Source organism: Lepidothrix coronata, unplaced genomic scaffold (assembly GCF_001604755.1).
Source record: "Lepidothrix coronata isolate B3197 unplaced genomic scaffold, Lepidothrix_coronata-1.0 Scaffold141, whole genome shotgun sequence".
Taxonomy (NCBI): domain Eukaryota; kingdom Metazoa; phylum Chordata; class Aves; order Passeriformes; family Pipridae; genus Lepidothrix; species Lepidothrix coronata.
This window is the reverse complement of record NW_016690321.1, coordinates 104,471-237,899: the sequence shown is the minus strand read 5'-3', so window position 1 is coordinate 237,899 and position 133,429 is coordinate 104,471. Positions and strand designations below refer to the sequence as shown.

General features: G+C 44.5%; 4 protein-coding genes across 5 annotated transcripts; 2 read left to right on the top strand and 2 right to left on the bottom strand.

The window, feature by feature from the left end:
• Positions 1–22,585: 22,585 nt before the first annotated feature.
• Positions 22,586–50,690, bottom strand: EMP1 (epithelial membrane protein 1). 2 transcript variants are annotated; one of them, XM_017827571.1, is made up of 6 exons: positions 50,654–50,690; positions 37,233–37,415; positions 26,058–26,175; positions 25,152–25,254; positions 24,904–25,044; positions 22,586–24,261 (listed from the first exon to the last, which is right to left on the bottom strand). In XM_017827571.1, the coding sequence occupies exons 3-6, from the start codon at positions 26,133–26,135 to the stop codon at positions 24,098–24,100; spliced, it is 486 nt and encodes a 161-aa protein (XP_017683060.1). In that variant the 5' UTR covers positions 26,136–26,175; positions 37,233–37,415; positions 50,654–50,690; the 3' UTR covers positions 22,586–24,097. The 2 variants fall into 2 exon arrangements, with proteins under 2 accessions (XP_017683060.1, XP_017683059.1); XM_017827570.1 differs by lacking the exon at positions 50,654–50,690 and adding an exon at positions 50,227–50,285.
• Positions 50,691–62,175: 11,485 nt separating this feature from the next.
• On the top strand, positions 62,176–76,299 carry GSG1 (germ cell associated 1). The gene is made up of 6 exons (XM_017827704.1): positions 62,176–62,190; positions 68,722–69,040; positions 71,599–71,646; positions 73,680–73,832; positions 73,953–74,064; positions 75,284–76,299. Exons 1-6 carry the CDS (start codon positions 62,176–62,178, stop codon positions 75,594–75,596), a joined length of 960 nt encoding a protein of 319 aa, XP_017683193.1. The 3' UTR covers positions 75,597–76,299.
• Positions 76,300–76,412: 113 nt separating this feature from the next.
• Positions 76,413–98,547, bottom strand: FAM234B (family with sequence similarity 234 member B). The gene is made up of 13 exons (XM_017827703.1): positions 98,471–98,547; positions 92,153–92,545; positions 91,206–91,304; positions 88,431–88,619; positions 86,811–86,941; positions 85,992–86,139; positions 85,507–85,648; positions 84,735–84,878; positions 81,373–81,454; positions 80,986–81,141; positions 80,351–80,468; positions 78,644–78,870; positions 76,413–78,469 (listed from the first exon to the last, which is right to left on the bottom strand). The coding sequence occupies exons 1-13, from the start codon at positions 98,505–98,507 to the stop codon at positions 78,464–78,466; spliced, it is 1,872 nt and encodes a 623-aa protein (XP_017683192.1). The 5' UTR covers positions 98,508–98,547; the 3' UTR covers positions 76,413–78,463.
• Positions 98,548–116,160: 17,613 nt separating this feature from the next.
• On the top strand, positions 116,161–121,873 carry HEBP1 (heme binding protein 1). The gene is made up of 4 exons (XM_017827717.1): positions 116,161–116,305; positions 116,454–116,592; positions 118,029–118,209; positions 119,476–121,873. The coding sequence occupies exons 1-4, from the start codon at positions 116,228–116,230 to the stop codon at positions 119,645–119,647; spliced, it is 570 nt and encodes a 189-aa protein (XP_017683206.1). The 5' UTR covers positions 116,161–116,227; the 3' UTR covers positions 119,648–121,873.
• The last annotated feature ends 11,556 nt before the right edge of the window (positions 121,874–133,429 follow it).

Genomic DNA, 133,429 nt, shown 5'->3' with positions numbered 1-133,429 from the left:
TGCACGGCTCACCGGGGGCGGCGGGCGCCACCTGCCGGGCGGCGCTGGGCCGGGCCCGGGCCGCTGCCACCCGCCGCTCCCTCACAGGCCGTGCCCCCGGCCGCCCTCCCTCCCTTGCCCGGCCGCACAGCTCCTGTCCCTTTATTAATTTTTGCTTCACACTTTCCCTGGCCGTGCGTCGCCACTGCGACCGTCCAAGATGCTCAGTCTCACTAGGGCATCCTTCCCAATCTGGTACCTATCAAGCTAAATGAGGCATAATTAGGAATAATTATGACATGACATAGTCTGGAATGAGAAGCAGATGGGGTTCCCCCAGGATGCAGCAGGTTGGATTTCAGGGAGGAGGGGACAGGCACAGAGCAGGGACACAGTTGTCCGTCACAATTTCCTACCTGTTGTCACCTCCGCTGGCAGGGGCTGGAGACACTGTCCTGGCCAGCAGTGTGCTGCAGCAAGACCTGTGATATGGGTCTGTGCTCTGAGACACCCGTCTTGGCCACTGTGGCTCCTCTGTAGTGGTTTTACTCACTCTCTGCTAGAAAAGTGAAGCAGCACCATGTGTGCTGTGCCTCTGACTCCTCCTTCTATGCAACATCAGTCCTAATTTTGCAGTAATATATGGAGTTTTTCTCTAGGAAGTAGGTGGAAGAGAGAGAATTCAGGAGTATTGGCTCTTTGGTACCAGCAGAAGACTCTGGTGCTGAACTGCAAAAGCCAGAAACGTGTTCTCACACATCCTTTGTGTCCCCTGTGAAGGACACTCAGCTGCTCTGTGTTGTAGAGTGGGTGGTGAATAGGCAATGATACTAGAAAGGTGCTGGGCACTGCTAGGAAAAGGGACATTTAAGGGAAACCTCACCCTTTGGCTCTTAAGAGAAGATGCTCCTTTGAAAGGAAGTAAAGGAGGGCCCCCATATTTCTGGCACATTTATTTGCCTTGGTGCCTGTACAGGGACAGGAGAGAATGTGGGTTTTGATTGGAGATGTGGATCCACCTGGATGTGTTGTGGAAGGGTAAGACTGTGAATTGGCTTGTAAGCACCCATTTCTCATTAAAAACTGATGTCAACCACAAGAAAACCCAGGACTAAGGGAAGCTATAACCACTCTCTTTTCCCATTACAATAACATGAGATGTTGGGAGGCCTCATTGCTGGCATTTTGTTACACTTGCATATCTGGGTACATCCCTCTTGGGAGAGAGCCAGACGTTACCACACAGAAGGTGGTGATATCATGAGGTGGACTTAAACGCCAGCTGAAGCACTGCCTTTAGGTGCCTTTTTGGCTACCTTGCTGTCAGGAGGCACAGACAGGAGGCAAGAAGCCAGACTAGCCCCGATTTTAGATCAGGTTGCTGGGAGTTAGGACACGTAGCAATAGAGGAGCAATGTGCTGCTCTCCCCTTCACCTGCCCTTTGCCCTCTGACTCCCAGCCATGCCCTCAGGGCAATACATGACATGCAGAACAACAGGTTTTCTTTCACCCCCTTGCTATACAGCCTTGGCTGCATGGGGGGCACCCAGAGGGAGAAGATGATTCTCTTTCTTTCAGGATAAATCTTGCTTGTTGCTGAGAGGCATTTTTCACTTAGTCTTCCCAGCAGCCATTCTTTAAGTTGCCCCTACTTCTAGTTACCATAATTACAGATTTGCTGTTCCCAGCAAAAAGCTTTTTTTCTAAAAAATAAAGGCAAAGCAAGATATTCTTAAGAATGTTATGGGAGATGGATAGCTGCACTCAGGAGTACTCAGGAGCTGCAGACTAGTTCTGCTTGGACATACATTCATCTCATGTCTGCTTCTGTTCAGCTAGTGTTGCTTGTGGTATCTCCAGCACCTAATATGGTTGAATTCAGCCTGATGACCACTACTCTTGCCTCCTTGGTGTAGATTAGCTAACAGTGGGTCTTCTTGCTTGTTGCAAGGTTTTTGCCATGTCTCATATGTTAGTGAATAGCCCAGTTCAACAGGGGATTTTCAGAATAATTCCCCCTAAGGAGCTGTCTTCATGCTGTGATAGCGCTGGCTGTAGGTTTTTAGTTTGCTAGGGCTTGGAAGCTCTGGCTCTACCAAAGTTGCTAGAGTTCTTGATACTTTTCCTGGTGAGTGGGAATGAAAAGCAGTATTTCTGATTTTTCCTCTGCAGGAAATTTTCAAAATGAAACCAAAGAATCGCTTCTGGAAAATCAATCTTGTCATCTCAGAGTTCTTTAAAAGTGCCGTGCTGTTAACACCTTTTCATGCTAGAACAGTCTATTATTCTGATTTCATTTTCAAAACCACTAAAGGGAGGATTTTTCTTAGTATATCTTGAAACCCCTTTTCTAGCATAGCTGCTTCTCTTTCTTGATAGCAAAATATTTTAACATATGGATAGAAAGGGAAGGTGGGTTCATCTCGTTTCACGTTACTCACAGAAAAGTCAAGCATTTAAGCACAGCTTGTTTTTTGGGGTCCTTACACAGTCAGGGAGAGAAACATAAATCAACAGCATGCTCCAGCGAGGTCATGCTGTAACTTGAGCTAGAAGAGATATACCTCCATCTCGCAGAGCACTGAGCAAGTAATACTGCCCACATCTTGTTTGTTTTGTGATCAGACTCATTGAATTGCCCTCTGGATGTTTCTGTTTCTCCCCTTTTGCTATAGAGGGAACCCAAATGAGTAGTTTTGCCCAAATGCCTAATTGTTAGAAAGCTAAAATTAATATGATGAATGTTACTTCACAGGTCTCGTTCACATTCGAAAAAGGGATGAGATATTTATGCCATTTGCACATTTTCGAGAATGTCCTCATTGGCAACTGCAGTCATCAGTATGCTCCATACTCCTTGAATATGCATAATTGAAGCTTGGCTACTTCAGGAGATATTGCTTGGCTTCTTGGAGAGATACTACTCATGAGCATAATGCTGTTGTTTGCTTATACACTATGACACAGACTGTGTTCACACACACTGATTGTGCTCCCCCTGGGCATCCTAGATAGCACTTTTTCTGTGATGGCATCTTTCATCATGTCCAGTTTTAAGAACTATCTTCATCAGCAAGACAAACTGGGGAACATTTTATGCTAGAATCATTCTAAGAATAGAAATCTGCTGGATATCTGTTCAAGATGCCTCCTGGATTTATTGCCTTGTGGGCTCTTGGATCCTTTCTTGGAAGTATAGGTAGACACTCTCTTTGAAGCAGATCAAACTGGAAGACTCCTCTGTGCTGGCTGATTCATGCAGCCCCACAGGTTGTAGACTCGTAGCAGTGTATGTACCTTGAACTTGCCCAGTGCTATGTTCTGGAAAGCTTTCTGGATGACTGTACTACAGTTTGTAGTAACTGAGACAGAGTGGGGTCAAGTCACATGAGTGGTGGTTATGGATTGGCAATAATCTCACCTTCCCTGGACTGCTGGACATCTAAGGGTCAGCATCTGTAATTTGGATACAAATCAGAGCCAGAAAAGATATGTGTGCCCAAGTTTAGATTCTCATGTGATCTGCCAGGTAAGTTAGTTAAAGAAGGCTGATGAGGTGTCTACCTCTTTTAGAAACATTTTTTTCTCCTATTCTTAATAAATGCCTTTATCTGCATTTTTCGTTTTCTGGATATTTTCATAGATATGATCTCTCAACATTATCATTCCAGCTCCAGCTTGAAAAACTGAACTTGGCATAAGCAAGCATCTAGTGTAGTTCCTCTTGATTCTGTCTGGGAGTTGCTTCTAACATAGAGAGGTGATAGGACAGCTAAGTCCAGATGATAGGAATTATTGTCTTTGCTGTTGTCTCAGTTTATGTGCCACAGGCTGACCCTGGGGAACAACAGATAATGCAAATTAACTCCCCTTTCTCTGTGTCTTTTACACATTTTGGCACCTACAAGCTGATACAGGGACATGGTTCTGCTTGGAAAACCTGAGAGAAACCACAGCATTAACCATTCACTAATCAGATAATATAGAGACTCACTCCTGGTTACTGACCATTCCCACACTGGTTTTGTTCTCTCTTCATCATCCTCAGTCATAGCAGCTGGTAGGATGTGCACCAGTAAGGATATTTGCTGTTCAGCATATGTCTGAATTTCCCCTTGAGACCTCAGTTCTGTCAGCCATTTAAAGATTAAATGCCACTTCTCTAAGTGAGTGGCAGAATCACCACAAAAATCACTGGCAGGTAAGAGACACAACCCCTTAGGAGCATCTCATTGATCCTCTCATGGTTCCCAAGCAGCATGTAGTATTGAATGCATGACTGTCTGTTTCTCCAGATTAGTTGATTTAGTTACACATCCCTTGGACTTTTCAGGGGGGAAATTTGTATCCTTGGAAGACACAAAAGTCAAATAAAAGCTGGTCCAAACCATACCAAACAGCATTACTTGCTTCAGCAAAATGCAGGTATCCCCTGGGTCTAGAAAAGAGCTATTTCTGTTGGTCCTGCTGAAACCAGCCCAATTCCACTGTCTCCGGTGGAACTGCGTGCTATGCATCTTGATTATTGCTGCTGGCATCCAGTATGGGGTCTAAAAGCTGTTGTGCTGGAGAAAGACCTTGAGGCTTTTTCAAAGCTAAATGATTCCATAATTCTATGATCTGTCTTCACCCTGATTCAGAGGGTCTATGATCACAGTCTTCCCCCAGCCAGTTAGTGAATGGGTGTGTCTACATGCAATGCCCCTGAGAACTGTTGACAAATGCTGTGGATATTGCATGACTGATGCTTTCCCAAGGAAACATTCTCTTTTCCCCTTACTTGCTTTATTTCTCCCACCTCCCATCCCTTCATGTTTTCCAAAGTGTCTCTTGTTTTCTGATATTCAGCTGCGAAGATGAAAGGTGGCTTTTCCTGACTGTGGAGGCATGGAGACAGCAGTCATACTACTAGGGCAGTGTTCATGGTCATTTTCTCCAAGGAAAAATGTAGGGAATATTTTTTCAATTTTTTTTTTTAATTACATGGGGGGAAATGCAATAAGAGGGGAAACTTGCCTTGTATTCAGCATAGATAGTAGTTTTGATAGGAATTAAGGAGTCAACTTCAGCTGATCATTTCTCACACATATGCAAAGCCCTCTGGTGGTCACTGAACATTTTGTTTTCATTTTTTGAGTTTTATCCAAACATATACAGCCATTTGTAAGATTTATTTTTTGTGTGTTTTTAAGGGGGAATTTTGCAAACATTAGTGTAATATTTTAAAAATAGTTTTCCTACACATTTACATCACTTCTTTCTATTAAAAATGGTATTGTTCAGTTGCCTAGTAATGTTTACTTGGAAAATTGGCTTGGCCTGAGAAGTGCCATATTTACTCTGCAGGCAATGGAAACTGATGTAAACTGTTGCTGTACAGTTAAAGAAAATTCAGGAGTATTTTTTTGAGTTAGAATTAATTTCAAATTACCAAGTACTGAAACTTTGACTTCACCATAACACTTCCTTTTAAACCTCCATCTCAGAAGCAGATTTTTAGCAGTTTTCTAAGGGTGGCTGATCCTCTGGACTAGAACAGGGAAAATGGTGAAAGGAGAGAGGAAGGGTAGATGAAAAACCATGTAATGCTGCTGCATTTTCAAGATGTCAGCTTTCCTTCAGCCTTCTCTTCTTCAGCACTTTACCTGTAGCAGCACCACTGGCTGGTTACCCTGGAATCTTAAAAACATAACATTGTCTGTGCTTGGTTAAACTAGAGGGACATCTCTTCTAGTGGTGTGCCTCCAAAAGATGTCATGATCAGAAGATGGTTCCCCTGGGTTAGACTCACATCTTGCACTCCTGGTATGCTGATCCCTGCAATATCGAGCTATGGAGCTGCTCTCTGTTTGGAACTGAAAGCCAAACCTCCTTCTTCATGCTTTTGTCAGACTTTGAACCTCCCACAGTCTAAAAGAGACAATGGATAGCATCTCTGCAGATCTCGCTAGAGAACAGGAGCTGCTCTCCTTTAAGAAATCATAGGATGCAGACAATTATAATGTAAATAATTCCCTCAAGATTTCTGTCATGCAGGGTCTCTCATCTGTGTATTCCTGGCACATCCCAGAAACCTCTGGAAGAAACTGTCTTCTTCTGAATGAGTGGTGCTCTGCAAGTGTTGGACTGGTCAGTGAAAGGTAGCAAATAGTGTAAATCCAGAAGGGAAAAATGAGTTCCTTTTTTGCCAGCTGATGGCGGAGACAGCTATCCCTTGGGAGGAAGAGGCAAGAGTCACCTTGGAAAGGAAGAAGGAGTCTGACATAGAACAGAAGAAGAGTAAATACTGCTTGAGAGGGCACATGTGATCTTTTTGGTATTCAACATGCAGTAAGCTTTAGTTATGTATGTGTTCATGTGCATGCACACCCAGGGGATTCTTAAAAACCTATTCCCAGGAGGCTCAGATAAACCTCTGCCTTCTAATCTCTGGGGGGCAAGGAGGCCATGTAGACCCTGTGAGGTGCTGGCAGTGAGCTCTTTGCTGGGTGGTTGCAGGACAGACTTATGAATGATGTGATGTGCATAAGGCCAGCAAAGGAGCAGCAAGAGAAGAGAACTTGCTGCAGACTTGGGGTCAACCTAATGCTCCTGCCATCATGTTGAGAACTGTAGCAGATTTGGATTGCTTGTTTTCTGGACAGGCACCACCCTAATCTTATTACTGAAATGCTGTCAATTTACACATAAGTGGGTAAAAGAATACTTATGGTCACTTATGAAATTTCACTTTGGCAGATAGTTTGTATAAATTTTCTTATGACATGGGTTGAGTCTTCATCTTGTTGCTGAACTGGGTGGAAACTGTAGGGGTCAGGAGGAGACCTGGGGGAGCCAGGCTGTTCTCAGATCACTATCCTGATTGTGATCTAAGTAATTCTCAGCCACAATTCTCTCCTGTATTGAATAGCAATAATAGCCATTACCTGCTCTGCCAGGCTGCTGAGAAAATTGAATAGTTAATCAATTTGATAATGGTATGATATTGCAAGGCAAGCAGATCTGGGCCTGATCTAGCTTTGGCAGAGAGGTATGGGTGATACAGTAGATGACATTAGAATCCTATCTGTGACATAGTGCAGAGGTGATGGACTTGATGGCCCTTCTGTGATCCAATAATTTGTATCAAGCAAGAGAGTTAGTTCCCTTCTTACCATAGGCTCGTTAGCATTTTCACAATGATACGGCTTGGTTTGAACCACTGACCTTGAATTTCTTTAGTCTCCTAAACCAGCCCCTGCTATATGCTAAAAAAAGATTCTTTCTCTTCCGATCTCAGAGAGAATAAAAATCAAATCCTTACAGAACAAAGAACTTTGAAGTGCTACAGAGCAGTAGGAAGCCAAGTTAAGCCATTGGACAGCATGAGAACTTTGAAAGCCTGGATTAAAGTGCTGACTTGCTGAACAACCCTCCTGAAGAGATGTCACCTTTCACTCAGAGGTGGAAACTTGTTCTCCTCTCTGTGTGCATGCACGTCTGAGGGAGGCAGGCAAGGAGAAGGAGGAACAAAGCTGGTGTAGCACCACAGACTCCTATCAGGAGCTGAGTGCACTGGGCTAAGAAATTTTCAACAACTGAGATGATCTGTGTTGACTTATGAGATGCAGAAGAGGGCTGTCCAAGTCATTTAGCAGATAACTAGCTTAACTGACTGTCTATTCTCTCAGACAGCAGCTCACTGTTCTTCCTCATCCCGGTCATCTTTTAGATTTCTGGGATGGTAAGAGTCATAGGAGGAAAGAGAGGTTATTTTTCTGCAGTGAAATAATAAGATTGTATTTTTGCTTTCTAACACTGTAAAAAGAAGAAAATAAATTCTTCATATTTTTCTCTAAAATAGGAAAAATCTTGGATTCCTCTGTTCTCTGAAATTAGGGGCTAGTTTTTCATTGGAATCTGCAGAAGTACTGTGATTAGCAGCCTACAGGCAAATTGCCTTACATTTGCAGATAGTAGCCTCATCCCTAGAATGTATCTTCCTTTCCCATGAACCAAAACTTCAGGATCCAACTCAAGAAAAAAGCTCCACTCCCTTCCTCTTTTCCCCCATAGCCAAGTGTGTTCTCATTTTCTCACACCGATGAGAAAAGCTGGGTACCTGCCTTCAAAGTGGTCTCTGTCCCCCTTAGGTCTGCTCTCTTTTTCCAGCTGCTGTGGGGCCAAGGGCTGCCGGAACAACTATAGTGCTGCCAGCCTGGCTCCCACCAGGCAGGCAGAGCCTCTCTGTGTTCGATAAACTATGCAATAGCCTTAAGCCATTACACTGTGACTGCCACTCTTATTGTGTGACATTGAGGTCAACACTTAACTCTATTCACATATGTGTCTCTAGGTCAATGTAAACCCGTCCAGGAGGAACTTTTCCACTAACATATTTGGAACTGCAGGGAAGTGCTACTTTTACCTGAGGGACTGTGAGGAATTGTTCTTTGTAATCTGCTTCCCTCCTTCTGCAGATTTGGGGCAGGGATGGGAGGGAAGGCCCTCTTCCATCTCAGCAACAACAGCTTTTGTATGTTTTAAGGCAATCACTTTTCTGATGGTTTTCTGACAAAGCTTTTAATTCCTTTTATTGATGTAATAATTGATCTCCTAAGAGTGCAGCCTGAGATGCTGCCAAGCATTTTCAATGGGCTCAGATTGAATACCATGCAATTTCTCCATTCAGCTGTGATAACACCTCTCTGGAATTATCCTGTAGATGAGATGAGGGTGAGATAGGCTACCTCTGGCTTATATGTAGCAATTCAGGGTAAATGGGAGCAGCCCACAATACATTGTTCAGGGATAACCTTCCTGAAGGGATATTTTTGCTTAATCCCTGCCACTTAGAATCTGGGTTTTGTACCCTGCAATACACACAAAGCTCCTAAAAATTCGCCTCCATTACAAGATGCATGAATCCTGCTCTACATTTTTCTAAATTTTTAACCTGAATGACATCCAGCAGTAAGTTCCACAAGTCATTTAGATGCCACGTGGAAAATGTTCCACTGTACCTGCCTTTGTCTTAATTGAATTTCCTTCCATTTCCTGTACATAGCAATAATTTTGCCTTTGCCTCTCTTTGATATTTTTATCTATTGCAGCCCACACTTATTTATTGTCTCTTGAAACCAAGATAATCATTCTTATTTCTCTTTATGCCATAGTCTCTTTATTCCTCTAGGTTTTTGCCCCTCTGTTTCTGGTTCAATTTCTGTGATGTCTTTCTTGATATCTTGGTCCCACTGTAGTTGGAGGCAAAATGAGTGGATGGCTTTATTAGTGTCTGGGTTTCACTTTAAGAGCTTGAAAGAAGAGTGATGTTTCAAGTGAAAGTGCATCACAGTTTTGTCTTCTGAGGGTACAGCCCCCTATGTTACTGATGCTACTAGGTATTCAAGTTATTTCATACTCTTAGAGGAAGAAATGCATAAGAGCTCTGATAACTTTAATTTCTTGTCAAGACGCTTGAAAAAATTTAATAGTAGCTGCTGTTTGGCATCCAGAAATGCACTCAGGTTCTCTAGGATGAATTATACTGGAAGAAGTGAATTTGTTATCCTTATCAAAATTATCAGCTTGCATTACTTTTCATAAAGATAATAATTTCAACTCAGTTAAGTGATTTCTATTTTTTAGACCTAAAGTCCTTCATGCTGTCCAGTTAAATCCATCCTATGCTTGGCATTGGCCTCAGAGTTTTTGCAAGGATGAAAAGCTTGCTTTTACTGTTGTTAGCTCTTTTGTAAAGGTTAGCAGACATTGTGTGGGTGCCTAGGTCTGTATTTAATTGAAGGAAACAATGCTTGAAATGGTACAGTTGGCTTCATCTCTGTGATGTCTGAGACACAGAAGAATGAATCACCAGTGTGGAAGAATTGCTTGCTGTTTTTCCCACTGATAAGCCCCAGCATGGTGTCATGCTGGAACCTGAAAATTTTTAGCTTCAAACCAGCTGTGGATATGTTGGATGCCATGTGGATTCCCCATTCTCTTGCAGGTCAGACTGCAGGCCTGGCATGCCATGTCTGGGCTGCTGTAGATACAGGAGCACAGCCATTCATGAATTCTGAGCTGCTTTTCTGACCTCTCCCTTGGTTCATCTACAACTTCCTTCCTCTTTCCTGGAAGGGAATTCCATCATAATGAGACCTCAGACAACTGGTCCTTAACAGACTTGGAGTAAATAAATAGTAAAAATGCTGATGAGGATAAAGCCAGCAATAAAATTTTCCTGGGAATAGTGAAAACAAAACCTGAAGGACAGCATTTGATGTGCCTATGAATGGATATGTGTGGGTAGGAGGCTGCTGAGCTCACGATCTGTCAGACTGACCAGAATTACTTCATTGTCTCTTCTTATTCCCCTCCTGGTTGGTATGCATCTGTTGTCTCTTGTCTTAGCATATTAATTTTGACTTGTAATTGCATCCCATCATCAAAGGGAAATAAAAAGGCTTTTAAAATAAATGAGTGTTGGAATTTAACCCCCTCCATAAAACACTCCAGGCCTCTTACCATTCCTCAGCTCTTGTCTCCAGTCCCACTCCTGGCTTTGCTGCTCTGACAGACAGATACATCTCTCTGCATTTCTCACTTCACTTTTCTATGATCCTAACACCCTGCTCCTGTCCTCTCAGCCTACATATCTCATGTCACTGGCTGTGCACCACCTTGAGGACTCCTGAGCAGAACTGGGACCTCAGGGGCCTGCGATGTGATTTTTTGCTCATGGAGGTCTCCTCGAGCTGTTGGTGTGCCTCTGCTGAAAGAAGTTGGCAGACAAGAGTTTTCTTTTGAAGAGTCAATGGCTGGATGTCTACTGCTTTCCTGCCCTTTTCTCACTTGGTAGGCTTCTTTCCATTCAGCCTCATGACCTTCTACAACCTCTGAAATAGTCTCCCAACTGGGAGCCTCCCAAGTCCCTTGCCTCTGAGAGTGCTCCTCTTGAAGACATTTTGCTTGATGACTGGTGGGTTCCCTGAGGAAGATGGGAATTGGTCATCTTTATCCATATAGGCTTGGTGAAGTTAACCCATCCTGTCAGTGACTTCCTCATCACTGTGACTCTCCAGGATGGCTTTCATAGTGTGGAGGAAGAGGAATGCACGGAGACGAGTGGGCAGTACCTTGATGCTTGAGCCATTTGGACTACATATGCCCTGTGGGTCCCAGAAGGCTCTGAGACCCTTGAGAACCTTTACTTCTCACTATTTCCAGTTGGGAGTCCTCAGAGTGTGCTTTTCAGTCCAATTAAGGTTTGTGGTGTTGAGGTTTGGCCTCAAAAATGCTGCTGGGGGTTTTGTTGTGGCAGGGTAGACCCATCTTCAAACACCTGTTCCCTGAAAAGCTTATGTTCATACTTAGCACTGCCATTTCACTGCAGGATATTCTAGACTGTGATTTATGAAAACCCTTAAAGCTGTGTTTGAGCACTATGAATTATACAATTAGAATTATTGTGAGGGGAAAATAATAATACGAGGTATATTTGATCCTGTGGGGAAATGAAATGGGCATGGAGTTGGGCAGGAAAATTAACACAAAGTGCAGAGAGTATTTCTGAGGTGCTTGGACACTTGCAAGCACTTGTGTGAAAAAAATCTCGAGTAAGGGTTTAGTTGTGTACTCCTTTGTGGCTTTCACTGCTGATTTTCACAGAGGATTATCTCTGCATTGGAAGAAGGCACCAAAATGATTGTACAGTATAGAAGATGGAGAATGTCTCCACTTGGAAAAGGAACAAAAAGGTTCACTGTGTAGGATTAAAAGTGGGCTAGTCAATGGCTGCACTGCTACCAAGGGTTTGTTAGGGCAAGGATGAGTGTCTTACACATAATCCCAGAGCTATGTAGCATCTCTAGGCCCAGACTTGTTTCCAAGCAGTTGAGCTATTCTTGAACTCAGCTGTATCTATCTTGTCCTAACACCCTCCTTCCAAAATACCTGGTGATGTCAGGCCAAGGTCTTGTTCTTTAGAATCCTCGGGTAAGCCAGGACTGTCAGGTCCCGAGCCCTGTGCATGTGGCTGTTGGGAATAAAATGAGGTAAGGTCTTGAAGAAGTGCTTAAAGCAAAAATTTAGGCACTGATATCAACAGATATAAAAGTGCACCAGCCTAAAGTAAGTATTATTTAGAACAATGCAAAATTAGTGCAGCTTGGGGGTAAGAAGTGTTGAGCTGAAAAGTCAAGATATCCCTAAAATAACAGGTAAATACCTTATCAAAGTCTGTGGTCCTGTATGGTCATCATTAACCTCATTAGTACATCTTAATTTTCAATTAGCCTATCATTTGCAGAACCAATTCTAACTAAAGACACTGAGGTGGGAAGGGGAGAGGTAAAGACTTAAATAAAGCTTAAGGATGCACAAATTTTTTAAAATTGCAGGATCTGAATTTCCTATCAAGTACAAAATATTTTATCTCATTTGCCTCTTCCTCTGTCTGACAACTACTGAGCTGAGAAATACATTGTTTTTTTTACAAAAAGATAAAGGAGAAGCAAGTGCTGTCGTCAAGACACAGCCATGTGGTTTGCTGACATATCTTAAGCATGCGTGTGGTCTGATACAAATGCAGCGGGCCAGCTGCAAGCACAGGCAGAGCGGGACATTTCCTTGGGAGTCAGGCTGCCCAGAGTAACGGAAGAGTAGGACCTGCCACTGCAGGATCTGCCACTGCAAGAAGACAGTGGTACTATCCACTTGAGCAGTAGGCACTATGAGTCTCTGCCTCCTTGCACAGCAGACAGAGGGGGTCAGCCTGGCTAGTGTGTCTGTCAGGAGCAGGTTCGATTCTATTTGGTCCCTCTGTGTCCATGGGTGAGGTTTGTCCCAGTAGCAACTCTGGCCACTCTGCCCCAACAGTGTGGCAGATCCCACATGATCAGCACACCTTATCTGGTGCTTTCACTGCTGCCATGTGGGTCTGATTTTCTGCCAGGGAAGAAAACTTTTGTTCTGGTTGTCAACAGTAAACTTTGCCTGTGCTGCTAGGCATTTTTGAACTAGCTCTGGATCTGTCTTCACAGGCACACACATGCATGCTTGTACTTATGCAACACCCATTAACAGGAAAGAACACTCAGTATAAACACATACACACAGAGAGCCATATGGACACATGCTCATTAATTGAAACCAGGCCCATGTACTGAATCTCTTTGTTAGCATCCAAATCCCAGCCAATCTGCCAGTACTTAGGAGACGGAAAACTGGATCACTTCCATTGTCTGTCACTTAAAAGCTGAAAATTATTTCACTGGCCCCTGGTCCTTGCTGCCATATTCTTTGAGAAATAGCATTAACATTTTGTTTGAATGCACATGCGGATAAATTTATATTTTGTGCAATATATTACATGTAAGCTATAGCTGATGATTACTCCCATGAAGATGGTTAGCTCAAGGCATACAGATAATCTAAGTTGTCAGATCCAGTTTAAATGGCCAGAAACACAGAACTCTACGGCAGGGAATTTCTTCTTAAAAGTCTACTTCACACACTGGAAAACAGTCTCTTGATAATAAAAAGACTTAATTGAGTACCCAGGAAGTGTCACAATTAAGCTCGTTGTTATTACTGAATTAATTGCTTTGGCTTTCCAAACAATTCACTAACCTTTAAATACAACCGCACATGATGCTTCAACACAGAACCATACCTCACTGAGCCTTCAGAGTGGGAGCAGCTTTTGGGGGAGGTCAGAGCTCAGTAGCACTAAGTACTGCAAAGCGCAAAGCCTTGCCTTAATTGCTACAATTATTGGAAAGTTTGAAGAGAATGAAGTGGAGGTCCCCAGCCTGGACACAGCGGTACCTTCACGTTAAGGCTGGTTAATGCTGTCAGGACAATTCAGAGGAATGCCTGTCTCTGCCACAGCTTTTCGTGTGATGCTGTGGGGGCCAGTCAGATCACTGTGGCCATTTGCTGAGACTAAGTTTGTGTGTGCCACTTTACTCCTCCATCAAATAAGAAAAGCTTCTTAGGCAGCCACATATAATGATATCTTAAGATCTTTTTCCAGTGTTTAAGGTCTGGACCTGTGAGCAGATCCCTGTGCCCTGCACAGTGCTCTATGGGCAGAAGATGCATCCAGTCTCATATCATGAACATATACATCTCCTGGTCATGACTTGGGTGTGTAAAATTCTGCTCTGAAAGCCAGGTCTCCAGCAGCCTCTGTAGTGAGCAGTGCCCAGCCTTCCAACAGACTCTAGCTTCTCGAGTTTGTTCCAAAAATTTTGGTCTGATTGTCACTGCTAAAAGATTGCTTCTTTGAAGGGGGAAGAGAACTGCAGTGACCAAGAGAGGAGCAAGCAAGCTAAGTATGGCAAAATCTTTGCCTGGTGAAGGAGAAAGTGCAAGGCATGGTGGCTTGGGAACTGGACCGTCAGGGGAAAGCTTACTTGCAGGCATTTGAAGTCATCCAACTGAATCCATGCTCTGCAGCAATGTTGCAGACCACAATTTTCCTCAGGACTTGGTATTTTGAAACTCACTATACGTGTTTGATCTGTCTTCCCTCTAAAAGACCATCGAGAAGACTTGCCAGTGATTTATTTTGCCCTTACTGGGAGGAGGGAAAGCAGATCTTTAAGCCTCGAATACAGCCTGCCATCTGGATGGGCTCAATGTGCAAGAAGGCATAAAGTTGGGATGCAAATATGCAGCGTTTGGTTCTCAGCCAAGACAGAGCTTGTGCTCAATTGTTTAAAAGCAGATCTATGCAGACATGACATTGCAGGGGAGGAAAGGGGCTGATGGGAGCCCTTGGGGTCTGCTTTGCAGAAATCTCTGCTACAGCTGAAACCCATAGGAACTGTGCTTTGAGTGCATAGAGATTTCTATACATGGGCTCTTGGTGTCTTGACAGATGTACCTAAGATTAATTGATCCTTTTGACATTTATCTTTGTGTTTCAGTGCTACCCCTGCAGAGGATTTACGTTGGTGGGAAGTTGCCTCATGTTCCTCAGCTTGGGAATCCTGACCTGAGGTGACTAGTGGCTTAAGGAGAGGCATGCAATCTTCTTTTGACCTCAGTGTGCAGACAAGGAAATGAATACAGCTATCTGTATTGAGAACATTACAGTGGGTTGTAGAAATATGCTCTTCCCTCTCAGCTTTTACCATTGGACTCTGAATGCGATGCTGAGCAAATCACATACACTCAACTTTTCAGCAGTGGCCATGAGTTGTTTTCTTTTTTATGTAGAGGCAGCCAGCCACTGTGGTGGCCAAAATTAATGGTCAGCATTGCAGATTTTTAGCTGTGATCTGCCTATGAATCAATTCCCCTATCTCTAAAATATCTGTGATAATTGGTTTTGTAGGGGTGACTGGAAAACAAAAGTCCTTTTGAGTTTGGGAACTGCTCAATGGCAATAATAACGAGGCAAATTGAAAAGCCCAGGAGGGAAGCAGAGTTCTGTATGCTTTGCAGTGCACTGCTGGTGTGCAGATAAATAAGGCCACAAGAGTGAACAACGAAGATAGCCTCATCCATAGAGCACTCCTGTGTGCTGAATGAGGCAGGGGGTCCAGTACAAAGGAAAAGAATATAGGATCAGTTAATTAAAACTGTACCTCTTATTATTTCTGTTTCTAGATTTTAGTCCTTCTCCACAATCCATTTGGTATTAAATCAAGGGTGGGTAGGAACAAAATGTTTATTTTTAGCGACTCTTGTGCGGTTGAAACTTACATTTGATATCAAAAGCCATTTCCTGTCCATATTTGAAGTTGATATCATGTTATTCTGCAGCAGTTGCTAGTGGAAACTGTTGATGTGTTGGTACACTTCCATTATCCATCGCTCTGCTCTGCAGTTTGGGAACTGGAAGGCATGCAGGTGGCTTCATTTTAATATCTATTTAAAGTGTAAATGGCTGTCTGCAGTGCTCTTTGAAAAGGCAAGGGCTGTTGGAAGCTTTCAACACTGGTGGGAACTAAGAGCACATGTGTGATCAAGAAGAGCGGCAAGTGTGATGAAAGATAATTGCTGATGGCTTTGAGGATTAAAGCGAGACTTTTGCCTTTTGACTACCAATGGGAGCTCTGGAAGCTGGCAGCACTGGGAAGCAAGAGGAAGGCAGTCCCCAAGGAAGCAGCATGGTGGGGATGTGACATGGCATGCAGCAGCCAGCCCACCCCTGGAAGGGCTGGGGAGCAGACTGGGAGATGGGTGGTTTTGGTTAAATAATGACAAGTGGTGCCTATACTATCCCTGTTAATCTGGCTGTCTTGAAAGTAGGAATCCACACTGTAATCTTATTTTGCTTGTTGGAAACCATCAGGTTTAAGGCATAAGGTTTTCATAGACCCAGAAAGCAGAAGTAGTATAATTTCTCTCTCTCATATTGGAAATCTGTCTTCCCAGACCTGCTGGAGGTGACCTTGCAGCCATCATCTCAACCTGTGGAACTTTGAAAGTTGAGGTCAATCCATGCATATGAAGGATGCTGTTATAAAAAGAAATTCCAGATAGTGAAAGAGATGAAAAGCAAGTGCTCAGGGTTTGTGGCTTCCCATCCATTGCATCTTCTCAGAGAGAGAATACTCTGACGAAAGAAGAGCTCTGTGTTGCTTGGATCCCACTCAAATCAGTGATTCTGGGGAAAAGAGTAAGTTTACAACATAGGGACATGGATTTCTTCTCTTAGCTCCATCTGGCATGACACAGGTGTGGCTGTGTAGTGTTTTCCACCTGAATTCCATCTAGATCTGACTAAAGCTTTACTGATATTTGGATATATGTGCAACATAGCTAGAATCGGCAAAAAGTTAGGCATGGGCTAACTTTCCTGATTGTGGATTGTCTGAGCAAGTAGCATATGTGTTGGCCTAAGTGGCACTGTGATATAGCTGTGCCTCTCTACGGGCAAGCAATTATACAGCAGGGACTACTAGATTTACTGCACTGCAAATATTTTGCCTTTATTGCAGTAAGGTCATTGCAAATCTTCTGGAAGGCACATGGCAAAAAAAAGCAATGACTTCTCTTTATCTCTCTTCTGTGAGGTTTCAAGGTCTGTCCTGGGTGCCTGTGTCCAGTTTTTCTGGCTTGTTTGTTTGAAGTCAGATACTTAAACTGATGGATCCTGCTGATCCTCTGCAGCTTCCACAGATTTCACTGGCAACTCATCAGGATTAAAACCTTTGGGCCGGTTAACTTAATAGCTACTAACCTGCTGCAATCAGTCTTTAGGAACCTAAGGCTTGCTCTTTGCAAAACTGAGAACAATCATATTTTCTTATGGTCCACTGGAATTGAAGGAGATTTAGCTAGAATGGGTGCCTCCCTGAAACAGGAACTATGGAGGTCCTAAAGCTCTGTAGTCTTTTCATCTTCAGGCCATCACAGCACCTCCTCCATTTTCTGCCTCCAGTCTGCTTCCCCCAGCTTGATGCAATTTCTCTGCCTCAGTTTCTCTACCAGTACACAACAGAGGGGTTAGCATTAACTGTAGAAGAAAGGGGCAAACTCATTTACCTCCCTGAGATCAAAAAAGCTCTCAGTGGCCAAAGGGAATTGGGCCATAATCATCTGTTCTGGCCAGATGATTACAAAGTCTTTGCTCATTCCCCCGTAGAGTTTCTTCTTCCATTTCCATTTGCCCTGTAGGTTTCTCACAGGCGGTAAACACTCCTATGATGTCACCTCCTATGTGGGTCAAGATGCCCCATTTTTCTTTTACATGACATGTCACAGGCCAGTAGGGAGCCCATACGAGGGCTTCCAAGGGGGGCTGGGGCACGTACTCATTTCTGAATTATCCTGTGTTAAAGTGACACTGTCCCTGGATGAGAATGCCCGTGCCACATAGAAACATAAATTTAGCAGAGGCATTTGCTGGGCTTGCACTGACCTCTAGTGACAACGCAGGGGACCAGGGCCTTCAGCCATCAATGGGCTAAGACGGCACGCGTGGGTCCATCCATCTGTGCCTGAAGGTTTACAATGGTTTGCAACAGTTTTTGGCAGAACTGTGCATGTAAGCCTCTGCTACTGCCTTGGATAAGCAAGCCAAGCCTACTGACTGATGAGGATCTGTCTGCTTGGTAGGTGACTGCAGTGCGTCTCAGGTGTCCCAAACTCCATGCACCTCCTCACTAAACTGCTTGTCCTCCCCAACCCACCAGTGCTGCGGCGCTGTTCAGGTCTTCTGCAGTCTTTGTTCTTTCTGTTTATCTCATTCTCCTTCTTGTCCCTAAATCTGATCCCCCATTTCTTTCTACTGCCCCATTCCTTCATGGCATCTGATCGCTGCCAGTCTACCCTCCTGGCTAGGTAGCAACCATGCTCCTGGCTTCTGGGATGATCCTGAATACTTCATCTCTGCCTTTGACCTCTGCGTCCCTCTCTCCACCCTGGCTCTCTTGCAGAGCCTGAAAGTCCTTTCCACTTCTGGGATGCAAAGGGCAGGGGTTCTGGTTTCTTTGCCACAAAGCTGCTTGCTGTACCACATAGAAGATGCTTGCTGTACCACATAGTTGATCATCCTCTATGTGATGTACATGAAGCATCTCCTGCTTCTAATGCCACTTAAAACCAGAACCCCCTAAAAAAATACATACAAGCTGTGCTGACGCTGTCTTGTACTTCTCAAAGTCTGTAAATGAAAATGGTGAGAGCTTTGGACCCAGTCCTGGAAGCTGCCAAATGTGCCTCCAAAATGCTGAGCAGTCTCAGCTTTTAGGGACATCTCTAGGACTCATGGGATGTCGGTAGTTCCCAGGGAGCCCTGCATTACCCAGGACCATGGGGGAAACCTACTAGAGCTGAAGTGTGAGAAGTACACCGAAGCCTCTTTCACAGCCCCACTGCTGCATGCTGATGCCACCCCTCACAGGCCATGCCTACAGCACCACCTTTTCCTTTCTTGGCTAAGCAGCCCCAGTGTGTGGATGTATGGTTTCTAGGCTCTGATAACAAGATAGTGCCTCATTCACTTGATATTCCTGTCTCTCAGAACCATAGATTCACCCACCCTCCCAAAGCCCTAGGAAGTGCTTTTACTCACTGAATTACAGCTCAGCTCCTCCAGCTCTGTATTATCATCAGAGCAAGGCCCAAAAAGCTCTGCAGTGAGCACATGAATGAAATGACTTTTTATTCTGGGAGTTACTTCCAGAGAAAGAAATAATCCATGATGCCCCACAAAACTCAGGATAAAAAGTCCCATCCATTTGTGAACTCCAAAAGCCAGGCTTCTGTCCACCTACAGATTTAGCTGGAAGGTTGAGAGAGGCAGGAGCATGCACAACACCCCCATCTTTAATACCTCTGACTGCGTTATGTTCTCCAGTTCATCTGTATGAGAGTTATCATACTTACAGGGCAGAGCTCCACAGCACTGCCTCTTCCCCTAGACCTCACTGCAGATAGATCCAGTTCTGTTGTCCAAATCCCGATACTGGAATTAGCCTAGAGATCAGTTGAAGCCATCTTGGCTTCTCATAAATCTCTGTTGAGGAGCATGCCTCCTGTACTTGCCTTGAGGCATCTGCTATGGATTGACTCCTCTGGTCTCTGGCTAACCTAGTCCACATGAGAAGCCTCAGAGAGGGTGGAATGTAGGAACGCTGCCAGCTACAGCCTTCCATGCTAGGCTGAGCAGAAAGGCAATCAGGTTTCCTAAGCACTGTAACAGATGACAAGGTGTATATTTATACCAGATACCCACATACTTTGAGTGAATTGTGCAACATGAGATTTGTCATCATGCATCAGATCACTGTGTATCTAATCCAATACTACGGCTCTGACAATGTCGGAAGAGCTGAGCCGCCTGCAATGATGCACCTCACCAACTGTGCAATGCGGGAACAGAGGGTCTGCGATTAATATTCCTCCCCAGTTCCTCCAACAATCAACTGGTACCCTGACTGCTCTTGTTATCTAAGCAGGCAGAGCTGCAAATGTAAGTAATCACAAGTTTAGGCAGCCTTCTAAATACAACTCATAAAACCACAACATACATTTCTATATTTTGAGTGGGATAATGTTATGCTGATTTCACCTTACTTTCCTCTGTTAAATGATTCTGAGGCTAATTGCTCCCTGGATGCCAGCAGTGAAGAGCTATCGTAGTGCTGGAAGTGACCTGTAATCTTTTACACCACTCCTAGCATCATCTTTTATACCTCCCATGAGCTCCCCATTTTAGCTTTGTTTGGTTATGTTTTTTGTATTTTGTTATTGGTGGTGGTGGTTTGAATTTTCTCTCTTGTCTTTGCTGCAAGGAAATCAAGCCATTCTTCTCCTCTGGGTGTGCTGGCAGTCAGCCACATTCCGTAAATGCAGCAGGTGCTGCTGCCTTTGTGTTCACAGTGCTGTCATCACCCTTTGATCAGGCCAGGAGTCAGTTACTTTGCTTGGCTGGTTTGGGCTTCTGCCATTCACAGAGCAGAGCTCTCCTCTAAGCTGTCTGCAGCAGCTTTTGCAGCACTCCCATGAGCATGTACAGATAATTTCAAACCCCTTAATATGAGCAGCTTCTTAGACCACTTAGACTGCTTCTTCCCAGCCTACATAGTGTGACTTTCTGGTCAGAGCAAAAGGGTCTCTTGTCCAAGGGGCTCTTGCATCCTTGGCTGTCTCTCATGTTTAGTGCTTTCTGCAGCTGATTTACGTAGTAAAAGTGCCCTGAATTAGCTGTTTGTCTATGGAAAACTCCTTCCTCCTTGTAGTGACCTGCAGAAAAGGACCAGGGAGGGGGAATCCTTCTTTTGCTCTGCAGTTGAATCTGAGGCATGGGAATTTTGTTCTTCTGTTTCTCCTCTCTCAAAGGCTTCTTTTCCTAGTCCAAGGACTCTGCTGTGAAGTACTGGAATCAGTTGTGGTCCTGGGCCTTGTGAGGTTTGGTCCCTGAAATCCACGTAATGGCTCTTGCAGGAGTGCCATGATTTTGTGTCTCACAGTCCATGTGGCACTGGGTCAATGCCATTTCAGGCTGTGTTGAAGATGATTTTTGAGCAAACAACTGTCTTATGACACAACCAATAGTGCTATTTGCTCCTATCCTTTTCTGCCTCCTTATGTTTTGTAATTGATCCGTATTTGTTGGCATCTGCTTTTCTGTTTGATGTGTTCTGTCCTGATGGTGCCAAATGTAAATTCCTGCCTGCCAGCCACTAATGTAATGGGATTCAGAAGATGGTGGTGGGAGTTACCAGGTGTGGAGCAAAGACTGTCTCATTTGGAATGAATTATACTTCAGGGACTTAGATCAACTAGGTTTGTCAGATACCAGGGGATTCAGTGACTTTTTCCACTTGTAGATTAAGGTACTGATCCTTTAATAGCTCAAGTGATTTTTTTCAGGCAAAACAAGCTACCCAGAGTGTCCAGTAACCTTTTTATCCTTTCTAAGCTGCCAGTGACAACAATTTGTGGTGAGGCAAATGTCATTGAAGACCATCATTCAAAAAGTGAGACCATTGCCTGTGACCTGTCCTGGTCATCTCAACAAAGTTTTCCTTGTCCTCCTGCGAGGTATCATATTGTCACATGTGATCTGTACCATGCTAGAAACAGGGTATGGATATCAGCCTAGCAGTGGGTGTGCTCCTGCAAAGCTCACTGGCTAGCATCCCTGGGTATTCCCACTTCAGTACCTGGCTCATGTCTCACCTGCCAGTGTTAGCCTTCTCCTCGGTGGCTGAATGGTCTTTGGTTACCCTACACTTACAGGAGTGTCAGGAGGAACAGCAGGACTCAGTGGTCACAGCACCAAGCAGTGCTCCCAGCACCAAATCTGTCTGAGTTCAAGAAACATTTTGACATCACTCTCAGGCCCATGGTGTGATTCTTGGGGTGTCCTGTGAAGGGCCAGGAGTTGGGACTTGATGATCCTGATGGCTTCCTTCAAAATCAGCATATTCTATGATTTTATGACTCCTGGGATCTCCTGAGACCAAGACAAGTGTCCACCCATGACACTCCATGAGCCTTTCCACACCCTGCAGTGTAAGAGGTCCCTCTCTGGTAAAACTTCAGCTCCTAAGGATTCATGTCACTGTTCTGCCTTCAATTAGCATGTCTTAGCTCTCCCTGAGGTGCATTAATTGAAAAAGAAAAATTGCCTACATAGCTCATTCCTGCTAGGTCTTACCTCACCTCACAGCTCACAAGACTGTGCCCCAAGTTTCCTGAGATCTGCCGGTATCTTGGGCTTTGGACTCTTTGCTCAAGCTCTAAAACTGCAGAGGTGTTTGGCCAGACAATGCCAAGAGGCAACAGCTACACTAACTCATGAGACCCAGGCAAACACTTTGGTGATTTTACTTTGGGACAGATGAGATTCTGCCAGAGTGAGAAAGTACATTTCTAGCTCTCCTGGGTGTGGAGCAAAGCCTGGCGCTGAGACCGAGTGATACCATTGCTCACACTGTCTGTTTGAAAAAGGCAGCCTGAAAAAGGAGCTCTGAGAGTTGTTCTGCTTCCTCCTTCCCTCCAGAACAGGAAATCTCATATACTGACATGCAAGAGAACTTGGTAGTTCTGCATCATCTTAAAGGGGCGGGCTTTGATTCAGTGAAAACAGCAAATGCTTCCGTTAACAAATATCTGAAACACTAATGAAAAAAAACCACAGCAAAACTCTTTTTTATAAAGGGAATCAGATTTTATTTTTATACCCACAAAGTTAAAAATATGCATTTCAAAATATTTACAATGACTATATATGAAATAACCTTTGTTAATGAAACAGCAACATACAGTACTAGAATATATCCACCAAATTGATAAAGTCTACGTAAGAAGAAAATGTAACAGAAAGAGAGAGAGAGGTAAATAGCATCCATGCACAATCTGCACTGACATGGTTTTTTATACTCTCTACCTTTTAGCTGTGAATGGAGTCACAGGGAATTTTGACCTCATTCCTTGCAAATGCCTCTTGTGACTGAGATTCTTCAAACTATCAGAAAATTGTGGGTTGCGGCAGTACCAATGCCTTACCTTCCTATGCCAGCCTTTCATATGGGAACCTTGTATTACATTGTGGACTCAAAAACTCTCAGCAACCCTGGGAGGTAGCTCTAGTTCTATGGAAGAATTTGGCAGATGGAAAAGCACCAGATTAAGTGGCTGGCCTAAGGTTGTACAGCAAGGAGCAAAACTCACAAGCCCTGCTTCATCTCTTCTAATCTCTCATTAGGGAATACATTTCCTCTGCTAACCATTATCTGCTTTTGAGATGAGCTTTGTCACAAGGTGGGCTTCTCAATTAATACCATGTACCAGGTGATGATGTGGGAAAAAAACCCTGTCTATAGATGAGAACTTGTCTCAGTAAAGATCTGTGATATTGCAGTCTGTTACCATGTTCTGGAGTTGAACAGAAGATTATTGTCGTGTAGACACACACCCAGACGATTCCCTCCCTGCATGTGCACCACTGATCAACTGCATCCTCTGTAGTTAGAAACCCGTATCTTCACCCACACACTTTCTGTCTCTCTCTCTCTCTCCATCATCAATGCCTGTATATTTGCCATTCCTGGGAATCATGGGAATGTCAAATAGAAAACAGAACAGCAAAAAAGCCTGCTGCCTTATTTTTGTAGATATTTTAATACAAAATTTATCTGATTTCTTCTGGTTGCTTCTAATTTAATGTCTTTAGCATTCACCTATGCGCACATATATATATATATATATATAAATGTAACAAAAAGCCCATTCCATTTGTTTCAATGGACAAATAAAGGGATCATAATCCTCACTGCCCAACCCACAAGGCAAACTCAAAGGTAAGTGAGAAGGGCTCTAAGAAGAGAAAAAGATGTAGCCTTTGTTTTTGTGGTGCCCTTCAATCATCACTGCTGAGCTTGAAGCTTTGTGAAGGTATGACATGACTTAGCAGAAAAGCAGAAGAGCTGTCTGGGTCACTTGCAGATTTCTAGCCCCAGAAGTGCGAGATCAGTAGGAGCTGGTTTTCTCCCTCTCTTTGGTGAAGGAGTTTCTCAGGATTCTAGCTTTGTTAGTGATTTTTCTGTGGTGGTGGCAGTGGTGATGATGGTGGCTGTTTCTGTCTATTGGCCCAACAGTTCTCTCAGCAGAGTAATTCTTCCCAATTCCCAGTAGCAAGCCCTCTCCCCTAGACCCCCATCAGCCTTATTTTTTCCTAAGAACAAGGTAGAGGATGCCGATGATGAAACTGAAGCAAAAGCAGATCCAGGCCAATATGAAGCAGTAGCCATGGTGAGGATTTGTGACGTACTGCGTCTTGCCTGTGAACCGAGCTGTGTAAATGGAGACTGCAATCAGAATGCACATCCCTGTGGGAAGGAAGAAGGAAAGAAGAGTTGGAAAACGCACTGAAACCAGCATTGCTGCAAGACTTCTGAAGTACTGTTGTCCCCTGAGATTGTAATGCATGTCTTGTGCCGTATGAGAGAGGAGCTGCTGCCCATTAGGCTTATTTTTGGAGGATTTCTTTTGCAGATGTGATGACATAAGACACTTGGGGCTTGTTTAGTGGGTGCCATGAGGAATAAACCTTTGTTAGGAGGAAATCAGTAATAAGATCTGACGACAGTTTGGTGGTAGTGTTGAATCCCATGAGCAGTAGCTGTCTAACTGTTTATTCCCCTGCCCCCTCAAAACACTTGAATCCTTTTTGTTGTCTTTCAAAGGTATTTTGCAAAACCCACTGGAATTTCCTAATGAAAATCTTGAAACATTTTCATTATATACAGCAAAAAAAAAAAAAAACAAAAACAAAAACCCACAAAACCCGACCCAACACTTTCCAATTTCTCAGTGCTTTGTTTTGTAACAAAATCGGGCCACTGGAAACATTTAGCTGGCTGACAATGTCCCCTGAAGACCATGTGTGGCAAACACGTGTGGTTACTTGTGTTCGCAGAGGCAATGAGATGCACATGGGGCCATTGCAAGGTGTGCATGTGCATACTTACAGCAAACCAGCATGACAGCTCCAGTCATGTAGAAGCGTTTGCCTTTTTCCAGAGTGAACAGCTGGATAATGAACAGGACGAGCGCCACGACGGAGAAAATGATCGAGAGGATCATAAAGGCTTGCACGACTTTGAGGGAAGCTGTCAAAACACAGGGAATAGATTGGAGAAGGTCAGGACTCAGTCTTGGTGTTGTGCACCAAGGTCCTGCAATTCACCACCCTGATGGAAATGCAGATGTAACTTACTCTCATCACCGCTCTTAACTGAAAGCTGATTGCAGGTCTTATTGCACAGCAACCAGAGTCCTGTTGAGATCGTTCCAAAGCTGGAGGAACTCACCATCCAAACCTGAAATAGGATAGAACACTTGCATCAAGGGGAAGGAAGGCTTTCCTGCTCTTCTGCCAGACTAAACCATACAGTGAGCATGAGTAGCCAAAGTGCCTGAAAATGTCAGCATGTGTCGATTGCGATGAGCAACCAGACTGGTGAGAGACAGTGCTGGCTTCCAGAGCCAGGAGGTGTTTGGTCCAGGCAAAACACCAGGAAGTTTGTTCAATCATGTGGGGAAGTTTCCCGGGTCATCCTTGCCCTCTCCCCATGCGAGGCGGCGGGAGGGCACGGTGGGCTAAGCGAGCTGTCCAGGCGGGTGCGAGGGGACCCTGAAATCCTCTCCGATGGCCGGTGGGGGCAGGGGGGACCCCGGCAGTGCCTCCCCCTCCTCCTGCTGCCAGGGGTCCCCCTCGGCCTGGATTTCCCCAGCAGCCAGGTGGTCCTGGCCCGGCTGCCCCCCTTGGCTTGGGATGCACCCCACTGGACAACAGCCTGGTCACCAGCTGGGGGGATCGACAACGCATCAGAGCTGTCATCTGCTGATCTCCCCAGCTCCGACTTGCATTCTCTGTGGTGAAGGGTGTTGAGGTGCTGCTGGTTCTGGGATTTGGGAAGATCACAGAAAGAGGTTGCATCTTGTACCACCCTGTCTGCCTTCCTGCTCTCTGAGCGCACCCATCACTGTTTCATCTCTCCTCGTGACTGTGAGCAGATGTTCATCACCCACATTCCTGAGGACCCACCCTCCAGTCCACCTGCCAGCCATATCAAGGGCTGGCTGCTGCTGCTGCAGATCTCACCCAGGGCAGTCTACTTACGTTGGCAATGGTGGAGACAAAGAGCATGATGACAGTGGCAATGTGAACCACAAAGATACCAGCCAGTAGCACCAACATCTTGAGTCCCTTCTAGGTGGTGTCACTGATACAGAGAGATCTGGAGAACAAGAACAGAGGGAGGAGGTGAAGGGAAGGGCTTAGTCAAAGAATAGCATTTATTTACATGCAAAAACCATGTTGATCTTAAGTCCTTTCTGGAAAGATGGAAGCACAAAAAAACCCATCACTAAAATCTTTGTCAAAATCTGCTCAAGAGGTTAAATAAAGCCTGGAGACTAAGGAACTAGTTTGGGAGGAGGTGTAGAACAGGGGTAGATAGCTTGGGGGCATTTTAAAAATAGCATATTTTTATAGGTATATTGATGTTGTTAACGTAAAGTAAAAAATGCCATACTCCAGGTCTACACTCTAGGAAGAGGAGTTTTTGCCCATGCCATTCACAGAGGTCAGGAAGGTTTTTTCTCTTCCTGTTCCCCTCTGGTGTCACAGCCTCCTCCAGATGGTCTGGGACAAGGACAGGTGGCATGGAGTGGAGGACTATGTGTTCCTGGGTGCATTGGGTGTTGAGCAGTGGTGGAGAGTAAACTGGGGGGTAGCCCCTACTCTATTGTGTGAAGAGGAGAGGAAGCAGAAGAGAAATGCCACTGAAGTTTTCTGGAGCTGAGGAAGATGCTTAGGTTTGCAATGAAAACTGCCTGTTTCCCTTTTAAAACTTGAGGCATGCAGATCACTTTATTACTGCAATAAGATTCTCTTGTAATGCAAATTCCTCTTTGGTTTGTTTTGGTTATTTTTTGCCTCTGTACCCTGCAAGCTTTTATTTTTTGTAACATTTCCTGTCATTGATGAACATGTGATTAGAAAGAGAGGAGAATGTACTTTAGAAAGCTTGCATGACACTGTTTGTCAAGGCTGCTGACTTCTCACCTGAAAAAGCAAAATACAAGGAACAAATCTAAGCCATGAGAATGAGTGCAGACAATTCACACGAAGCAAGTGAGTATATTTCAGGCAGAAGAACTTACTGGGTCCACTCTGTGCCCAGTAAACTTCCTAGAAAGTTTCACAGGGCTGTGTTGCTATTTCCTTTGGTAGTGCTGGTACTGAAAAGCAATATCAAGCATGTGATTAATGTTAACTGTCAAGTTATTTTGGTCCAGGTGACTCAGGCAAGGTTTGATGCCATCACCATTTGTGCAGGGTGTGGTAACACTGTCGTGTAACAACACAATTGTACTTTATGATGTCTTTCACACAAACTGTGACAAAAAGCTTTGCAAAATCCCATTCATGTGTCTTTTTTTACTTGATGACTCCACCTTCTCCACTCCTGTCTTTCCTTTCAGTGTGACCATGAGTGGAAGTGTATTCCTGTAAAGTGCTGCAGCTATTCCTTGCACTGCTTTGGATACAGTTTCCCAAACCACAGTTGGTAGGCAGGCTTCTCAATGGCACTTCAACCAGTTCAGCATTAGCTGATGACCATGAGGAATTCCTTGAGTTCAAGATCTCAAGGAACCAGCTCTGGTAGGTCATTCCTCCCACCCAAACAAGGTCAGTCCTTAGTAAAACACATTAGGTTTAGTTACTGGTCCTATCTCCTTGGCAAAACTTGTCTTCTGTGAGGTTTCCTTCACCTGGGAGAACTCTCTGGGGCTGTTTAGTCCTGGCTTGCTGAACATGGACCAGGCTTGCTTGTCTGCTTTGGGGTGTCCTAGCAAACTTCATGCTCTAAAGCTTGATTTGCCTGGATGGCCTGGTCACTGTGCCCTCTCTTGTGACAGTACCTCCCTTAGTGACGATCTTGGAGAAAGCGCAGCCTTCTTAGGAGTTCCTCTCTGACTGTAGTGACAGTCATTTATGAGTTCAGCACTGTTAAAATTCAGGTTCTCAATACAATATGCAAGCTACCACATGAACATCCCTGACCTAAGAGTTAAACCCCTTCTTTCCATTTGACTGCAAAAGGAACGAGGGTTTCAAAATGCTGGATGGCAACTGGTACAGATACCACCACTGTACCTTTAACTAAGAAACTATTGCTGTTGCCATGACTAAGTGACATATCTGCAGCAGACTTGAGTCAAATCTTCATCCTTTTGACTACTTCTTATTCATTTTTGATTACCTCGGTTCTCACACAAGCTGTCACAACTGCTCTTTCCACCACAGGGTATTGGTATGCATTCACCAAACTGTGGCAAATTTGCCTGCTCTGAAATTTGCCTTTACTTAACAGTAGCTAAACTTTTCTTCTTCTTTCTTAGATGAATTTTTGCTACGGCCTTCTTAAAAACTCATTCAGCAGGGGTTTTTTCCTGATTATTTTTTAGGATCTTCAAACAAAGCTCTCTACTTGAAAGATTAAAAACCTACTTACATGACACCCTAAAGGACTAGAACAGTCTTTTTAAATGCATTTTTTGTTTGCATTCAAAAATGAAAAGGAGAGATAAATGTTACTTTACAAAGTAAAAAAAAAAAAAAAAAACAACAAAAAACCCCACACCCAAGACTTTGACCAATACTCTATGAAAAAAATGAAATCCTTTATTCCCTTTGCTTTTTCTGCCTGTTCTAGCACTGCAGGAGAGCACTGTTAGTTCAGGTGCTTTCAGTGCACCTATTTCCTGAGAACGTCAGCACCTCTCCCTGAATACACACGCTATCAAATGCAAACTCCCCCAAGGGATATGTGCTCACAGCTTAGTTTTGATTCTTTGTGAGTTAAAGCACAAGCCTCCCTCTCTATTCATTTGCTTTGCCCTTTCTTCATCTCTCTCTGCCTGCTAAATAAAACACGAGAGAACAATCCCAAAGGAGCTGGGGGTGAACAAACGGCAGTGAAATAGAGTCATCTCTGTCTCTGATGCTATGGCGTGGACTTTTCCTCCCATTAGACAGAGAAGCTGGCAGAGCATCAGGGACTGACAGGAATACGGTTTCCATTTGTTAAGTGTGAGACATCTCTCTCCGCTACAGGGTGGGGTCACATTGCTGGAGCAATAGGACAAAATTGCATGCAAATGCCTTTTCTTCCATTCCCCTACCTAAACTGCAGCTGCATTTGGAGTTCCTCAGGCTCTTCTTGGGCTATGAGTCAGTTTTAGCCTTCCTAGAGCTGCCAGTTTTTCCACTGACTCACCCCAAAGCTCTCAAAACCCACAATTATTTAACCCTACAAGGTTAAGTGCTCAGGACACTGTCAGTTTTAGGACTGCTTCTCAAGAACCAGTCAAGCAAACAGTTTGTGAGTCCTCCTCATGCATCTTCCAGAAGAGAGACACCAACTAAGCCAATAAAAAAAAGGGGTGAGATATAACAGGTAGGAGGTAGGACAGGCTGGTGGGGAAGAAGGTGTGAAGGTCATGCACCTGCTGAACAGCCTGCATGAGTCAAGAGAAGACCTTGCACTGATGACAGCGGGCTGAGTTTCCTTTCCACTGGATGAAGGATGAAGAGAAATAACAAGCCACACCAACAGTAACCACGAATAATAATCATCCTAGCAGCCTTCAGTACAAAAATGCCTACAGATAAGCATGACAGACTCTTAGTTGTGTAGACTATTTCTCTGACCATGCAGGAGTACACATACCAGGGAACAACACACAGCTCTGGTGCCCCCTAATTCAAGTTCAAGCAGGCCGGCACTATCAATTAAAAATTAAGACAAAGTCTCCTCATGCAGGCAAATTGGTGCCACCCATATCGCCCCTCTGTCTACTTAAGTGCTTTGGATCCTTCTATTTGGAGGGCAATACAGAGAAGAGAGTCCTTGCCCTTGGTTTGCTGCTTCACAAAGCATCAGGATGGAATGAGAAGTGCCACTTGGAGATATGATAAAGGCCAACGATATAGTTTCTCAAATACAGGGAATGGGCTACTCAAGAGTGTAGGCCAGATTAGGTAGAAGTCCTTTGCTTCTGACAGAAAGGGCACTGCAGTGAAGGGAGTAGAGGGGGAGTGTACACGATATTTCTGCAGGAATGATGGGGTTGTTTGGGGTTAAGAATCAGGGCACTCTCAAGTAAATCTGAAATATTTCACACCTGAAGTGTTCCTGAGGGATGTAGCTCATTGACCTTCCATTCCCATTCTCCTCTCTGAACTGAGGTCCCTGCTTGGGACTGCCACTCCCAGGGTGATTTGGTGAGGTGTGCTGTGAGAGATGCTGGCTGGGGTGAGAATGCAGCCAACAGCGTAGAGCAGCTTATAGCATCCAGGGAACAGAGGACATCTAAATCGCACTGCCTGTGCACACCGTGGTGACCTCTGACTCCTCTAAAACTGAGTTTTTCAGCTAAAGTCCCTTTAGTTTTATATGTTAGATTTCTCAAAAAGGGAAAGATGGTATTTTGGGGAAAAAGCAAATGCTTTTGGCCAAAACATCAACAAAAATCTCCATAGATTGAAAGCAACTAACATAAAAGAAATTCTGCCTTTTTTATCTGCCACTACAGAATATGAGGAACGCAGTAGTAAGTCAGACCAATGGTCTGTCTAACCAAGTACGCTGTCTCTGATGGTGACAGTAGGAGGTCCAAGAGAAAGTATGTGAACCTGACCACTGTCTGAGGGGGCACAGAGTCACACCAGGAATACTGGTGGTTCAAATCAGGACCAAGGCCACTTGGAAAGGAAGGAGAAAACTGGAGAGTAATGGACAGAAAGTAAAAACTGTTTGATACTGTTTGAGACAGCCACAAACTGCCACCTCTGTTACCAGTACATTTCTCAGTGCAAAGCCAACCCACAAAGAGCAATGCTGCCATGTTGCTACCAGTAAGGGAAACCCCAGCATGGGATAAAACCTTCTGCAGAATTCTGCCTTTTGACTGACCTGAGGCCATCACTGCATCTTAGCCCTGCTACAACTCCACACCTTGTCATTGTGTGCGATATGAGCACCAGTCCTCCTTGTGCCCAGGGTTGTTTTGCAGGATGCAAAGATGTGAAGATGTCTGTGATATTCCAGTAGCATGACATCACATTGTTACTAGAAAGCTCATGACAACTTTAAACAACAACACAGAAAGATCTTTTTGCTTTCTCCCTTTGTTCTGTTTCTTGCTTCAGATCCAGACGAACCTGGAGTCCTTGCTGACTCCAGACTTCTACAAACCACTGTGTGTCAGCGCTGCTGTTGACAACCTGGTTTTGACAGAGCAGCCTGACTCAATTTACAAGTCATATGCTTTTTATAGACATGTGGATGAGTAGGCTGGTGCCTCTGGAAAGAGATTTCACATGTGTGGGGAAGGGGTTGGGCAGGAGGTGTGTGTGGGCACACGGAGACCTTTGGAGCCTCTGGTTTATGGCAGTGAGATTTCATGTATGTATGGGTGGTGGCTGTGATGACCACTTGGGGTACAGCAAGGCTGTAAAAGTAGTAGATGAGTGTCAGCCAAAAGGAAAGTACAGACCAGCCTGAGGGGCTACAAATGAAAATAAGCTTAAGTAAGTGGGAGATTTTGTCTGGTTCTTACAAAGTGTTTCCTGGTGGTATGGTCTCCAAGAGATCAGAGGAGTTGCCCTCTCAAGTGAGTGGTGAAGCCCCAGCATGTGAAAAATTTCTTGTGGGATCTGACAAATTCCTCAAGGATCCACCCTTGGTAATGAACATCCACTCTCTGAGAGATGCAGAGGGGAGTCACAAAAGATGACACACAAGGGTTTTCCAGCTCTCATGCTCATGATTCATATGAGAGTGGGGAAATATCAGAGCTCCTAGGGCAGACAGTGAGAAATTGGCATTTTCTCCAGAAGAAACCACCCTCAAGCACTCAGCCATGTGACAACATCAACTGAAACTCCAATGCTCGCTTGGTAGTAGGAAGGGGAATAGCTGCCTGGGGCCTGGCAGGCAGCCAGCAGCTGCTGCTGGAGGAAAACACTGTCACTCCTCACGCTAGGAACGCCAAGGAAGGGCTGGGACTGATGGGCAGCGAGTAAGAGGGAGGGGTGAGAAAGGGGAGTCCAGTGCTAACAGAAGCACAGAAGTGTTCCGCTGCACTTCCAGAGGGGCAATGGGGAGTACCCTCACCCCTTAGTGCACTGGATTGTCCCTGGGTGGGTTAATTAGACACAGGAGTTGCTGGCACATGCAGGGTTCTGACAAAATGCCGAGACACACAAGAAACATTTCTCAGAGGACTGACTGGGCGTTGATGTGTTGTGTGTGTAGGGGCGTGCATCTGCAGCTCTGCGTGGCTCCCTCTATGAATGGGAGTGTGCACCCGTGGGCTCCCTGTGAACTCTGTGTGTGTGTGCCTATGTGTGTGGTTGTGAATGGCTTCTTTAGGGGTGCACCTGTCTATTTGTGCGACTTTGACACTGACAGCGCCCACATGGGAGAAACCAACCGACAGGTTTGAAAGAAAAGTTCAAGTGATAGTGTGGTGTGAGCAAAAGTACACAGATCATTTCTGGTGGGACTTCCTCCTTGCAACAGCCCTTACATAGAGGTGGAAGGTCCGTGAAGCCCACATTAGCTGTGTTTTTGGCTGCAGTTTTGGATTAAAACTGCAATCCTGTGATTTACATATACAGTTTTGTCTAGATCTTCCCTTTTTTTCCAAGAGAGGGTTAACTCTGAAAAAGAAGCCATTCCTTACCAGATAGAGTCTCTCTCTCAAAGCTGCAAAACCTCTGAACATGCCAGTACAGCCTATGAGACACTGAGATCAATGTAACTCAGGCATCTAAAGAGTCTGAGCTTTTGGGTCAGTCTGCTTCCAGGATGCCTTTATTCCTGCAAGCCAGCTTGGAAAAGACTGTGCAGGATTAAAATGCAAAATTGTGTGGTAGTTCCCTCTTTCAACCTCAGTGCACAAACAATGGACGGGGGAAGCATGTGTATAAAGCAGACACAAGAGGATGCTGTGCAGTTTGGAGCTGGTCAGTGCTCTGTGCAGGGTGGGATGAAGGTGGTTGTGATGGCTGTGATGTAAAATACCTCATCTGGCTCTCAGAAGGCTCCTTACACCTGCAATCAGTATGGGCTGGGAGAATGGTATAAGCTTGTTCATGTTATATGTGGAAATGGCTTTCCACAAGACATCAAGAACTCCCCTATTTAGGGTACACCACGCTGGCCAGGTTACAGCCATTGGAGGCTGGCTAGTAGGCAGGTTGGCCCAGCTGCCCAAGCTTTCCTTCAGCAGTGGTCCGTGTTCTTGGAGCTGGTCTTCAGCAATCCTTTGACCAAGCCTGCTCCCAGCTCCGAGCATTTTATAGCTCTCCCCTCTTGCTCCCATGGCTCTCACTATCCTTCCCAGAGCCCTTCTGGGGCCAAAAAAAGGGGAGATGTCTTCTTGAAATGAGAAAAATGTGGACATTGGACCCAGTCATGGCATCTGCTTTCACAATTCCCCTCCTTGAGCAGACTCTGCCCTGTGAGGGCAAAAGGACAGCAAAGGCCCTCACCCTGGATTTCCTCTAACACAAACATATTGCCAGGTGGCCTGACATCGCAAGAGCTAAGCCTTCCGCGTGAGTCACTGTTCACCTGTTGTCAGCCACTCCATAGTTCAGTGCACTTCTCTGCATGATTGGGGATGACCTAGCCCAGGATCTGTCCCTGGGCTCTTGTCATGGGTGTCTGCCCATGCCTGTGTTAGAGACTGGTTTGCAGGGTAAAGGGGATAGATCTTAATTATGAACCTGGCAAAATGGTCACTCCCTTGGGCAATGTGGGTTCTGGAGCTCAGTTGTCCTAAGCTGTGCCTCCCTACCATGACAAGGCATGGGCTATATTTGGTCTTACTAAAAGAGCAGTCCCCATATACTCTCTGCCCTGTTGAAAACAGTTCAGGAGAAGGACGGTGCAAATTTGGCTACAGTTTCCTTTGCTCATTGACCAGCTATGCTAAATAAGGAGGTAATTCCCAAAACTCTCCCAGTAGTTTGAAGAAATCATACTCCAGATGGCAGCCCCGAGATGTGCTGTTTTGCTGCTCTCCCCACAGTGTAATGGCAGAAAGCAGTTTAAGAGGCACTCTAGATTTCCCTCTGAGCAGTTTATATGGGAGAATTGCTGCTAGACCCACTGTCATGCTGTGGGATGATTGGGCGTGGACCGGCCTTGACAGAGGATCAATACAGGCACATTTGAGATGGTGCTTCAAAATATTTGTTCGGGGCCACTGTTACAGCACTTGTGGCTATGATTTAGTTATCACTCCTGGCAGGGCCATGGAGAAGAGCCTCCTTTTCTGTGAACATGGTATTGCCTCAGGAGAAAAGACCCGTGAACTATTAAGTATCCATCTTCAGATGGGAAGATGAAAAATCTCCTTCTTTGCCCTCCTTTTCAGGGGAGTAAAATATTAACTCCAGGCCTATTACTTCTCCCTGCCTTGAAGGAAGGGTAAAGGAATCTCATCTTTTAGTTATTTCTCATTATGTTTTTTTGTAGGAAAACAGAAGGATGGAAAAAAATTAGGAGTGCCATGCTCTGCAGCCTACCTTATATTGTGTTGGGTGGCAGTGCTATCATTTCCTTACTGAAGGGTACAGGCACAGAAGCCTCTTGAGATCAAAGGGGTCTCATAGTGCTAGTTCTTGTCTTATGGGGCACTTGAGCATCTGAGGGTGAATCCTAGCCCAGTATCAGGTGCCTCCCCCTTTGCCATCTGTGTAGCACGTAGTGAAGAGAGCACCTATCCAGCAGCCACAGTGAACTGGGGGGGGTAAGCAAGTGGAAACGTGCCATGGAAGGGGCGTCACGGCTGCCACCTGGGGTTGATGGAGCCTGTGAAGCCCCATGGGAGTGGGCAGGGCTATGGAAGCAGGCTGTAGCCCACCACCCTCCTGCTGTTGCTTGCTTTGAGGAAACTCAAGCAGGCACAGGCTGAGTGCAATGTGTGAGCCTTGTGGCTGGAAGGGTGATGAATATAGAGAAGGATTAGTGTTTGCAGCAAATCTCCCTTGTTTCATTATAAGCAAGGCCCCGAGGTGGGTATTTTACCAAAACCACACTGGCTATTACCAGCATATCTCCCAGAACTGTTTCAAAATACAATTTGTGCTCCACCCCAGACCACCAAACAGTAATTCCTGCATGCTCCCACACTACAGAATTGAAAGACCACCAGCTAGACCAGAAGGGCTGGTTTTCCAAGCCCAGGGATCTCTGTCCTCAGCAGGGTAGCACCAGGGAAGCACTAACAACCCTGCAGCTGAGGCACGCACTCCAAAACTTGGTGCTTCTCCACAAGATCCCAAGTCACTCCTCCATTATTGTATCCTTGGGTGTGGCTCTGCTCTGTAGCTCTCAGATGTCTATCTCGGGATGGCATGTGCCCAGTGGAGATGCCCTGTTCACAAGGGTAGCTGGGATGAATGGCTCAGACTTTGTGTCATGTGTTTGGATGGTTAGTCACAGCTGGGGGGAACTTCCACAGAAGCCTACTGAGAGGAATTCCTTAGATGAGTGTGCAGGGCCTCGCATGAAGGAGCTACATTTCAGTGTGTCCTTCCAGGCACTGCAGTGTTAGTAAGATACCTCAGTTTTCATCCTTTTCCTATGCTAATCCCCAAGGGAGCAAATAGAAATAAACTGCCTTTAAGGCCTCACTATCTCAGGTGGACTGGGTGGAGGCATTAAACCCCTGTTATCACAGGAACAATAGCTAATGGGCTCCAAGTTTTCACACTTTTCATGTCCAGCTCCCTTTTGTGTGTTTGCTCAGAAAGGAATCCCACTCCATACAGAAATGTCAAGTGGGCAGTTCCTGGGCAACTCTGCTCTCAGAGGTGACTTGAGGAATTCAAAGCTTCTGACTGAAAGTTGTTCTATGACCACAGCATTTTTAATTTTTTTTTTCCAAAAATTATTTAATTGTCAATTGTATTAACCGACAACTTCTGAAAATTCTCTCCATTCTGTTTGCAGACTGCCCTGGAAACACTGCTTCAGTCAGTTTTCCCACCATTCAAACAGATCTGTTTCTCAGTCAGGAGGCACTGCTGCATGACTGAGCCACACGCAATAGGGCCAGAGGGGACTTCGAAATTCACGAAATCCATCCCTCTGCCACAAAGTTAGGTCAACTCAGCTTCTTGGTCATTGATGTAGTAACTGCACAGCTCCAGCCTGAGCCCCACCCATTCCTGGCCCTATTGGGCTAAATACTGTTTCAGTTTCTTTCAAACTGTGCAGGAGTGGGCTGGGTTCCTGCAACAGGAACCAAAGTGTGGTGCCAACAAACTGGCTCTGCTGCACTCTCTTTCTCAGACCTCAAAAATAGTTCAGATTTGACCGCAGGATGCAAACCATAGCAGATACATGAAATGAGAGAACTGGTGAAGGAGTGGAGGGAAAAAGGAGGGGGTGGTTGTGTGGAAAAAGGCAGGTGAAGAGGCAAAATTGCCAGTCTCTGCAATCTTACACTTCCCATCAGTGCCTCTACCCCCTCAACACACCACCCTACCATGCAGCCCATGGTGCTCTTAGCAACTCCACCCGCTCCCTCACTTCGCCTCGCAGTGCTCCCCACTCCAGGGTCTGTGCTGCCAAGGAAGGCGCAGCATGCATTTCTACCCATCACGTGGCTTTTCATAAAAACCGGGGCTTGGCTTCAGCCTCAGGAGTCGGGACCCCCACAGAAAAAGAGACTGTCTCCACTGTACCCCAAAGTCTGCACCTTTGGGGCCTCTCAGTCTTCACTTGGAATGATCGCTATTGTTTTTAATTAGAGCTTGGCAAACTAATGATAGAGGAGAGAGAGACAAGCAGAAACATGTGAAAGCCAGAAAAACTGAGCCAGCAGCCCTAATTCCAAGCAGGCATTTTCCCACATTTGTAAACAACGCTATTCCAAAAGCACACAACAGCACCTGAGCCGGGGCTGGCCCAGGTTGGGCACCCTGTGTCTGCACCCTGGCTGCATGTGCCTGGGAGGTGAAAATAACACTGCTGCTGCCAGTGCCCTGGGGTTGCAACCAGAGAGCCCTGCAGTATCCCTTTGCTCCGTAACGCAGCTGGATTTCAAAGGAAAATATGAAAATTAAGGTGTGTCCCATAGCCGGCTCGAGTGCCAGAGTGAAGAGAAGTGAAGGAGCAGAAGAGAAAAGCAGACTGGTGCTGCTGGGAATGGGGAACAGCCAGTGAGAGAGGCAAGCTGGTGAGGATTTTCGAGCAGCTCTTACCGTGTGGGCTGGGGCCGGTGCTGGCACCTGTGGAAGAAGGAGAGCGCTGGGTTGCACTGCCGATGTCCTGGAGTGCGGAGCTGGAGTGAAGGGGAGTGACCTGGTGGTGGTTTAAGTTTCCTCTGGTGGTGTGGGAGGGTGGTGTCTTTTCTGTTTTAAAGGAGTTACTATGAATCAGTGTGCCTTTAAAGAGAAGGAAAAAAAAATAAAATTAATGAGCTACGCCCTGCTTTGTTGGCAGCGAGTCAAGAGTCTCTGGGAGGAAACCAGCGATTCAAAGAAATCTGTACAGGGCTGCGTCTGACTCAGTGTGCAGTACAGAGACCACAGCCTGGAAAAACTACTGACGCTGATCCAGCTGAGTAAGAGAGGCCCACAACAACATCTGTTTATAAAACCGAACTTCTGGTTGTCATAAAAAAAAAAATGTATAGTTACAAATGTGGCAACAGGACTTCAACAATACAATCACTCAAACAAACAGTGGGTTGGCAGGGGGGATCATGAGGCTGGGTGAGTCACCGCATCCCCTCCCTGTGCTCTATGGAGAGAAGTCACTGAGGTTGGCAGCATGGGGGGTTTCAAATCAGATCTGTGGGGTTGACATGGACAAGACTTTCAGGAATATATCAAGGAGCAGAGATGCTCAAAATGCGGCTCTGGCCTTGTGGTGATTCTGGAATAAGTTGGCCAGATGCTGGTAGTTTGCTTCCACAGAGAGAGAGCAGGCAAGGAAGGAGAAATAAAGAGCTTGTTATTCACAGTTTTCTGAGGTCAGCATTTCTTGTCATCTTCAAGACTTCTAAAAATAGATCCTTTACATTTGCAGAGAATTGGCTGGTGGAGTTGTCTTGTAGATGCTACAGGCAAGATTGAGTGGGGATATGCTTGAGATATGGATGAAAGGGGAAGAAGTTTGTCAGAAAGCACCCGTGTTAAAATGTGATCCATATTGTGATAGAGTTGGTGGTTTGCTACAGCAATGAATCAACCGTGTCTTTGCAGAGGCCCAGCAAGAGATAAGCAGATACAAAAAAAAATACCTGGCAAAGGCCTTTCCCATTTTAATGAAGATGACATTGGATTGCCTTTATTTGAAAGACGAAGCTGGTGCTCTTTGAAATCTACACAGATTAAAAAAGATCTTGCTGTTTTTCAGATTATTCCTTATGTCTGGTGTTATTGATATGTGTCTGGTCTAATTTTAGACTATAGCAACCTGCTTATAAACAGAGCTACGGATAAAACAGCAGCAAAGATGACACATATGGTGGACAAAGACAATCCTGTGGGAAATTTTCCAGTGATGGAAAATAAACATAGGGTCTTTTTTCCTCAAGGATAGAATAAGCCTAACTGGGTTTAATACCTATGGATTAGAATGTGCTTCTTGGTGATATACATGAATACAATAACCAGGGAAAGGAAAGTTTATTTGCTTACCCTGAAGAAGGAGCTGGCATTCCCATTGAGCTGCACCATCCATTTGCTCTCCTCTGTTCCCCCAGCACAGTTATTTGGAGCCCTACACAAAATACTAGATTACAGCATCTCAAAGCAAACTCTGTGGAACAGAGTTCAGCTGTGTCTCTGCCGCAGACCTCTTCCCAAGTGACTGCCCACCTGCCAGAGAGCAGCTGCCTGCACAGTCACAGAATTGCTATCTGAGACCCAGCAGCCAAGACACCTACATCAAAAAGACACTCACATGCGGAGTGGAGCCCCCGTGGAGGGGGTGGAGCCCCCTAAGAGGCTGGGTATGAAGTGAGCTGTAACTGGCAGCGCGTTATTTTTTGTCCAGAGAGAGCAAACTAGTTTTGTACAAACTGCTTTCTAGCCTGGGAGGTTGTGACAGGCAATTGCCAATATCAGAGGCTTTGCAGGAAGGCAGCGGTGTTCTGCAGCGTCAGCTTGCCCACAGGAGCACTGCTTCCCAGCTCTCCATCTGGAAGTGTTGGTACCCAGCCAGGAGAGTAAAGAAAAGTAACCAGACAGGTCACATAGGCTGTGGCCATGGCCCTGGAAAAGCACTGGTACCCTGCCAACAATTGGTTTCATCCCTGTTGTTAGACCTGTCAAGCCAGGTATGACAGGAGGTAACAGCATGTGTCCAGTGAATAAAGGTGTGGATAGATGCTCCTGTTTGGAAGCAATGCTGCATGTCAACAAGACGATGGTTTAAGCAAGAGATGGTACCCCCCTAATGTCAAGGAACAATGAGATCAGGGGAGAGCTCAGCTTCCACTGAGCAGATTGGTAGCTCTTCAGGATATTTTCACCTTGCATCTGGATACAGAGAAAGAGTAGAAGGGAGTGAACTTCCTGCCAACAGGTAAAGGTAGGAGAAAGTGTCAAGTTGATAAGATTTGTCAGGTTTTCTGTAGCTGTTTGTCTGTTTATGGAGGGTTAGCCCAATAAGTCTTTATGTGTGTGTGGCTGAGAACCAGCTCTATTTACTCATCTAGAGAAGAGGCTGCTCTTTCTGTGTGTCTGCAGCAACTTCTCCCTTTAGGGTGTGTGGTTTCCACAAGGCAGGTTGCAATAGAAAACCTATGACATAAAAAGTCTCATCATGAAATCGAAAGTGTAAAGCATGCTGCAGGTTTGACATACTAAGGTTGAAGTGCCTCAAATCCCCAAATCACAATCCATGGTGTCCCTTGACCTAAGCACCACTCATTTCACAGGTTTTTCTGAATGCCTGCAGTCTGCTAATAGGAGATGGTCAGGTCAAAGCCATGAGAATTTAAACTGTGAGAATCTGGGTTAGCATTTTCACAGTCAATGAGAGGGTGAAGCTTTCCCACGCGTGCCATGCCTTTGCTAAAGTTCCTTCCAAATAAGCAGCTTGCAGCTGCCATAAGTCTGCTTTTTTTGCCATACTCCGCACATTTGCAGACATTACTACTGTCTGTGAACAGTAGCCCTTGGCTAACAAGATGAGCATCCACAGTGACATTAGATAAGACAAACATTAAGCATTCGCAAGACCAGAGCAAACCCAGATCAAAGGAGGAATGGACAATAATAACTGGGACATGGGGTGTGGAGTTAGGAGTGGGGGAGGCATGGTCAGGCTTGGCTGGAAGCATCTAGAACAGATTGTTTCTGGAGAGTGGAGGTGCCAGAAGAAATAGACCATGGCCTCTCTGCACTTTCTGCAGATGCAAGAATCTGTGCTTAGGAAAGATCCGTAGCTGACTTCTCATGCTCTCTGGAATGCTTTCAACAGGAATTTAGCTACATGCTATTTGGATATGCTTTTCTGGCTAATTATCTGCAAATACACATTGCATGGTAAGCACCTCTCAGCCTAAATAGCATGTCTTTCTACCTAAAGATACTTCCTCTCTCTAATGCCTGCTATTTATTCTGTGCATTATCTTGCTGGCTGGTTGCAGGACAAATGGAAGTGATGTGGTCCATGATGTTAGCTACTTCTGTGCCTGTCATGACATGGAGAAGGTGCAGTTGAGCCTGAGCTAATGTGTGGGTTTAAAGAAATAGAAACCAGCAAGTTTCATACTGCTCTGTAGTGGTGTAATTGATGTGTTTGTGTGTGTATTGTGGGGCTATCCATGGGATACAATAATTTGCAGAGACATAGGCTATATCTCAGAGCCATATGATAAACTGCATTTGTCACACCTGACTGGGCAGGGTTTCAAATGTGAGCATTTCAAATGTCTGCACTGGAGAGGAAAGGGTGGTAGTTCCCTTATTTATAGCTTCACTCAGTTTTGAGGAAAGAGATATAGGAAGTCCCACCTTTATGGATTTGATAATTTCTCTAATGTGTCTTGTCATGTTCCTGTCCCTCCAAGGACTGCTAGATGTCCAGTACTTGGGGCAGCTGACTGTACAAACTCAATGGTACAAGAAAAGTGTGGATTACAGTCAACACTGAACAGATATAACTCTTCCTGTGCAGAGTTTAGTTTTTGACTTGTGTTGTTGTTTTCTCTCTGGTTTTTTTTTAGATGTCAGGGATGATCTCTGTCCTAAGTACTTTGGTAAACTGTATGAAGAAAAAAACCTACTGAAATGTCTACATCTGATTTTTCCAAAATCTCTCAGGATTGCCAGACTGACTGATCTTTTGAAAGTGCATGATAGGTATTGAATTGAAAATGCTCTGGATTTATAGTATTTTTGCAGGAATTGTTTGTCACAAAGCTTTAACGGGCAAGAACTGCAGTAGTTCCTTCCAGAACTTTAGCATTATGAGTGAGATCTGTGTCAGAATGCATTCCCCACATCCCACTTATCACAGCTGGGAAGACCCAAAAATTCCCTTGTTCCTTAACAGGAATAAAAAAATTAATATGGGCATGAGATAAGGAGACAATTTCTATCATAATTTCATAGTGATTGGAATTTACTTTTGTCCTCCCATGTGGAAAGGACCATACACTTTGTTTTTATCTTAGAAAGGGAGATAAGATTCTCCTGTGTAGTGAGGGGACTGGCATCTCACACTGTCTGGCAATCACGTTATGGTCTCTGCAGAAGATTCTCCCAGACTTGTTCAATGGCAATTGATGTGTAACCGGCGAAGGGGTTTGAGCTAGTTCTTAGTGGGTCAGGAAGCCCAGAGGTGCCTTGCCTTCCCAGGTGGTGTTGAATGGGCTGAATGTGATCCTTAGGCTGAGGTTCTGAACACATAGAGGAGGGAGCATGAGCTGGCTGGTACTCCAGAGACCTGAACCTGGGAAAATTTAACTTTTTTCTGTGCTCTGGTGTAAAAGAAGGTGTGGTGAGATGAGAGCCACCTGAAATTAAGTGGTCTTCCCCTGGTTTTATAAAAGCAAGGGAACTGCAGTCCCTATCTCATTTTGTCTTTAGGCTCTATCTCAGTCTCTTCCTTTTTTCCATTGGAAACAGCCCAGCTGAAGGCATTTGCTTCTAATGTGCAAATGGTACCTCTGCCCTGGCAGACCCATCTGAGCTGTCACTTTCCACAAGAACCTCTCCCATTCCACATCAAAGGAGTAGTGGTTGTTGGTATTCTCCACCTGTGCATGAAGATCTCTCTCTTCCATTCTGGCAACCAAAGAGGTTTTCTTTATTGCTTTCTCCTGCTCCTGCTTCTTTGTCTTCTGTGACTGTTGTACCATGCAGTACACAGTCCCGATTGCTTCACCAACAGGTTTTACCATGTTAGTGGAACAACAACTCTCCTAAAAGCACCAAGAACTGGCATAGGTTGACAGCGTCTTACTGTTCTCCTTTCATTCAGTGCTGACAAAGCGAATTAGCTGCTTGACCATCCTGCATCCTGGACAGCAATTTTGTTATTGGCTGTAGAAACCAACCTTGGCGAAGAGGCCAAGGCAAGGGCGGGGCCATTTGCGCTGTGGTTGAGGCTTGACAATGGGACTTCTATTTAACTGCTGCTCCTATGAGCTATTTACATGTGTTCTACTCAAGGCTTGCTGGACTTTCTTCTTAGACCATATGTTGGTGTCCTGAGAAAGTTGTAGGATCTCCTTCTCCAGCCAGAGGTAAGGCTTGGAAGGGGCATGAAGACTTCATACTTGCTTCTCACTCTTTGCAATATCTTGCATTTTTTGAATTTCAGGATGCATTTATTTAAGTAACGTTGTAGTGTCACAAGGTCTACAGATATGCAGGGAGAGTGCTAGCCTAGGAAGCTAGATGGCAGGGACTCGCCATATTAACAAACCAAACAGGCAGATCTCTTTTGCAACTTAATGGAAAGAAAAGCCCAGGGAAGGCTTGCTAGTGGTGTCCATACTGGTCTCCCGGTGGGGGGAAGGGTTAGTGGGAGCAGGAAAAGCACCAAGCTCAGTGCATAGTGAGGAGGTAGGAGAAATAAAAAAGGGAAATGTAGCTGAGATGGAAAGACGGGCTGGACATTGACAAGGTCAGGGCAGGACAGAAAGGGCTGAACGTCATGGGTGATGCAGCCAGTAAGGATAACAACTTCAAGCTCCAAGTTCCTGAACCAAGTGCTGGCAGGAGGCTCTCCTTCCTGTTGCTGTTGCATGGCAGAGGGAGGGGACAATCTCTCGGTTTGCTTTTCCATTCCCTGACGGAGGGGGAAATGACTCCTGTGACTGCAGAGCAGTGGTTCCCTTCTAAAAGAGGAAACATCCACTTGTGTCACACTATGGACCAGCTTCTGAGTTTATTTGCAGCAGGACAGAACTGGAACGCCTTGCATCGACTTCATAGCAGTCTTTCTGATTTTGAATCAGGGATTGAAGCAGTGACATCATGTTGAGAAGCTGGTGGTAAAGAGAGGATTTGTGAGGGGGAAGACCTCTTACTTCAGCACAAAGACTGAACATTTAACTAAGCTCTCTCTCTCCGTCCTTGCTCCCTGCTTCTTGCCAGCTCTCCATTGGACTTTTGAGAAGGAACATAAGTTATACTTTGCTTCCCTTTGTACACACCCACTCCCTGTCTGTACCTTATGCATTCATAAGCACAAAAATTTTCTTGACTCCATTCCTTCTCCTTTTGTAATGTACAGTCACCACTTGCATGGCTCCCTCATGCTTGAGGCAGGATATGGGCAGGAAATAATAGCACGAGATTCAAACTGGAAAAATGCAAGCCTATTATCTAGGGGAAAATAAACTCAAAGTTAGCTATTCAGAGAGTTTGAGCCTCTGGAACTTGCAAGAGAAATATAGCTGGAAGGAACTTAACAGAGACAGCAGATGGAGAGCTGGAGAAGAGCTTGCACTGTGGTACAGCACCTAGCAGACCATGTCATTTAGAGGTCTTCAGATGCTGATGTCCCTCTCACATCTACAAATCTCAGAGCCATGTTTCACCCTCAGAGATGCCATATCAGAGGTAGTGACAGTGAAAGCTAAAGGTTTTCATTGCTGAGAGGATTTCCCTTAAATGCTATGGCAAGGGATCACTCTAGTGTAGTCACAACGGTGTTGTGGGACTGAGGAATTGCCTGGATGGTCTGTGATACCTTCATACCAGTCAAAGTCAGAGGCATCATGCCACTGTGCAGCTCCATGCTGGGAATATGTGGGAAGACATGAGCTAGCAAGAGAGGGGATAAAGGGAGCACTCACCACATTGCCAGGCTCTGAGGGTGATTGGATAGGGTGATTACGTAGATGGGCTTTTTGATTTCAGGTGTACCTATAAAGGATGATGCTTTGTGAGTGTGAACAAAACGTCAGCAGAACGTCTCAATATCACAAAATGATTGCTTGAATTTGATAGGTAGTCTGAGCACTTCCATCCCTCTAAGATATATGACAAAAAGTGAGAATTAACGAATTGAAGCAAGGAACATGGCAGATTGGTAAAGAGAGCTTACAAGTGAAGAATAAGGACTCTTGGAGGTGCATTGAAGAAATGTGGATTTGGAACCTTGGACTGAAGCTTAAGAGTTGCCCCAAAACTCTAGGTACTGCCTTGCTGAGAACAAATGCTACATCTCTTGTGATATGCAAGAGAATGAGTCTACTTTAAAATAATTGCCCAAATTGGACTAGAGGATGAAAGTGAGCAAAATGAGGCAGAGGCTGAATAACCTGCAACAATAGCTTTGTAGTGGCCAGGTTCAGTATGAATGATGAGTTTACTGGGTCAAGTGAAACACAGAGGAGCAAGGGGCACCATCATCATCATCCTGAGATTAGCTCAGTTGGTTATATGCATGGTGCTAATACCACCAGGGCCATTTACTTAAGAGTTGGACTCAGTGATCCTTGTGGGCCCCTTCCAACTCAGAATATTCTGTGATTCTATGACTTCCAGAAGAACAGGGCAAAAGCCTTCTAAGTGCAGGGTCTGATCCCCTTCACAGTGCTGCTCAATGTGTGTGTTGGGATGAGCAATGTGCAGGCAGGTGTTTGGCCCACTCCAATGTCCTATTTCTATTATTGTAGCTAAAGAGGCAGTGAGCCACATGTTAGGAAATCCTATGTGGTACTTGAATTACATCTGTTACAGATGGTTATGCTCCTTAAACTGGTGATGTTTTCTACAGATGATGGCGAAAGAGGCCCTTCTGACTTGTGAACCACATGGAGAACAGCTATTCCCACCAGATCACCACAGCTCCAGCTGGCTGGCCATGGAGTCCTTTTCTCTATAAGAAAAGTGGTCAGGGCAGAGGGAAGGAAGATAGTGTCTTTTAAACTCTCCAAATGTCACAGCAAGGATGGGCTTACTGTGAGTCAGAAGCAGTAGTGTGTCAGGGCAAACCAGCTCTGATCTGTAAATGAATGCTTATGAGCTGCACTGCTGCTTGTGGAGATTCCTTGTGCTGCCTCCTATCCACTTGTTTCAATCCAGTGCTGTTACCTTCATGGCTTAATGCAGAGGTGATATGCATGCCATGGGGCAAAGAGTGGGCATGGTGGAGCTCTGAAAGTTAGCAGAGACGTCTGCATGTCACAGCCACCAAAACAAGTGATTGCAGAGTGAAAGCAGGATGGAAACAGCAATGACAAATGGAAGCTGCAAAGTCTTTGGTAGCCGATGTGCATCTTCATCTCTCACAGGGGTTTTACTGTTGTCTCTGCTGTCCCCTTTTTGGGGAGCAAGATATGTGGTTGCATGGGAGACATGAATTCTCAGCCTTTCTCTTTGCTGGAAACTGATCACGCCCAATATTCATACAAGTGGCAACTAACTGTTCTCCATCCCACTTTGTCCCAGCAGCAGCTGATGCTGCTCACCAACATGGGGCACTGGGTGTGCACTGTCCCTCCCAAAACGCCTGGAAAGACTTGCCAAGCTGAGAGGCTCTGACTCACTGGAGATTTGTGGGGGGTTCTCCTCTCAGGAGAGCAATCTCTGAAGGCAGGCTGTTGCTGCATACCATGAGCTACTTGTAGAGCTGAGTTCTTAATACAAGAAAGGCCAGCTTGTCACTGTAATTTAAAAATCCTTTTGCCATCTAGGGAAATGTCAGCAGGCAGAAACAAGCAATGGGAGGGCTTGACCCAAACACAAAGAAGCTGCTGTTTTCTGCCTGTCCTCGCTGTCAGCAGTGTTAGGTTGCTCAGTGCTACTTGAGAAAGCAGCTCTGGAAATTCTCTTCCTTCCATGAAAGCTGAAGACGTGAAGTGAAATGCCTCTGCCTGAATAAACACCTGCCAGACTGTCATGGGAAGAGCTGCAATGTTGAAGTACAGCAGGATGAGGACTGGCATAAGGCCCAAAACTGGGAGTCAAGGAGAATCCTCTGGCAAAGCTGACACCTTGTTTTTGATGGCTTGTTTTCCACCTGCAGGTGTAATCGATACTCAGGTGCTGGAGTGACTAAACTTGCCCGGTGTTGCTGCTGCCATTGCAGCTGCACCAAGCAGTGTGGCGGAATAGAGGGAGGGGATGGGTGTGAGACAAATTCCTGGCTCGAGAACCACAGAGGCATTTTCATGCCTGGGATACTTTCCTATTTGCTTTCCCCCAAGGTGGCCCCTCTCGCCTTGGAGACAGTGTGGCACCTGAAACCATGGGGCACATGACCATGCAGTTATTGACAGCTCCAGTTCAGGAGCAGAAGACCTATTTTGCAGTTCATAATCTAGGCTGGGGTATTCTGAGGGGCAGAATATGGAGGAGCTGGGGTGAATCCAAATAGGATAGCAGGGTGACATCCTCGTTCAGAGAGGCTGTGGTTTGGCAGAGGAGAGTGGAGGGTGTGCTTTGCCCACACTTGGCCCACTGGTGTGTTTCTGATCCATCCTACTCTTTGTAGATGGCTCAAGGAGGATCCTTCTGTGTACAGACTTGTTCGCAGCTGATGGAAACTTGCCCAAGGCAACCTGGCTTGCCATCACTGGCAAGAGAAGGGACACATCAGGAATGTTTCAACTCAATGGAGGTGAGGAGTTGCAGTGGGATGGTGCAGATCTGCACCCTATCCTCCACTGCTGTGGATACCCCAATCTTTCCTGTGCAGTAACTGTTTTCCCTATGCAGCCTTCAGATCCCCTGGAACTCAAAACCATAGAAACCAGCAAGCATCTGTGTTCAGTTTCTTGCATTCCTGTATTTGCTGTATTTAAGGTCCAGGTCATTAAAGCAACTAAGTCTAGTTATCACAAAGACTGTCCTCACATACCTGTTGTCTGAGCACACTGCTTCTATAAGGGCTGGTGCCAGGCAGTCCTTTGCACTGGACCAGTCTCAAAGGCGAGCTCTGGCTGTGGAGAGCTCTGTAAATGGGATCATAAGTAAAAAAACAAGCGTCAACCCGAGCACTTCAAATGGTCAGTCTCGACAAAGAGCTCATCAGAAGGACCTCACAAGGCTTTGTGCTAGCACTATTGCTATTCAACACACTTGTTACAGTCTGGAGAGGAACACTAACAGCAAGTTAACAGTTTACTTGTGTCCCACAATTATTCCAGAGAGGCAGTATAAGGCTGACTGCAAAGGGTTGCAGAAAATCTCCTGACTCTGAGTGGCTGGACACTCCCAGGCAGATGAAATTCAGTGGCGGCAAATGCGAGGCAATTCCACTAGGAAGAAAACAGTCTAGCTGTACAGATATACTGAATGGCTCTAAATCAGCTGCTGCTAGCAGAGAAAGAGATTCTTGGATACATTGAGGATAGGCTGCTGAAAACACTCTCTCAAGGCTCTGTTGAGGTCAAAAAGCCAAAGAGAAATGTTAGGAATGAGTACAGAAGAAACAAAGAACATGATTATGCTTCTGTGTACTTCATGGTCTGTTGAAAGTTTGAAAGTTGTGAGTGCTTCTGGTTACTACTTTGAAGAGCATAAAGACACATTAGTAAGAGAAGAAAGGACATCAACAATGATCAGAAGTAGGAGATAGTTTCTGGGGAAACATAGATTGCTAATCTTGAAGAAGAGATTCCTGAAAGGGAATCACAAATGGTATGGAGAATGTCAACAGAGAAATAACATTCATGCAGTTCCATATCACAAAAACTAATGGCACCTGATAAACTGGTTAGGCAACAGGTTTAAAATAAACAAGCTTTTCCACGTAGGCATCTAGGAATAATGGAACTCTGCCACAGAGTGTTGGTGGAAAACAATCCATGAAGGGTTTGGGCACATCTATTCAGCATATTTCCTTTGGAGACTGTTGGATGCAGCAGCATAGATGTTACCTCTGCATCAGAAGTGTCCTAAACAGCAGGCTGATTGGAGGTGAGCAGGAGAACTGGGGTATAGCTTGTTTCCTCTGTTTCTTATACTTCTTTCCTAAATACCTAGTGACTGCTAGAGAAGACACACTGCTTATTTAATCTGGGCTACCACAGGTTGTCTTACATTTTTAGTTTGTTTTTTTTCCTACACTATTTTCCTAAATTGTCATCTGACCACTGATGATATATCACAGGAGAAGTGGAAAGTGAACCAGTGAGCTGGAGAAGAGAACAAACTTCCAGATGGAAAGCCAACATGTCTTATAGAAATTCTTAATGTTTTTTGCACTGGTGTGCTAGGACATACCATAAACCAGAAATAGGGACTTTTGAGTGAAAGTAAGCAAAGATTGTGGTAATTTTCTTAAAATGAAGAAAACATTGTTTTTCCTGTTAGGTTGGCCAGGGCAGTGGATGTCATTAGATATTTAGGAGATAGAAGAGACGTAATCTTCCCTTGCTGAATGAGCAGTAAATATGCCCTAGCTGTCTGTTCCAAACAGTTACACCTTTCCAAGCAGGAAATGCCAAGCTTTGTATCAGTAATGAAATTTGGATTCTGTGTATTTGCAGCCATGAGTAGAATATTTGCAGAAATAACTGAGAGTAAAATTTCTCTCCGGGGTGTTGGTCTTTCCAGCTTGCACAGATTCACTTCTTGGGGACAAATTTCAATAGAGGAGAATAATTTTGCATGAATAAGCTGAAAGGAGATATCAGCTGTCCACAGACAATCTTCGTGGAGGAAAAGATAACTAGCTACAAGTCCAGGACTCTGGGGTGCTGGTAAGAGAAACATGTTGGTTATGGCTTAGCACAGTTTCAACCAGCAAGCTGTCCTAGCCTCAACCTCTCTGGAGGTGTTTCACAATGTAAGATCCTGTCACAGCTCTGTGAGTGGGAGAATATTCTCTCTGCAAACAAAGCTATGTTTTGGTTTATTTGGCCTTTTCCATTTCAAATGCCTTGATTGCTGGTGCCTGTCAAGTCATCTGATGGCCAATCTCTTCTCAGAGACTACAGCTTTTAAGATGATACATGTCCTGAACCATTCAGCTATGGTCCCGCTTTTTTCCCCTGTTCTGTTCTGCCCAGTTTCTGACTCCACCTTCTCTGCCTGCCTGCCCATTTTTCCATTTCATTATATCCCCTCCCCCAGGACTGGAGAAGAAAAGCCCACATCTGGAGGCCATTCACAGCTGGAAGATCTCTGCTGACATTCCTTGCTTTGAAATCCAATCCGTGTAACCTTCTGTCTAAATACATGGCAGAAAGAGGCTTTGTGAGGGGAGCCTGTGAACAAACCTGTGATTCTACATCCTTTTTCAAGTGCGAGACTTCTAGATTTGGGTTTAGGGCTTCCTAATTTTGAGGTTTCCAAATGTGCACACTGAAAGCAATTCAGAAAGGGGTGTTTATTCTTCTGCACACTATCCTCCACTGGTGTGACTAGCCTCAACCTTTCCCGTGCAGTAACTCTGTTTTTCCTATGCAGCCCTCAAATCCCCTGAAACACAACAATACACAAACCAGCAAGTATCTGAGTTCAGTTTCTTTCATGCCTGGATTTGCTAGATTTAAGGTCCAGGTCATATACCCAGCAACAGTTAAATGAAGTTGCTGAAGCATTACATAGGTTCCAACATCCACAACTGATTTTGTCCAAACAGTTCAGTCAGTGGCCTTTGGGCTGCATTTTGTCTGTAGAGCAGTTCACCCAGGCTCCTGGTAACTTTTCCACCACTGAAGAATAAAACTTTATGCTTCTTGCATCCTCCTTGCCGAGTTAGAGTAAATTGCTTTAATGTGACCCCCTGCTTGCCAGGAAGGTGAATAATTTCTAATTCCATTTTAAATACCTTGGAACAGAGCTTTAGTTGTTATCGCTGGGTTTGTTTAGCCTGTATAGCGTTTCTTCTATGACAGCATTATGGAGTGCTTTACAATGCTTACAACCACACTCATCGTTGTCATAAATGCCCCTGTCATGACTAATAGGACAAAGTTCATTGAGCTGGTGGTCTGGAATTTAAGGCTTGGCATAGAGGAAACAGGTGTGTCTTTTTCTTAAAATAATAAAAAGAAAAAGAAAAAAAAAAAAAGAAAAGAAAAAAGTGAGGGGGATGTCATGATTGTTTCTCAATGGGATTCTGTCTGCTTTTATGTCCTGATAAGGGCCAGCAGCTTCCTGTGCCTTTTCTGTGGGAATCCACTGGTTTGGCTGCGCAATAGCCTCAGGTTTTTCACCCTGTATTGGATCTCTGGGACCTGAATGGGTCCAAATACCTTATCTTCTGGCATCACACTAAGGTACTGTTGCACTCATATTGTGTGCCTGCTTGCCTGGAAACATCCGCCTTGGTGTTCCTCCTTGCATTGCAAATCTGAACAGACTAGAGAGGCTGTATTCTATGTTAGTATAATTTGGGAACCATTCGTGGCTGGCTGTTAAATTTTTACTCTTAAAGTGAGCGAGCCTTATTCTGAAAAGAATAGATGTATTGTGTATATCCATGCACGCAAGAGTTGAAAGAATATATTTTAGTAGAGCTGTATCAGTTTTCTAATCCTCAACCCCTGAGAGATTAAAGCCATCCTTTCATTCCCCTTTTGAAAAGTTAACTGTTGCAGGGTATGATTTAAGCTGTTCTGTTTCACGTCATACTACTACGGGCACTGTTCAGCTCATGCGTCATAAGCGGAGAAGGTAGGAGTAAAGTACTGAACAAGAGCAACTTAAACCATGACAAGTTTTATAGGTACTTGTTTGACTCAATTTAGCTTTCTAGGCTGCCCCATAAATGTAATGTAATTTAATGGTCTGCACATATCTGGGCCATATTTGGCCTACATGCTAGCTCAGTTTGACTCACATATTATGACTATTTCCCTGATAAGTCTCCTGAGGAAACAAGGGGTTAATAGCTCTGGCGAGCAAGTGACTATTTTTTTTCTTTTCTCAAGTTAGAATTGTTCTTTGTGTGATACAGTCACCAGAACAACTGGAATAGACTCGTATTTTGGGGAATATGGCTGCTTGTGCCTAAAGCTAGTGACTCTATGGCTTCATATACCCAAATGAATACCTTTGTAACACTGTGATTAAATTTGCACTGGTATAAAGGGCAAGCAAAATGCTCATTATTCTTACTGACATCTTATTCTAACAGCCTGAGGAAACAAACCAAACCATATTATTACTAATGATTATTACTGTTATCTGCCCTTCGGCAGTGCTGAGAAGCTAGTGCCCCAACATACGAGGTTCTGATCAGAAATCTAAGCAGCTATCACTGACCTTAGAGATCAGTGTGATGCTGAAATGCAATAGTCATCACTAGTGTGGCTATCACAGAAATCCGGGTCCCTGTTTCAGAGTACAGTGATTTGCCTGACAGAAAAACATTTTCTTTTCTTGTTTCTCTTCAGTTTGGATACTATGGGGAATAGTTCTAGACATTTGATGCTGACCTTCACACCTCAATTATTCTGTTTCTGGTGATAACAAGGCTGTCATCAGAAGCAGCAAGACCTGCCTTTGGAGGCAACCCGTTCTGTCCCATTGGGATTGTAGCCTCTTTGCCTGCTGTGGGCAGCTGGAGATGGTCACAGCTGTAGCTCCTACAGATTGCTCTGGAACTGTGGTTTCTTAATAATGCTGAAAATCTGGCTCTTGCTCCCAGCACTGCAAACAGCGTGCTTCCTTTTGAGAGGGCAGTGAACCAGGGCAGGGCAGCAGTGGGACTGGTAGTTCTTCTGAGAAGCTAGACTTGCATACTGTAGTGGGTTTCTGTGGCTGGGTTTTGGTGTGGGGGGAGGTGGGCTACAGGGGTGGCTTCTGTTAGAAGCTGCTGGAAGCTTCCCCTGTTCCATGGAGCCAATGCCAGCCGGCTCCAGGAGACTTCCTGTCACTGACCAAGGCTGAGCCAATTAGGAGTAACAGTAATGCCTCTGTGATAACATATTTAAGAAAAGAAGATTGTTGCGTAGAAGAAATTCCAGCCAGGGAAGAGCAGAGTGAGAACACAGGAATAACAATGTAGACACCAAGGTCAGTGCAGAAGGAGGGACAGGAGGTGCTCCAGGGACTGGAGCTGTGGCCCCAGCGGCCTGTGGTGCAGACCATGGTGGAGCATCTGTGCCCCTGCAGCCCATGGAGGACCATTGGGGTGCAGAGACCCACCTGCAGCCCGTGGAGGAGCCCATGCTGGAGCAGGTGGATGCATGAAGGAGGCTGTGACCCCGTGGGAGGCCCAGGATGGAGCGGAGTCCTGACAGAGACCTGCAGCCCATGGAGAGGGAAGCCCACACTGGAGCAGGTTTTTCCCGGGTAGGACTTGTGGCCCCTGTGGGGGACCCACATTGGTACAGCTCATTCATGAAGGACTGCACCCCATGGAGGAGTGACCCACAGGACAGCAGTTTGGGAAGAGCTGCTGCCCAAGGGATGGACTCATACTGGAGAGGTCCATCAAGGACTATCTCCTGTGGGAGGGACCCCACAGGAGCAGGGGAAGGACTCCTCTCTCTGAGAAGTGGCAGAAACAACAACTGACCATAACCCCCATTCCCCATCCCCCTGCACCGCTGGTGGGGAGGAGGAAGAACATGGAAGGAAGGAGGGGTGTGAGGAAGGTGTTTTTAAGACTGCTTTATTTCTCAGTCTTTGGCTCTTATCCTGTTAGTCATAAATATAAGTACTATCCCCACTTTGAGTCTTGTTTTGCCTATGAAGGTGATCAGTAACTGACGTCTCCCAGCTCTTATCTCTACTCATGAATCCTTAGCTGTTTTTTTTTTCTCTCTCCTCTGTCCAGTTGCAGAGGGAGAGTGAGAGAGCGGCTTTAGTAGTGGGTACCTGGTATCTGGCTGGGGTCAGCCCACTACACATACATGGTGATGAAACTTTTTCTTGAAAGGACAGAAGCAAGTGGAATACACTGCTTAAGGGAGAAGATCCAAAAGAAAATAGCTGTTGTAATGGAAAGAAAGGAAATTTTCAGTTGAATATCAGGAAATCTTTGCTAGCAACTGACTTTTGTTGGTGCGTGGAATAGCTTCCTAAGGGAAACCCAGTATTGGAAGCCTGTCAATTCTGATCTCCAAAACTAGACTGGACACAGCAGAACACACTGCAGGCCAGGAAATGAATTTATTTTGTCTGGGATGAATACTATGGGTGTGACCCTGCACCATGAAAAAAACAATGCAAGTGTTGCCAATGATCTCAGGGAACATAGGCTCCTTCTAAGCAGTAATCCAGTGCTGATTTTCCATCTCTCCTAAACACTGTGAGGTGTTTCTTATCAGTGCAGTGGTGGTGGCAATGTCACCAGTATATCTAAACCCATTCCTTTCCATTCAATTCTGCTCCTTGCTCCTTTCAGGCAGCTGTTAAGGAATGGTGCTGAGTGTCTCAGATGCACAGAGCATGAGGAGAAGAGAGCCAGATCTACTTCTCACCTGCAGGGATGGGAGGGAATACATCCCCAGTGTGTATGAGGTCTGTGTAAGACTAAGACTGTATTTATTTCATAGATCATAGAATCATTAAGGTTGGAAAAGACCTCTAAGATTGTCAAATCCAACTGTCAACCTAGCACCACCACCATATTCACTACAAAAACGTGTCCTCAAGGGCTATTAATTAACTGATGCTCACCCTGGCCTCTGATCTGGCAAAGGCAGAGAAAGGCAAAGGTAAAGGAATTGATGTCTTTCTACCGGGCTTGGTCTTACTTCACATGGTTTCACTGGTGCCCCCTGCTCCCCTGGGGCTACTTTGCCCAGTAGCCCTTACAGCAGAGGCAGATGACTTTTTTGCTCTTGTGCTGATGACTGATTCCAGTGAACATCTGTGTTCCTTGCCAGATGGATCCTAGAGCAGCCATACTCCTAGTGCTCTTTATAGTCCTTTCCAGTGTTCCCAAATGCTAAGGTGTGTTAGTGCTGGGGTACACAGGGCAGTGGTGAGAAGGGTGGAGGCAAATAACTGTGGTTTTAAAAGTAAATAATTTATGCAACAATAACCTCTCCACCCAGGTAATCACTTAGAACAAACATTCTACATGTCAAAGGTGTTTCTGGAGATAAGGGTTAGCACAATAAGACTCCTGCTTTCTTGGCTTTATCTAGTGCTCAGCACTTAATGCCACCTCGCTCTCTGCTGAAGGCAGTGCTCCAGTAGAGGTTACCAGTCAGGGGTAAGACTTCAGGGGGGAGAGTTGCACTGACAATAAGCTTCCAGTGTGGCAAGTACAGTGTATTCCAAGGGGACTGGATTTAGGCCCTAAAACTTTGCCCATGTTACAGAGAGTGCAGTATTTGTCTGGGGGGGAAAAAAGGACAGATATGGAGAAAAACACACTCTAATGGCTGGGAAATTAGGCTCATGGTTGCAAATTGCACCTGAGCTTGCAAAGCAGGCTGAGGCTTTTATTGTCCCTTTTGGCTTTTTTTTTTTATTATTATTCAGGCAAATACTGCTTGCTGAAGAGAATTTTTCCTTGGCTACTTGGCCAAGGGGAGCTCAACAAAGGAAGTCCTGGAGACTGCTGCTGAAGATTCGGCCTTGTGACCTTCCTGTGGTATACTGACAGGCCATTACCATATTGTGATGGTTGCCTAGCAAAGTAGTGACAAGTGTGCTGAGGCACAGTGGCAGCTGTGTCACACCTGAGGCTGAAACTCTGTAGTATTTGTTTTGCAACAGAGCAAAGCTTGCATCAGTGTATCCCCAAGTCAATGAGTGCAGGTGTAGTGACAGAGTGGCTCTGTCTATCTGCTCACCTAACTTGTATCACCAAGTGTCCTGCAGTGGCTCCCTGATTTGGCCTTACCAACACCCCTGTGAAGAAATAACTGAGCCTTGCTGTGATCATAGAGACAAGAGGTAGAGAGACTGAGTCGTAGTTATTTTTTGTGTTATGATGTAATGATCAAGACTGTGGTATGTAAGAGTCCATGGGCTATGATGCAGAAACCTTCATGTGGATAGCAGAGTGAGAGGCAAAAACCCACCACCACCTCTGTTGCATCGCTGGAAAGAGTATCACTGATTAGACCTCAGAAAGCAACTGCCAAGGGGAGATCCTGTTATCAGCAAGTGCTTCTAGTGGGGTTCCTGTGGATGTAAACTTTTAACCTGACAGTACTGGACTAATTTATCAGGAAAATTTAATTTCTGGCATAATTTGCACGTCACATAAATAATAGGGAGGAGGATAACAACAGTAAGGTCAGCTCAAACTGCACAGATGGATCTCAGGTGCATTTAAATGACAAAAAGCCATGGCTACCTTCTAATAGCAAAGTGTGGGTTTGGATGTGACAGGTAGATTGGAGACATTATCCAGTTAGCCCACATCTGTAAGATTCCTGACACGGAAATGAGGTACACAGGTCAGGATAGGAGGGCTTGTGCTTTGTGCTACACTCCTAAGAGGAAGGCAAGCTGGGAAGGGCCTGAAATACAGGCATGACTGGTGAGATCATGCTGGAGTACTGTCTTCTGTTTTCCTGTTTGAATTTCTCAAAGGATGCTAAAAACTGGAAAGGACTCAAAATGTAGTTTATATAAGAGAAAGTTAAGAATTTACTTAATCAAACTCTACAAATATTTCACTTGGGAGATAGATTTCTAATAGTAAACAATGCTGGCAGAAAAGGTCTTGTTGAAATCTAGGTTACACCTACACTTGTAAATAAAGCAATCCAGAGCTAGTTCTCTGAATCTCAGGGCAAGTGGCACAGCATCTGTCTGAATAAAACTTCTTCTGCCCTAAAGAAGATTGCCCAAGTAATCCATTAGGAATGATGCCCTGATCCATGTTGTCAGACTCAGCCCTGCTGTTAGGAGAGTACCCTCCTGTTGTTCAGAGTACTAGCTGCCACAAGCCAAATCTTGCCATGAAGCATGCTAACAGTTTAACAACACAGAAAATTGCCTGTCAGGGCTTGTGCATGGCTTGAACTGCTCAGCTTGTAATAGAGAAGTCACCTCAATGGCTGGCGGTTGAATGCCATCTAGAAGTAGGATGTGGTCTCCAAACTGTGAGGTTGGTTAGCCAGTGGAACAGTTTAGGGACAATAAATTCCTTGTCATTTGAAGTCTTTCAGTCCAGCTTGGATGTCACCCTAGAAAGACAGAGATTTAAGAGAAACCATGGCCACAGTGTGGGCAGGAGAGAGCCCTAGGGTGAATGCTGTGCACGGGGGCAGAGCAGGTATCTGCCATGTCCAGCAGATGCACCTGTATCCCTGAAGGGTGTGTTCACTACAGGGAAAGCCTCTGTGAGAATCTCCTAATGATCATAAAGAAAACTATTCTCTGTCATCACTGCTAGGAGCCCTAAGCTCTGTGGAAAGCACCTGATTAAATCTTTGCCTCTGGGATAGGAGATTGAAGTGGCACTCCCTGCACTCCCTGCTGCTCTGCTCTCTTCTGTGGAAAGTCTCAGCACCTACACATAACTGAGTAGCTGAGAGGGGCTATGGGGGCTCAGAAAAAGAGAGAGAAGCTTTTTGGGGGTGGACATAGGCATTCCAAGCCGTGGCTATTTTCCAAGCAGTGATGCAATAAGCTGGATAAGATCCTGCAGGCATCAAGTCACTTTCCCTGCCTGTACGTTTTGGGCTAGTGAGCCGAGTGTGAGTCAGGACCCCAGTGAAAGCCTGGGAGTGAGGAGGTGGAGAAGGGATAGTAGAGGAGTCTTCCCATTAGGAAATAATATAAACAAGATCAGATTGGATGTATGGCTCCTCTGACACGCCTGCCTACACTCCCCAGATACATCCCCAAGGAAGCAAGGTGTCTGGGACACCTTGTACCTTACCAGATTTGATCTGTGACCCACAGATTTTTTCTTTAGCAACAACAAGAAGACATCAGTGGCTCTTCTCTTCTAGAGGATCTCAAAGCCTCTTGAGGACCTCATTACAGCTTTTGAAAGAACAGTCTCTCCACATCTTCAGTTCAGAGGTTAAACCAGATGTAAAAATGGCCATGAAAGACTATGGGGAAGTTCAATCACTATGGATTTTAATTTTCATTTAATAATTATAAAATGAATTTTAATATGAGGAGAAGGAAACAGCAGATCTGCTCCAGCAAAGCTGTGAAGCACACATTTAAGGTCTGTAATAGACTGTGGGTGGAAAGAAATACCAGGAAGTTCCAGAATGGTTTTGTTGAGAATCTTAGTAATATTGTACTTCACTTCACACATCACCTTTGTACCAAACCTGGAGCATGATGATTGCAGAGGGAGGTGTTATCCTGGACTGCTGTATTAGCCCAGACCGAGAGGTGTTCCAAGACTGGAATAATAAATGTGGTACAGTAGGACAGATGAACTTTCCTTGGGCTGATTGAAAATTGCTCAATACACGTTATACTTCAGATACTCATTAGCAGAACTCTAGGGCATCCTTAAGACTGCAACACAGATGGATTTACAAGAAATATTAAAGGGCAGTAGCACGGGCCAGTGACCTGCTTTGAAAGGGGAGTGGCTGACCTGTGACAGCATCCAGTCATGAACTGAAATGCTAGGGATTTTGGAAGTCAGGATTGCAGTGCATTGGTAAAGCTGTGTGTGAGTCTTCAAGACTGATGGCAGTAATTAAGGGTATTTATTGTCCAGCACTGGATTGGAGTGAAAGACCAGTTCTGCAATCCCTGTTTTAATCCAACCCTCTGAAAGCCGAGTTCAAACCAAAGCAAAACAGAAAATTCTATTTTTAAAGAGAAGGAGGGTGAGAGAGAAGACCCTAATCAAAATTTTCTGATAACTCAAAAATCCATTGGGAAGAGTCATGCAGAGAGCTGGAACTGAGCCTTTCTTCTTACCCAGTGCTGAATGACTGCAGCATGCTTAAGCATTGCCACAGCTCTCTCAAAGCCACCCTCTTTAACATTGACCTAATCCTTAATCCTCACCCCTGGTGTCCTCAGTGTGTCTCACCCATGAACACAGCCCCTTCGAGCTGTGTTCCCTCCTGTTCTCTCCAGCCAGTCTTTCTAGTTTCACAGCCTCTTCCAGGCTGCAGGCTTCTTTTTTTTTTCTTTGTGTCATCCAGGAAACACACCCACCTCTCTTGCCCCAGCCTCATATTGTGCCTCACTCAGAGATTCTGTAGTTTGTGTGAAGGAATTTCAAGCAATGCAAACTACAGCAAATTTAAAAAAAAATCATAGAAATTAGAGATGGGAAAGTCTTTCTAGCTCATCCAATCCATCATCTCATTCCTGCATAGCCCAGTTCCTGCAAGATTCTTGCCTGCAATACATTTTCCAGTGCATTATCCAGTCTGGCATCCTTTACTTCCCATGAGAAAGTGTTCCACAGAGGATTGCTTTTCAGTGTTTGGAAGAGGTTTCTGAAGTTTTCTTTCCATTCTGCCTGACCTAATTTCTTTACGTTCTGCCTGTGGTAGCACGCTAGCCAAATGTTCTCCTTCCTTCATGCTTACCTTATTCAGGTGATGGCAAATAATTCTTGTTCAGTCAAGCTGTTTAGCCACAATGCTTAATACTGAGTCGTAAAGCTCAACAATTATAGTCCTTGGGTACCTGGGAAACACTAATGTTGAGGTTAGCATGTTAATGGGTGCACAGAACATAGAAGACAGTGCTAGTAGGGTTGCCTCTTTGTTATAACAGTCATTTGACACGTTCCATCACAAGGTCTGGCTTTGGTTGCTTTTGTCTTTGCCAAACTTGGAGCCAACATCTTCTAGCTCATGTCTGCTTCAGTAGTTTTATTGGGTTCTTTTTGGTTTTGTTTTTAATTTCAATCAAAACCATTTAGCTATTTCTGAGAACAAGGCTGAAAGGGAATATTCTGTTTTATATACATTTAAAAAAATGTAATTACTTTTTCTTTAAAAAAAATCCAACAAACCACCTTTTGAATAATGTCTTGCTTTAAAATAAACCACATTTTTTTTCTGTCAGGAACACATTTTTTGTCATCTCTGACCAAGTCCCACCCAATGTTGGCTAAATGATGAACTTTTGAGTTATTGCAGCTTGAGCCTGCTCAGAAAAAATAATGGGGGCTAGAAGGACAGGCTTTTATCTTTTTTTTTTTTTTACTGTGGTCCTGATGGAAATAACAGCACATGATTTAAGACCCAGATTACAATGTACTTGCCCAAAGGCCTCTGACTGTGGCTGCAGGGTCACCTTGTTCCAGCCTCCCCTGGCCCGGGTTGCTGTCACTGCTGATGGACCCCTCCTGCCCATGGCCAGGGTCACCCTCGGGAGCTGACGTCCTTGCTCCATGCATGGAACTGGGCTTGCCCAGGCATGCGGAAACCTGGCTGTGAGGAAACAGGGAGGTACAGAGACAGGAGGAGGAGAGAGAAAAGAAAAAAACTCAAACCACAACTGAAAAAAAGCCAACCAAAGAAATACAGCAGAAAAGAGGCACACACCCATTTTCTCTGCTAGCTGTCTCCAAAATATTTTGTGTTTGTGTATTTACCAACCTGGGCACTCCTTTCCCTCAGGACATGTAGGGAAGCCTGGGTGCCCTGGAACTCCCTGGCTACAACACACACGTGCTACATCGATCCCACACCCAGGGCAGTGACACCATGTGCTCTCGGCATTGCCTACTCCCACTGGGCATCCAAGGCATGTGGCCAGGGCCCCAGACTTGTGTCACTGCTGTTCTGTCCTGACCTGTCTCCTCCCAGGGGCACAGGCAGCTTCGGCATCCTGCCCACCACAGCGTGGAAGGGCATGGGATTCATGAGCACTGGAGATGGCACTCGACAGCAGGACTGTCTGTGAAGCCACAGCTCCAAAATGCCATGAAGGAATTGAAAGGAATCCAAAATCCTCATTAAATCTAAGAAAAAGATGTCCTGAAGAATCATCAGGACATCTAGAAATATAAAAGGTGCAATTGTAATATCTAGCACCATGGTTTTCAAAGCACCCACTGTAACAAAACCCCTCTGCTCAGCACTGTAAGGAAAAGTGGTTTCATTATTCCCTTTAGACAGCATATTAGACCTTGACTCCTCTGATCTGTGTTTGCTACCATCTCTGCCACATCAGTGAAGCTTGTGTGCCCCATCAGAAACTCGCTTGTGCCTTCTAGCCACTCTGCTTGCTGCATCTCTTGCCTTGCTGTCTCTTTATTCATTAATCCTTCCCCTCCCAGTTTTTTCTCCCCTCTTATTTTTCGCTTCCCAAAGCAAGGAGTTTTTAATAGCTAAAGAACGAAAACACCTCCCACGTCTCGCCTCAAAAAAGCTAACTCTCTGTCTTACTCACTCTTTTAGATTTCCAAACCTCTCCTGCTAGCTTTGGGGCTTCCTTTGAGGCACTGGTTCCTCAAATACTAGCACGTGAGTATAACTTTAGTAAACCATGTAGTTCCAATGGCCTTGAGAGGGTGATCCATGTGAATAAATAAATCAGCTGTGGAATGGAGACCCTGGCCTTTAGCAGAGATGGAAAGTTTTCTGTTCTATATTGTGATTTGATCAGAAAAAAGTTATTACAAGGGACTTCAATCCAGGATGGAGTAGTAACTCCCTTGAAGAAAATTTTAACAGTAGGCTTGAAGTTCTTCAGGGTGCTTAGGTCATACTGATGCAGATGGATTGACTAGATAATCTTTGGAGACTTCCTCTAACTCTGCTTATTCTGATTCCCCATGGTGAAATGGAGGAAAAGGTAAATTGAAGTAAAGAACAATTGCTTGCCTTTCTCATTTCCATGTGTGAAACTAAAGTGCAGTGTGGTTCAACTGTGTTGTTGTATTTTTTTTTTTGCTTTAAAACATACAAAACATTTATTTGACTGCAAGATCACCTGCACATGTGATGTACTGCTTGCACAGATTAATTTTAGATCCTTGAATTTTGTCATTATAAAAACAGAATGTCTCTCACTGTCTTTGCGCTGATTCCAACATCAACAAGGATCAGCTGTGCTGTAGATTTGTATCTGTGGGAATGACTACAAACACCCCACTATATAGTGTATGGAAACAAGAACTATTTTTGAAGTATCAGTCCAGCTACGGCAATGCGGAGTTCAGCACAGTTTACTCCATTTCTGGGCTGAGGTTTGTACCCTGCATTGTGCTCCATTTTGCTGGAGTGAAATTCCTAGCAAGACCCGATTAAAACAAGCACTGAGTGTTTACTCCCCATCACTGCCACTGCTTTGACTGCAGTGTAAACGCACCACTAATGACTTGGCCGATGGGAGGGGAAAATTATGTGTCAGAGCCAAGTACAGAACCAGGAATTTGGGCCATCAGCCAGCTGGTTAAATCACACTGAGTGCCTGTAATGAAATGCATTGATTTGTGACTCTTACAATAACGTTTTTAGGAAATCATTTCAGTGGCTATTTATTTGTGTGTTGGAGCAACCTGATGAGGTTGGAAAACTAAAGGAGACACTGTGCTTATAGGCCAAGAGCAAAATTTAAAAATTAGGTTAATTAACCATTGGAATAACTTTTCTAAGGATGTGATGGGTTCTCCATCATATTCTGATGCACAGTCAATACCACTTAGTTGTATAAAATACATGCTGTAGCTCCAGTAGGAGTTCTGTGTACCACTAGAAGTGATTATCCAAAGTTCTGTGGGTTCTGTCACCCCTGAGATAAGACAATGTTGTTATAATGGTTCCTCTTGATGATAAAAATTCTGTGAGCCTGTGACAGTCATTGAGTCTGGGTGTTAGTGATTCTGTATAGTAACAGACTGAGATCCCATAAGTGGTAGATTTTAACTAGAAACAATTTTCACAAACAGGACTACCAAATTACAAAGATGCATTCTGCAGAAGTGGACACCCTGCCAATCCTGCGGCTGATATAAGGTGCAGTGATGATTTAGCGAGCTCAGAAGGAATTAAACCATCAATAAGATGACAGACTTGGTAAATTTCAAAGCATCTGGTCAGATCTTATGGCATTTCTTGGTTGCTACCTGTTCAATCAGAGAGAAAAAAACAGTGGGGTAGTCCATAATCACCTTGTGGTATTTTCACTGGATGCCTCAGAAGAGCAGATGAGGATAGTGAGCAGTGGATAAGGTAAGTGGTTATCTGCTTGGGGGTTTGTATGGACCCTTTTCAGGACTGGTTCCTCTTTAATGTTCTTACAGATCTATGTAAAATTATGTGGGCTTTCTTGTCTGCTTACAGTTTATGATTAGCTAAATTACGTACCTTTTTTTTCTGTGTGCTCAGATGAACACATCCTAGAGATGCAAGAGTTTAAGTACTCTGTGAAAAGCAACCCCCTAGCCTTATATATAATGTATAGTCTTATAATTCTTATTCAGAAATTGTAACACCTGGAATTTCTACTGAGACCTCAAAGTCTGTGTTGCTGCATCTGATTTTTTTTCTTTTCATATCTGCTTTCTGTGTGGTTTTTGAATCGTTGATAACCATGAAGATTAGGAAAAAAAATTCAGCCAAGTAAGTCTTTTTTTAAGAAAAAAAAAAGTAGAAGAAAAATAGAAAGTAGTTAGGTCCGAACTCATGGACTTGTTTGTTCATCTTTAAGATGGATTTACTTATTCCAATTCAATCTTTATTTCTGTTCTGCCACAGTCTTGATGTCTAACAATGTAAGCTGTTCATATTTAAAAATGGAATTCACCTTTAAATGTGCTTAGACTAGAAAAAATATGCCTGTTGAGGTCATTTTTAGAGCAAGAGTTAATGCATCATGCAAACAGCTAAATAAAGGTTACAATCTGAGTGGAATTATTCAGAGCTCAGGGAGAAATCTGGCATTTGCAGTCTGTCACTGGGTTTGAGAAGTCTGGCTCTCTCCAGTCACTGTCACTCGGGAGACATCCTGCTTTCTATGTGGTAGTGAGGGAGGGGACTGCAGTACTGAATGATCTTCCTGTAGAAACAGCAAAAACAGGAGCAGTGGGAAGTGTCATGTGTGAGGAATGTGTGGAATGAGGGGTGAGTATTAGCCCGTCTTTGTCCAGTTTTCACAGAGAGACTTTATGGGTGTAACTAGTCACTCTTCCTCCTCTCTTTTCCTCTTCAGGTCAGCTGAAGAGCCAATGTCAGGACAGCATATGATCCCTGATATCCCTGGAGGATTGCTGCATGGGGGGCTATGAAGAGCTGTGTGCCTCTTGAAAACTGCCAGTTAAGTATTGCAACTTTTGGGCCTTATCTGGTAAGGTCTTCTTGCCCTTCTTTTCCACCAACATCCCTGGGAGATGAGTGTATCGCTTTGGGACAGGATACACCCAAAGCCAGGGTGTAGATAGTGATAGAGCCAGGATAAAAATGCATCACTTGTAAGTGCCTGGGCTTTTTTAGAGTTGGCAATCGCCACAGAGGTGCTGTGCTAAGCTTATGCTCTGCATTTTGTTTCCTTATTTTGTTTCTATAAGCCGAGGGCTTGGCTGATTGCACAGGAAGTCAACTGCTATGGGCATTCACTTCAATGGGCGAATTTTAAACAAGTCACCAGGGACTGGCTGCTGCTGAGTTCAAAGAGAAAGAGACATCCAAAAACTCTAGCCAAGCCAAGTTATGGTGGAAAATATCAGATACAAAGATGAGAAAACTGTAACACACACAGTAGGGTGAGAGACAGATACATCTTGATTTTCTTTCCACAAGTGGTCAGATTAGAGTGAGGTTTGAATAGACATTTTAAAAAGAATCAACCAAAATGCAGACCAAACCCAAACAAACCCCCCATAATTTTGCTAAGGGAAGTTTGCTAAAGGAAGATTGTTGAACATTAGGAAATATGTTCTGGTGTTGGTGTTCTATGAGCTGTGTGCAATGGTCTGGGGAAAGTTAATATGGTACTTGACAAAATATTGGGAAAAGTATTAGAAAGAATAGTTCCATGCAGGGCAGAAGGTGGAGCAAATGCCTGTTAAGCTCTTGCATTCATTCATCTTGCTTTGCTTTCCTCAGTGATTTCAAGTGTTCCCAGGCTCAGATAACTCCAAGAGAAGGACCTACCTCCCATATCACAGTCAAGGTAAAGAGTTTGTGTTTATAAAAATGTAAAAAAAAAAGGTGGGGGGGAAATTTCAAGGGAAGGAATAGAAGTCTAAACTTTGGTGTTGCTTCCCCCCGTTACACACACGAGCAGTAGAGACTCACAAAAAGAAGACCAGAGAAAGACTGCCATCTTCTGGAAGGATAAATATCTGCCATTATTCAGAATACTAAATCTGCTATATGCATATTTTGAAACCATAGTATATTTCTGATAAATTTATTTACCTGCCTGAATTCTTATCCATATAAAACTAACTCAGTCTCATTTCATCAATATATATGACATGATCCCATGATCCCAGCTTTAGAAACTGACATAGACTCTTGGGTTTTAATGATATTCTCATCAATCTTAAAATTACAAAGGTGTTAACATTAAGGATTATCAGTGGAGGGATGGACTTTATTTATTCTTGAGCCTGTAAACCAGGCTTTTTTTTTACTAAGCATTTGGAAGTCAAACTTAGGGTGCCCAGATGCAGACTGAACAATTAAAGAAAAAAAATGCACTCTCCTTTTAAATAGCATCAGCTGTTATCCTACCTACTTCAATAAACTAAGTACATCTGTTTCAACAGAACCTTTTATTAATCAAAAACCTGCAGGCAGTCCACGGAGCACAGAGACATTTAGCATTGCTTTCAGTTAGTCCGTCTTAAAAATGATTATCTGAATTAGAGGAGTTTATGCAGTGACTGGGATTACACTAACCACAGAGCCACTGCCTGCTCTGCTCAGGGCAGGAAGGGTCAGGAGCCTGGGATAGCACAGCCCACATACTGGACCATGAACATGTGGGCTCTGTCTGCTGTTTATGCTGTATGGGGCTGTCACAGATTGTGCTGTCACCCAGAACTATTCCTACACTTACCTCCAGCCTCTGAGCTCTGGTGTTGGAAGTGGGGCGATGAGAGCAGATGGACCACTGGTTTCCTCTGTCCCAGCAGAGCACCATGGCAGGCATGCAGGGAATCTGCCTTGCTCCCTCCCAGTGATGGTGGTAGTCTCACCCACTTAGCACTGGGCAAAGCCTTTGTGGGGAAGACAGGATGTGTACCTTTGGGATGCTCCTCTCCCTTGCAGTTTGATTCAATGCAGCTCTGCTCCATGCCCTCTAGTGACAGTGCATTCTCATGAGAGGTGATGTCATTTTTACTTCTCACAGTTTTGATACCAAACAAGAGGTATCAACACCTTCAGATACTGTGGGAGCCTTTAAACTTTCAGGACAAGAGCTCAGAGGGGACTTTGGATGAGTGTGAATCTCTGTCTCTCCTTATTAGGTTCCCAAATTCATCCAATGTTAACTTGTTGGGAGCTAGGATTCCCAGTGAACTTCACATTTTGGTAAAACTGCGACTACACGGGACACAGACAGTCTACCTCATTCTCCCATCCTTTGAGTACTGGACTTGTCACTGTTTCACAACACCGTCGTGATGGTGAAGTCATGGTGCCAGTCTGCCACTCAGCAGCTCTTCTGCTAAGGGGCTCCTTTTGGCACCAGAATTTCCAGTGCCTATGGGGAGAGCTGCATTGGCATCTCTTCAGTGACTGAAATCCTCAGTCCTCAGAGCAGATGGAATTGCATAAACTTCCTTCTCCTCATTTTTATATTCTCCCCTTTCTGCAACTGCCAGGTCTGGCCAGAAAGATATCCCAGGGCTGGGAGGCTTGTAGACTTTGCCATTCTTCTGAGACAGGAGTGACCTGATGACAAGGCTGCTGTGGGTTTCCAAACCAAGGTCACTTATTCCCTGAAGCCAAAGATCTGCCAGCTCACTCCATACAAGCTCCCAAACAGCCACCGCATGGGGACTATTTCTGTGTTTTAAAGAAACTTTCTACTCAGTCAGTGCGGGTCACTGTTCTCCACTTAATCCCAACCCGCAGCATCAATCGCCTCCCATATAATCTCCCAGAACAGCTGTGCTGTGATTGCATTGTGGATTACAAAATGACCATTTTCCACAAAACAGCTGCTGATCAGAGGGATAGCATTTAATAATCACTGAGGAGGCAAGGGAGGAGGGGACAAGACAAAAGAGAAAGGGGTTTTGCAGCAATTGGGTTTCTTGGAGGATGTAGAGATGAGCAAAACAGCAGACAAGGCGTGAGTCCCATTTCTATACTGCTCATCATCAAATTAACAGGACTTTGAAGACTTGCTGCTAAGGTAAATTCAGCTCTATTTCCTTTTGGGGCTATCTAGATACTAATAGTCAGTTATTGTCAGTGAGTGCTTAGCTTTTGTGGAGGGAAGCTTTTCTGACAATGTTTTCAGGAAGTAGTTCAGATTTGCTTCTCATTCCCTATGTCCTCTGCATTCTTGATCCACTTCCTTCTTCTGACTTATTTGTTTCTTGTATTTTTTTTTCTTTTCCTTAACACTTTTCTTGAAATTATATGGCCTTTCAACTACTGTCACAAATCAACTGGAGAGAACATTTTTTCCACTATTGACGATTTAAATTAGAAAGATAATTTTTGTCAATATTGTGAGTGGATTTTTTTTAAAATAAAAGCATAAACAGCGCAAAACCTCATGACAGAAATTCTTATAATCAAGCATTGATGAAAATATGAAAAACTTTGTGTGCTGAAGGTTTCTATTTTCAGGTGGAAAATCATGGTTTTGAGGAGAACAATTTAATCTATAATTTCCTTTTCAGTCATAAGCCAAATTTTCCACTGAAAAAGCTTTCAGTGAGAAATTTGCCACAAACCTTAGCCAAAAACTGGTCCTAGTAGGTATCTGCTCTGCAAAAATGGTGATATCCAACATGCTTTCAGATCACAGAAGTCATTAGCTATGGAATCACTGAGATGTTACCATCTCCAGGGTGCAGCTTTTCCATTGCTGCAAGAACGAAATGCCCTGGTGAAGAGACAAAAGAAGCCAGAGCATAAAACAACACAAGAAATTTTCAGGAGCTGAGTATTTTCTTGCTTTCAGTGAGGCTGTTCTGGGTCAGGTACTGCTTTCTCAGTGTGATGACATGCTAATGAAGTCCTGCTTTTCAAGAGGAGCTTCAGCACCATCTTTATTGACCGCATTTCCAAGCTTGCTGGTTAGCAGAAAATACGGTTCTAACTGCACCACTTTGAGCTGTGGTGCAGTCACAAACAATGCAAAGCTTGCTCTTGTATCGTTTATTTATAGTGGTGTCCGCAGAATGCTGGGTCTTTCTCACACGTTCGACGTTGGGTGAGTCAGCCAGTGTTAAGTGAAGAGGACCAGCAGCAGGCAATGTCTGTACAAACTGAATCTATTTGTGGACAAATAGATTTTGAGTCATAAATAGGAAAGAGTGGGAGTATCTGGATGAAGCTGTGCCAAACATAGGGAGTGCCACGTGGGAAGAGACATGCGTTGATTACAGGAAAGTTGATGTGTAGGTAGATGATACCTAATCAATCCATGGAGTGATAGGTTGGGGTTCTTAGAAGTCAGTGAAGGGTTTTGCAAGAATCCTAAGGTCTTAAACTTTCCTCTGAGTGGGAAAGTCCACGTGACTCTGGTTCCCAAACTGCATTCTGAATTACTTTTAATGATGAGATGAAACTGGGAAAAATGTTTGTGATAATGGTTGCTCTTATAAAAAATCCCCAACCTTTGGCACTTTGTGTGAGAGCAGAGATGCTGTCATCCCACCACCCTACCAGATTTCTGATGTGCCAGTCAGGGCTCAGGTGGGAGGTGCTGCTCCGGGGTTTGAACTCGAGCTGCCAGGTCTGGATAGCTGGGTGTCTCCTCTGAGCAGGCCACTGCTTTCGTGTGTGTCCTACGACCCTCAGCAATACGGGAACATTTTCCTGCCTTTCCCCACTGTGAAATGACTATACTCTCTACCTCCATAGGGTCAGTAATTAACTGCTTGAAGAAGTGTTTTGGGACACTTGGCAGCAAGATTTCTCATTTAGCTGGACAGAGCAACTTGTGGTGTTTGATGAAGCTGGTTAACAGTTTTTTTCTGTCATCTCTGAGATGGAGTAAATATGATGTTTTTTCATTTTGCTCATGTGCTTAGATACCTCAGATACCTCAATGCACTCAGCGCTGCTATGTTTGCTGGATGACCCTCTCTTACCCAGTACAGATATTCAGCATACTTTGAAATGGTCAAAGCTTACATATTGATCCACTGCCCTGGCTTTCAAGAAATGGTTCTGCCATGATGAGTGAGCTGTTGGGATGTTGTGAGGAGGACAGTCCTCATAGCCCCTCCCCACAGATGCATGCTGGGAAAAGCTGGGATTTGTAAGGCTAGGTGGGACAAGTGGCTGGTGTGACGGTCCCTCCCATTTGTGTGTTGCAGATGGAGCTGCTGAAGCGATTGCCATTGCACCGTACTTTCCTGGCTGTCATCCTGAACCTGCTGGCTCTCACCCTCTCCACCACCGCCTTGCTTGGCAGCTACTGGTGCACCGGGACCCAGAAAGTGCCCAAACCTTTGTGTGGGAAGAGCAAAGCCACCCAGTGCATCGGTGTCCCCATGCCATCTGATGCAGATACGAGCAATGTTTCATCTGAGGATGTGGTGCACTACAGCTGGGAGACTGGAGATGACCGTTTTGCCTTCAGATACTTCCACACAGGGATGTGGCTTTCCTGTGAAGAGAGCATGGAAGGGCCAGGTAGTGTCTTGCTCGGGCAACCACAATTTATTCCCTTGCATTTAATCCACAGGAGTTTGAAACTGAGAGGTGGCAGGCTGACAACACTTGGGAGAAAAGTCTTCTTCATTTTCCTAGATGGCAAAAGCCCTGTGCACTGCTGTGCTTGATATATTTCTGTCCTTCACTGGAATGTTCACAGAGCGGGGAAAAGGAGAATGGTTGTCTCCAGTGTGCCCTTCAGTCTAGAACAAGGGCTGTGGAATGCAAATGGTGGTTGTGATGGCAGTGACTTTGTGATGGCATTGTCCATCCTGATGGGAACTTCAGTGACCCTCCTTTCCCTTTCCCCATGTTTCCATTCCTACACATAGCTTACTTCATGCTCTCCGGGGTAAATTTGTGCATGTCCTCTCAAAAATTTAAGTACAGTGATTTTATGTAGAGTTGTCAATTTTTAGCTATCACCATGAGGACTGCATTAGTTCGTGTTGTCCTTAAAACACCAAACAGAGAGGTTTTGTTTTATTAAACAGAGACTGGGTTTTTCTTAAAAAAAAAACAAAAGAGAGAAAGAGAATTACTACTTATAGATACAGAGAAAAACTGGAGGATTTGAACCCAGAGAAACTGAAGGTAGGAGGCAAATTGACCTGAGGATTAGAGCAGCAATATTCTAATTGGTTTTAGATGTTCTTGTGATGTTGTGACAGGTTTCATTTGTGATTTTTCACCACCTGGGACTGGCACTGTAAATCCTGAAGTGCTAAGGACTGGTTGTACAAGAACCCTTTAGTGCTTCCCTTCACCCTTGACTTGTTCCTGTCCAGATCTACTGAAGTCCTTCTGCTGGAACCTGTGCTACACCCTTACAGGTGGATGCTCTGCAGTGCACAGATGCTCTTTACGGCCTGGCACACACATCAAGGATTGGAACTGACCCAGAAGGTGGCCAGTGGAAAGATATGCATCTAAGGATATAGTGATGAAAGTCACTTTCATCAGGCCCATTCCCCTGAGCCCACTGCCCTCTCTTCAGCTCTCTCCAAGGACAAACGTCTCATCTTCTTTAAGCAAGCCACAGTTCCAGTAGAACATTTCTAATTTTCTTATCTGTTGCTGTCAGAGTTTGAAAATAAATAACTGGTGAATAAAAGCAGACAGAAGCAGGGGTTGGAGCAGAAGGGAATGTGCTTGAAACTCTCGTGTCCTAACGGGCAGGCTGCTAATTGTTGTGAGGGTTTCTAGACAGGCTGCAGAAGGAGATATGTTTATTTGGGACTGGTTTGGGTGTTTGGGTTGAGGTGTGTTTCCATGGTGCTTGTGGGAATGGAAGTACATGCCTTGACTGATTTCTCTAAAAGACTTATCTGGCCACTGGGCAGTCCTGGGATAACCCCAATGCCTGAAGGAACACAGAGAGCATGTTACATCTGGATCACAGCAGAGCATGGGGTAGAGCATGGGGTAGAGCACAGTCAGTCTCAGTCTCCTGCTTCCTGTAAATCAAGTACAACCCAACCACTATGGCACATCTTTGAAGCAAGTGCATAGACAACAACAATATAAAAGGGGCTACTAGGAACAAAAGGAGTTTGAGCCGAGCTGCAGAAAGGATTTAATTATTGAGGCTAATCTCAGGATCAGTTTAGATGAGCCATTACTGAATATCCTCATTAAAGTTCTAGGTGAAGTAGCAAACTGCAAGTTAATGAGAACTGCAGATGGCACTAAACTGGGTAGCATCCTGAGAGCTGTGGATGACAGAAGTAACACAGGAGATTTGGAAAGATTAGAACTGGGGATAGAAATTAGGAAAATGAGATTCTTATATGAAACGGAAATGTCTGGGAGAAAATATTGTGCCAAGTAGAGGAGAGGACCCTCAAATGCAGTAATGCAGTATGCAGGAAGAGAAACTTACAGATAATAATGATGGACCCTCAGCTAAGACAGTAGTTTGTGCCTGGCCAACATAAAAAACAAAGCAAATATGACCACAATTTGTCGAAATAGCATGCCTAATATGTGAGGACAGAGGATCATATTTCTGTATGATCTCTGCCACAGAAGAGGGACTTATATCTCTGTCATGAAGTATTTTATGTGGGAAGCTTGGGTTTTGTTTTTGTTTTTTTTTTTCTTTGTTCTTTGAGAAGCGGTGCTAGAACTGCTCTTCTGAGATTGGGGTGAGTGGGAATTCACATCCTCAGCAGAAGTGTGGGTCTGCAATCTGTTATAAACTGCACTCCTAATAGACCTGACCATCAGTAATGTTGTCAATGAGTAGCAAAAAATTTTTATATTCAGCAGAGGCTCATAAGGTTTATGAATTGCTGAAGGTTTTTTTCTGGAAAGGCAATTTCTAGTTTTCCAGGCAGACTTTGCCTTTCCCTACTTTGCCTCTGTGAAAGTCTGGAAAGATAGTTAGAAAAAGACCAGAGGTGAGAAGATCTGATGGCTGGACTCAGGGATGACTGGATCTATGCACTGAAAAGAAAGTGAGATGAAGATATTTTTTTTTCCCTTATGTGCCCTGCATTGTTTTGTAAACTAATAGCTTTGATTTTGTGTTTCAGAAGAGAAATGCCGCAGCTTTATTGAGCTTTCACCACCAGCAGAGAGAGGTAAGAGCAAATCCCCATATCTCACTGTAGCTGCCCAGTGTGTCTACTTGAAACAGGGGACCCACAACATTTTGCCTGTGTGAGGACAGCAGATTCCCAAAGAGCCAGGCATGAAATCCTGGCCTCATGGTTGCTAAAAGAGCAAAGATTTTGACCCAGATATCTGCGTAAACCATCGCCATTTGTGAAATCAGTGCTGGAAACCTCAGACCCCCTCCCATATGAAGTGGGATTTTTCTCATCTAGTAACTTTCCCAGTCAGAGCTTGTCATCTTGCTGTAGTCCGGGGGAAGAGGTGGATGCTACCTGAGCGCAGTCCCTCCCACATAGGCTGCGTGTTAACTCAGTGCTTCAGTTTGGGTGAAGTCTAGTGTGGTGAGTCTAGAAGCTGAATCATCTCTTACTTTGTGGTAAGTGAACAGGACACCTGAAAGTTACCCTTTTAGGGTAAAGTCCTTGCCTCATCAAATACAAAACGTCATTTGGGTAGGAGAGATCATCCCTCCTGTCACTGTCACATGTTTCGAATTATCCTGTGGATGACCTCAGTATACTTCAATGTATGTATACATATGCTATGGAGATTTCAATGAAAGCTTTTCAACTGGTGTGGGCTTGCTAACTATTCCCTGAGATGGAGGCTGAAGGCAAGTCATTTCAGAGGATGTATGTATGTGAAGGGAAAGGTCTGGGGTGCAGAGCCAGTGTCAGCGTTCAAGCCATGAGAGCAAGGGCTGGAACAAATGCTGAGGAATTGTAAGAATGTAGTATCATCATAATTTCACGTAGTATCATCTTAAGATGACCAGTGCAGCTGCCATTGTATAGCTGGGTCAGCACTGGAGAAGGTGGTGTGACTGCTGATTGTGGGCTGGGCTTGGCTGGCCAAGCTGAGTGTGTGCAGAGCAGCTCCACAAATCATAATCAACATTACAAGACCAAATTACAAAGCATCTGTGGAGAGCCTGGCCTCACAACGAAAGGCCAGATGCAGAGGTCTCTGTGCATGTGTGGTGCCTGAAACCTTCAGAATACTTTTGGCAGTCTGATCTCTAATGAACTATTCTCCCTGATGGTGCTGCAGCAAGCAAGCCAGCTCCTTTAAACAGGGAATGCAGCTCATCAATTTCTGCTAAAGAGCTGGGTGACTCTATGGCACTAATGATGTTGAGTATTCAAGTCAGTGCCACATTAATGAGGGTTTTCTTCACACTCCTTTTCCTCAGCTAAATGTCTCCTCTACAGCCATTAATAGTTGCTAACAGTAGTGTTCACAGTGCTGCTTCATTTGTCAGATTAATGTTTCTTCCTCAGTGAATCCTGTGCTTTTCCACAGCCCCACATTACAGAATGCCTGTTCTCATTCTCCTCCAAGTTCTACTGCACAGCTGTAGAACTGAGCTCAGCTGTGCACTGTGGTATCACTTAAATCCCACTCAAAATCCCAGCATGAAAGTACCTGCACTCTGTTCAAGAAGCAGGGTGAGTGGTGAATGTTACTGCCCTAGCTGGCTATCGACCCCAAAGAATGTGTTTCATTTTAATTGGGGATTTGGCTTGCAAGGGGTTTCCTGAATTCCAGAGGCCAGGTCCTGACAAAGCTGTGGATGCACCATATAGTTCTTAACTAGTTGAGTCCCAGGTTAAAAATTGTTTGCTTACATTGCTGTGATTAGAGCTCAGATGTGTTTGTGGCCAGTCTATGATCACTAGGTTTTATGCTAATACTCAACAGCTTCCCCTGTCTTTTCCCCCGTTTTCCTCCTTGCTGTTTATGAATAATGTTGACTTGTTCACAGATGGCATTTTAGTTCTTTTCAGCTTTGCCATGCTAGACTAGCCGAGCCATCTTTTGTGACAGACACTATTCCATTCAGCACTCTTTGAGTCCTCGCTCACAGGTTGGGGCAATTGCTTTTGGGTCTTTATTGTTTGTCTTTGTTCCCTTCTTCCCAAAGTACATCCTTTAAGGATTGAGCTGGGAAAGGGGGGTACTTTCTCTTGAACATGGTTTCATCCTGTATTCCTGGCAGGAATCCTGTGGCTGTCGCTGGGATCAGAGATGCTGTACATCAGCTTGCTGCTCATCAGCTTCATCCTCCTGACAGTGGAAATGCTGCATACTGGCAATCCTGTCTGTGGGATGAAGCTCAATGCCTTTGCTGCTGTCTCCTCGGTGCTGTCAGGTAAGCTTATTACTGTAGGCTTGGAATCACAGAAGCAGGAGAGCCTCCTCTTCCATGCAAGGCTGAAGTATGCTGCTCTGACTCCTGCTGTAACTTATTTGCTTTGCCTTTTGTGTCCAGGTCTCCTTGGGATGGTGGCCCACATGATGTACAGTCAAGTCTTCCAGGCAACTGTTAATCTGGGACCAGAGGACTGGAGACCGCACTCATGGGACTATGGCTGGGCGTTCTAGTACGTGAGCTCTGAAGCCATCTTGACCTCCCCAGCCTTCTGGGTTTCAGCCATGCCACCTGCTTCCTCCTCCTTTCTTGACCTTCTGTGTTTCCAAAGATATGGTTCTCCTACTACTAATCTCTTGTCTTTTCCTTATCCCTTGTTTTAATAAGCAGTTGCTGAGTTACTTAAATGAGTAGCTACCAAAGGACTGGCAAAACAATGGGGTCACACCTAAACAATTTCCTTCAACCCTACTGACTAATCAGGTTTGCCCCTCTGCTGGTTTGCCCTGTTTGGTCTCAGCTCTTCCCTGTGTGCAGAGGGCAGTGTCACACTTGTGATGATGCTCTCAAACATGCCTTGTTTTTCTGCAGTTTTAGTAAGTTGCATGCTGGTTTGGCATCTTCACTAAGCAATGTCCAAAGGGCCTATTCCTGCAACACCAAATCTAGACATATGCTTAAAGATGTGGACACAGCCCAGCCCACAACCAGCAGTCACACCATCTTCTCCAATGCTAGCCCAGCTGTACAATGGCAGCTGCACTGGAGGCCAAGGTCATCTTAAGATGATACTACATGCAGGAAGGAGCGAAAGGGGGTGATAGACCACGGTGTCACTTATGAGCCAGGAAGAGCAGCTGCAAAAAGCAGGTGGCTCAGGGTGCCTTTCTCTAAAGGATAAAGTAGCCAACAACAGCTGGTATGACATATCTGACTTGAAAAACAGTTGGATGACCCTTTCAAGTGTCCATAGAAAGTGTAGGTTCGATTTGCAATGCTGTACTGATGATGACCACACTGATTCTTAAGACTTAAACACTCCAGTGCCATGTACCACCCATGTACATCAAATGTCAGCATGGTGATCTGGTTACACTCAAGTAGACAAGCCTCATGTGCAGGAAGACACTGAGCAGCCCTGTAATACAGAACTTGCTTCTAAGCTGTGCTGTCCTGCTCTGACCAATTACAGATGTCCCTGCTGCCCTTTTCCTCTGCCCTGTATCCTTCCCTTCCCTGTGACAGGGATGACCAGTATTTAACCCACTGATCTAAGAAGGATCTTGTGGTGGGATAACCCCCAAGAACTGTAATTCTATGAGTCTTAGTCATTCTAGTTCATGTCCATGCCCAGCAGCTTCTGCCTTGAAGATCAGGGTGTGTCACAGTGTTCAATTCCTTACCCTACCTGGCTTCTCACAGCATGTGCTTCTTTTGTGTCTCTCTGGTAGCATGGCCTGGGCCTCCTTTACCTGCTGCATGGCCTCTGCTGTCACCACTCTCAACACCTACACCAAGACGATACTGGAGTTCAAAAGGAACCACATCAAGGGCTACGATGGGAGCTTCAAGGATCAGCCTCAGCACCACCAGTGCTTCCTACAGCAAATAAGCAGCTACTATGAGCCCAGAGGCAAGGCCTTCCTTTCAGTCTCTGAGGGAGTCGACTTCTACACTGATCTGCAGCAGAAAATGCTACAGCGGGAACCAGAGCTGGAGCTGGATGAAGTCTTGGGCCAGACAATTGGGGAGGATCGTTGTTAGGGATGATGAGTGTATAGGGACAGAGCAGTGGGGTTTGGGAGGCACAAGAGCTCTGCAACAAACACTGGCATCGCTGTTAGCAAGCTCTTGGGGGACTCTTCCTTCCTCTAAGTTCAGGGATTGAGAAGAGAAGATGGGCACTGGGTTAGGGCAACCTACAGTGCTAGCAGTAGCAGGCTGAGGGTCCTCCCTGATCACAGTTTTATGGGTGTCCTCTGCTGAGAAGGGTGAAACTGGAGGGACATTTTGGTGCCAGCTGTCTCAAGTACTTTCAGGCAGAGTTGAGGCAAATATCCTAACCCCAGTACTGCACTTGGGAATAGACAGTCAGCACCATCCAGATGGCAAATTGCACTCTTTGAGTGGGTCACACTGACCTCAGTTCAGTGCTATGGTGAAAGGCATCAGTGTTCATACTGATCAGTTGCCATCCTCTCTGAACACCCTATTTATTCTTAATTTCCAGGCCCAGACTCCTCTTCTCCCTGACCCTAGATTAAAAGTCCCGCTGCAGTAGGAATGGAGGGTAGCTTTCAGAAATCTCTCTCCTCCACTTTCCTCTCTGTAATGACTCCCACATGCTCCCCTCTTGCTTTTCCCCCAGAAATCTCTCATTCTGAGGTACTTTACTGTCTGCCTCTTTTTACTGTTTCTCCACAACCTTTAAGAATCTTTGGCTGTACTTTTGCTTTTTTCTTTGTTTCTATTCATCTGTTCCTTCTTCCCTATCATAAAAATATTGCAAGCAACCCCCAAAACAAACCCCAAAGTAAACTCATTATCTCTCAAAGGTGAAACATTGGTTCACATGATACATGATGCTGTATACAGTATTTATTTGCTCCACTGCAGTTCACAGTTCAAATACATTTTCCCAACAATATACAGACAGACTCTTTATTCACGGGGGGGAGGGAGAATGCGGGCAGGTGAATTCACATTAAGGAGGAGCTAATGCCACTGCATTGGAAAAACAGTTCTCTCAGGAAGAACCTCAGAAGAATAACTACTTAGGTAACAGCCGCTTCACCTTTCCCAGCAAGGTGGTGGCTGGAGAGGAGGGAAGAGGCACTCCTGTTTAATCCCTCTTATGTTACTGGTCCTCACACTTTCAGTCCTATTATGCAGCTGTATTAACTGACTGTGTATTATAAACACTAAACCCTGTCTGAAGGAAAATGCCAGGCCTAGAGCAGTTGCTACAATTGTGCTAAATATATACAAAGCTATTTACACAAAAATACCATGAAACATATACAAACTGTTCACAGGCTCTGACATTAAGAGAGCAGGGCCCAAGGACCAGCCTTGGGGCTTGCAGCTAATCTTGAAGGGCTATCCTGGAAGCTTTATATGGAGATGCAGGGATGATAGAGAGGGTGATACAGCAAGGAGAAGTCTCAAGAGCCCAGGAGAGCAAATCAATGGTAGATGTGCCCATCTGGAAGGAGGGTCAGTTTGCCATAACCTCACCACTCACAGGGAAGTGCAGGGAGGCTAGAAGGGCACATGCCAACAGGAGGACAGAAGAATCTTTGCAATCTTCATCTCAGCCTAGCTCTGCCTAATGTCAAAGGTCACACCTGGAAAGGCATACTGGGAAAACAGTCCCTACATTGTTGCCCTGAACTGTGGGGAACTGTTGGGGCACCAAAGTGGTTCCTGTTTATACAGTCATTTCTATCACAAGAAAATTTGTACAGATGCTCTGTAACTCTGTAATGCAACACAGGAGACTGATAACACATTCTGGGGCACAGTTCAAAACACTAAACATACTGTGAGCAAATGTCTCCCAGGGGTAGTCTGTTCCTCCTGGAGCTGCACACAGGGCTGGGCTGGCAAGGGAATGGCAATACTGAGCTCAAAATAGGGTTAAAATGCACAGAAAATCTTTCTAGTTCTGTCTCTGTCTGAGCCTGTAAACCCTGAAGCAGTGGCGTAAGAATCAGCTTTTCTGTGACTAGATTGAGTGACCTTTACAGTGACAGTTGGGATCTGCTGGGAATCTATCCCAAAAGGGCTGTGTTATATTTGCAAAGGGAAACTCAGCCCACTGGACTGCAGTGTGATATTACAGTGATACTTGGGGTTCATACAAAGCTCAGGGATGGACAGAAATAAGATGTCAATCTTGCACTTCTACATCACCCACATGCACCTGTCCTGAACTTGGAATTGGGACAGAAATACACAAGTGCAAGGGCTGGCAAATGCTGTGGAGACCATCTTTCTCTAGATCAGGTAACTCAGCTAGAGAGCTAGTCTGTAGGTGAGTTTGGGGACAGCATGAAGAAGAGGGCTGAGAGCACAGGAGAGGCTGTAGACAAGACTAACCCTGCAGGAGCCAGACAGAGGCTTCACTCTAAAAATACAAATATTAAAGCAGGTAGTGTGCTTTAGACACATCATTTGCCTTGACTCATCGTGGCCCTCTTTAGGCCTACAGCTTGTTTGACTGCCTGGGAATACTGTTTGGACATAAAAAGGTGTGTCCTAAATCTCATTCATAAATTAAACATACAAAAAATATACATATATGGTATAAATTAACACATATATATATAAAGTCTGGTTTTATATATATATGTATACAAATTCTAAATTCACATTTCTGTGCTACCTGGAAGGAAGCATGCAAGAACAGCATATGGAGGGGGAGTAGCTGAACAAGGTTCCTCTGGTACATGACAGGTCTGCCTAGGACAAACCTGCCTCCACCAGCATTCCCCAGATAGCTGAAGAAAGGGAAAGTGCTTTTAGCCCCCATTCCCTCTACACAGCAATTTTCCTGAAGATCCACAGAGCAGCTTCCTGTATTCCCCATACAGGCCACAGGTCCAACCAAAATCGGAGGAACCACCAGGCTAGAGCTGGAGAAGGAAAGGCAAACAAACATTAAAGCCAAAACCTATTACTATCTCTTTGCATCCCACCAGTCTCTTTGCATTCCAAAGAGCACCTTAACTGTGTCTGTTCTCAGGGAAGAGATCAGATGTTTTCAAGGGCCTGGATTTCATTGTGCAGGGATTCCTGCACAATCTCACCTTCTGAGGAAAGTCAACAAATTTCATCCGGGCAAGGAATCGCCTCACTTCTCCACGGCTGATTTTCGGAGTGGTGGTGTCTTTTAACCACACCATTCGACCTTGACTCATCATGGCCCACTTCAGGCCCAGCTTGCTGACTGAGAGAAATCCTGGCTGTTTCTCAGAGGTTGCAGTTGTTGTCACAGTGATGTGAAATGCATCCTTCTGGAGATCGTTAATTCCAACTAGTCCATCAGAAAAGGGCGAGAAAATAGTGGTGAGAAGTAAATTATTACATTTCTTCCAAAAGAAATCTTACAGCCTTTAGTCAGTAAAAATGTCCATTGGACTGAAGTATGTTCAGTCTGACTTTACAATTCCACGTACCATAGTTGATAAGGGAAAATAATTTTAAGTTATTTTTTTTCCCATGGAAAGAAACTGAAATTTGGATCAGAAATGGAAGGGACTGGCTCCAGGTTATGGTTTTGAGCTTGACATAGGAGATGCACATATTTCAAGAATGCAATTCACTCTCAGAGCTTTTTTTCCCACACCTGTTAGAAGCTATTGTTTTCCTCTATAGAAGGGGAAATCTGTAAAGCACGGGCAAGTCAGTTCACTCCATTCACTGTAGAATGATCTGTACAGACCTCAGAAATCCCAGTTTCTAAAAAATTCCTCTAAAAATTATATTCTATTTGTTCTTGGGGGCCCCTGGTGGTCTAGTGGTTAGGGTGCTGGACTCTCACCGCTGCGACCCGGGTTCGATTCCCAGCCCCCCGGGCAGATGGAGCTCGTCAGCCCTGTGAGGCAATCCATCTAAGAGAAGGTCACTCTAAACAAACCTACGTCCTGAGACCCTCACTGCCACTGTCCAAGCTTGCTCGGCCCCGGCAGATGAACCTCAGGATTAAAGGGTGGGCTCAGTTCAGCGCACACTGTGTCTCACCTAAAAAATCCACTGCGCAGGCTCGAAGGGTTAATGACCTTTCCCAAATCTTTGCTCACGAAGACTGGCCATATATATATTTGTTCTTGACTGAACTGTGTTTTTGATACAAACCCGATTACATGTTATCACTATGTGGCAGCTTTTCCATGCTTCCTGGACTACTGGTCCCAGTGTTGGACAAACTCTTCTTTTATCCCACACTGCCCTGCACAAGAGGCTGGCTATTGGTCAAACTGCTTTAGAAAGAGCAAGGCAATCCAACAGGGACTGTACAGTCCTGTATAGATGTTAAATCCATATCTACTTTTCCCTAAAAACACAAGTTTAAATATTCTGAATTCTCCCTTACAAAAAGGAAGATGAAGAAGCAGCACGGCTGATATCCCAAAGAGATGGCAAACAAAGTGTATCTGAGATGACAAAGTTTCATAGTGGTTTTTCATGCACTGCATTAAATCATAAACAGCTCCATGGAAATCAAGGCAACTTCTCTGGTGTAAAACATGCATGAAATCAAACTTGGACCTTTTCTTGCTTGAACACGTGCAAGAAACTTTGTGGGTCTTTTATTTCCAAAGTAGGGTTTTATTTCCAAAGTAGTTCCTCTCATCTTCGGGAGGAAGATGGATCTTATTTCCCATTGTTGGCCTATGTGTTGTGGACATCGGGTGCTACCTTTAGAGGGACAACTACATCCCACTGTTTCTCACAGCTACTTCTCTCTCCATAGTTCTTTTAGCCTAGGTAGTTTCTCCTCCATTTGTACCCACCTGCTGAAGCAATGACTTTGTCTGTTGCATTGGTGAGGTCCAAAAGGACTGTAGGAAAAACAGGATGGAGGAGATAGAGGTGGTGCAGCCCTGGGCGCTCAGGTCTGGGACCAGGTTGCTGTTAAATCGAAAGACAGACAAAAACATAACAACTGGCTAGCAAAGAGGACTCTAGCACTGCCAAAAAAATAAAGTTTTCTGACACTGTGCTGTCTTTCATGGATCAGAGAATCAAAAACTCTTGGTAAGACTGAAATCTGGCTCTGTCATATCCAGCTTGATGGGCAGAGCTACAGTTTGGAAGTTTGAGTCTCCATGCTGAATTCTGTGCCTGCATGCAGAAAAGTGCTCTGGAACTGGGAACAAATCTGCAGCTAGAACACCTCAGTGTTGCATAAAAGAATGAAATTCATACAGAAATTTTTGGTTTTGTGGATGTAAAATTTCTGTTCATAAAGCTCTATGAAGAATTTGCGCACAAAAACTCCTGTGTTTAGGCTCACGTCAAAGTAAGAGATGTCCCTGACAGCCTTCTTATACGTTAGATTTAAAATTCAGTGATAACAGGAATAAAAGACAGAGACTGCATGCACTTCAAAGAGAAACTTCAAAGTGAGGAAAGGATGCTTGCTCACCAAACTTTGTAACACAGGCTGTGTTTCATCAGCCCAGAAGAGAAAAACAGACTTCTTGTCCAAAGTCATGACTGAGAGTGCATCAAGTTGTTGCCTCTGCCACGGGAGTTCCTGGTTCCAAAGAGGGAGGCCGGATTTGCCATCTACCACCACCACCTCAAGGCAGGGAAGAGATCAAGCATTAGTGGGGTATCCAGGTGTGGATATATAGAGTGTGCCCTTGCAGTGGCATGGCCTGTGCTGTTCCCTTTCATGCCTGTGGCCACACAGTGATGACCGTCAGCCACAGAAATGGGAACAGCGAGGAGCAAAGAATGCTTGTCTCTTTCTACCCAACCTCCCCCATCCCTATGCTACCACTGGCCTCCTTGCCTTCACCTGTTTTACCTTTTTGTTTCCATCTCCAGTCTGTGCTTGCAGCATGAAGTCCAGAGTTTGGTCAGCACTGAAGTAGCCTGGTACAGGCTGGCTGTAAATTTGGAAAAAGAAACACTAAGCCCCATGGTAGGAAAAAAGGCATATCAGATGGAGGCAGAACAGTTGCTTTCATCCTCCCTTCTGCCTCTTAAAATGGCAGAATTTGCCATGCTAAAGAAGATCTTTTATCCACTCAGAGCTGTTCTGACTGTCAGGAACTGTTTGTCGGTGGATCAGAAAAGTGAAAAATGGTCAAGCAGACCACGGTGCTTGTTAGCCATTCTTCAGAGTTGTCTGTGTGGGGGGCATCCCTTGACGGGCTGCCCACCCTGTGACATGACTCTATTATTCTTTCCTTAGCATGAGAACATGTACAGTTTTGCTATGATTATAAAAAAATTACCCAGCCCTTCCAAAATGCATTGGCACATTTGACCTGCTGCTGCAAGTGGATTTCCCAGGCTGCCTTAGTTGTGTGAAGTGGATCTTAATATACTCACCAATAATGTCAGCCCATGATTCTTTGTTTTCTTGTTGCTGGCAGTTTTACAAGCCTTTTTATGACCTTCAGCAGGTTAAATGAAGTGCCCTCTCATCCTCTCCCTTCTGGGTGATATAACTTATTAATATCTCTCACTGTAAGTGTTTTTTAACCATCTTTCTTCCCTTTGGCTTTCTGAGTCTTGCCTCTGTCTTCCTTCAGTTCACCACAGCTAGACACAAGGTTCTAAATAAGCATAAACAATTCCTCAAAATTCACTGAATCAGAGATTTTATGGCGAGGCAGGATCTTGTTTATGATGGATTACTGTATTTCACCCAATTAACCAAGTATCAGCAGGCCAACTTTGCCTAGATCTACCAGCCATGAGGCTTGCTACAGAAATACAAAGATGAGATGAATTCATTGCTTCTCATGACAGTCAGTTCTAATGATTAATTTCACCCAAAGAAACATACTCGCATCTTCATTTTCTTGAACATGAACGGCTTTTGCTTCAAGGCACTTTTTCTTGCTATGGCAAGACTAAAATGCCTGTTAGCTCCTATTTCTTACACATGCTTATAAACTCACCTCTCAGGCTTCTCTTTGATCATATAAACGCACTGACTTCAATATTCCATGCTAAAGCATTTTTTTCCAGACCTTTTCTCAATTTTTTTCCAGCTTCCCCTTTAAAATGTGCTTGACAGAATGGCTCCTGAACAGCAATGTACAGCAGTGGTTTGACTTTTTACTTATGGCATCAAAGTATGTAATTTGCTTTACCTTTGGCAACTAGAATGAATGCTTTCAAGGCAGTATCATGAGACACTCCTATAGCTTGAAAGCTCTCCAGTAGCAGAAGGAAGTCGTAAGTAATTCTATCCTACGGGTATTAACTCAAAACATCTCCTAAGGTGCCTCTTCTCATGTCCCTTATGGGTTACAGTCAGTGGCACATCCCACAAAGTGAATGCAGATAGACATATGTATATCAGATGCTACCAATCAAGTGAAAAATCCCCTGGGCACTTTCTCAAATGAACCAGAAGGCTAGTAATTATTCCTGCCCAACAGTAATCCCCACAGAAATCTGCTATTAATCCTCTCTCATCTGAAACATCCATTTACAACACAATTTGCAACTGCTTACTCAATTTCATGGTCTCTGAACTTCACTCTTGTTTTATGACTACTGATTCTCCTTTATGGTTTTCCATGGATCTTGTCAAAAGCTATCTGGAAATGCAGCACATCTGCAGCAGCCATGTTTTTTTTCCTGAGATTGTTCCCAAAGGTCTGGACTCAGTCTGCCTGGCTCAGTGTGCTTGGGGCAGGTATACCCAGGGAAAGGGGGGCTCACAGCTGGCTCTGTACGCTTTGTCTGACAAGGATTTCAGTCTGACTCTGTGGTAACATCCCTGAGCTGAATTTGTCCTCCAGTCTGTGTTGCTTAAGCAGAATTTTTCTAAGTTCTAAAAAAACCCAAACAAATCTCTTGAATAAATGCTTGTCCACAATATATTCAGTCTAGCAGATTTTGTCTTTTTTAACTCTGAGAAAACAGGCAGTCCAGGGCTTTAGCACAGTGGCCTTGAACAAGAATTGCTTGCATTGTTTTTCAATGTCTTTCTGGCAGCTCCTCTACATGTGTTGTACTCTGTCCCTTGGGAGGTCATGGAACCAGGAAGAACAGGGCTAGAGAGCAGCAACCTGGAACACTAGTTACTTAGAGATGTTGTGAGTTACTTAGAGATGTTGTGAAGTTTCCATCCTTAGAGATATTTATAATCTGTCAGCACACAGCCCTCAGTAACTTGCTCTAGCTGAGCTTGCTTGAGCAGGTAGGTGGCTTAAGCAGTCTCCAGAGGAGCCTTCCAACCTTAGCGATACTAGTAAAGAAGTTTTCAACCCTTCTTGATTTATACTCATAAAAATTTTCCAATGTATTAGTGGGTCCATTGAGAAATTTCTTGTATATAACTGATTCTATGGCATCTATGAAGTGGCTTTGCTTAGTCAGTACACACTTACCCTTTAAACCAGACTTTAAACCAGACTCCATACACATCCAGAAACCTGCAGATTCTGGGCCCCAAACACTTCTTAATGAAGTTCTAATGCCTTCTTCCTATTTATGCTCTTGACAGTCAGGTAACACTGAGCTGAGAGCTGCTTTCTTTATTCTAGATAGCAGTGCAAATAATTTGTTTCCCACATAATTTCCCTCAATTGTGCCCAACTGCCCTTTGCAAATATTTAATCCTGGGCAAGCTGAAATTGCTGGTTATTATCAACCCACAAGATCTGGAAAATTACTTAATTTCCATGTGTGATATTAGAGAATGAGCAGTATTATTTCAAGGTTTACATTTAATATAGATGGTGTGCTGACTGCCAACAGTGCTCATTTTCAACTTTCAAGGAACATTAAGATCCCTGGGCCATCCTCAGACATCTTCTCTAAATACTTAACATCACTAATGTAACTGCTCCTCTCTACTGAGCTGGGATGTGGCAGCCCTGACAGCAAATGGGCTGAATCACACATCAGTAATCTCCTGAATTCCAATGCCACATCGTTCCCATGACATCAGTGTTGGGTACCTGAATCGAGCCCCTTATTTGTGATCACTCACAAGCACACAGTCAAGTTTCCAGTCTTCTTGTTCCTTGCTCCCCCTGCCTTCCTCACTTGATAAACGATGCACACCTCCAGTTCTTAGATTCCTCTGCAGACTTGGAGGATTCCTGTCAATTGCTTTCTAAGCAGGACATGTGCTTACAACTAGAAGGCAGGAAATGGTACAGGAAGAAATAGGACAGAAAAACATTCCCAGTAAGTAACCTGCTGATATTCTGCAACTCCAGGGTCCAGCGGGGCTCCAGGTCCTGTCCCCCCAGTAGAATCAAGCCCTCTTTGGTTGTGATGAGCAGGTTGCTGCAGTTTGTGTCAGGTGTCTTCATTGTCTGCAGGAAGTCAACACCTCCACTGGGACAAATGGAAAGCAGAGAGGAAACCAAGGCTTGTATCTGCACATCTCAGCACGAGCTGCCTGTCCACATAGCAATTCATCTTACTTAAGATTTGAACTATTCTTGGAGAAGTCTATCTTTTCCTCAGTGATGGGTGTTCCTCAGTTAAGTGAGCTTAATTCAAGTGTGGGGCCTTGTGAACATTATGATTTACTATAAACAGCATACAGTTTGTGAGTTCACATTTGTTCCCACCCTTTGTTCCTATCCAGGCTGACCTGCACCAAAATTTGGCAGTAAAGAACGAGCTGAGAAATTCAGGCCCACACAGGTTGAGCTTCCCAAAGAGACTCCATTAGCTGGGAGCACTTTTTTTTTCCCTTCAGCTAAACTTATAGGATTGAAGAAAGGAACAAGGAGCAGGAGAAGCTAAGGAGTCCCTTTTATCATACTCTGCTCTTCTTTTGATAGGACAACCACAGAACGGGGGGAAATGATCGTTTCCTGACAGTATTCCCCAGTTATCAACCGGACAATGAACAGGACAGTATTGAAGTAGAAGGGACCATTTCTAGGAGCACTAAGAAGTGCCTACCCTCCCATTCCTCTCCCAGAAGGAGCAAGATGACAAATCCATCTTCTACCTGTAAATGTCAATGAGCTCTGACAGGTTGACTGATCTGCGCTTTTCCCACTCTGGCTCCTCCTGCTGCAGCATTGCAGGAAAGCTGTCCCGGTTTCTGGCTTGGGTAAAGATATCCTTCAGGGCAACTGCTTGAACATTACCTGCCATGAAGAGTAAAGATGAAGAGTCTTGACTGTAAAAGCTAACCTAGTAGAACAGGGGGTGATTGGGACCACTGCAGTTGTCGTAGAAGGCAACAAAATGCCCAGAGCTGGAACCTCCCTGGCATGATGTACCTTTTGGGAAACTTCAAGGTATTCCAGGCTAACAGGTATTGGTGTTCCTGTACTTTTCCACACCATGGCAGTGAGACTTATTCCTATGCCCTCCTAGCTTGTACAGCAGAAGGCATGGTAGAAATATCCAAGGCACGCTGACCATTTTAGATAAAAACTAATGTTTTCTCAGTAAGGTGAAGTGCTGGAGAGGTAAGGTGCATCTTACCAAAACCAAACAGGATGTAGATGGCTCCCCGGCTGGTGACGTGGACTTGGGGGCCAATCACTTTCCCTTCTCCATTGGTGCTGTACTTCACAGGCCCACCCAAAGCAGACCCAGTCTTTCCTGATACCAAGATGAAAAACATATCAGGCTGCAAAGAGAGAGATGTAGAGGTTTTTATCAGTGCTTTCATGCACCTGTGCACTGAATCTTCCCCCAACCCCACAGCATGAAGCTCCACTGAATTTTTTCCCTCTCAACAAGGTCTAGCTAGCGTTCTCTTTCTCTTCGCTCAGTCTGGTTTCCTGGACATCTTACATTCAGGGTTTTCTCTTGAAAAATGCATCAAATACGGAAGGGACTTCAAAAACCTGAACTCCTCTAACAACATCAATGTTAGAATCGTGGGGAGGAATGAGCATAAAGAAAATCTGCATCTGAATTAATCATGCAAGTATTTTTCTTTCTTTTGGGTAAACTAAATGCTCCTTTCTCCAGAGATCCATCCCTACACTGCTGCTAAACACTCACTTCAAACCACGCATTCATTGAACAGAAACAGATAATTCTCAAATCTCAGTCAGGGATAAATAATGACCCTTCTGTTCATTCCCAGCTGTCAAGAAATGCATGTAGTGTCACTACTATTGTTTGCTCTAACTGCTCTGACCTATTGGAAGAAAAAAGTGTGCTTTTCAGCAAAGAAATGAAAATTAGGGGCTCTTGCAGCTCCTGTTACAGTTCTTCCACATCAGGCTCCCTGTTCTTCCTCCAGATAGATAGTCAAGGTCTCTCCAAACCTTGAGTAGGGATATGCTGTACCTGTATCTCTTTGAGAGCCAGAACAACAATATCCCTAATCCCATCTCCATCTACATCTGGAAGAGTTGCAGCCGGTGCAGCCAGGATCCCACTTGAAAGGTGGGTAGAGTTCAGCGTCCAGATGGTCTTGCCTGCAGTAAGAACAGGAGGGGAAAGAGACCTGCAGCACTTGTGGAAACAAAGGGCATCCCTAGAAGGTTGCACAAAACCTTCTTGAAGGAGGCAGCAAGAGAGCTTATTTCCCCTATTCTCTGAGAAGAGGAAAGACAAATCTACAAACTGGGGCAAGCTGCAGTGGGAAGCAATATTCTTCTCCCAGCATTTCTTCAGATTGTCTTTGAGTCAGGCCTCAGGTCCTGCTGTGCATCCTTCTTAGCATCTCTCTAGAAAGACCTGAGCCCTAAACAATTCCTGAAATATCAGAGAATATTTCAGGTTCACTTTTGGAAGGAGAACCTAAATGAGAGTGTTGCTCTGCAGGACAGCAGTTGTTTGCCTCAGCCAGCAGTAAAGGCTAGGTAGATGCGAGGAAAGGGAACAGATGGGCAGTTCTGATATTCAAAGTGCAAATCTGTGTCTCAGTTAAATTCCCAGCAGCAAATTACCATTCCAGCATGGCAAGCTCACTCCACCTCAGGGTGAAAGCATGTTAGCAGACATGATGTCAAATGGTTCAGCAGTCCAGCATGGACCCAGTTGGAAACTCAGGAAAACCAGATTTGCAAACTTGCAAATAAACACCCCTAGAAAAGGGCAAAAATAAAATTCAATGCTTTTACTTTTCCATCAGTCTTTTGCTAACACTTCTGCTTTTTCAATCTTAAAAATGCTTTGCTGCTGCTGCTGCTCTGTAGGATAGGGTTTGACCCTGTATGACAAACTAAAGGCCAAACCTGTACATTAATAACATTAACTACTGCTGGTAAAGGAGACAGCTCATGGTCCCGACCATGCAAACACTGTGCAAGTAATCTGGTCCCTAAAAGCATTTGAAAGGTAGATGCCACTGCTCATTGACAGGATCTGTCACTTAAACCCAAGGTTTCTTATATGTCTCCATTCTCTGTTCAGATTCCAAAAACATCCCTATACCTACCTATGAATATTTCTGCCAGTGAATTCATGTGGTAGAACAAACAGCAATCAGAGAATGAAGATGCACATGATCCAGTGATTAAAAATGCAATATTCATTCACATCTAATCAATTCTTCTATGGTCCTAATTTCTCTGTACGATTTCCTGGCTGTTGTGCATATCCTTATATAACTTGTCATTGAGCTTTGTAGTGCTGTGAGGTAAGTGATGGCTTGTACTAACAGCTCAATGCCGATGAGAACAGACTTTACATATTCTTTATGACACGGGAATGCTACAGGGTAAGATTAACCCTTTGAAATATTCTGAGATGGCAGGATGAAGATGTTGCCACAGAGCTACAACGGTTTGGACTCTCTTATCACATGTAACTAAAAACTCATTAGTGTTTTGATTTCTTCCTGTATGCCACTAAGTAACAGCCACCATGACCTGCCCAAACTGAATCATTCATGTTTATTGGTCCTCTAAAGAAAACAAAAAAGCAGTAGCATATTTCTAATATGCTAGTAGTCGACTGTACCTGTGGGGGCGCTGAGAAGGCTGAGGAATTTTGATGTTCCTGTAACAAGGCAGACAGGCTCTGCAGATGCCCCAAGTGATAGCCCATTGCACTGCACACTCCGAGTGTCCTCTGGAAGCTGGATGGACCATAAGGTGCTGCCATTCATACCAGAAAGTGCCACCACAGTTACAGAGGGTCTAGAGACACCTAGAAGAGGCAGGAAAGAAAGAGTGTAATCCCTTGGTATCAGAGACTGTGACTGTGCTGCCTTTGGTCCTTGTGTTTGGTTCCAGCGCTAGCTCCTGGAGCTGAGTGGCTCAAGACAGCCAAATCCACACTGCCTGAAAGTAAAGATCAAATCTCACCCCATGGCTGAGTCTTTCTGCCTGCAGAAACTAGTAGTAATCTCCAGACAAGCTGGGCTGCCAGTTAGTGCAGACAATCATGGATGTTGGACCTGAGCTCACAGCAAGAAATATCGTCAGCTGGGCACAGAGAACCAAGTTCCTGGGGACAACGTGCTCAGTTGTGGTGACTTCCTCATGTGAAATTTACTGCTGTTAAACCAGACTGATTCTTCTGATCCCTTATCCCTCAACAAAACAGCTAGCACCAAGGGGAAACCTTAAGTGACTCCCAAGGCAGATATCACCTCATATGAAAGTCCTGGCTTGTTTGTAATTCTGGAGCAACAGAAGGTGATTGGCAGTCTGAGAGCTTTTTCCTTTGTTTTCCAAATGAGTTTTATTATTGTGAAAAACAGTCTGAATGCAAACATAATTGGTGTAACTCAGGGTTCTTTTTCCAATTCACCAGTTAGCACAAAATAATTGTAAAATAAAGTACTCTGTGCTGCTTCAATTGACTGTTGGCTCTGATTCCAAATGTGAGCAACTTTTAGCTCAGCCTTCCCTCAGACATAAGTGTGGTTACTGTAAACTCCACCTAGTATGGTCATATCACAATTTAAGATGAACTCCCACACATTTCAAAGTAAAAACAGTCCCAGTCAACTTCTGTCTTACTAGCAACACATGCAACATGTGACCTGACTACACAAAGGGCATATCCGTGTCACTGGCTAAATACAAGTCTGAGTCCACTCTCTAAATCAAACTTCCTCTCTTCTCAAACTGAAAATCATGTGGTTTACACTAAGGGGATGCCCCAGATCAAGTTATCTTTGTTATGTTGGTAGGGACCAAGAACAACTAACTCCTGAATGCAGCTCACAGCTTTTCTGTGTACAAGCTGGAGAAACAGCTAACAAGTCATAGCTTACTCCATCCGGTACCTATCCCAAGCTTATCTCTACTTGACACTGTGTGAATGCTCTGAGCACAAGCCACAGGTGGGCTGATGTCCAGCTATGTGGGTTTAGGATTGTGATGTGCTTATACCTGTTTCAGTATTTGGTTTTTGTCTTCCAGCACAGCTATAGCCCAGGAGGCAATGAGGTATGACTAGTTCCACTGAGGGCATGCTGAGAACTGTACATACCTATATCTGTAACGAAAGATAAATACAATGCAATAGCAAAAATACTGAATGCAAGGACAACCTACATGAACTGAATGCCGCCTTTATGCCAACAGTATCTCCTTCTCTCACTTATTTTTTAAATTCCTTTACGGTTTTCTTTCTGTTCCTAGGTTTTCTTTCTATAGGACTTGCTGTGAAATACCAAGGGCCTTGCTTGTGCCATGGAGAAAGGCATTTTCCCGATCTTCTAACAATATTTTTATGACCCTACTCTTTGAAGAGCCAAGGCATTTTGCTCCCCTAAGAATTTTCAGATTCAGCTAATATCAGGCAATGGGCAGACACAGTGTATCAGACAGCTGGTAACCTCCAGGACTTCAGAAGCCCAGTGCAATAGGATGTCACTGGACTTGGCAGCCCCTGTGTAACAGTGGCCAGTATCAGCAGGCTGCTGCTATGTTACCTGAGGGGTGTGAGGATTAACAGAGAAAGCAAAGCAGCCAGGAGGAAGAAGCAGGGTGATACCTGCTAAACAGCCAGTAACCGTAGCTTCCCCATCATCAGTCTATTATCTGTGAATTGACAATGATTTGGAGCCTGGCAAGTATATGGACTGACCTAAAAAAAAAGGCAGAAAAATTAAGGTGTTTCCTGCAACACTGACCTACAGCTGCTCTAAAAAAATCTGTACTGCTCCCTGTTGGCAAGCTACTCTTTAGTTCAGAAGAACCGGGTCACTCCTACAGTCAGCTTGGCCACCACTGTTCCTTTTGCCAACTACCCTTGGTAATGACCAGGACACGGGACCACTGATCAGGAAAGAGTCAAGACCCTACCACTGAATCTCATTTGTGACCTCCGTCAAGCTGCTTCCCTTCTCTGTGCTTCCACTTCTGTGCCTGTAAAATTGAAGCAGTTGGACCAAGCTCTTTTGTGAAGGAGTTTGAGAGATAACAAGGGGGAAAAAAAACACACCTTATTTCCATTTGCTATTTGTGCAGCAGTGCTTTCTGATCATTCTATCTCTGTTCCCAAGTCAAGTGTGCACAAATACAGGACAAAGAGATGAAATTGCCCCGAAATAAAGGCAAGCAGATGATGTTGACCCAAAAGGTATGGGAGCACAGGTTTGCAATGAAAATTATAAGCATGACCAACCACAGGCACAGTACACCAGCAATTTTTAAGGAACTCTGAAAAGAGCAGTGCAGTGGATTTGCAGCAGCAGAAACTCCTCCAGCGTAAGATAAACATACAAAGGTCCGTACTGACACATAAAAATTAGGAATGGAAAGCAGGTGTGGTGCTTACCCATGACACTGGCATTCATCAAGGCAGTGAAGACAATGAGGATGTCAGGGAGCCCATCGCCATTCACATCACACAGTTCCAGTGGAGATAATACGCCACCTGCAACAATTACAGAGAATCACTGCACTGTTGTCAAAAAAGGCCACCCGGTTCATTTTCCACACTGGGAGAGGAGGGCTGGTCCAGAAAAGAGGTTCATGGACAGTCAAGCCTCACAAAGTCTGCTAGAGAACCACCAATGCCAGGCAGCTCACACTGCATGGAAAGGCAGACATGTAGCATCTGGGTCAAAAAAAGGAAAAATGGAGGAGCTAACAGAAAAAGAGTTATGTTTTCTACTTCAATTTCTGAGGTGATGTAGGAGCTACGTATCTTATGAAAGGCTTAGATTTGGAAGCTGGGGCAGAAAGCAAGGAGGGAGAGACATATCTAGACTTGGCAGAAGTTAGTTCACAAACCACTGTTACTTTACTGAAGAAGTCAGAATGGGAGATACTTTAGAATGTTATCAGTGGCCTGTACAGGATAACAAAAGGTCTCAAATGTTGATTTATGGATTCAAGCAGGATAAAAAGACAATTAAATAAGGTTAAACTAGTTAGAAGACACAAAGACTTCTGTATTTTAAAGTGGGCTGGGCCATTCCCATCTGGAACAGAGCACACCATCCAGACAAAAAGGCAGGATGGAGGAAGAGTCAAAATAATTTTTGGTGTTGGCAGAAATAAAATTTTGTGGCACTATTATCTACTGATGCCAGATTTCACAGGCTTCAGCTTGAAGAGCGAGCAGGACATGCCCACCTGTCTATTATCTCAGAGCATCTGCATTGATGAGGAAGGGTCTCTGCTGTGACCTGGCTCTGCCAGATAGGTCTCTCCCACTGATGCTCAGCCTGGGAACTGCCACCTCCCCTACACCAGACGCCGTTCCTGGGGCTTCCTCACCTGCTCCCTGACCTAGGTTGCGGTTCCAGGTGTTATGCAAGTCTCTAGGGGGACAGGGAATTAGAAACGCACACACCAACACAAGAATCATCGAGATCACCACAGTGAGCAAAAAGATTGCTGTGCGCAGGTATGGCATGAGGGAGGGAGCAGCCTTCTGCTCCAAACTCCCAGCTGTCTCTGCAGGATAACCCTCAGGCGCACTCTCTGACGTGTGCTGCTTTGTCATCCCAACCTCCACATCAGAATCAGGGTCCTGTATCTCTTCAGGGGGGCTCTTCCCATTCTTGACCCCCCCATTCTTCTGGATGTTGAGTACAAGGTCATCTTCACTTTCATCACTGTCAGCCTGAGTGAGGGGATCATATTCCCCAAGGTCTGGGCTCTTCTTTCCTGAGAAAAGAGATGGAGAGAGAAAATAAAGCATAAGTTCCTCACTTTTTCAGGATCTCAGTGGAGAAAAGGCTGCAGTGGAAAGTGATACCGAAGGGATGACAGAGCAGTCTGCATTTTACATGGATCCAAGTAAGAAGTGTGAGGGAAAAGACAGAGTCTGTGTTTCAGAGTAGCAGCTGCAGGAAAAAAAGGTGCTTTCACTTTACTTCCCTCAGATAAATGTATATATATATAATCAATACATATGTATACACACACACACATGTATGTGTATATATATGGAATTCATGGCTGATCTAATTCTAATACTTTCCTGATTGGTAATGAGATACACGAACACGAGTACCTAAAGAACATGAGTACCTAAACCGCAGCATTGTCTTAACTTCAGGGTCTGAACTCCTTTAGCATTTGCCAGCCTCTAATCCCAACACAGCCCCTCTTCACTTGTAGTCTATGTTCTCTGAGGGGGCCTCCCTCTGTAACCCATTTTTCACTTCCTCCTCCTGCCTGGTCCAAGCAGCACTGCTGTCTACCAGTGTGCCACATCTCCTGTCCTGCTTCATGAGGGATAGAAGGGATAGAGCACTGGGCATGGTTTCTTTGAAGTGCTGGTAAAAATGGATATCGACTCCCTGAAAATGAGGGGAAAGTGATTTTGCCCTTTTGGGCCAGTAACATGCTGGTGTCTGGAGGAATCGGGCTGCCCCTCTCAGACACCTGCTTCTCTGCACGGCTCAGCTCTGCAAGAGAGGATGCTCCAGCCCCTGCAGTAGGCAACCACAGCGCACCTGCTCTGTTCCTGATCCCAGCAGAGCCAACAGCTTGTACTTGGCCTGGCTGAGATAGATAACTTAGTATTGATCCCTTCAGGTGGTGGTAGAAGAAAGTAGCTTAGCTTTAGGTGTCTCCTCCACAGATGCCTGGCACATGGACGACTTCTCCCCTGAGCCCTAGACAGCCACAGGGAGTGTGGTGAGGGCAGGTACAGAGTCCAGTCATACATAGCGGCATAAACCCAGCGCCATCTGTTTATGAGACAGGCAAGATCACGCAGACTTGCTGCCCTGAGCTACGAGTGGAGGGTCACGTCTCAGGGAGCTGCCCTGTGCCACCAGGCTGGGCATGGAGCCATGGCCACTGCTCCAATGATTGCAGAGTCTCGGCCTATTTCTCTCTCTCTCCTGTTCCAAGGTGGGACTTTGCTGTCCCAGATATCTGCCTCATTTCCCTTTGCTTAAAGCTGATCTGAGACAGGAACTAACTTGTGCCGAAGATGCCTGAAGTGATACATGCCTGAAGTGATACATGCAAGGCATAAACAATAAGCAAAAATATACACACTGTAACCTCTCTCTGACACTAAGATGACGGGAAGGCTTTATAGAGCAGAAATTTAAGTCTTTCATGATTATTCTTCTCGAATAAGATAATATACCTTACTTCTGGTTTTCTTGTTAGACAAACTGAACAGTTACAGATGTACTGTAGTATCTAGTTAGTGCAACACACTCATTTTGCATAATCTAGAATGTATTTTGAAGCACGTGTATCTCATTTCTTTCTCATTTCTCACCCCACAAAAGGACCTTTGCTTCCCCTTCCTGTACCACTTATAAATGGTATTCAGTGTCAGTTTTAGGATTTAAGAAAAACTGTCAATCCCACTAAAAGTCAAATGCTCCATACTAAATGGAACAGCCAGGACAACCCACCTACACTGAACAGAAGGAAGCAAAAATATCCAACAAGATCACATATCTAAGTTAGACTCTTCCTTTTGAACTAGGGGCTTCTACAAAAGACTCGCGTCAAAATAATCTGGTGCACATACATACTCCAGAAATCCGTTCCTTGTAGAGGCAGTGCACCCAGCCAAAAAACACTGCATTCCTGTGGTTCGGTCTGGTCTGACACACTGCATTGTTTCACACAAGTCTGCTCTAAACAGGTGTACAAAGTGTGGGCTTTTCAGGAAGTCTGGATAACCTGGGCTCCATCTTGTGAGTGCACATAAGGCCACTGACCTCGGTGGCACACAGGTCTCTGCTCAGGGATTGCAGAGTAAATTTCACAGATGTCTATACAGTAAGTTGTGCTGACAGTGACTGAAAGACTACTCAGTGAAAATAAAAAATTCCAGAAAGGTCTTGCTGCCAGGATATTTGCAGCTTCTTACTACAGATCCAGATGTGCCAGTTCAAGCCAGGTCAGAATGGTATGAAAAACAAATGTGGCTGGCCCCGCAGTAAATGGTATTTAGCCTGAGAAGTCAAAGTTGGACAGTTACGTTAACTAGACTGCTCCTGATTTTGGAAACTGGTGAGCTTTGAGTAAAACAACTCAAACCATACTTACACTGCACATATACAGTGATTTGGTAAATTATTTTAACTCCAGACAGGCAACCCAGAAGACTGAAACCTGCTGTTCATCCTTGGAGCAACTAAAAGCATTGGTAACAATTGGTTCTTTATCTAGAACAGTTTTGTTCTGGATCTTTAGGAAACAGAAAGGACCTCAAAACTATGGCTCACCCACTCCTGGAATGGCAGGGATTGAGACGTTGTCACCATTGACAATGCTGTCAACTACAGACAATCTGTAACAGGAACACCTGTCCTGCTGAGAACCACTGATCATCGGCTATAAAACAGCTACTACACAGTAATGACAGCTTTTGATGATCCACATAAGAAAGAATCTGCTGAATTATAGGAGAACTATACAACAGGATGCTGATGAGTCTTAATTCATGTCTAAGCCTGACTAGGAATCAGAAACTGGCACTCGTTCACCCTACCTTTCCTCAAAAGGTTATCTAGCACTCCCACAAGGCACAACCACTCAATAAAGTCAGTCATAAAATGCCCTGCTGATTTTTTAAGCCAAAAGGAGGGAAGATGCTGCCCTTTAACAACGGCTGTTGGAGCACTCACCTAGCACATGTAAAACACAACTGTAAATCTAATCTCAGAGGCTTCAAACACTTATCTCCCACTGTTCAGAGAGAACCCTACCAACCAACCTCTAGGTGTTTTGGGAATGCATCTGGAGAGCTGGCAGGGACGTGCTCAGCCCAGACTCCCAGGCTGTTCTGTGGTGCAGAGAACACATAACTCATGATTCACCTGGCTGGAGAGAGACCAGAAGGAACGTGACTCTTCATCCAAGTTTTAGATCACTTGCTGTGGGAAAGTGGGATATCACACCTGGCTTCCCTTATTCACTCCCAAATGATTTTTCAACAGAAAAACATAGATAAACATAAAAACCAGTAAAGAATATGAGAAAACAGGGGCAGTCTCACATCATTTAGGAAATTACAATTTATTTGTAAGTGCTCCAGAAGTCAAGTTCTTCCCTTTCTGGTCAACAACAAGGCTCAGGTTGGGGGAAAATCGTTTGTCCATCAAGAGAAAGCTAAAACTGCCTCTGTTGCAAGCAATCAGCTGTCAGAAAATACATGCAGTTTTCAGGTTTCCATCATGGAAGCAGATATGCTAAGATCTGAGCCAGTTTCTTGGCCAAACTCTCACCATATCTCCTGAAACAATAATCACCGTGTAGCCTTCATAATAAATTAGTCTCTCTGCTAAAGCAAGCAGCAGTTCTGTGGCCTTATGCATGTACCAGACCTGTATAACTGACACTTTGTTATCTGTCTTTTCCATAGCGACTCTAACTGTATATAAACCTTGCATCCACTTTGCAGTTACGGAGTTAAGTATCAGCTAAGTCAGTTTTCCCTACTGCTCTGTGTTCCCTCCCTCCTAGAGGTATAGTGAATAAAGCACCTTCTGTTGTGACCTGCTGTAAATTGTATTCCATTTTTTCCATGGCACCCGTGACAAAAGAGAGGTTCCCATTCAGTGGCCTGTGGTTACAACCAGAGGAACTGTTGCTTGTGGTCTGTGGCTAAGTTATTGGTCACATCACTCCGAATTTTCTCTTTTTTTTTTTTAAAGCTACTGGAAGAAAAAGCAAAAACTGAAGATGGAGGTTTTCAAAGGCAGAACAGACAGAAAATGCCCCAAACTTATCAACTTTCAAGTGGAGTAAGTTTCTAAACTGCATTTTATGACTTTGAAAATCCCCTGTGTATTTGCCTAATGCCATTTTTGCACAGGCAGCTCTTGCAACTATTGCAATAGAAGAATGAGACCCCTCAATGAAGAACATGTGAATCGTGTGATCATGATTTCGAAAGGAGGCATCTGTGAGGTGATCTGTGTTGAAATTAGGTCCCACTCATAATGAAATATTCATTTCTAGGGCTGATGGCTTGAAAGATATTAATTGTAATCTTTTTTTTTTCTGGTTTTGACTGACTGGAAAGGCTTTTCTTTGCACTCACTTTGGAGTGAATGAGTAGATTTTTGGAGTGCAATTCTCAGTATTCCAATGATGACTGGTTCTAGTATCCTTTGTACTCACTTCATGTTCTGTTTATTTTTCTGGCAGTTGGCAGGCACCAGTCAGCAGGTATTGCAGACATATCTCTCAGTGCACAGGGAGATAAGTCGCCACACATTGATTTTTAATTAATTTAATGAGATGCAGCAGGAAAAACAGATATAGCAATAGGCTTTCTGCTTTCTCATTGCTGTTGGAAGCTGCATTGTTCAAGAATTAAACACACAAAAAGGGTATGATTTCTGCAATTTAACCTAAGGACTGATGCAAGAACCTTTTTCCTAAGGGTAATTGCAAGGTCTGTTGTGATCTTTCCAAATAAGTGTCTCCTAACAGCAGATATCAAATAGATCATTCTGGTTCTAAAGGTCCCAGAAGTGTACTTTTATTGCACAGTTCCCCGCTGGTCTCGTCCTAATGAACACATTTATACCCACCAGTTTGCCCTTTTCCTAAACAGACTTCATGTAAAATGTATTCCTTCCCATTTAGACAGACATATATATATACATATATACATACATATATATATATATATATATATAAAATCAGGAAGAAACTGATTTGCAAACAAAATTTCTTTGAATGAGATCTAACAGGCAGCACATAAACTAAAAGTAACGACTCCTGGTATGGGTTACTAAAAGATGGCAGGAAAGACCTTGAAGACATAACTTCATCGACCAAGGGAAGAAGAAAGTATCACTGGTCCACTGAGTGCAGCTTCACAGACTGGAGCAGTGCAGGACCACAGTGGTGTGTAGTGCCAGGGAGGAGCCCACCCCAGCAGCACACAGCTGGGCCCTGTCTCTGTCCCATGGCTGTCCCAGAGGCCAGACACAGTTAGGAAGGGCAACGAGGTACTTTTCCATCGAAGTTAATGCAGCCAGGTGCATTGGCACCGTCTCCAGTCAATCCAAAAGCAACTAGTTTGCTCAAGATCTGGTTTCACAAGGTATTTTAATTCCCCTTTAATCTCCTCGCTGAAGAGAACGGCTGTTGGACTGCTGCTCACCGCACACAATAGTCCCTTATGCTTGTATGTCCTTTCATCTCGCTGAAGATCTCTGGCTCGAAGGTGCAGCGGCGGCAGGCAGGCTTTAAACATTTACCTGGGTAACTGCAGTGGCACTCACCGAACTCCTGCCCTGGCTTCTGCGGGCAAAACCCGGCAGGAGCGGATCCGAGAGGGATTAGCTCTGTCTTTCCTCCCGCGCAGCCCCCTCACCGAGCCGCGGCCCAGGCCCCCCGCCGTCACACACGACTCCTCCAGCGCCCCGCGGTGCTGCCCCGTCCCCTGGGGCCCCGCTCCGCCGCGGGCCCGGCCCGCGCCCCGGGGCCGAGACCCGCACCGCCACATCACCATGGCAACGCGCCCCGCCGCCCCAGCCAGCGCCACCCGCGCCTCTCGCCCCCAGGCGCCGCCCCGGGCGCGGCTGCCCGGCCCTGCCCGGCCCTGCCCGGCCGGCGCTGCTTCCCTCCCTGCCGCGGGCGCGGAGCCCTTACCCGGCAGCTTCAGCGCCCGGGACAGCACCGTAGCCATGCTTGAGAGAGCAGTGCGCGTGCGCGTCGCCCGCCCCGCGCCTTCCCGCAGCCTGCTGGGAACTGTAGTTCCGCGCCGCGAGAAGCTCCGCCGCCTTGCGTGCCCTCCCTGCGGTTTTGAAGGGGCAGGGATGCGCAGGGCGGAGTGGCCTGGTGGCAGCGAGCCCTGGCCGAGGACAGATCATATTTCCACAGGCTGCACGGCTGTGTAGGCACAGACAGATGGAAAAAAGGCTCGTTATCCTAAGTGATTTACACAGAAAATACCAGTCCTTTAAATTGCTCTTGAGATATATATATATATATATATGTATATCTTCATTCTTGAGAAGGTTTTGGTTGGAAGAAATCTTGTTGATTTTGTTTGATATTGCAATGGTTTTTTTGTTGTTGTTGTTGTTTAACTACAAAAGATGGCCAGGGCGTTTTCCAAAGCTGTCCTCAATCATCACTGCAGCCTTCCGAGCTAAGTGAACAAGTGAACTCTCCCTTTCCCATGATGGGGAAATTGAGCAAGGACGGGTTTGTGGCTTCTGCAAAGCCACAAGAATCCAGCTTCCTGATTCTCAGGATCATGCACAGGCCACCTAACACTGCCCCTTCTTCAAGTCATGACTTGTATGAGAATTTACGAGGCAATGTCCTTTGTCACAGATTGAGAAAAAGGAGTATTGGCTAAATACATTAAAAGACAGTCTGACCAACTAAAGGACACATCATATTTCCTCAGCATCTGCTGCTCCTCTTGCTTTCCTGTTTCAGGTGCACTTTCTGCAAATAATGTACTTAGCCTTTCCTATCTGGGTCTGTCCTTAAATAGTAATAATAAATTAGGAGCAGAAGAGAGACACCAAGTGGTCTAGCTGGTGAAGATTTTTTTTTTTCAGATGTGAAAGGGAAAGAGTCGTTCTGATCCAAAACCTTTTGGTACCAGAGGAATTTTTTTTTTCCCATTGATGTCAACAGGCTTCAGACCAGGACTTTCCTGAGAACACAGCACTTGTGGGGGCAGTCCCAGGTGGCAAACTCTGGAGAAGCCATCACAGTAGTTATTGTTCTTTCCCTTCCAGGTCTTTCTGAATACAGAGTCCTTCTGTTCTGTATGCCATTTCCTGTCCTCTACTCTTTGATTTAAGAGCAGCGACAGTCCTGTATCTATGTAAATATTTACAGGATAGGTCCTGGATCCTTTTCAAGTCTCAGTTAGCAAAGCCCATGATACACAGAGCAAGAGCTGTCCAGCAGAGTGATTCCTTCTAAGAAAATGCTTCTGGTACCAATTAGAGCTGGGAGCAAAGGAACAGCAGAAAACAGCCAGAAGCAGGAACTGGGAAATCTGGTGTCCTCATTTGTGATCTTCTAACATCTGGTGCACACACATACACTGCAAAAGCCCATAATTTGCAAAGCTTTTACATTTGTGGTACAGCATAGCCCACTCTTAATTTCATGCATTCCCACAAAAATGGCTTGTTCTCCAAGCCCAGAGTTCTATGTGAGGCTAATGAATTGCAAGGACAAGTGATTTGTGATTAAACTGATGCTTTTGAGGAACATATGACTAAGCAAAGAGTTCAGAGGGTTTAATGATTTGCAAAGCATGAGAAATTAAGTTTTCCTTCCTTATGCTGTGAATGTAAGCTGATTCGCATATAAATTGGACTTGTCAAGTGTACTAATATCAATCAAAAAGTTGCAAATAAATCATTTGTTTATGTGAATGTTCATTTTATTTTTTATTTTTTTTCCAAAGCAGTTTGAAAAACCCAGATGCTGAAAAATGAGATCCTTGGGCTTAGGTCTGGAAGTCTGAGAGCTTTGGGTAGACAATGTGGTCATTCAGAAAAATGTTACAAGCCAAAAAGCATGAAAATACAGTTACCAGCCCCTTACCAGTGTTAAGCCTGTGCAAGCCCTCTCTGCCCACTCTGGCACCTGCTGTCCTGAATACCCTGCCTGTGGTAAATTTGCTGTGCCTTGCTGGATGCCTGATTTCTGACCTGACCCATGCCCTTTGTGCAGGTACACAATATTCACCCAACCTACACAAACTGTAGTGATATCCAGGGTCCACCTAATAGGACCAGTTCAGAAGACTTTGCATTTGGCTCAAAATTGGTGGGAAACACCATAAGGAAACCTTTTCAGTGTCACCTCTTCCAGTAACTTCTCACCATCACTCCACACAAAAGGAGAGGGGTGAAGTCCTAGAACAGCAGCAAGAACACAATACGTAGGGACAGCTGCCTTGTCCAGCAATCCCAGATAACACACTCTAGCTCTGCATCAAGGTTGCAGCTGTCTTCTCTTTTTCCCCTCCTTGATTTCCTTCTGGGACAGGCCATGCATATTGCCTCTCCTGCCCCACAATTAGTTTGTTCAGTACTCTTCTGCTTTAGCCACTAGACCAGCCTACCCTGACGTTCCCACAAGGCAAATGCATTGCCCTTTTTGTGCAGTGATTTCCTGCCAGTCACTTAGTAAAGGATCGGGCTAATCCAAACAAATGGAGAATGAGGTTTGGGTTGGATGGCAGTGGGGCACGTTTAACTGGGACACACCTCACTGACCTGCTTCTTGACACCTGTCTGCCAGAAATTATAGCCTTTTCCAGCTTGCCAGCACAAGAAGCTCTGGTTACTCCTTAACACTGAAAGGACACACATTAAACACTGCTATTTAAGGTCCTTAACCTAGAGAAGGTCACTTGTGCAGAGCTGCACAGTGGAGTGATTGCACACACAGTTCTGCTGTAAGAACAGAGGGGCAATTGCCTCCTGAAGAGCTGCTGGTATGGGAATTATTCTCAGCTGTCCCTTTCTCCAGGTGTCCAGAGGGAAGAAATAATGTGTATCCTGGCACTCCTATTAGCATTAAGCTAATGCTTTTACCTGTTCTATTTGTCTCACCCTTCTCCTCTGCATGGCTACATGGACAAGCCAGGAGCACCATCCTCTGTCCTCCTGTGCCTAGCTGAGTTCTTCTATGACAGAGGAGTCACACAGGAGCAGACATTGAAATAAACAGGAAATACAGCAAACAAATACAGTCAAGCAGTGAAGGCTAACAGGAGGAAACACTGAAAGCAAGTAAAACCAGGAAAAATAACAATAACGTTTCTAGCAGGTGCAAAACAGCAGACACACTTCAGGCAATTTTGAGTGGATGATCATAGTTTCTAATGAACCCAGGCAGTAAAACCAGCGGCAGCCCTGCGTTCACCCCAGCATGAGAAAAGGCCAAAAGATACTCAGAACTGTGCAAAAGTTTAAGCCTTGCAGCACCTGAGGCTGTGGAGTGTGCCCACATCCTGCCTTCACAGGGGCAGGCATAGGGTGTGTTAGTTGAGGGAGTTACTATGGACGGCTGCCCCAACCAAACTCCTGAGGGGTCCATCTCTAGTCTCACTGTTGTTCTGCCATTGCTGGGAGTCTTGTGGCTGAGAGCCCAGAGGGAAGTGCCCACTGGCATATGAACTGGAGAAGCAATAAAGTAAGAGTAGACGGTAGATAATAAAGGGACATGTTATGCAAAAGGGGAGGCAGCATCTGCTACAAAATCCTGCAAACTGCCCAGCAGCAAGCATATATCTTGATAGACCCTTGGGAATTGCCATCTTCCTTCTAACCCGTTGGGTCTGACAACACTGGGTCAACGCATGCTGTGAAGTGTTGTGTAGGCTCTCAGTGCCAGACCTGTGTTCCCTGTTGTTCTGTGTGGCTTCCTCTGACTGCCTGGCCTCCCTGCATGAGCCCATGGTGATGCCACGGGCAGTCTGAGTCCAGTTGCGGTGCCTGTGCCTGGAGCAGTGACATGCAGTCATCTCAGCTAGGGAAGGGAGGAGGCATCATGCATCAGAGACATTTTGTTTACTGATTTGCAGTGGTCCAAAGCAGGTGTGACATGGTACCAGGGGAAGAGTGCAACACTTCACAGATGCTCAGCACTTGCCTCGATCTAAAGTGAGAGAGAAATGGCTGCAACTGAGTGAGTAAGACAAAGCAGTGGTGGTTTGTGCAGGGACAGGCAGGTGAATGGGCACAGCAGTGGTGGAGGTGACCAGCACAATAAAGGCTGGGAAGAGAGGAGCTGTTTCAGATGGGCTGCTTTCTGGTTTGCATGGAGGGCTAAAACCAGTCAGAGTCCAGCAGTTGCTGGCCAGCTGGCCCCTGGGGCAGCTCCAAAGATGGATGCTCGTAGAAATTGCACAGGAGCATCTGTCTCCCTTCAGACCTCTATTGAAATCCCTGGTGGCTCATGTGAGGACTTTTAAAAGGCCTCCAGCCCTAGAGATGTTAACATCTCAGAGCCAGCCTGCCATCTGTTCCCCATGTTGTGTTAGGAATTCTTCTGTGATTTCATCTCACTCGGGGTGCCTAGTTTTTGCACTCAGGGTATTTTGGCTCAGGGTGTGTGTGGCAGCCAGGGGAGGACACAAGCAGCAGTCTTGAGGAGACCCTCACAGATATTACTCTCCCACATAGTCCAGAGCACACACACCCTGCCAGGCACAAGGGAAGGTTCGTGTCCCTTTTGTTTTGCCCTTAGCTTGTTAAATCTGCACCTGCCCAAAGGCCATGGGCTGAACCAGGTTCTGGGGAGATGACCACAAATGTTTCTGTAGATGTTGTTCTTTCCAGGAGGGTTTTGCTGTCTCAGAGCTCTTGTGTGTCCTGAGAGAGCCACAGATAGCCACGCATATCACAATCAAGCTTCATGCTAGGCTACTCAAGTTTAAAAAACTGACTGGAAGCAGCAGTCCTCATTCGGGACAGCAAATGGAACATCCTGCTGTTGCTTACAATACAGTTACATAAATTTGTCAACAACAATAAAAGGGAGTTTCTTGTTAGTTGGTTGTGTTAAAGTTCCCTAGTCTATGCTTGCTGTGGTAGCGATGGCACGTGGGTGCTGGGTATCATTATTTGAATGCAGCCATGGTGGTGGCAGTGGGCTGGGCAGTGGAAATGTGGATGGTAGCAGAAAGGAGACAGGGAAGGGAAAAGATACAGCTCCCTCTTGTCCTGTCAATTCCCAAGGAGGCACACAGAACGGGCAATTTTGCTGATACACACTCCTGCCTGCTGAGAGCTGTCCTGAGCTAGCAGGCTGCCAGCACAGGACTAGGACATTGGGTACACACTGCAACCCTTTACCAGCACAGTTTGGATTTGGACCAGGATTTTGGGAGTGTGTGTGTTTCTCCATCAGGTTTGCTCAGCTGGTGTCTCTGTGCCATGCCCTCATGGAGGGATTCTTGCTCAGAGCATTCCTCAGTCTGGTGTCCTCATCTCACACTGACCATCAGCAGTTCGCTTCCTCTTAGCAGGGAGTTGCAAAGGCATAACAGGACTGTGTTTGCCACATGCTGAATGGGGAACAGCTGGAGACAGATGATTGTTTGGGTTATTTGCCCGTTGCCTGGACGCTTTGTTTGCTTGCTCCAGCCCTGAAAAAATAGGTTTCCAGTTCCTCCGGAGGTTGGTCTGTATTACGCCTGTATATTACAGGCTGCTTTTAAGAACTAGTGTTTTATAACTTCGCAAATAAGTGTCCTGCCGTTTCAATGGCAAGGCTCCATAAACAACGCAGTCTTCTCAGAAATTTCCCTGCCACAGAGCCAGTGGGACTGGGGGAGCAGAAGCAGCCAAAACCACATGCTTCTGGTGTCAGTGAAGCAGATACCCCTGAGTCTGGTTCCAGTGGAACCTCTCTGTTCTTGAGTGTATTTAAATGGCTGACTAAATGATAGTGCTGGCTGATGTTTATGGACTGTGCTTAGAAGGATGCCACCCAGCTTTCCTCACAATCTGCTCCTCACCTGCTTTAAACCAGCATCAGTCTGTTTCAATCACGATGCTGTGTTTGCAACTGCTCTGTCTGTAACATTTGCACATATCCTCTGGCTGCTTACTTCTGGGTGTTTGCTTTTGTTCTGAGTGACTGGACAGGCCTTCGCCCTGTGAGAAAAGCAGCTTTTTTCTCACTGTTGAGTGCAGCATCTTGGCTGTGGAACATTGAGTTAAGTAAGAATAGGCTGGTCAGGAAACAGAGCGGGTGTTCTTGCCAGTTGATACTGGAGAAGTAATATCAAAAAGAATGCAGATTTGGCCAAGGTACTCACAAGCAATGCCATGGGTCTAGTCATGAGCCTGTGTGTGCAGCAATTCTGCAGCTTTGGGCTGTGGGGGTTGCACATCCTCTCAAATCACAGCAAAATGTCAGTTTAACAAAGACATAGGACCAGAGTCAGGGGTCCACCTCCTGCTTCACAAAAAACATCACTTTAACACCTTGCATTTCTTTGAAAATATCTTTACTGAGTACCGACCAGACCTGAGCCTGTTTGATTTGGCAGGCGCAGATCCGAGGGAAGGGGTCAGGGAAAAAAACAACAACACTGCAGCCGATTCATCCCTCCTTGTTTATTCCACTAGAAATAGATTTGGCAGAGTGCATCAGGAATGAACTAATCAGCAGGGAATTAATTGGCATGTTAGTTAAAAGGCAGGAACAACGTGGTGAACAAATTCATGACTGGACGACCGGAGGGTTCAAGCAGCCAGAAAGAAGCACTGCATAGTGGAAACTGTGACTAGTTAAGAGAAGTCATACAGCTGTGCCGGGGAGCCAGCAGTTGAGAGCTGCCCAAAAGAACCGGGGGCAAAAATACACGGGTGTCCTTGCAGATGGAGCTGTTTTTGAGAAGGGCTCCATCGCCCAAGCTTTTCTTCCCATAAGGCTCCCATGTGTGGGGGGAGAAGGCTAGTTTGCAGGAGTGGGAGGGAGGGGTAAGAGAGGTACAGCTGGAGGAGGCTCCATGGAAAGACTTTGGAAATGTGGAAAGCAGGGAAATGAAGAGGGACACGTCACTCGTTGCAAGCTGAAATGCAGAGGGGGTAGTAAGGAGAAGAAAGGAGCAGGGAGGCAGAGATTCGGAAGCCTCATCACAGAAGGACTGACCTCAAGAGCAAAGGTAATGTCTGTATGCAATTCTCTGCCTTCTTTCCCAGGAATGTTTTGTTTCTTCCTCCGGAGGAGACACATTCATGCACCTCGGAAAGAGCTTGTTGAGTTGAGGGACTCTAAAGGCACCAGTGGGAAGAGCCAGGAGAAGAGAGTTCATGTGCAGACTAGCATGGATGTGCAAGTTGGAGGATTGTTACTTACGTTTCTAGAGAACAGGAATGTGCAGAGTGTGAGAAGGAGGTAGAAAGAAAGAGCAAGCAAATCCTTAGAGTCAGGCAGACAGGCAGACACAGAGAGTGCAAGGTCTGTGGATGCCTATCCAAGGAGAGAGAGGAAATTTCTTAAGAGGAAGCACCAAGCACTTAACAAGAGAGTTGAAAATAAGACATATCCTGAAAAAGCAGGAGCACCTGGCGAAGAGGCAAAAGGTGCATATTACCTCTTTAAAACCAACAGTCCTTTACTAATGTTACAAATTGCAGTAGATGTGTGCTTTGCACCTAGTTAGCTTTTTTTTTCTTTATCATTGGTATGGCTGGCTGCTGACAACAGCATCACTCTACCTCTCTGTCATCAGGGCTGTCAATCAGATCTCTTTGTTTAGCAGGATGGTCAGACTATTCAAGGAATTCAGATGCTCTTTGCCTTCCTACAACATTGGGTAGAAAATGAGCAGTGTAGCTCCTAATTATATGAAAAAGCACTATTTAACTCAAATATGTTGCCAAACTTGAAAAATCCAAGATATAGTTATTCCTACATATTGTTATTCCAAACCAAAGCTGAGCGTGTCCATGTACCAACATACAGCATTATACACACACACACATAAATTGAAGAATAATACATTACAATGGATTTATAATAAAGACTTTTGAAACAGGTGATATTCTAGCTGTACTACTGTGGGTGGGTTAATATTGTAAGACCTAATTTTTCAAAATTATTTTTGGCATTTTTCATTATATTTCATCATTACACAATACTACAAGCATATGCTTTTTTTTTTTTTTTTTGTTGGTTTTTTGTTTGTTTTTTTTGTTTGTTTTTTGTGTTTTTTGTGGGTTTTTTGTTTGTTTTTTTGTTTTTGTTTTTTTTTTTGTTTTTGTTTTTTTGTTTGTTTTTGTTTTGTTTTGTTTTGTTTTTTTTTGCTTGGAGAGCTAGAAAATGCCATCCGCTTTGCAAGCAGAGCTTGCAAATACTTTAATTGTTCTGGACTCATAGTCTTGGCAGCTTTCTCCTCTAAAAGCTCAGAGACTTTTCAGGATCCCAGGCTGGGAGTTCTTGCAGAACTGGCATTAACTTATAAATTGTGTGCAGCTACAATATGCTTTTTTTTTAATATGAAGCTGTTTGTTTTATATCTCTTAAACCTTCATGAACTTAATACATAAACCAGAACATTTTAGTTGGGTATGTGTAAGTAATATAACCTTATCACATTCTTAAAATGCTGCATATGGAAATAAAGATAGAGAAATTCCAACAGTCTGCAAAAATAGCTTTATTATCTATTAAGATCCTTTACAAAATAGAGAATCTTAAGCTTACTTTGATGTTTAAATATCCATTACCATTGTAGTGAGAGATACATTTTTTGTATTTATTATTTACTTGAGATCAAACTCCAATTCACTTAAAAGTATATTTTATTTTTCTGCAAACAACACAAAATCGAGTATCACTCTTCAGCTTTAGTTTGGAAGTAGTTTGAAAGGAACTTGGGAAAGCTATTAGAGGAGAATGAACCTCAAATGAAAAGCACAAATGTAATTCACTTTCAATTCAATGCTGCAGAAAAAAAAAATCCTTCATTTTAGATATCATCACAGTGATTGCTAACACTAATCAACAAAACCCTCTTCTCAAAGCAAGCATGGGCTTGAGCTGACAACCTTGGGATGCTCATGCATGACATCAAGAGAGCACACATGTTTAGAGCAGTCAGAAGTACAGGGGAAGGTTTCAAGCCCTCCTGATACATAAGGGGTAGGCAAGCTTTGCATTGTAATGCAACACCTCACGTCTGCAACAGGATGAGTATGTTCTCCTCAGGCTTCGTGGGAGAGGGCTCTCTCAATGAAGCTGTGTTTGGTACCAGGAGCGGATAACCTAGGCAATTTCCCCGTATCCTAGCAGGCAGCACAACCCATGAGCAGGAACTTTAGTTATTTCGTTTGACCTCGGTGTACCAAAGTCTGGGGCAGATAGCAGTGAAATCTCAGTGCTCTGTTGTGATTACCCACTATGTGTATGGAGGGAGGAGCACCTGAAATGGAGTATACTAGGTCAACAAGAAACTGTAGGGGTTAACAGGAGAAGGATAGCTATGGGAGCTCAAATACTGGCAATACAGCTTTGCTTTGGGGCAGGGATTCTGGCTTGGATGGCACAGCTGCTGATCCAAGCAGGGCTGTGCTCAGGGTATTGAGCTAGCTGAGCTCTTTTATTGTATTGAAGTAAGGAGTCAAAAGGTTAAAAGCTGAAAAAAAATTGGGTAATAATGAGACAAATATGTCTGTCTTCATTGCTTGCAGATGAAGGAATTGTCCAGTGAATCACTGAGCCTACCTGGCTTCAAGGGCAGAATGTGATGTAATTTTCTGACAGCTCTCCATATTACTGTAATTAATAGTAACAATGACAAAGCTAATATGTTGTTATTGTTATCCTCTGCATTTAGGAAAGAGTTTCCATCTGAGGATGTGAGAGAGTTCTCTCTGCTTATCAATGTGTTCTACCCTGATAGTACTTTAAAGTTCAACTCTGCAACAGATCAGAAGACATATTTGAATGGGCTTAGGATCTGGTTCCTATTACAGATGATCCTGCAGACCTTTTCAGCTAGAAACTTATTAGTGAATATCCATTTGCCTTCTACAATTCCACCTAACAGAGGGAAGAGTGCTCATTTTCTGTGTGTCTGAGGTATGAGAATCTATTTCAAAGATGATTATAACCTGATGTTTACTGTGATAATAAAATCCAGTAGGCCCTCAGGAATGCGGGGAACAAAACTACAAGGAAACTGGTCTGTGAAGGGCCCTGCAAATAGAACATGTGGGTATTGTGATTAATTTGGGCACCTGATGTTTTAAAAAGTTTGAGCTCAAGTAGGCTGGATTTTCAGTATCAGACGTAGGTGGAATTTATTACCACCCTTCTTTTAACAAATACAGAAAGATCAAAGTATCTCAGCTGTGGAGTATTGAAACAAGTGGGAGGTGGAAAGAGTAAGGAATGGACAACCTCTTCAGAAAGTTTTAAAATTAGTGTGGAAGCCACAGTGCCTCCTTGATGTTAGCAGCATTTTCAAATAATTTGTAATTTGACACATTGGTGTCTGTTAAGTCCTTTCCCATCAGGGAAGATTAAAAAGGCATGTGTAGTGCATAGTCATTCAAAGAAAGAGAGGAAAAAAAAGGTGTAAAGGCTGGAGTATTTATCTGGAAAAGTTGAGAGGCAGAGGAGCTATGGTGTCAATGCAAATAGTTTGAAGAAGGTCCATGAGGACCTTTTCATTATGAGCCTTGGTGATATCGTCAGACCTTCTTAGAGATTTTCATTTTAACAGCTCTGAGTTGAGCCAAAGAAGAGGTGTGTGTATGTGTGAGATAGGAAGAAGGTAATTTTTTTCCCCTTAAATGAATACTTCAGTTAGAAGAATACTAAGTACAAATTACATCCCAACAGGCGAAACATAATATTTTTTAAGTATCATGACATATGGCTATATTCATATTGCTGTTTTAAATAGTGGGAAAATAAATGGAATTGCAATTAGAATACACTAGTGATCGAATGTAAGAAAGGGACAAAGTGAAAGGAATTATATAGTTACTGCTTTATCTGCTACAGCTCCTGGTAGGCTTTGACGTGACTGAATTCTTCCCAGATTGTTAGACGAGGATTATATGATATTCAAAAAGCAATTTAATATCCTCATAGTTTTCAGTGAGGCCTTAGGCTTTTGATGCATGTACCTAAACAGGGGAATAATTTGGATTTTCTGAATGTGCCTACTTCTCACATGAGCCGCTCTATCACTGTGACTACAGATGACTGAAATCATCACTAAAACACATGAACTTGGCAATGCATTTTTTCTGTTTGCTTTGTGCAATATGTGCATAATTGATATTTCCAACCAGTTTCTACCAGAACAGCTGTTCATTACTCTTTTTTTAAAATAAAAATACCAGATTCAACACTGAGGGACGACTTAATTAGGACAGAATAACAAATCAGCATGAATAAGCTGTGGAGAGACTGATTTGTCCTCTTACATTTAGAGATGGTACTTGTCCAGGAGGGCTTGTAGGTTAAGGTTTGACTTCCATTGGCTTGAGAATGATGGTAAACTTGAAAGAAAACAAGAAGCTTAGGTAAGTGCTCAGATCAGTTCATTTACCTGTCTTGCCTACTCTGTAACTTCGCTCAGGAGGAACTGACCCCCTGACACCAGGGCAAGGTGGAGATAGTACATGAGGGTGGGGTTGCCTTTGAGGCTCCATTACTGGGCAGCATCTAAGACGTTGCCACTGATTAATGGATCAGATCAAAAAGATAATTTTTTTTTATCCTGTCCACTATGAAATACTTGATTAATTGTTTCATTGTATTTTACCTTGTTTCCCCAAAAAGTGGGGATGTGGCTATTTTTATACCTGGTACTGCCTCCTCCTGACATTGACAGAACAATTACAGCTATAAGGTGCTATCCCAACACGGCTCCATATGAAGCAAAACTACCTTCACAGCTGCTGCCAGATGATGAAGCATCTCTGTAGCACTTGATTGCTTGAAAAGAAACTAAGGTTTGTACTTGTGAAACAGAAAAGTCCCTGTGCTTCTGTAAAAGCTATACTGAGCAACTTGAACAACATTTTAAAGAATCAGAGAGATCCTTTAAACATCATCAGAGAGAAATTTGGTGTTGTGGTGGCAGATGGGAAGTGGTGAAAGAGAGGAAAGAAATAAATAAAGCAGTAAGCAAGACTTTTTGTTTCCACAGAGCAGAGGGAAGTCAAGATCCTGCAACAGCCATCATGGTGACTCTTGCTCTTTTCCTCCTCTTCATCCTTTTGCCCTGCAGTAAATCCCAGGAGGACTTTCTGGACCAGCATCAGAAATGGAACTACAGAGAAGGCGGTAGGATGGTGGTGGGTCAGCATGGGAGGCATTCAGTAACTCAGAGCTGCAGATTTGCCTACTTTGTCCTTGGAGTGAGATACACAGTGCTTATTCATGACTGCTCTTTTTTGATTCCTGGGTAGCTACTGAGACTTCTGGTGAAAAAAATGGTTTTAGAAATAATCAGCTGGGGTAACCAGTGACAGCAGAAAATTTGGGCACCTGGAGGCAGAGAATTATGCTTTTTAATTTAGATCCTCCATATGTTTAATATTTGGCATTTCATTGCAACTGAGTTATGATGGGGAATGGAATCAAACTCAGAGCACTGGCTCATGTTTTCTTGTTCTGTCACATTTATTTCCTCTCTTCCATGGACATCCTGCTAACCCAGCTGACAAGGTCAACATAGAAGGTGTTAACAGCATTACTCAAACCCTTGAGAAATGGGGAAATGACATCTTCTGGCAAATGAAGCATACCCTGCTGAACAACCCAAATGCTCTACTGCCTGAGTTCTCCAGGTAATTGCCTTGATCTGGAGGTGGGATTCAGTCCTCTCCTGGGTGTTCTTCCTTGAGCGGGATTCATCTGCTTTAAGATGAATTTTCATATTGCTCAGTTGGGGGAAATGAAACCCGCTGTCTTGGTATCTGTTGTGCTAGCTGGTCAGATTAGTAAACTGAATATTCTGCTGATTATTTATTGTGAAATGTTCTCAATTGCCATCACTGTATAACAAGAATTATCCTAAAGAAAATGTCATTGGCACCTCACTCCTGTGAGAACAGGCGGGAAAAAATGAATTGTGCTACAAACCCCCACATGGACTTGGCCACAAGGCAGGGAGAAGAAGCTAATTGGGCCTGTGATGTTTTTTTATTTCAGTCTCTAACACACAGATCTGAGAAAGCCATTCACTCGTTCATGTAATCATATTCCCCCTTTGCATTGCAGGAAATATTAACTGTTGAGCACATTCACAAAATTTACTTCAATCTCATATTTCCGGAAACAGAGTGGGAAGGGCAACGAAAGAGAGAGAGGAGAGGGTAATAGTGGGAATTACTAGAAACCTAATATAACTCAAATCAGAATTGTTCATAAAGCAAGTGGTCATCTTCCATAATTCATCTTTCTCTTTAGGAACAATAAAAAAAAATCTGTTTGCAGTTGCTACCCATTGAACCAGTTGAAAAGGCTAGAAGAATAAAAAAGGCACTAGTCAAAAGGTCACACAATATCTGTACAAATTAGGGTTTCAGGAGGATATACTTCATAGATTATGTGTTACCTTTGACATCAAGTGGATTTCTCCCTGTTTGCATGATGGCTGTTGATTCTAGCACAGAATTCATCACAGCTTTTACACTGACAGTGCTGAAATTCATTGGTACCTAAGATTAACAGGGATGATATTAAATTCTGTATTTGGAAAGTTCTAACTTTAGTCCAGGAAGGTGTAATGAGACTATCCAGCCATTTTTCCTGCATTGGGTTTACAATTAAGAGTTTGCTGGCAAGGACACAGACTGGTTCATTGGAAATGTAGAAGACTAACAGTACTGCATGGGAATTGCTGGCCCAGACTCCATGTCTACTCCTAGTTAAATAATACTAATTAAAATCAGACGGTAGAAAGACCATGTTGCCCATGCTGATCCTGAAGCTCATGGTTTCCCGGGTTCAGATGTGGCACCTCAGATGAATTCCCAACACCCAAGGGGAAGGGTAGCTTTGGAAGCATCTTTTGATGGTTGTTTGCAGCTCTTTCATCATTAAGGGCCCTTACCTGTTAAGAAACACAAGGTCATGGTAAATTACATTGCATGCTCAGGAACGCTCCCTAAACTGAGTTACTCTCCTGTATTACTCTCTCTGTAGTCTCCGCCCTGTCTCTGCGGCTGTGGACAATCTCGTGAGGGAAGTCCAGTCGATAAGGAAAAGGCTGGAAGAACTGAATGAACGCCTCAATGTCATCAGCAAAACCATCCTTCCCCTTCGACTGAATGCTCTGCAGAGCCAAAGGCGTGGAAATACTCAGCTGCGGAGACTTCCGATCCATAGGAGAAGGTTGTACGTTCGCAGGAGACCTCAGAGCAGTTAATTGTCTACCTGAAAAAAAGGGCAAGTCTTTAATTTTTTCATCTGCTTAAGCCTTTCTCAGTGGGATGCTGCTGGAGAGAATAAAGCAAAGCACACGCAAGTCAGCTTCTCGAAGGAGACCAGAATTTCCGCATTTTGCTGCTGCCTTCCAAACCTAGGTCAGTAGGTGAGACTTGACCCTGTTCTTCAGCGATGGCTGTTTGTGTCCCAAGCAAAAAGAGCTGACAAGCTCAGTCCACTTGTGTGTGAATACCTTTAGGCTATACAGTCATTCTTTCTGCTTACCAGAGGAAGCTCTTTCTATAAAGATCAGGTGAATTTCTTTCTATCCTATTTTTAAAGCACTCCATCTGAAACAGCTGGGGAATTTGAACTTCAAAAGAGTTGAACAACTGATGAATGCAGAAAGATGGATTAGTACTTGGCACTTCCAGCTGGGCAGGGAGAGGGAGAGGAAGCTTTGTTTCAAAATATAGCCTTAACCTATTCTCCGTGTTCACATGTTCAGAGGGTGGGTAGGGTTGGATAACCTTGGTCTGTGCATCATCCTTCAAGACTGAAGATATGTTAGTTGCTAGGGACCAAATTTGAACATCCGCCTTCTGCAAAAGTGGTTTTTTTTAGCTACCTGAGACTGTGGACTCAGAACCATGTTATTCAGCAGATACGTTCAGAATTTCCAGCACTCTGAAAGACATTGAATTGACTTCTGCCGAGACCCATGGAACCACAGGATTTTTTTTTCAAAACTATCTAGACATCTAATGGCATAGATAGGTGTCTAGAAGGATTTTCCAAAATAGCTTAAGAGATTGTTCAATCCCCAAAATCACAGATTTCAATTGGTGTCTAACTCACAGAGTATTTTCTCCACATGCAAGCACTGACCTCCAGACATTTCCCAACACCCTTTAGCACAATTAAGATCTGTAGAAAATTAACAACTACGCACCCCAAAGACTTTGGTCCCTCGGGGATTACCCAGAATACACTGACTTCAGCTTGCCCTTGCCTGTGGCTTCCTGACAATAAAGCTGGTGATATAAAAGAGTGCAGAAATCAAATTATGCACTGAACAGAGGACAGAGTGGGCTTGCCCTTCAGGTCTCTGAAGATAAATCCAATACAGAGATTTCCACACAGCAGTCAATTGTGTACATGAAATCTGTTGAAACATAGACAGGAGAGGCAGGGAGGAAAAGAAACTATTTTTTTAAGGTCTGGATGAAGCAATTTATGAGAACAGAAATAAAGAATGGATCATGTCTAAGAGATTGTGGGGGTGGCTGGCATGATAGTTGTTTCGCAAACACTATCCAGTCATAAGCACTGAGGATGCAGACAATCTATTTAAGGATTCCCAAAGCCTGAGTTAATGGAAGGAAATTCAGTGACATTACAATAACCTCCAGAGGGAAAGGGGAAAAAACTAGTTTCACATGAAATCTTTAGAATGAACCAGAAGAAATGACACAGTAAGAATTTTGGCTGCAACCTGGGAGTTAGTTGAGTGGGCAGGTATGAGCAGTGTATGAGACAATCTGATAAATATTTCCCGGATGTAAATTCTCTGAGTTCAGGTTTTCAAAAAATAACAAAACTCTAACTTGGAAACTCTCTCCTTGGCTTTTGCTTGGCAATTTGAAACACAGCTTAGCTACAGAAGGGAAAAATCAAGACTGTGAAAAGGCAGATAAAAGGATACAATCATGCCTTTGTTGAAGTTGTCATCATAATTTCTCAGGAAATGTACAGTATTTTGATCCCAGAATATATTTACATAAATTACAAGGAATAACAGGAGAGAAAGGCTCCTAACTTCTTGTTATTCTGCACTTAGAGCTACTAGGCTGTGCTGTAGAATCAGCTGCATGCTTGCACACACTGCTGGTCCCTCCAAGGGATGCTTTGTTCGGGACTGTAGGGACTGCTGGTTATTTTGGCCTATCTGGAGGAAGAATACAACACAAATGTCAGCTTTCATGGTGTATCTTAGACATGAGCATTCTATCAGGCAATCTGAATTTGTATAAAATTAATTGAGGACTACTTGAAACAGAAAGATGAGACTTCCCTCAGTCACAGATGGCTGGAGATAGGAGGCCAGACCAGATCACTGTATACTTTTACTTTTTACCATTTTACCACCAGCTTCTGCCAGGAGTCCACGTGTTCCTACCTATATGTGCAAGTTGGTACTCTTGGCAAAAACTTCTCAGCACAATGGAGAAACCATTTGCTTTAAAAGAGAAAAAATAAGTTGCAGTATGCAACGTATGTATACTACAATTCTGCAATTTCTTGCATAATAGTGAATAAACAAAAAAATATAAATAATTAATAAATTACCAGGTCTGTGGCCTTGTCACCATTGATAGCAGCCCGTCATTCACTTTGTGAAAATCCATGCCAGGCTCCAGCCCAGCTCCCTGATCCGAACACGGCCTGTTCAATCTGATGATCACAGCCAGCTTCTGTAACTTCTTTGCCTTTGCACGGCCCTCTCTCTTTAGATGGAAAAGCTTTAATGTCATATTTCTTTTACAGTTTTCTTTTTTGCTCTTTAAGAGTATAGGAAAGTTATGTGTCAGCCTACTTCTGCACCTTTCACCTTCGATTTGAGTAGGCAGGAGTCCAGCTGAGCAATGACCTCGAGGTGACTGTCTCATCTGCCTGGGGAAGCTGGTCTGATCCATGGGACTGATTCCCAGGGACCTGTATTTGATTTCTGCCTTTGCTAACCTCTTCTTAAAAGATCCTGTGCAAGACACTTTCTCTAGCTAGTACTTGTCCTTTGACATGGCTTACACAACAAAAAAACACTTGTGGTCATGAAGTGTCTAAGTCTTCTATGCATATAAATATATCCAGCTACATAAGTCATCTAAGCTCCCTGTTGTGTTCATTTACGTGTATTTCTGGGAAGGGATTTGGACGGAATTTTAAGCAGAGGTGACTGGCTGGGTGGTCAGTCAAGGGAGACCAAGTATCATTAGGGGCTTCTAAGATCTACCCCTCTCCTAAACCTTACAACACCCAGAGACAGAGAGCATTGCCTCAAATTCACTGTCTTAAAAACCGAAAAACCGACTGTGTTCCCCTTTAGTTCTTTTTATTAAATTAAAAAAAAAAGGTTATGATTTTGCAGTTGCAGGAGCACTGTGCCACTCTACGCGCTTCCCCAGTACTTCCTCTCCCCTCTATCTCTCTCCTGCAGATGAGTACCATCTGCTCCCGCACTTCGTTACTCCTCACACTTCTCGGCGCCCTCCATCACCTCCCCCTCGGGGGCCGCCTCCCGCTGCCCCAGCCCCGCCGTGCCCGCTCCCCGCCGGTCCCGCCGCTCCGGCCCAGCCCCGCGGCGCAGGCGGCCCCGGGCGCTCCCCGGGGCGATGGCCGCGCTCCAGGCGGCGGGGCGTCCCCCGGGCCCTCCCACCACGGCCGAGCGGGGCCGACCCGAGCCGAGCGGGGCAGAGCCGACCCGAGCGGCACCGGAGCGAGCGGCGCGGCACCATGCTGGGCATGGTGAAGAACTCCCTGCTGAGCTCTGTGGAGGCATGGCCCTGCCGGGTGCTGAGCAAGGGCGAGAAGGTCTGTGGCGGGGCGGGCGGCCGGCGCTGTTCCCTGCGGGGGTTCTGCGCCAGCGGGGACTGATGAGGCGCTGTGAGGGGAAGAGAGTATCACCTCCGGGCAGCGCATTCTTCCTGGCAGCGTCTCCATCCCCCACCTCCTTCCCCAGGAGCAGGTCAGCTACGAGGAGAGAGCGTGCGAGGGCGGGCGGTTTGCGGCGGTGGAGTTGGTGGGGAAGCCGTTCGACGAAGCCTCGAAGGAAGGGGCAGTCAAGCTCCTCAAGTACGTCGGAGGGAGCAACGACAAGGGTGAGAGATGCTGCTTGCCCCAGGGGGCTTGGAGGATGTTTGTGGTTGAGGCTTGGTGAAGGCAGCATGGATGGAGGCGATGGCACCGCGGGTCCGCCTGGCTTGTGGCTCCCGGCACTGGGAGTCTGTGATGGGCATGGCTCATCACTTGGAGAAGTAAACTCGCCAGTTTAAATTGTGCCCAACCAACTGATGCTGAGTCCCCTTATAACCCATCTCTGTTTCAGAGTAAAATGTCAAAATTTATTTGTTTAAGCAGGAATGAGTTACCTTGCAGCTGGTACAACATGAGGACAGGCAGACATGTATCTATCACAGCTCCCTGGGTGAGCCGTAGCTGATGAAATCCAGGGTATCTGGGACACAGGTTCTGTGATGTGCCTTGTAGGCAGTGAAATAACCGCCCTTGACATATTATCTAGCAGTTTTTATTCATGAAAGGGTATTGAAGCTTCCTTTTTAATGGTATTTCATAATGTTTTATAACAGTGCTTCCAGGTGATTGCTTCCAATTCTCATTTTACTAAAGTAAATGCATTTTAACCATTTATAGCAGGAGACGACTACAGAGTAGTTCTGAGGCGTATACATGTGCTCTCACACCTTTCTGCAGCATCTAGTAGAGGTACTGGTATAGTCTCTGTGGGAGTAGGAGCTGGATGCAGTGGGAAATGGCATTTACAGCAGTGTGTTTTGGAAAGGTGATGATCCCTGTTGCTGTAGCAGAAAAGGTGCCTTCTATAACATGGAACACAAACACAGCTATGGTATCAAAGGCTGCCTGATCCTGAGGTTTGGAGGTTCCTTACTACTGCAAGAAGAGTGAAGAAAAATGGTCTTCAGTACCATGTGATGCCTCTTGGTGCTAATGAGTGGGGAAAAAACATGCTGTTCCTGGAGCGTGGACAGCATGGTCAGTTCTGTTTAAAGCCATAACAGCACTATGTTTTGGGGTACTGGAACTCGTAGGATGTCTGGAAGGATTTGGAAGGGTTTAAGAGAAAGCTTCTGTCACCCAGTATTGGCTATGGGTTCATGACTAAGTGCAGATAGTATCAATTTAAATGATGATTTAGATTTTTATGTGCCATTGGCCTGCCCCAGAACTATAGACCCTGTTGTGTTAGAAGTGATTTGTCAATAGAACAGAGTGTTTCCAAGAACCACAAAACCAGCACCATTAATAAAAAGCGCTCCGGAGATCACCTGGGGCCCTTGTCTCCCAGGGCCCTTGTGTGGAGAGAAAGCTTGGCCCAAGCAGAAGCCTGACATGATTGTTCTGCCTGCATGCCCCAGAGGGGCCCACTCCTGACTGAATATACAAGAAATTCAGTATGAGTTTTCCTAAACTAAAATTAGCTTTTGTGAATCTCCTGTTAATTTTGTGAGTTCCTGAGAACCTTGACTTCTTCAGCAGTGTCTGTGGTCTCTTTCAGGGGTTGGTATGGGCATGACTGCTCCTGTCTCCATCACTGCTTTTCCTGCTGAAGATGGCTCCTTTCAGCATAAAGTGAAAGTGTCTCTGCGAATCCCGAGCCAGTTTCAAGACAACCCTCCTTGTCCTACTGATGAAAGCATTAAGATTGAAGAGAGACAGGGGATGACCATTTATTCTACGTAAGAAATGCATCCTGGGATTTCCAGTCCTAAGCGCTGAGGTCTTTTTAGCATGCTCTGAAGTGCAGTGTTTGTTTTACCAGTGACTTGCTGGACAAGGGGTGCATGTGGTAGAGATGGACGGGTATGTCTACACTGAAGACAGGTGTTTTATTTAATTTCTTACCTTTAGTCATGTTGCACTGATTTGGAATATGGACTTTTTTCCACTGGTTAAACTAGTGTGGAGGTTAGCCCTGAAAGATACTGAGTCATTTCTGTTATCCAAAAACTATTATTTTCCCCACTTACTGGGATCCAAATGGTTTGTAGTCATCAAGAACATCCTTTGATGTGGTTCACATCAAAGTACAGGTATCAGCTAAAGTCTCATTTAGATGGACTCACACTAGAGTTCACCATGGAAACAAGCAACCATTTCATTGCTTCAAATCACCTTTGGATGTCTTTGGCTCTTGACTGGCAGCCTGGATGAAAACTAGCATAACATTAGCACTAAGATCTTCACCTTGTCTTTAACCATTTGAAAGTTCCTCTGCTTCCTTTCTTGAACTATTTTGGCTGACTCTGAACTTGCCTGCAATTGCTGCTTGGCCTTTGCTCTGGGCGTGGGACACTTCTGCAATATCAGGCTGTTTTGTCTCAAAGCTTGGCCCTGAAGCAAGGTGGTGAGATGCAGGCTGATGTGAAAACAGTTCCTCTTGGTGGGAGTTCGACATAAACCAGACTCATTCCAGCCCACTTCTTTTTAATAGCATCATGTGCTATAATTGCCAATGTCTCTGTTGTAGGCAATAACCTCCCCTTTTTCTTGGGCTAGCTAGAGTTTGGCTTTCCTTTATGATCAGGCTTTCAGCAGATGATAACACCACAGTGAATATGATTGTTGATAGCGTTGGTGTTAGGACTGTGGGCTGAGCTGATGGACATAACCTTGTGTCCTAGAAAGTTGTTCCTCTGATATGGTGTTGATTCAAAGGGCAGGGCCATTCTGCTGAGTGATACACATGGGGATGTTTGGGGAGATCCATTTGGGGTCTGCCAATGGATGATTCCACCCTGGCTGTGTAACCGTTGAGACGTCATCTATCACAGATGAAGTTGAAGTGTGCTGGTTCACACTGAACAGTGCATGCATGAGTACATATTGGCAGGACCTGGACCAAAATGCGTGTCTAAATATACCATGGCTATATATTGTTCTCTCTCTCTCCCTTTCTGTGCTTTGCCAGAAGCAACACCTCTCTGTGTTTGACTTCTTTACAGGCAGTTTGGTGGCTATGCCAAAGAGACGGATTACGTGAACTATGCTGCCAAGCTGAAGGCTGCTCTGGGGAGTGAAGCTGCATACCGCAAGGATTTCTACTTGTGCAATGGTTATGACCCCCCTATGAAGCCTTATGGACGACGCAATGAGGTCTGGTTTGTGAAAGAGTGAACATCTGGCTCCCCGTGCTGCTGCCTTGCACTGATAACCTCCCCACCCTATGTCCCTGTTCTCTTTAAAATAAACTAATAATTCAGCAGAGGCGAAAAACTATCATTGCCTTTCTCCACACCTATGCCTTAGTCTTTTATTGACCAGCCATTTTAGAAGAACACTTGCTGACCCTCCTGATGGTCCTGCTCCTTCATTCCAGACCAGGTCCTCAGCTACACAGACTCTCTTGATCTCTCTGTGGCTTGCTTTTATCTCCTTTGTGCTCCCATAGTTCAATGCTGAGAAAGCCAAAAGTACTTAATTAGCAAGACTGGTGCCTGACAGGAGTCACGTCCAAGTGTTGGCAGACTATTAGTCTCACCTGAGACGGGCAGGGGAACATGATGAAAGTGCATACAGTCATACAGTGAGTTTTTTATCTCCTTGAGTTTTCTGCAGCTGTAAAATGCTGCTTTTATCTTTGCCATTCCACAAGCAGTCTAAAGGGACACAGGCATTGCTGCCAGCACAGCACAGTGAAAATAAACATCCTTTAATTCAGAGTGTGCAGGAGATCAACGCTTCTGTCATCTGACTGAGAAATGTCATTTAGAGAAAGATCCAGGTTTCTGTTTGCAGCTGTTCTTCTGTTTGAGGTGAGACATTTTGGGGCGTGCTATGTCTTGATCTCAGCTAGCAGCTGGACAATGTGACCTGGAGACCCCAAGATCATTTCCTCACCTTCCTGTTGCTTTTGTGTAACATTTCTTTAAAACCAGCCTATACAATGGCCAAAGCTAAAATGTGTTTGGTAATCTAATTGAATTAGAAAAATACAGGCTGGGAAGAAAGCAGATGCTTATCATTTGTGATCTGAGGGTGCATTTGAAGAATGGTGAACATATAGTGAAACTACTGTGGGTGCCAATCTTTAAAAAAACTTCTCTTAAATGGTGTCTGTTTTTGAAGGGCTACTCAGAGCAGCTGTTTTCTTTAGAGGAGAAGGAGAACATGACTGTTCTTGAAAACTGGGACTTATATCAAATGATGAATAACAGCCTTTTGGAAACTTCAAATACAATACCAAGTGTGGGTCTTGTTTCAAGAAGACCAACAATATTGAACTGTTAGGCATCAAACCAGCATTTTAGCTGTGGGCTCTGCCAGAGACGCAGCAGAATGCCCTCAGTGGGAATGCACTCCCACACCATGCTGCTGTGGGTGCCTGTATAATTCATTACCTCTACTAAAAGAGGTGTGGTCCTCTGATGATTAAGTGCCCGAAAGCTCAGGTGCTTTCCAAAGGCCATTTTCCCCTGGAGCTGAAAGAGACATTTGTCAGATGGCATCTTGGCTTTTGGCTGATCAAGCTGTTTGCTTACAGAGAACAAATCTCGGGAGCGAAAGGAGAAAACTTGAGTTTCTGATGTGCTTTCCTTTTCTCTCTTGCTGAGCCATAAAAGAGCTTTGCTGCGGACCTCACGAGAGTGTTTCAGTCACTTGAGGGGACTGTGCAAGAGCAGCTAGTTCATGATGGGTAAAAAGAGCAGATATCACTTAATTAAAAACAAACAACAAGGGAAAAGCTATTGGCTGCAGTTAGTGATTGCAATGCAGAGGAGGGAGAATCAAAAGAGAAATCAAGACAGACAAAGGATTAGCTTTCGAAGGAATTTTTTAAGCAGCAAATGCCCCTTTAAGCCCATTCCTAAATCCAAAGGGACCTATTCATGTCCTGTATTATTTTTACCTGTATGGGTAAGGAATGGAAGAGCACAGTGCTGTCTGATTTATGTGTTCCCAGGTTCATTTTGGAATTTGTGTTTAGCCTGTGGATACAGTCCTTTCTGGCTACCAGTGGTGAATGTCCTGCAATGATCAAAACCTTGACATTTCTCAAAATTTATCCTGTGAAATCTCAGATGTTAGGAAGACCAGTTATAAACCTTGAAGAGAACTGTGCATCTCAGCAGCATGGTGGGTTTTTCCATAACATGCATACACTCTAAACAGAGAACGAGAGCTTCTGAACAAACTATAAGAGTAATCACATCTGTAGGCTTTGCCTACAGCAGCCCTGCTACTGGCCTTTTGCATGTGGCAGGCAGGATAGAGTTTCATAACCAGTGTTACATTATATCAAAGCCTTAAGCAAACTGAATTGCCTTTTCCGTATGCAAAGATGCCTGTGTTTTTTCTGCATTTTCTGGAGTTTTGAAATAAATATAATATTGTAATTTACAACATCTGTGTTGATCATTGAGTTTGTGAGCTCAGTGGGAATTGTTGATTTGCTGGACTGTAGGTTGCCAGTTTATTCTTCTTTTTCAGGTACTAATCATGTCACAGCATCTATAAATAGTCATAATGCTTTTTCCAATAAATTGCTATTTTAGGTATCCTGGTGTGACCCTGCATTATTTGACTGTGCAAGACGGGAGTTGATGAAATAATCTCTTTCATTTTTTCCTCTGAGAGGCTTTGAGTGATGCATTTGTGTTAATGTAGAAACTAGGGGCCTGCTCACCTGAGGAAAATGGTGTGTGTCTGTGGCTGCAGTTCACAGACAGTGAACACGAGTGTTCAAGCAAATACTCATGACTGATTTTCAACATGATCTACAATCCGGAAATGTTACACATTTTGTGCCATTGAGGCCTGTGTAGGTCAGTGCCCTGCTGCCAGTGATGGACAGTAGTGGACACCTGAGACAGATTACAGAATCAGTGCAACTGTGGGCTGATACCTCCTCTAAATATTTCTATCTTTAGTACAATGTGGCCGAGGGATTTTTGTTATTGTGCTTAATGGACCCAGGTACACTTTATCCCCTGCATTTGTCCAGTTGCTTTCTAGACTTACAGTTACTATCCATGGCATCCTTTTGTCCTATGGGAAGGAATTCCTTACATATGGAAGGATAGAAATACACTTTGGCTGATGGTTTCCAGCAGGTTGCTCCTTAGGCAGCTGCATCGGCCATCTTTTTGATACACCTCTGCCACTGCAAGTGCGTGTTTGTTTGGACAGCCAGACTCACTGTTGACATTGGAGGATTTCCAGAAACCTCTTTGTGCTGGGGCCAGAAGCCAGAGGTGTGTTCTGGATTTTGACCTGAAGCCAGCGTGGCCACAGGCACTGTGTTACACACAATTGACTCCTGAACTGATGTTAAATTAAAAAAAAAAAGTTTTTTTTTCTGTTCCCTCCTGTATTTGTTCTCCAAGAGTTAATAGTACCGCAGATTGCCTAGAGGCCTCCTTATTTCTCTTCTGTGCCTGTCCAGTGCCCTTTTCTGCCTCAAGCAAATGCTGAAATGGAGAGATTTTGGTGCTTTTCTGTTGTTTGACAGGGCAGCGTGACATTACCTGTCGTGTGTGGATTTAAAAAAACAGTGCTGGGGAAACTGGAAGGTGGATGTTTCTTCTTGCTAAGGTACCTCGGTACTGCTGGAGGATGGCTTGCTGAGTTGTTGGGATGCGGTGGGTTTGTGTGTCTCAGACCACATTGCTGTCTGTGGCCCTGTTCCCATTGCCTCACTTGTCAGTGCAGTGGAGCAGCTCCACAGCTGCCTGTGCTGCCTGCTGGGCTGGACAGGCTCAGCAGGGTAATGGCTTTGGGAATTATCTCTGCGTTCCAGAGACAGGAGTGCCCTTGATGCTTATTAGCAGATGGACAGATCCCTCCCCATGCTATGCAAAGCAGCAGTATGACAGCAGTACGACTGGCCATGGGAAGGGCTACATTTAAACAGAGTCAAATTCAAAAGCATAATCTTGATGGAAGTTATACATGTGCCATGTAGATTTAGCTGTGCTGGACATGCTGTCTTCCTAAGCTACTCTACTCGTTAGTAAGGAATTTTCCTGCTGGCATTAATGGTGGCAAACCATATCTATGTATATATATGTATGTGTGTTATGTGTATAAATAGGTGTATATGTAGTGTGTATCTAGACCAGCTACTTTGATCTATTGGTTGGCTTCTGCAGTCACTGAATAACTTGCTAGTGTGAACACAGCCACAGGGTGAACATTTGCAGACCAAAATTTTAAGTTTGCTAGAATGAAAGCTTTGTTAGCTTCAGAAAGAAATACTTTCTTTTGTAGATATATGCCTAAATGTATCTAACACTGCCTTAAGAAGATGACAGCCTTTATAAAAGAGCTAATTGGTTAAGTTGTCCATAGAAATCTGACCAGACTTATAATACTCCAGTCACTTTGAAGGGTTGGGTGATTTATGGTGAATGAGGAAGTAACATCATTATTTCCCCATTTTCATCAATCCCCATGGCAAAGACTGTGTGAGCAGCTATTGTGCTTGTGGTAGCAAATTTTCAGCTTTGCAATGCTGCCCGGAGGCGATGGGTCAGAGGAAGAAGACAGTGGTTCCTTAGCTCACATGGTCCCTCCCTATTGTAATTACAAAAATACCTCTTTTACAATAGCGCTCTGAGCAACAGCTCTTTCTTCTGTGGCAGCTTTTCAGCCACATTGAGCTAAAAAAGAAATGCATCTCTTTTAACAGGACCATAAGTAGCTTTGGATGTATAACGCCTCTATAAAACTGCTTGGCAACATGATTTATTTGAGCAAGATCAGTGGTAAAAGGACTTCTCTGACAGTAATGGATGAAACACTTCCAGTGTAGCTACTCTGTCTCTGCTTGGTGCCTATGCCAACAGCAGGCTGGTTTTGTCAGCTCATTCATAATATCTGCTTTGCTCTCAGCAGAATCCGTTGCACAAGACAGATTTCAATAATGGCAAATGCTTTTTTTCTAGTCCTTTGTGGGAGCTGCTGCAGCAGATGGGTCAGTGCAAATACTGCTTGATTCCTGAGGATCTGTCTGCTAAATTCCAGATCCAGACCCTATGCCTAGGTGAGAGTTGGGTGCATGTTTTTAGGGCGAGTGTGAGGTCTGACTGATCAGCAGTTCAAGGTCCCAGGCAAGTCTCGGACATATCTTTTGTGCAATCCCTGTGAGAAAACTGGGTTGAGGAGCCTGAATCTAATGTGCAGATTTTTAAAAGTACCAGTGGAAGTAAAATATCCCAGAAACCACATCCTGAAAGATACCACGTGGTGCAGCACTTTGACCTGCATTGCGACTTGAGTGACAGTCTGGCATTGGGTGTGCAGTGTGACACTGGCAGTGTGATAGGACACTGGGACTCCTAGTGGTGGGATAGCAGAGCCCATGCCTGTGCTATGTGGGTGGCTGCACCACCCACCCCACCCGTGTCTGGACTGGGAAGCTAGGTGGATTTGGGTCTAAGAGATGTGTGTGTTGGGGATGTGTCTTCTTCAGCACATACTTTTCATGTCCCAAAAGAAAATAGAGAAGGATTGCCATGGCAAATATTCTCCCTTGTTTTCCAGTTTTGTTCAATTTTTTTTTATATCCCCAATGTCTAATTTAAGATCTTTCCTAATTGGAGTCCAAAAAAGCAATTGAAATGTCTTCTATCATTAAACAAAAAGTTCAGACACCTTCCCACACAACTGTAGAAGTACAAGATCAACATAATTGAATGTTGCTGTGAGTAAGATAAGAGGAGAGGGTCTGAAATTTGAAATGCATCATGCTCAGAAAAATGAAACAAATGAAACCTTTTACCCAAAGCAAAACACTGAAATAAAAAGTAGAGTTCAGCATGACAGTTTTGGGCACTTCCCTGCTGGTGGATGTTTCTTCTTGTTTAATCACTGATTGCAGAGTTTCTCAATACTCTTTATGACTCAGCTTTGCAAAGGAACATCTTTCCAAATCAACATGTGCTGGCTCACTGAAGTATGGGTGCCTTCCAACTCAGAATATTCTGTGATAAAAGCAATTCCTACCTGCCCATGGGAAGCAGTGAATGAATTCCTTGTTTTGCTTTGCTTGCATGCATGGCTTTTGCCTTACCTATTAAACTGTCTCTATCTCAACCCACAAGTTTTCTCACTTCTACTCTTCTGATTCTCTTCCCCACCCCATCAGGGTGGGTGGAAGAGTGAGCAGCTGTGTGGTGCTTCATTGCTGGTTGGGGTTAAACCATGGCACACCTGCACACCAATACCTATGCATGGGAAACCAAGGCTAGAGGAAAAAAAATCTTGTGGAGGTGTAGGAAGGAGAAGGTTCATGTCTTGATTGTGCTGTCTCAGGGGAGAGTGGTATGAGGGTGGGTTGGTTGAACAGAATGTCTTGGGTACCCCATGACTGACACACTGGCCCTTCACCTTGGCAGAGGTTGGCAGGGGAGACAGAAAAATCCCTTTCAATAGGGCTTATGCCCTGATGGCTGCAGCAAAGTTAAAGACAGAAAAGGAACCAGAGATGCTTCCCAGCTTCTCCAGCCCTGCTTTAGAGAGACTGTGTCTCCTCCCTACAGCAGGCCCCAGGGAACAAAGATCTCCCTGGAAATCCCCTACATGACTCTCCTCCTGATGTGTTGCCATCTGCTTTGCACAAGCCTCTGGGATACGCCTTTGTGGAAAGCAAGGCTCTTCCTCTGAGGACATCTTTGGCGCTGCTTCCCAGGAGGGGTGAAATCCTGAGCTGTAAAGAGCAGTTGAGACTGCTTTGAGCACCCCTCCCTGTCACGAGGCAGGGAGTGAAACAGAAATGACAATTTTATGAGAGACAGTGTCTTGGGAACCTTGTCTAAAACACCCTCCAGTGTGAATCAACCTGCCCAGTTGATTTCAAAACTGTGAAAGCAGTCCTGTAGGTTTTGGAGTGCTTGCTTGATCCAGATGGGGAAACAGGGTCTGGAGCAAATAGAGAAGGAAAAAATGGGTACAGTTTCAAGCACACAGGGTGCCCAAGGGTGGTTTTGTTCCTCCCAGGTGTATTTGTTGTTTTGACTGTGTGTTGACCCCTATGTAGCTTCATGCCTCACCTCTTCCATCCCACTGGGCATGGCAGTGGCACTTCTCACCTGTGGGGCCAGCAGTGCCTTGTTCCCCACTTTGCTTCTCAGATGCATGCTCCAGGCATAGTTGGTATCAGCTGTTAAATGGTTGCACAGGACTTCTCTCTGAATCCAGCAATAAAGGTCAGATCTTGAGCCAGGGGAGTTGTTTGGCTGGAGACAGCTCTCCACAGAGCTGGTTTGTTAACAGGCAACAAGAGTTCATTTATTTTTCATTGCAATGATGCTATTTCTGAATAAGAGAAAAAAATAAAGGTTTTTTTCTTAGCATATGATTTAAGTTTTGGCCTTTAAAAATTTGTTTATTTTGAATGAAAGCCCAGAATGCACAGAATGTAGCAAAAATTGCAAATACAGACAGGGATTTTTGTTTCACCTTTCAAGTTACTCCCACTCCTGATGCTAAGGCAGTAGCATTTGAAAAGGTTCTGGATGTTTTCCCTTTCCTTGGAATGAAACATGTGAAAGTAACAATCCTGAAGCAATGCTGGAGGCAGCTGCTTCCAGATAACTCTGTTGAAAGCACCAAGATACAAGCAGGCACACCGGGAGCTGAGGAAACTGTCCTGAGAACTGTCACCTGGACAGAGTGTTTCTCAGTAACTTCAGTTCCTGCTCCTGGGAGATGCAGCAAGGGTATGAATAGGAGCTCCCCAAACAGTTCTGATGTGAAGGTAAGCACAGTTGTTTTCTAAAATGTTTGATCCCATAATCCACAAATCCATTTATCATAAATAGCCATCCAATGGCCCTCTGTTGTGACAAACTGTTCTGGAACAAATCCAGCTCCAGAACTATGAGAAGCTAAAAATGGTGTCTATTCCCATGGCTATAGACAGAGAGATGCTACTCAGCAACAAATGCCTTAAAAATAGCCCCTTATTCAGTGTTTGGGACTTGTCATTTCCCAGGGGTAAAAATGGATTCATTTTGGCACAAAATATGCATGATATGTATTCACAACTTTATAAATAGCATTTATGAAATTATGTATATAATTTTATCTTAAATTGCCGCTGAGCAAAAAGACAAAACAATCTACAAGAACTTAACACAAAAGTTTTCTTTCTTAGATAATTGTAAGACTTCTGCCTGAGAAATGAAGATATCAAAAGAGACTTTCCTGTCCTCTCCTTCTTTTCTCTCTTTAAGACAGCTTTAGGGAAAAAAGTTGAAATTACTGCCATAATGGCAAACCTGATATCTATAAGCAAAGAAGAAGCCTGGGCCAAAGTTGTCACCCCACGCAAATTAATTCTATGGCTTCAGCTATTCTATAGGAGAGACGTTTATAAATGCAGACCTTTATATCATTTGAGGTCCCAGCTTTTGCAGGTGGAGTCACAACTGTGATAGAAATTAAGTTGTTGAGATTGGTGGTCTGAGCCAGAATTGGGGTCAATAACTAGAACATAACTTGAATTGACTCCTAAAGGAGTGTTTGGGGACCATGCTCTTTGGCTTCCTCTCTTGTTATTCTTCCTTTCATCTCACTTGCCCTTGTAGTACTGATGCAGGGCAAAAGCATTGGTACTGGTGGGTGGAGAAGATAAGGTCTCATTGGAGGTTCCTGGGCATCTTTCCTTTCCCACTTATTGGCTCTGCTGAAATGGAGCAGGTACAAATATGAAGGCTTTGCTGCTGCCCTGCTCCAGGCTTTCCAGCCTGCTCTCTACCCTGTGGAGCCTAGCTGCAGGCTGAGGGTTCTTTTTGTCTCAGATACAGTCTGTAGTGCCCAAAGCACTGACAAAGGGTAGGAGAAGGAGTGAGAAAAAAATATTGCAGCATTGGAGCAATAACATAGCAAAACAAAATGTGAAGCCTTATAGGAGTGGACAACAATTTTGGTAAAGAAGAGAACTAGTTTCATTCACTCACATTTGCATGTCTATACTCAGAAACAGCTGGATCCAAGTGGTAGTTTACTCTGGGTCAGATTGCCACAGCCATCACCATAGTCCCGAGTGGGGACTGCCCACCAGAGGAGTGACCCATGGCCTACCAGGAAGAGCAGGGTGGAGAGCTGGACATGTGTGCTGGAGGATGCCACCCCTATACGACATCATGCCTTGGAGCTGTGTTTGTGAGGTCTCAAGATATACCGTATGAGCAGACTTGGTTGTCCTGTCCTAATCAGAGGGGATGAGATAGATTAAAAGTGGGGTTTGTCAACTGAGAGAGGAGAAGAAAATGGGCTTCCCAGAATAATGCAATGGTGCAGGACAGCAACTTCACTGAAATTCTGAGATCCTTTAAATTGTAACACTTTTCCTTAGAAATCAGCATTTAAAAAATCTTTTTAATGAAATATGTAGTTTTTAAATTTGAAAATAAGTCTTAGAATAGTACATTTTTTAAAAGGATGGGTTTTTTCATTTTTTTCCTCATATGATTTCAGAAAGTCAATAATATTTTCTGGGGAAAATGACATCCTTCTTTCATTTTACCGAAATTATCAAATGGTTTCTAGGGCAATTTACCAATAGCATTAGGGTTCAGTTTTCTACCTCTTCAGGGGTCAGAGAGGTCTTGGTCAGAGAAATTAAGGGATAGACAAAAATGTCAGAAGTGTGCTTTGATATTTTCCCAACTCTTGCTAAACCAAAAAATATTACCTGTTAATGTGATAAAAAGGAGTGTGGTTAGCAGGAGATTTATGCCTTCCTGGAGACATGGTGTGATAGCTCTCCTCCAAGTTCTCTCATGCTATTTCCATGGCAACTCCATATAATGATAACTCCCACAGATTTTCTCCTTTTATCTGTTATTTTGGTCCCAGATAGCAATGGAGTTATGGCATACATTTCTTTCACACCATTTGATGCCCATCGACAACCAAAGTAAATAATGTTCTCATTCTTCAGGCCTTTAGAAAGCACAGTTAGTTCACAGCGCTTTCAGGAATTCACCTGCAGAGCTGGACAGAGCAGAGACAGGGGAATCAGTGCTACAGATGTTCAGAGGAAGCTGCAAAGTATGAATACTCACTGTCAGCACAATGTGACAGGATTACATCCCACTCCTGCTTTTCTCCTCCCTTCGGCCAGGATAACAGCTGGAGGCTAAGTAGGAGGCCATGGTGTAATGGGAGGATAAATGGTTTGGGTGCAGGGAGCTGCATCTCAGCTGTCCTTCCCATGGAGACAGAAGGTCATTTTGCCTGACTGGGACATGCTCCCATTCCCCCTGCTGTCAGTTCATGATTGCAGATCTGGTCCAGCTCAGGACTGGGAGCTTCTCCCAGGCATAGCTGCAGCCAGGGAAACCCTTGACCAGGTGCCTCTAACCCATGATTTCCTCCCTCTTATGAAATCTCTGCAGCAAGCTGCTGCTGGCTGATTTTACAAAGCAGAAGTGGCAGGCGTGCAGCTTGTTCCTGGAAACCTACACTTACTTCATTTAGCTAGTAGGACATGACAGGGCAAATTATTAACATTGGAGAGGAGAGTCCACAGACATCCTGGACTCTAGCTGCCAGCGTGGGCTGTACCCAGCTTCTGTGCTTGGGTTGCAATTCAGTCAGTGCCAGGAAGCACAGGACAGTCTGATGTGGAGATCTATCCCAAGCACCCCCTTACTTCATGCCTTGAGAGCATCCAGGTGTTTTGACCCTCCACATTTCTCCCTACAGAGAAGGGATCTTCCTCCAGGAAGGGATCTTAAACCTTACACTTGATAATAGCGTCCCTTCTGAATAAGGCTGCTGATCAGAAGAGTTGTCCTATCTGTTTGGTCTTCTCTGTCCTGTAAACCAGCTGTTGTTGGGAGCTTTGCTGGGGCTCGGGCTGTTCTAATAGATGGAGAGGCTAATTATGTGAGAAATTATTCAGTTCTCCACATGCAGAGAAATTTGCGAGGATGGGGCATGTCAAGGATCAATACTCCCCTTCTGTAAGAGTGGTCATAGCAACTGCATGGAACAGATGCAGATGGAAAAGATGGCACTGCACCCACAGGGACCACATCCGATTGCTGTGCTCCTTTGGGATTTGGGTTGCCCACTACCCTGGAAGGGTAAGTCAAGAGGGGACACAAAATCTCCTTGCTCAGCACCCACCAGTCAAATGGGTCCCTCTTCCACCTTTAAAGAGATTAGGATGGTTTCAGGTGTGAGATCTTTTGCTGCTTAGCTTCACCTCATTGATACACAATGACAAGAGTTTTTCCTCAGGAAATTGGAAAACTATCCAGAAATTCCATGCTGTGATTAGCCCCTGTTCTCAGGTTAGACAATCTATTTTCTGGTTTAGGACTGGTGTCCCTGACTGCCTGGGTAACAGTAAGCCACTGTCTCAGCTGTGGACCCAGCCTGTTTGTGTGTGACATGATGTGTGTTTGCAGAAGCTGGTGTGTGTCAACCTCCAGCTCCCCTGCAGTCACCTCTGAGTCAAGCTAGAGGACTGCAGATGTGATTATCCAGAAATCACCTCCATTACAGGGAGAGGCAGGAGGGTACAGTATCATAGAATCATATATGTTGGATCTGAGATCATCAAGTTCAACCTTCAACTGAATACCACCATGCCCACTAAACCATATTGTGAAGTGCCACCTCTACTCCTTTTTTGAACACTTCCAGGGATAGTGACTGGAAGCAGCCCAGGTTTGAATCTCTTTTCTGAATGACACAGACCAATTCACCTGGGCTTGTGGGTGAGCAATCACCTAGGCATGGTGGAAGTTTGACCTTGAGCTTCTGCCCTGAGTGTAGGAAGTATCATTTCCCCATCATGCTACTGTGATGGAAGGATAAGCATGTGAAAGACCTCCTGAAGGACTCTTAGCAATTCAAAAGAAAAATCAAGAACAAAATAGAAAAATTTCTAAATAGCAGATCTGAGGTCACCAATGCAAATTGGTGCCCAGCACCTTGCCCATATGTATTATGATGATCCCATCAAACACAAACAATTCCCCATTCCCCCAGGCAGAGCTGGGGTTGGGGCAGTGGGGTTAAACATAGGAACACATATCTGCTAAGAGGGAGGCCACAAAAACATGTTTCTAAAATCCTTGTATAAAATGTTTCCAAGTTCATGGGGGTTTTTTGTTTGTTTGTTTGTTTTTTGGTTTAGTTTGGGGTTTGTTGGGGTTTTTTTTAATTCTTAGGATGTTGCTAAGACACATATACCCATAAAATTTAATTCTTTCCATCCTTAGACATATAGATGTCTCTAAAGTGAGAACTAAAGTAAAAGAAACTTCTGCCATTGATTTTACCAGCAAGAACTGAACTTTTATTTCCAAGATCCTCACTTCAAAAGTATCATCATGCTTCTGATAATTTCAATGTGAGCATTGTAGGCACAGTTGGAGGCAGAGCATGCCCCAAAAGCTGATTACGTTCAAAGAGTGCACTGTGAAAGAGAAATCAGGTGAGACACTAGCAAAGGTTTCATCTCTTTGGGATCCTGTAAAGGAGCATGCAGCTTCTTTCAGCTTTTCCTCATTCATTCAGTAAAGTGGATTCCACCTTTAGAGATTATTGCCAGACAATAAAGACAAATTATATTCAAAAAAAGGCAAAACCCATAATGAAACTTGCAGAGAAACGACTTTCCCCTCCTCTTACCCCACTTGTCCCCAAATTTGAAAAGAATCACTTGTAGCTAGAGCCAGGACTGGACACCTCAGTAAATCTGGCTTTAGAACTTCTGCTGTCAGATGAAAATGTGATGGCCACCAAGACACGAAACACTGATCTGGTGTGAACTCACTCAAACACTTTGAATAGGATAAAAGTGGTTCGTGATCTGTCTTCGTGCGTTCTCGGTAACTCCGCAGGAACGGGACCGTGTTCACGGTGGATGCAAATCCCACAGTGCCCCCACCTGGTTACTGAAGATCCCGATGTCACGGTAAAATAGAGACGATTCTAGGTTTCATGCCCTCACATGGGACAGATTTTAGTTCGTCTTTCAGAGAGTTCACTAAAGCACAGAGGGTGGCAGAGGCCATCTCCTCCTAAGACGGGAGCAGGGTAGCAGAGAGAGAGTAACAGTAGCACTGTGATGCTGCTGAAGGGGCAGCTCTCAGGTCATTTGAAGCAGTGCTACAACTGTCCCACCGTCCTTCAATCAGCCCGTGCTCTGGAGAACTGAGCATACCTTGGCTGTCAGCACACATGTCCTTGCCCCAGTGACACCATCTGTCTGTGCTTAAGAACTGGACATTTAATCTTGGCCCTGACAATGTGTCATCTCACACAAATAATTTGCCAATTTTAACCCAAAAGTCTGGATGTAACAAAGGGGAACCACAACACAGCCTTGATACATAGTAGTGATGGTGGTAATGGGTGAGGAGGAGAAAGGACAAAGAAAGGTCATGTTATCTACCTGCTGCTTCTTTGTGTAATGAAATTGTCCTGTCCACACTGCTGCCAAACAGGCTTTGACACTGGGGATCTCCTGGCTTGCTGACTGGCACTGTTGCACCTAGGCAAGCCCAGGAGCTGGTGACCTCCATTTGGGAGGCTGGACAGAATGGGGAGCAGAGCTGGTGAGCCATAATCTGCCTGGAAAGTCAGTCCGCCAGAAGCATGCCCACTTGCTGCCCTATCCCAGTGACTGCCAGTCTCCCACAGTCTTGTGAAGCACCAGGAATTTGGGGTGCAGGGTCTGGGGTCTGACTGATCTTCATTCACCTCACCAAAGACGGGCAGGAGTCTCTCCAGGCAGCCATTTCTCTTGAACAGCTAAAGTACAGACAGTCAGGAAGAGGCTAGTTGAAATCCAACTAAACTGTGCTGTGCCTAAAACAAAATGAGTTCAGAGACAAGGGCTTTGTGCTACTGTATAAAACAAGCTGAACATCAAGTGGAAAAGCTTCCTTTTTCAGTTGGAAACTTTCAGTTGCTTGCTTGGTTGTTGGG

Coding starts and splice junctions, on each gene's coding strand:
- EMP1 (XM_017827571.1), bottom strand. CDS start 26,135: ATGTTGGTGCTACTGGCTGGTATCTTTGTGGTTCACATTGCCACTGTC. Junction 25,255..26,057: donor TTGTCTCCACCATTGCCAAC/GTAAGTAGACTG, acceptor ATCCTATTTCAG/GTTTGGATGGTGAGTTCCTC. Junction 24,262..24,903: donor AGCTGTCATGCTGGTTTGCT/GTAAGTATGCAC, acceptor TCCTTCCCACAG/GGATGTGCATTCTGATTGCA.
- GSG1 (XM_017827704.1), top strand. Junction 71,647..73,679: donor TTCACCACCAGCAGAGAGAG/GTAAGAGCAAAT, acceptor TATTCCTGGCAG/GAATCCTGTGGCTGTCGCTG. Junction 74,065..75,283: donor GACTATGGCTGGGCGTTCTA/GTACGTGAGCTC, acceptor TCTCTCTGGTAG/CATGGCCTGGGCCTCCTTTA.
- FAM234B (XM_017827703.1), bottom strand. CDS start 98,507: ATGGCTACGGTGCTGTCCCGGGCGCTGAAGCTGCCGG. Junction 92,546..98,470: donor CCGGGCGCTGAAGCTGCCGG/GTAAGGGCTCCG, acceptor CTCTTTTCTCAG/GAAAGAAGAGCCCAGACCTT. Junction 88,620..91,205: donor GATGAATGCCAGTGTCATGG/GTAAGCACCACA, acceptor TGCCTCTTCTAG/GTGTCTCTAGACCCTCTGTA.
- HEBP1 (XM_017827717.1), top strand. CDS start 116,228: ATGCTGGGCATGGTGAAGAACTCCCTGCTGAGCTCTGTGGAGGCATGG. Junction 116,306..116,453: donor TGCTGAGCAAGGGCGAGAAG/GTCTGTGGCGGG, acceptor CTCCTTCCCCAG/GAGCAGGTCAGCTACGAGGA. Junction 118,210..119,475: donor GGGATGACCATTTATTCTAC/GTAAGAAATGCA, acceptor ACTTCTTTACAG/GCAGTTTGGTGGCTATGCCA.